This window comes from Lonchura striata, chromosome 2, assembly GCF_050655825.1.
Source record: "Lonchura striata isolate lonStrDom1 chromosome 2, ASM5065582v1, whole genome shotgun sequence".
NCBI lineage: Eukaryota > Metazoa > Chordata > Aves > Passeriformes > Estrildidae > Lonchura > Lonchura striata.
Genome location: NC_140704.1, coordinates 45,448,636 through 45,591,483, shown reverse-complemented (window position 1 = coordinate 45,591,483; position 142,848 = coordinate 45,448,636). Strand labels below are relative to the sequence as shown.

Genomic DNA, 142,848 nt, shown 5'->3' with positions numbered 1-142,848 from the left:
ATGGACAGTTCTGTTAGGGCTAACATGCACCCATAATAATTGATATTCACTTGAACAAGATATCTGTTGTTACATCTACCTTGTAAAAGAAGTTTACCCTTCTTTAGTGGCAATTTCTTGTAAGATAATAAGATCGCTGATTTTTATTTGAAAGAGATTTGGAGTATTCAATGTGTTATTAGCTCTGCAGTGGAACAGCAGCATCAAGAAGAGTAGAAAAAGAGCAAGCTGAAATTAGTGATTAAGTACTATAAGTAGATTCACAAGAAAACTTGCATCCATGCTGTGATACATTATATCACATAATGAGATGCTTTTTTTAAAACAAGAAAATACAGAAAGTTATGCTAAGTCAGTCTCTGCCTTAGAAACATTTTGCTGAATCTAAGTTTTCACTTCTGTACTTACCAATACATCCACATAGAGAACCCAGCAGTGCTCTTTGGGATTAATACAAAGGGATTTCAAGTCTACACTGTTCTCACAGCTGAATACTCTGTATAGTGTATTTGCTATATCTGTGCCAAGTTCTTCTCCTCCCCGGCCTTCCAACTCAGGAGAATTTGAAGAGCTAGATAAAGAAAGAAAAGAATACTTTCACTTGTGAAACAGCAAATACCCAAAGAATATTTCTTAAACATTGAAAGTATCTAAGGATTTATTTGTACAAGAATAAGTATCCTATCTGAAAAGGAATTATTTCAATTTTGCATGAGAGAAGGTTTTGATGCAGATAATATACTGACATTTTGTTACAAATACTAATACTAACTAAATCCCACTACTATCTTCAGTTCCCCAGTTACAATTAAAGTAAAATTCAGCGAATTCTCTCAGAGATTATTTCTTAAGCACTGTCACCTTCTATCACCTCTACACTTAAAAAAAAAAAAAAAAGTAGGACATCTGTATTAAGTTCAGCACAGCTACCAAGACAGCCTAGTGAGAGCTGAATGTTAAATTATTAAGAGACTAGCTAAGAAGAGAAAGATATGATGCTATGACAAGTAGAATACTAATTTCTTGTAAGTAACATGACTGCTTGACCTTAATTGGTAATTTCTTTACTGAGTGTATTGTCTGCTATCAAGCCCCTTAAAGAAAGCATGTCATGCTTTCTGCAGCTTATGGAGAACAGCAACGAAACATCTCTTCCAGACGGGATCTAACAAAGTGTGTGGTCTTTACTTCCCTGATTCCATTGTAACAAACTATTTATGAGCAGCCATGCAAGAAAGTCCTTGGGTGCTGGGGCCTGGTACACAGCTAAGAAACTTCTAACAATGAAAGAAAACAAGCCAAAAAAGAGATATACAAAAAATCCAACCAACCAACAAAAAACCAAACCAAACAAACAAAAAAAACCCAAACACCTAACAAAAAAAACCCGCCCCCAAACCAAACAAGAAACCCCAAAAACAAAACAAAAAAAAAATAACACACAACCTCCCCGCCAGCCCCTCCCCGCAAACAAACAAAAGCCAAACGAATCTAACCAAACAAAATCCACCCCAAACCTAACAAAAAATGCCCTGCCTCCAAAGAACAAGAAATGTCCAGAGATGCATATACAGTAAAATAATGAGCAACAATTCCAAACCCAGCCTCTGGTTTATAGAGAGGGCAAAAATATTCTCAAGCAGTGGACCTGTAGCAGTGTTGCAAATCTTATTTTAAAATAAATCAGTCAGACTTCCACCAAATTAATTTCTCATTAGAGAACATATCAAAGGAAGTGGTTACACAAGAGTATTTTAGATCTGTTCAAAATCTGCAATGGCCACGCCCTGTATTCTCCTAGTGGGGCATATCACAGGACAAATTTCTCATGTATGTTCTGTGTGCACATGATGATACAAAACCTTAGCACACCAGGAGTACAAAAATACAGCGGGAAACTATGTGCTGGAGTATAATCCCTTCACTTTAAAAAAAAAAAAAAAACAAATGCAAACAACTAAAGATACACATTATCAAGGTGTGACTTAAGCCATCAAGTGAGCTGTGCCAATAATACTGCAGAATTTATAAGCTTATTTACAATTATCTACTATTATCCTTACTTCACAGTAACTCTCCCAACTTGTTCTTTTGCAGAGTTGATGAAAACTCAGAATGCCAGGAAGAACTATTGGACGTTTTAGAAGTTATTTGCTGCTACTAGAAGCAGACAGCACTATACATGCTTAAAAATACAAAGAAACATTACTGCCAATTAAGCAGCGATCTATGCTTCCAAATTGTATTTGCCACATGAATAAGCATTGCAAGTGTGACACACAATATTATTCAGGGTTATCAGGGTTACTAATTTTATGAGACAAGATCTTATCTAAGTATAACTCAGTGCTGAGTTAGGTCTTCAGGTTGTACTAAACTAGCACTTATCCATGGAAGCAGTTTTTATGCACATTAACGAGATCATTTTGTTTAAGCCGTAGTTATGCAAGCATTATGATCCCTATGGCAAGTTGCAAGAATTATGCAAACTTCAATCTATGCCTCATTATTATTTCTAAACACAAAGTTTTATCAAATGTATTTTTTGATTACGAGTGGATGCTTTGACAGTGAGTAGAAAGAACCTAAGACTCAATTGGAACACTGTACATTTCACTGCATCTTAATTCCATTTTAACACTTCATTTCCTTGCAATCAAAGTGAAATAAAGAAGCAAGGCTACCAGGATATTATTATAACTATTTGGTAAATACTGCCATCTAATGCCTACTGATTATTGCAGTAACTTATACTGGGCAAAATTTGGAAAGGGGATGTCTTAACAGACTAGAAAATGCTTAGTAGTGGTACAGAATTTCTACGTTCAAGTAGCATGTAACTTTCAAGACTATCAAAGTCATTTCAATGTCACATTGCCTAACAGTCTGAGATTCCTCTTAAAGCACAATGATACTTCTACCACATATCTCTACTGAATTGCAAAACTCCTCCTGTTGTCAGATAAAATCTTTCTATTGCAACAGTTAAACATTTCTCACTTATTGCTCAGGCCATTAATATACTGTAATTTACAGTTGGTCAGATCTGGACAAATATATTCCTTGCTTCCCTAACCCCACAAACAAAATCTGAGGCATTCAAGGAATTCAGATGTCTGTTTTTCTTGTTGTTTCTATACCTTACAGTTTGAAAGTGATAAATCAGATCAGCCAAAATACTCAAATATGAGACAAGCAGACATGGCAGTCTTTCAGCATCAAGGGCCAGGATGAATGTCTTCTCCAGTGATGAGAGGCAGTAAGAATACCACACATATTAGGACATAGACTTGTTTTATGACAATTAATTTCTAGGATCACAAATCAGTGCCCAAAAAATCATCCCCTCCAGAGATTCACATTAAAATCTGTCTCAAAATGGGACTAAGTGTGCTTCTCAGATTTCAGGTAAAGGACTCAGAGCAGAATAAAGAGAAATAGAAGTCTGGGTCAGAGAATTATACACATGATCCAGCAAATTATTATCTTCATCAGTAAAAGAAACTATGGAAGTTTTGAGAAATAAGCATTTTAAGATAGTAATCACTGCAGTCTGAGTTTTTATTATTAGCTTCATCAATACAAAAGCCAGTTAGAACACACAGGAACTTCACCAGAAGCTTCAGGGTATTGAATTGTGCTCAGTTACTACCACCCAGTGGCAGTCTGGCAAAGCATCAGGGTACTGACAGCAGCTCATTCCCCTTGACAGAGGGAAGCTGCCTCCACTTTCTGTCTTTTGCATCTTTCTGGAAGCTAAAGAACACCCTTCCCTGTCCCACAAACATGTGACAATTGACTACAATCCTCTAAAATTCAGGCCCTTGGATCCTGTTGTCACAGAAATTACTTATTTCCTGAACTGACTAAATCCAACTCCCACAAGATTGATGCACATCTCCCTCCCATCCCATGAAGCGGAGATAACAGAAAATACAACTGAGCATTAATATAATGAGTTGAAGATTTTCTAGTATCTATTTCCATATACAAGAAGTGCCATGGAATTGCCACATGTCCACAGACCACTTTTTTTAGGAAGAAATGTCCCTGCTGTCAATGGACTTTCTTCATATAGGGAAGAAAAACCCAAAACAATAAACATGTACCATTTAAGACACTTCATACAGGAGTTCTAACAGCAGGACCACATTCAAGATCATCTTCCCATCTGGTATGTTTTGAACAGCAATTGTAAACAAACTATCAATTCACAGGTGAGTGCTTTCCTTTAAGGCATTAAGTTTCCACAGTTAACTAGAACATAGTGATGCAAAGCTCTCAAACCTTAGCTTTAACAGTGGTATATTGGTTTAATGTCAGAGTAGCAACATTTTTGTTTCTAATAAAAATGAAAAGAGATGCCACATGTAAAGCATCCATCTTGACAATGCCAAGACTTTTATGAGAGGTCCCCAAAGCAATTTAAATCATAAAGAAGAGTTTTGGGTAAGTCTGCAAGACATGGATACTGTAGTCTTGGCTGCAGACAATTTAGACTAACATTGAGATATCACTGTGATATCTCAGAACAACCTCTAAACAAGAGTTCTGTTTTCTTCCAGCTTCTTGCATAATTCAAACACTATGAAGAGTGTAAGGATAAATAACAGTCCATTTGTAACAAAATGCAAAAAATCTGATTAAAAATAAACACCCTTTTAGTTAATGAAAGATGGATTCACATATAAATATATAACTAACATTTCTAATTAGTCTTTGCATCTGAAATTTACATTTGAGGTTTTTCTTTTTTTAGACAAAAAAAAAATTGGACTAAACACATGTCAAACTTTTTCCACTGCTTTCACAGACAAAGTAAGCCCACCTTTAAGTACAGTTAAAGTACAGTGTGCATTGGTCAATTATTCTCTTCCAACTTTTTTTTTTTTAAAGAAATTTTCTCTATTTTATCGTGGCAAAAACAACAGCTAGACATTTTAATCATGAAGGCTGGTTCCAAGCATGTGTACTTTTCCAGCTGTAGTGATGCTATGCAATTTGGGATTGTTTTATTTAACTAGTTTTGATTCTTCAACTCCTGCTGATTTGCTTCTTTTGGGTTTGCAGGACCAGCAGAAAAATCCTCAACATTCACTGCTACTGAAACGGTAGAATAACTTGTTTCTCTCACTCAAACCCCTAGAGGAGGTTAGTGGAATGAAGGCATAAACCTCTGAAGAATGGCAAGACCTGATTAGTAATTTATTCCAAATATTAGATCTATTTCATTTTTTTCTAGTATACTAACCAGTCAACAAAAAATTCCAGGTAACCTTCATCTGGTTTCTCCAGCTTCGGTGTCCCCATTTCAGCTTTTATGCCTACCAAGATATCAGTTTCTCCCTATTAAAACAAGAACACATCACTCAACAGAACTATGTGTTTAATTTAAATGTCTACGGTAAACTGACATTTCTACCTTTCAGTTATCTGATCATTCTATCAGAATGAACTTAAAATTAACATTTTTTTAAAAAAACAAAAGGCTTTAGAAGGACAATATTAAGTGTAAGAAGATTCTTCAAACAATTACCATACATATTACCTATCTTTAGGTTAAAAAGATTCTTAATATCCAAGATTACTTCTGTAATCTTGGTTCTGTAAACAGCTCTTTCTGCAGAACCTTCATAATGGTGCACAGTACATTTATCTTCTTCACAGTCAACATGTCAGAAGTAGTTTCGCATCGTTTTAAAGGAAGAGAAATTTTTGCACCTCCCAGAAACTAGGCACAACAAGCAACCTCAGTTTTCAAGATTAAATGTTAAATTATTGCAGACTGAAGGCTGTCCAGGCACTTTACAGTAAAACCAGCTCAAGCCAGCCTGAAGTAATTATATATCCTACCATTATTTCCATATCCCATGGTTTCAGTTACTGCTATACACATACATGTTATACAGGTTATACACAAACCTATCTGCAAATAGCCACATGAAGCAATTTCATTAGCAAGGTACCCAATCCCTAAGAAATTTACCTACCAGCTTTACTCTTGCAGATCCACTTGTGTTTGATACAACATCTGTTTCTACTTCTGCACATCTGTAGTCTTCACAGCCTCGACCATCTACACGAAGGTCTTCCTAAGTATGACAACCAATTTATTGTTGAGGGAATCAGTAGTGAAAAGTAAAAACAAAACAAACAAAAAACCCCCACCACAAACAAAAAACTCTGTGACTTTAAACTTTCCTTCTCCTATACCAAATGCAGCACTAAAAAGGATATAAAAGCAACAACTTGTAGTTTCACTATAGTTTCACTATACTTTTTAATTTATATCTCATTTATGTAGAGCTTGTAACAAGCAATCTGCAGGCACCAATGAATTGCACCAAGTCCCTCTAATTCCCAAAAGAAAGCTTTGGATTTCAAAACTGTAAAGGTCTTGGCTTTAAATGGTACTTTACCTAACGCAACCCAGCTCTTTCCTTAGATAGGCAAGTTCTGTACTTTTACATCAGTAATTAGGACCCCAGCAGACAAAAATAATACACCAACCTCCCAAATGCTTTCCTCTATTTGTATTCCACAAATGAGTATTACACATCCTCTGATACTCTACAGCTCATTCCCATAAAAACAGGTTTTCAGTAAATTTCAGTAAGAATACAGTTCTTTTATCTTTGGGGCTTCTCCTTAAACACCCTTCACTCTTCCTCCATTGTCCACTCGTGTTCCTTCGCCAAGTTACAGGTTAAAACTCTATCCAATGGCAGTAACTTGAGGAAGAGCCAGGAAAGACCAAGGAAAGAGGAGCAGATGGGGGCAGAAGGATATTAAGCTCTTAGAAAGCATCCAAAGGAGGGCAATGAAGATGGTGAAGGGCCCTGCAGGGAAGTCGTTTGAAGGGATGCCGCGGTCACTTGGGCTGTTCAGCCTGGAAGAGACTGAGGGGAGACCTCACTGCACTCTACAACTTCCTCAGGAGAGGAGGGGCAGGCACTGATCTCTTCTCGGAGGTGACCAGTGACAGGACCTGAGGGAATGGCCTGAAGTTGTGTCAGGGGAGACTTAGGTTGGACATCGGGAAAAGGTTTTTGAACCAGATGGTGGCTGGACACTGGAAAAGGCTCCCATGGGAAGTGGTCACAACACCAAGCTTGACAGAGCTCAAGAAGCCTTTTGACAATGCCCTCAAGCACACGGTGTGACTCTTTGGGTGCTCTGTGCAGGGCCAGAAGTGGGTGATCCTCGTGGGTTCCTTCCGAGCCAGCATATTGTGTGATTCTGTGAAAACAAATCCACGTCCCGCTCTCAGCCTGCTTCCCGTTCTGATGCTCGGTGTGCTGAGTACTGCTCCAGAGGCTCGCCACCAGACAGAGCGGTGCAGGGCTCCTTCCCTCCCTCCCTCCTCCCCTGCCTCCCGCCCGCGGTACCTGCACGCCGTGCACGATGTACAGCTTCTCCGCCTCGCTCAGCACCACGGACGCCATGCCCGCCGCCTCCGCCGCACCTGCGCACTGCCGCGCTTCCTCCCCGCCGCCCGCCCGCCTTCCGTCCGTCCGTCCGTCCGTCCGTCTGCCGGCTAGCCAGGGCGGCTGTCCCGCCCGCCCAGCCGGCACCGGCACTCACAGCGGCGGCTCCCCTTGCCTGCTGGCAAAGCGGGGGTGCAGCCGGGAAGCCACAGAAGGCTTTCGCGCGGAGTTGGTGCAGCGCTCTGAGCGCGGTACCCCCCGGGCATCCCGGGAAACGTCCTCTCCGAGAAGCTGGCCCTCGCGGTAAAGCCACAGCTCCCGCTTTCTGCCAAAAGCTCCTCCAGGAGGCTGTGGAAATACCCTGGTGCGCAGAAATGGATCGCGTAGTCACAGTCTTCTGCGTTTCCTCCTTTTCCTTGCGGAGTTTTTAACTTCAGAAAGGTCCAAGCGAAGTGCGGTGCGCGGGGAAGGCTGGTGCGGGAGCAGGGAAGAAACCAAATGCTTAGGAGATTCTGTTGGTCCTGTGCCAGATATCACTGGGAAAGTGGGAAATGTGATTAAAAACTCGCGCTATATATTAAAACAATAATTAAGGGTTGGGTTTTTTTGACAGCTTTAATTGAAAGTTTCATAACAATCATTAGTGTAAGTTTGCATGCCTTTTTGCCTAGCTCCTGTGTAAAAATTTTCAGAGTATTTTAAAATATGCTATCTTGACTTCACGCTGATGCTTGCTTGGCTAAAATTGATCCATGGCTCCCAAGGATTACTCAGCACACTGCCAGAGTTTATCCAGCTTTCCACAACTCCTTGTTAAATCAAATGTGCAAAGCATTCCTGGCTGTACCTACTGGAGCAGGTGGCATGATGCAGTGGGAGCAAACTTCAGGAGGGGTGGATGCTTTTGGAAGTTTTACCTAGGGTTGTATGGGGATTGTTTATTGTTTTTGGTGGGGAGAGCCAGCAGTGGAGCCTGGCAGAGCTGGGAGCTTGGGTAGCTTGTCTTCTCCACTCACCCTGGGGAGGTGAGCAGGGTCAGGTCTCCTTGCTGGCCCACGGGAGTGCCATACATGAAAGGGCCCTGGTTTGTATGTTCTCTCTAAAATAGCATCTACCAGTGCTGCTGTCCAGCACAGACTGACCCTTCGTTTGACTTGTAGTATGATACCTGTGTCCTCACATTGCAGTCTGAACCAAACAAGAAGTAGGAATAAATCAAAAATTCCCTGAAAATGTGAGTGAATTCTTGATCTGAAATAGCGTTAATGCAGATGCAGTCTGTGATTTCCACTGAGAGACCACAGGGAGATGACATTCTGGCTCTTATCTTAGTTCCTGACTCTCATGGCTTAGCCCACAGCAGCTAACAGTTAGAGTTGCCAGGCAGGAGTGATGTGTTAATTTTTTTCCCACTTCTGCCACCCCAGCTTGTAGTCTACGTAATGTTAGTCAAATTCTTGGATAGTCCAGAGGCTCAGCTAACAAATTTTGTTCACATGCAAAAAGCAGTTTTTTAAAGGTGGAAGGAGCACAGATTTGGCTCGTTTTTCCTCAAGGAGGGCAGAAGGCAACCTTTTGTCCTAAAGAGCACTTCTGAGGACATTAAAATTCCAGCACGAGGCAGTAATGAAGCTTATCATACAAAAAAGGATGCCACTTGTTTCTTAAGTTTGTTGGGGTTTGTATGTTGGGATTTTTTTTAAAGGCAAAGCAGTATCTTTAATTTCATTGTAAATGAATGATGTGTGTTGGCCCATGTCATGGTTTGACACTGGCCAAACACCAGGCACCCACAAAAGCCTTTTGCTGATCTTCTCTTGCTCTCAACTGGGCAGAGGAGAGGAAAAAAAAAATTAATGAAGGGCTCAAGAGTTGAGATGAGGACTAAGAGCAAACAGGTTAAAATTTAAAGGTATAAAGCAAATTTATTATTAACAGAGTAGAGGAGGATAATGAGAAGTAAAATAAGCCTTTAAACCAACATTTTTTCTCTCCAGCCCCTCCCTCTTTCCCACCAACAATGCAGAGAGACAGGGTGTGGGGGTTTTGGTCAGATTGTCACTTGAGATTTTTTTTCTGTTTTTTCAGGGAAAGGAGTCTTTCCTCTGCTATGCCCTGGGGTCCCTCCCATGGGCAAACAGTCTTTTTGAAACTGCTGTGGTGTGAGTCACTCGTCCACAGGGTGCAGTCCTCTGAGGATAGGCTGCTATAGTTTGGAAGCAGGGGCCCTCTCTCTCCATTTGGGTCTCCCACTGGATCAGAGTTTTCCCCAGCATCCACCTGCTCCAGTGTACTTCTCTCATGGTCTGTGAGTAGATCTCCGCATCCCCCATGGACCTCAATGGCTGCAGGGGGACAGCCTACTTTACCATAGGCCTCACCATGGCCTGCAGAGGAATCTCAGCTCTGGCTCTTGGAGCACCTCCTCCCCTTCTTTTTCCACTGACCAGGATGCTCACATGTCCTCACTTCCTCCTCTTCTCTGACCAGGAGAAAAACTGCTGCTTGTAGGTACCATTGCAAACAAGCTCCACCAATTCAAAAATCCTTGCAGGACCCTACAGCGCTCAGTGGTTGATCTTGTCTAGGTTCTGCACTGGGGAGTTGCTTGCCGTGTTTTCACCACCGGCCAGGTGGCCCCATAGCCACCGATGGGCAGTGGTGGCTGCCGCAGCACTGGTGCTATTGAGTGCCTCTCCTCATGCGGGGCACCAGGAAGGAGAAGCTGCCCTCACTGCCCTTCTGCTTGCAGCACAGTTGGCTTGGGGTGGCCAAGCAGACAAGGCTTGCTGCAGGCTGCACCCAGATGGCGATGGCCGCAGTGCCCAGATGGCAATGGCACTGTGCTGGGATGGCCCCAATGGCAGCACCTTGCCACCTCTGGAAAAAGCTGCCTGTGTGCTGTTTTGATTTTCTTCTTAAATAGAGGTATTACCAACCTGTCTAATTGGGCCTGCAGCATGTTCATCTTCAGAGCCAGCAGAGAGATTGGCTTTGTCAGATGTGGTGGAAGCTTCAAGCAGCTTCTCATAGAAGCCACTTCTGGCTGTCTCCCACTACCAAAAAAACAGGCTATGCCAAATCAACACAGCCAGCCTGAGGCAACCCCCTGAATTGTGAAGATTTGCACTGCATGATTAATACCTGGGCAAGGCCACAAAGGCTGGAAGCGGTGGCTTGACGTGGAGAGTGTCAAGCAAACTCAGCCCTTGCCCTGGCTCTGAACATGACAGCTGCAGTGGAGCGCTGTGTCACAGAATCACGGTCACAGAACAGGTACGGTTGGAATGGACCATGGTGGGTCATCGAGTCCAACCTCCCTGCTCAAGCAGGGCTGTCCTAGTGCACATGGCACAGGATTGTGTCCCGACAGTTCTTGAGTATCTCCAGTGAGGCATTCTCTACAACCTCTCTGGACAACTTCTTCAAGCATGTGGTCACCCACACAGCAAAGAAGTTCTTCCTCCTGTGAAGGTGGAACTTCCTGTGCATCAGTTTCTGCCCACTGCCCCGCATCCTACTGCTTGGCACTGCTGAGAGGAGCCCAGCTCCATCTCTTTGGCACACCCACACGCCCCTCCTTTTAGACATTTGTACACAATAATGATGTCCCCTCTCAGTAGTCTCATCTCGAGACTGAACAGGCCCAACTCCCTCAGCCTTTCCTCCTAAGAATGATACTGCAGTTCCCCAAACGTCCTCACTGCTCTGCACTCCTCGAGTGCTAACAGATTTTGGATACCTGCAAACCAAAACTACCCTGAACCCGCCTGGGGCTCAGAGGTGCCCGCTGAGGCAGAACCCAAAACAAAAAAGTGTGGTGTTTTCCTCACAAAGCCCGCATTTCCCCCCGGCACCCGCCCGCCTGGGCCGATAACGCGCAGCCGGCACAGGGTCCGCAGCCGCCGCTGCCCGTCCTGGCCGGGGCGCGCTCGGCGGGGCGGGGAGGGGCAGGGCCGGGGACGCGCTGCTCCCGCCGCCGCCGTTCACTTCCTGGTTCCTCCCGGCGGCCGCTCCACCTCCGCGCTAGGGGCGGGCGGGCGGCGGAAGGGGGGGTGCGGTGCCGTGCCGTGCCGTGCCGTGCCGCGCCGCTGCCGGCGCGGGGGCGGCGGGGCGCGCCGGACCCGCGGCGGCGGCGGCGGCCACTGGGGTAGGTGGGTGCGACTGACAGCGCGGGGCGGGGGGTGCTGGGGGGCGGGCAGGTGTGTACGCTGGCGGAGCGGGAACTGGGAGCAGAGAGCTGGAACCGGGAGCGGGCCGCCGGTGGATGCCATCCCGCCGCCGCCTGCGCCGCTCCGCCAGCCCCCCGGCCCCGCCGCTGTCCCCGCCGTCCCCGGCCCGCGCGGCCCCTCGGCGGTGCGGGAGCCCGGCGGTGGCGCGGCCGCCCGAGGGCGGCGCGGGGCTCCACATCCCTCGGCGGGGCCCCGGGCCGGGCCGGGCGGCGGGTCGTGTCCCGCAGCGGCGTCCCCAGGACCTGTGGGCATCGGTCCGGAAACGGGAGGAGGGCTCCCGCTCTCACCTCGCCGCCTTCCAGCGCTGGGCTTTAAATACTGGGAAGCTGATCACGTTAAATGATTGCGTGCTAAATACGTGGTTTAGGTCTGCTCCGCGGCCTTTCGGAGCAGCGTCGAGTCCCCTCGGCAGGACATTTAAAGTCGGAGCCTCCAGCGATTTCGTCGTGGTCCTGTGACCTGTCAGTGGATTGCAGTGGTCCTGTAATTTGCTGATGCGTTGCAGCGATGGGACGCGCCCGCCAGCGAACAGCTGGACAGCGAGCGGAGCTGACCCTGTCGCTTCCGAGGTGGCCCTGGTCACCGGGCGTGTGGCAGGATCTGGCACCATCGGCGTCGGGAATAATCCGTGGGAAATCATGGCTCTGTGCTGTGGTGGGTTTAGTTGAAATGGATGGCGAGTTTTATGTGGCAAGTAGCAAGTGATCCGGACTGGTTTAGAACGGCAGCTTCTCAGTGTTACTGGAGTAGTTCTGTAAGGTAAATTTTTAAGAAGAAGCAAGAGTTCACAATGGCTCATTAGGAAATAGTCTTCAAGAAAACAATCAAGAAAACAGGCCTTGAGAAGGAGGAGGCAGCAGTCTGTTGCCTGATGGGCTCTCCACTTGGTGTGTATTATTGAGGGATGTGAGATGGACAGCAAAGGTCGTTCAGATCTCTTTCCTTGATCTCGTTTCAGAAAAGATAAACTGTGTTTTTCAGCATGAGAGAGAGTGACAGTATGCCAGACTCCTGGCACAGCAAAGGTGTATGTGGAATGTCAGATCTGTAGGAAAGGAGCTCAAATTTGGATGGTTGTTCTGATACGGTGGAATCACAGAGCGGGGAGGGACCGGTGACTTATAGTGAGTGACTGCGTTGGGTGTCTTGTGGTGTACATAGCAAGGCATTAGTGAGGACCATGTTTTCCTTTGCTTAATGAAAGCAACAAATAAGTCTTAAGTGTAGTATTACAGGCATTTCAGTGGTGTCATCATAAGGGGAGCCACGCCATTCTTACGTCTTTTAAAAATGCAGCCCCATGTGCAATAAAGATCCACTCCTTCAAAGTCTATGACTGTCAGCGTAGCTCTTGGTGCTGCCTCACTGATGCAATAGTGTTTGTCACACCAGAGGGACCTGCTGCTGGTAGCAAGTTGAATGTAAGACTGAATGTTCATTGAGATTTAGAAGGTGTGGCCCAGAAACTCTTGTGTGTTTATAGGTTTATGAAAGGACAAATATCAGGTCTGCCTAAAACCCAAAATACTTGTTGTGACATCTAGGACCTTTAGCAGTAACATCTATTGGGTATTCTCATGTATGTTTCTGCTTCCTTTTAATTTTAATTTGAAGTGATGTAGTTACAGACAAGGGTGTCTATTTCAGTGTGGAATTGCTTGTTTGGTTGTGGACAAAAGTACACAAATATAATTTAATCCAAATAATGAGAGCAGGGTGCAAGAAGATGAATGCTTAATTCCTCAGCAGATGAAGGTTTGCTGTGCCGAAGTAGTTATGTGTTTTTTGTGGGCAGTTTTCCTTTGCATCAGCAAAGGGGAACAGCTGACAATTTTCATCAGTATGTGTGTATCCTGGGCAGCAGTAGCTCAGCTTTGGTGAGACTCTTTTTCTTACCTAAAATGAATTTACTTTTCTCAATGGGTGGATTCCTGTGCACCTCTAGCAGAACAGGAGCTAGCAGTGCTGCATAGTCCATGCAGTTTAAACTTGTGTGTTGCATTATTTCAGAGAGACTTGCTCAGGGAGCTGGTTTTACTGTGCAAAGGGCATCTCTTCTGTAGAGGAGACTAGATGGGCACCCACAGTGGTGTCAGTCTGAAAATGGACTGGCTGTAGCTCAGCCACTCTCTGCAGATGTTAGTTGGCTGAGCTTATGCTTTGCTCTGCAGTGTAGACATGACCTTTTTCTTAGGGCGGTATTTGGGAATATAGTTCTTCTGCCTTCCTGACAGAAGACAGCAGATAATGCAAAATATGACACGACAGAATAGCTTCTTGTCAGTTTTTATTTCCCCTGTCCTGTGCTTAGCTGGTTGAAGCAAACTAAATGTGACCGATTATACCTGGAATATCATATTTAACCTGTGCATGTAACTGATCTGAAGCTTTGGGTTTTGTTCAAGAAAATGAGAAGTTAAAGCTTTCCTAATTGAAGCTGTGTGTTTCCTGGGTTGTACAGGCAATAAGGAAAGAAGATAGCCCTTGCCTGGAACTGCAGTGCAGCAAGTCTGCCAGTAACACTTCACACATTGTCCTTTTGAGAGGGAGTCCAAAAACATGAGCCAGCTTGTCTGTAGGGTGTGGGTGCCAAAGACCTCCCCATGTGGCAGCAGTTCCCTGCTAGTGAGGTGCAAGGTGTTAGAGGCAAGGTGCAGCTAGGGGCTGGCTCAGAGTGCTGGCATGTTAACTCCTGTTGCCTGCTCCTGGCTGTGCCCCCAGCCTGGGGGCTGCTTGGGAGTGCTTCTGGAGACTGGAGTGAGAGATCTGTCTAATCTTATAGCCTTATATCTCTTTGCACCACCAAGTTACAAGGTGGCCATGCAGAACTCGTGCTGTTATGGAAGAAGAGGCAGGAGTGCAAGAGGAGGGGAAAAAAGAGAGAGAGGATAGGCATGGGAAGGTAAAGAAATGAAAGGGAAGGGTACAGCAGCAGAGCTCAGCTAGAAAAACGCTGGGAAACATTATTCCAGGAGCAAGTAAAACAGCAAGTAAAAAAAGGAGACAGAAGACTCACTGTTAAGATCCTTCGACAACAGAGGAATGTTGAATGAGAGGAAATGCAAGGCCTTTGTTGATGTTCCTGCTCCTGGGCTGGTGGTGGATGATGTGTTTGTCATGTTCAGCTGTGAGTTTTGCAATAATGCAGAACTGACAGGGATGACCAATCTTAAATGTAGTGCAGCATACAGAAGTTAAAACGAGTGGGCTGAAGCTGAAACAGTGTGAGTGAGTAAAGGTAGTGTAAAATACTATGCTCTTGAAAAAAAAAAGGTAAAAAAAGACATATACAGGCTTAGTTGGAAGGCAGTAGTTCCATACCATAGATTACAGAGAGGACTGTAGCAGATGATAAAGGTAGGTAATGTGATATACATCTTTGTTCTTTTCAGTGGCCACTTGAATTACAGATGTCCAATACAGCATGGAATAGATAAAGAAGCTGTTATATATGGTAGCTGGTCTTGTCTTGAACTCTTTGTATTTCAAAATAAAAATTGAAGTTTACGCACAGAAATTATTTTTATGGCAGCAAGGATCCCTTTTGCTTGCCAGCGCTAAAGTGAGCAAAACAAGAAATGCTTAGTTTGCCAACTCACATGTTCTTTGTTGTTTCAAAAGCTTTAACCTACAGCAACTTTGTAGCTGCAGGTTTTTCCAGTTCTCTAAGTAGCAGCATATGTTTCTTCTAATTGTGATTTTAACTTTGCAGGATAGAGGTGATATTTTTTTGGTCCCTGTGTTTTTAATGTACTATTTTAATGTATGCCCTTGTATACTTTCTGTGGTTGGCTTAGGGATCTGCTTAGGTGTAGTATATAGATTTGAAGCCTAAATGCCTTACAGCCTTTCTACCTACATCTTTACCTAACCATAAGTGGCAAGGCAGAATAATAAACTATAGGCAGGGGAACAAAATCAGAGAGTGACTTGTTCACGCTTGTGAAGAGGGGGCTGTAGCAAAAGCAGGTGAGAGCCAAATCCTGCAATAGACCATCTTGAGTGAAAATGTATGTCTGGTAGTTAAAGTGCTCTTTCTGCCTTGAAAGATAGTAGTTAGAATTTTTTTTTTTTTTTAGACTAGAGGGGTTCTGCCAGCTTCTTATTATGATTAAAACTTTAAAGCTGCAGCTCTTTCCTCCTCTGCAAAACATATTCCTGATGCCATGAAAGTTGTGTGGTTTTTAAAATTGAAACTAAATATAATACCAGTTCTATAGATAAGCCTTCCCCTTTATTTTTTGTCTTTCTTAAAAATAAAAAGTTGATAAAGGACAAATTGAGAATTTACATTCCCCTAATCCAGTGGCTTGCTGTTTTAAGTCCTGAGTCAGCATGTATATTGCAAAGTTGTCTGGAAGACCAGGACAGGTTCTTCTGTTTTGTCTCTCATGAGGCTGTGCATTGAGGATAACTGCAATGCTGTGGGAGAGCATGACATCCCCATCTGTTGTTTTCTGTTTCCTACTGCAATCTCTCCTGCACAATTGTTCTTTCCTGCCAGTGCTTAACTTTAGATAGGTGGCAATGCAAAAAGGATGGTATGTGCAGGATTAATATCACTCTTTTGACATGGGTTAAGTAGTTTGTGTGTATTTGTTCTATTGGGAAACTGTGAGATTGAGGTGAAAGAATTTCTCTGATGGCCTTGCAGCTCTGATAGTGAAAAACTTATCAGTTATTTTGTAATGGTTCATTACTTAATGACAGTTTTATAAAGTACCTTCTGTCACTGATGAAAGACTTACTAAGATCACTGCCTTTGTGATCAGACCAAGTCAGATCCAAGTCTGACCTCAGTCTTGGTGCCCTTGTGATTTGTGCCCTGTTTCTACATGTTGCCCCAATTTTGTCACTCATCCATAGTGGTCCAGTGTTTTTGTACCTTGGACAGTAACTACATTGTCTTTGCTCTCCTTTGCTCAGGCTAGCAGCTGACAGGCCTTTTGGTGGGGATGCAATCACCAGATAACTCAGACTCTTTAGGTCAATCTTTATTGCATTATAATTTATTTATACAATACATGTGCATTAGTTAAGCAGAAATGATACAGACATTAACCAGGAATCTGTTCCCATCCACCCTGAGAGACTGCATACCACAAGCATCAGGATAGGGAAACCTCTGTATTTGTAATTCAGAAAACATGGCCTTATTTTTCTCTCAGTTCTGCTAAAGGAATTCCTCTGGCACTGTTGAAGTTGTTTCTTGTCTACACTGATGTATATTAGAGGAGGACTGAGGGGTTTGTGCCTTATGTGGCTGCATCTCTTTTGAGGCTCAGCCTGATCCAAGCCCTCAGGATGGAGTTTCTAGATATGACAGACATATTTGAGATAATTTCCTCCTCCCCTTTCTCTCCTTAGGGGGAAGTTCCTGCTGTATATTTGCACTCCTATTCAAATGTGTTCTTCAGGAAGGCATGACTTCAATTAAATCTTCCCCTCTAACAAGATGCTTCTAATAAAAATAATGAAAATATTATTTTGGTGTGAGCCATTGTTACTAAGGTCTTGTTCATGTGTGACCTCTTTGAAGTAAGAAATAAATTAAATATAGAAAATAACATTAAAATAGCTGTTGTTATAAACAGTTTTGTAAACAATTACTATAAAGCATTGTAGTGCAGCCATTTACTCCCTTCATGTATAAAATAATGTTATAAATTGGTTACCATCTGGTTTTATGTGCTCTCTATTCCCCTTTTCAAGGGACATAATCCAAGCCTGTGCTTTTACCCTCAGGAAACACAAATTTATTTTAAGCCTTGTAATTTCTTAAAGACTTCTTTGCCCCATTTTTCTTTAGTATGGGAACTGAAAGTATTCAAACTGTCCGACATCAGGAGCCAAAGGATTCAGGAGACTCTTGAGATATTTGTGGGCCTTTTGCTAAAAGCAGATGCATAGCTGGTAATGTAGTATGTAGGCTGTAGCTATATTCCTTAAGGTAGCCTGAATTTCCAGGAGAAAAGTGAAAAAGTATCTGTGGTAGGCACAATCCTGTTCCCTGCTCCTGGAGGAGGGCTGGCAGCACTGACTTTGCCCTGTGATAATTCGATCTGAGTCATGGGGTGTCCTGCAAGCACAGTGTCAACTTCTGTGCCCGCTTCTTCCCTGTTGCCTTTGCCATTGCAACCCAAGAGAAGGTTTTTACCTGTTTGGGATTTTAGCCCAAATTTGGGTTGGATTTGTTTTGTTTGTTGTTTGTTTGGTATTTTTAACCATGTGTGGAGTCCTGCAAGTATTCCAATGGAAGTATGGCTCTCTGTAGCAAATTTGAGCCTGCTAATAATAGGTTTGCTTTTTTTAGCTGCCTTTTTCAGACCTGTTAGAAGTGTCCCACTGACCCTCCAGGGTTTTGTAAACCAGAGGCTGAAAACTGCCATGCCGATGGATATCTGGATGAATCTGCAGGAGACTGCCAGAAATTCTCAGCATAGCTGGTCTGTTTTGTTGCACTCCTGAGATCAGATAAAGTTTTTAGGCCTTGCAGGAGCCATTGGGAAAGTACATATAAATACTGATTTTTTTTATTATCTCTGCTTTTTCAAGTTTTCACAAGCTTGTTAAGTTTTGGCTGCATGGAAGTGTGGCAGGGGAAGCATAGATAAAAACCCTTTTAGTTAGGAAGCTCACCTTCTCTTATGTCTCTTGCAAAGGAGGATTAAATAAGCAGTGTTTTAATCTATGCAGTTTTATGTGCAGAAAAAAATGAAATAAACTTAAAAATGAATTCTGCAGTTTCTGTCTGTCTGGAGCTGACTGATTTTGTTTAAAAGGACATCTGTCCTGTGGATCTAGATTGCCTGCCTTAGCTGATGTGAATATAGTATGATTAGTTATGTATGTCTGCTTCATTTTGATGATAAAAAAAATTAACTTTAGTGTTGTTTGTCAGCTCTCAAGGTACTCTGTGTGTCATAAAAGCTGTTTGGAAGTATTTCTTCAAAGTAAATAACAAACTGAAAACCTAAAAAAGGTCCGTGATCTGCCCTGATCTCTCTTCTTTTTATTCATTTCTTCCCCCACTATTGTTTTCATGTAGTTGGCAGAACTTGAAATTCGCCTAGTTCATATGACAGAATGAAAATGTGACCTCTTCGAAAAGTTCAGTGTTAATGGACTTGTAATAGAGGAAATGGTTGCAATGTACGTAGTAATACTATAGTTCTGCAAGTCATACCCATGTGCTTGACTTCACTGACATGAATAATTACATGAAAATCAGCAGGTTCACAATGATGGTGGTTTTAAGCTTGCTGTAAATTTTACATAAGAACCTCATGTAGCTTTCAGGCACTTACTGGGTGAAGGCCCGCATAATTTGTTTATACATTCTTAGCAAATTCTTTGGCTGTCACAGGCCATTAAAAACCAGATATTTTTGACATGGCTTATGGCAGGTAAAAAGACAGTTGATATAGGGTGTAATAGCATATTTTAAGTGTTCATTCTAGCAGGAAGTGGATTTTCATTTTTGTTTAAATTTCTAATTCATTTAGTACATGTTTTTTGACTGTTCCTATATTGCCAATTGCCCCCAGATAAAAAAAAAAGTCTTTGCTCTGTCATGTCATTAAGCTGAATTGATGCGTGTGTTTTCATTGTATCTCACACTTACCTAGTGGCCTTTCTTGTGGCCCGACACTGAGATTAAGTCCTTAAGCCCTTTGCCTACATTGTTTATGTATTGTTTGCTCTAGAGCAGGAGGAGCTGACATATTCCATCTGTATTATAAATTAAGTTCATATGCAGTGTGATTGAAAGGCAAACCAGTAAGGGGCAATTACTGCTTCCACCCTGCTACAACCTTTTCTTTGTTGTTGTATTGCTTATCTGAAGATACCAAACTGGACAACATAAACCAAAACAGATGTTGGTGTATATAAGAACAAGGAATTAAAAAACCTCACTAACTGGGTCATGTAGGAGAGAAGCTGAGATTTTAAGCTCCTATAGCTTGACTCTTAAGATAATGAACAGTAAAACACATATGTATTTCTTGAACAATGTATGGTGTTTATGTACTGATTTATTTTGTTGCCTAATGAGGCCTCTAAAGTAAGCATTAAATGGCAGAATACATTAAATAACAAAATTGTCTTCTAGCCATATTTAGGGGCCTGTGCTCTGTCCTCTTAACTCATTACACAAATGAGTCTCCAGACTTTAAACTGAGATGACATCAGGGCTCCTTCCAGTTTCTCTTTGGACAGTTACAGCAATAGATTTTTCTTTTTTTTTCCCCAGTTTAGCTCAATAATATTTCTCAGAGAGAACTGTAGAACTTTTATTGGAGTGAAACAACTTCCTGCACTTCCGAGAGAGATTAAGTTTTATTTCACTGCTGAAGTGTGCTGTTCAGGACTAAACCCACAGCTTAATCACTGTGTATTTGTTCAGCTTTCAGTCAGTCTTTGCTAATACTGACCTTAAGGTGACTTGTCAGACTGATTCCTTTGTTAAATAGGAGTTTGCTTTTCCCGTGACTGTTTGATTCCTTTGCTTTGGGATACAAAACCATAGGGGAGAAAAAAAGGCACAGAGTCTAGGCAAAAAGTCCTGAGAGTCTGTTTTCAGGACTGTCCCAGCTTGTTACTGCACCTGATGTGTCAAGTGTAAACTTTCAATTGCAAGTTGAACACCTAAATTACAGTTTTCTTTCTTACTTTTTAATGTAGTGTGATGTTCTTGTCAATTAAACGCTGTTGTCAGGTGTGAGTCTTTAATTATGTCAGTTTTATTTTGAGCTGGCAAACAAGCATAGCAATTGTAATAAGCTTATTAAACAATGCCATGAAGGTTAACCTGTTTCCTTGAGGGCGTGGAAGAGCTAAGTCTTAGAAATACTTATGAAGTCTGTGTGAATGTTTGAATACATAGTTGTCCTTATAGCAGTTGTGAAAAACAGGAGAAAAGGTATGCATCTACTAGTATGTATAGACTTATTTGAACTTAGACTGCCACATTGTTTGGGTAATCACTGTTTACAAAAATTACATAGCTTGTCTTTCTAAATATCAGGAATCATGAGGCTAAATTATAGCTGTGGTTAAAATACAGAGTAATTACAATGTGTTATGTGAATTTTGTGAATGAGGAGTGGGTTTTTTGTTGTGGGCTTTTTTCTTCTCAAAGTAAATGACATCCTCACAAGGACATTTTCATCTTGATATTTCTGGTTTGTGTGATGTGTGTATAAATACAAGACTGATATGCTTTAACATTAATCCACGTGACTCTCTTCAGATTCATAAACCATCTTAAGCTTGTTTGGCAGCATACTAAATGTTCAAAGTGGAAAGATAAGAAAATACTTAATTCTCCTAGTTTATTTGTACAAGCTGTGTTGGAAAACAAATACTGTAAATTGTCTGGTTCATCAGCATCTCTGCACTTAGGAAGTTTGTGCTTCTGGCTTTTGCTTCTCAGCAGTTCCAGTACCTCTGTTCGTGTCACTCGCACTCAAGCGCACAAAGCTCATCATTTCTGTGCTTGGATGTAGTTAATCATCCTGCTCATTAATAACCTTATTCTTTAGCCATGAAAGAATAATTGTCTTTTTATGAATTTGGTCTTCTTATAATAACAGCTGAAAAGTAAACTATCATTTCCTTCCCTGTTGAGATAGGGGCAGCGGCATCTCCATTTAGATTGGTGTTAGGAGGAGTAGAGCTTTCTTCTTGTACTTGGTAGAACTTAGCCACAGAACCTGGAGAAAAGTTTTAAGTCCTTGGGATTTCTGCAATTCTCTCACTATGTTTTATGTAAAATATGTCAATTTTTAAACAATTAATGACAAAAATAGCTTTAGGGTGAACTTTCTTGGCTGAAGGCATAATTGGTGGTGAACATTTTCTCTGAATTTAAATGGCATAATGAACATTTGTTTTGCAAAGCCATGAGAATAAGCCTTACATTTGGAAATAGCAGGAGGCTGATACCTTCCATTCAGGGATCTGTGATTCAGTGCATTTGGTAGTGGAATTATTGTAACCATTTTTGTAGAAGGTGGGTTTTTAGAGGGTGTGTAGTGTTATGAAGCTTTTAGAGCACTGAGCAAATACTCTGAGTAGAAGTTGTTTGGAAGAGTTTGCTGGGTGTGTAAAGAGCTACTTTCAAAGCGTAGCATTCCAGGTGTGCTCCAGCATTGAGTGGTGGATGGATTGAGTGCAGATGGATTGATGCCTTGCCAAAGACTTAGGAGCACCTTCTCTGTTTTCTCTAATGCCTGCATTTGGTCAGAGTTACATAGAAACACAAGCATGGTGCATATGTGGAGCCTTACTGTTCCTGGTTACAAGATGGCTCTTCCTCTCTGGATAGACATGGTGTCTGCAGAGCTGGGGAGGAGAGGACAGGGGCAGTGTTGGTCCTCTTGCTACAGTAGAGTGGAGTTGACTGGAAAATGGGAAGCAAAACAAATGCCATTGAGGGATGGAGCAAAGGTGGCGGGAGAGGCATGGCAAAGCAGAAAACTTCCAGGGGATGTAAGGCCAGAGGAGGAGGTGAGAGTGGGGGACAGCTGTTGTTGGGAAATTACATCCTCCAGCCAAGACTAGAAGTTCCTGTCAAGATCTTTTCTGGGTTGTGTCTTAATCAGTTCCTGCAAATCTGACTGCACAGCTGTTTGTTTTTGCACTTTTACCCCAAAACTGGGAGTCAGTGGGTAAGGAGAAAGGAATCCTCTTCCGCTTGCTTAGTTTCCCAGTATGTGTAGGAAAGACCCTTCCCGTCCCCAAATACAAAGCAGCAAAAAGGGACCCTGCCAGGTGTGACAGGACACTCTTTTCTTCCCCTCAAAGTGACAGTGGTGGTGCCAAGTTCTTGCTTCAGTTCCTGTTGTGGCCGCACCTGTTGGCTCCTACCTGATGACTTTTTCTTCATTAAAATACTTGTTGCCTTTCCACTTAGGGAGGTGGAGGTGGCACACAGGTAGACCTAGTGTGTAATTAAGCACTTCTTAAAAGCACTTAGAGTCTTCTGAGTAAGGAGTGTTCCGATAAGTGCAAGAGTGTGGTTTCTCAATCCATTATTTTGTGTTTGATTTATTTACCTTTTTTGCTTTTTCATTTCACTTTCTGCACTTTTCCCATGCGATGACCATGCAGTTATGTGAACAGAGGTCTGGGTGTCTGGTAGAGCAGTGAGCACTGTTTCTGACTCTCTTTCAGATGCAAGTATGGACATAATAGCCTATGATGATTTCTCCAGTCCACCGCTTCAGAGATATTGAAAGGACACCTGAATACCTCCAGCCGGAAAAGTGTGTTCCACCTCCTAGCCGCGCTTCCCTGGGAACAATGTGGTTTATTCGAGATGGCTGTGGTATTGCATGTGCTGTCGTTACCTGGATGCTGGTGTTCTATGCCGACTTTGTAGTCCTTCTTGTCATGCTAGTTCCATCGAGAGATTATGTTTATAGTGTCATCAATGGCACACTGTTCAACACCTTGGCTTTCCTCGCTTTGGCGTCACATTTTCGTGCTATGCTGACAGATCCAGTAAGTATACACCAATCTCTGTGTGTCTCGGAAAGAAACAGGCGGTGCTTTTCTTGTCTGCTAGGTGTTGGGTAAATCAGTTGCTGAGTGAGTGGCAGATTTAAATAACTTTTGTGTGTCAGCCTGCTGAGTGAGGCTGCTGATGTGGTATGCTAATTTTTTGTCCCACTCAAGTCGGATGCAAAATTAAGGACCCAGCATTAGATTCCTGGTGTGTGAGCAGCTCATCTTCCTGCACTGGAAAGGAGAGTGTTTCTCTCTGATGCTGTTTTCTCCCCAGTGGCAGATCTTGTGTTTGTGGCTTGTTGTGTCTTGACAAACAGGAAAGCTGGAAAAGCTGGTTTTGGTTGTCTGCCTTGGCAAGTATTGCTTCAGCAGAACAGAGCAGAATATGTGTTGTTTTGAAAAGCTGTGTTACCATCTTTCATTCTACTGATTTTGTTGAGTGTATTGGACAAGCTGAAATAAATACGGTCTGAGCATGCTAAGAGATGGCAGTTCTTAGGCAAGTTGGGAAGCATCAGACTTGTGAGATCCCCTTGTATATATCCTTAGGACATTGCTTTGAGAGATCATATCTGCTGCTTTCTCATCTTTCAGTTTGTGACAAGATAAAGTTTAGCACCCTGATGCTAATTCTGAATGGCTGTGATGGTTTATTTTACTTAATAACCTCTGGACAGTATGCTCAGTTCAAAACCCTATCTCCAGTAGTCAGTGGAAGGAAAGACAAGCTTAGACTTCTCCTGTCTCCTTCCTCACAAATGTTGCTGCTGTTTGGAGTGGTGGTGTGCCTCTGGTAACTCTGCCCCTTCCAAATGTTATTTTCCCCTTGAAACCTTTTTAGGTGCAGTTAAGACTTCGGTGTAATCTGTGTTTCTTAGATTCCAGCTCTTCCAGAAGCCTCAGCACTGCAGAAATGGCTTGATTTGGGGTATTCTCACAGTTTGTGGTGAAGACTATTGAATTGCATGCTACTGCTGCTGGGCAGAAATATAAGCAGTACATTAGCCTCTGAAACTTCTGATCACTGGACTCGGAAATAGAGGGTTGCAGCGGTTTGTTAGATAGTTTGTATCCTAAGGGTGGTTGTTAATTATTGTATGTTGTGTGATTTTTGTGCTTAGGGACCTTCAGGTGGCTGGAATTATTTTGCAGAGTTAGCAGCAGCTCTTGTGAAACAAAATCTGTATTTTGAAATGCGCTAGTTGGAGCAGGGTTGTATATGCAGATACAATTTCTGTTGAGAGTAATTGGGAAAATATATATTAATTCCTTGTGTGAGGTGGGATTTATGTATGTGGATGGAGAGCCAGTGGGATTTTGTTTCATTTTTGTAATGAGGAATTCAGTTAAATAAAAATGCATGAAGGAAGCTACAGAGAAGGGATGCACTAACATCTGGCAGGCAGTGAGTCTGGGATTAAGGAAGCTTCCAGGACATGGGGAGCCAGGGGCATATGTAAGATGAGAATGAAACAAAAAGCACTGCTGAGGCAAACAAGCAGAATTCTTATTATAAATAAATGAACAACTCAGTTCTTCACAATTGATAGTGTGTGTCCTGCATTTCAGGAACTGCTTCCAATGGGTCCTTGCTAAGAACATTCCTAAAGTTTTGAGCTTTGCTGCATACTTAAGAGAGAGAACATGAGTTGTAGCAATTTTGTGGAAATTGGTTTTGGTAATTTTTAAATTAGGCCTATTGGGAAAACTCCCCAAAGATTGCTTAAAAAAGCCCAATACTACTGGTTTAATGTGTAGCTCTCTCACTCGTGTATCACTCCTGTTTATTGCTGTTAGGATGTTGTAGATATTGAAAAGAGACTCTTCCATCAGAAATCTATTGAAATATTGCATCTCTGGTTTTATTTCAATTAAAAAAGCCTTAAATTCACAGAAGTAAATTGTGCCAATGTACCAGCAATGATTTCATACACCATGTTTCATGGCACTTTTTTCTTTTTTTCTTGGAGCAGAGGGAGTTTCTTTGGTTTGTTTGTTGGTTTTTGGTTTTTTGGTTTTTTTTTTTTTGTCCCTATAAAGACTGGAAACTCAAGAACTTGGGCTCCTATGGCAGCAATATGCTACCTATTTAAAGATATACTTTAAAGTGGAAGTTGCACAGCTAAGAATGTTTTACCTGGTCTTATTCAGATGTGACAATTCTTAGTGTTCACTGTTTGAACGTTAAACCCCAGTTTAAATAGCAAATACACAATGGAAGCATAACTATAACTACATAAGTTATTTACCAGCAACTCCTAGTGTACACAATACTGCTAAAGAAGCTGCTTCTACTGGCATAAAACATCTGCAGTTTTCAGTGTGTGATATGAAACACTGACATGATAAATTTGTTGATGTGAAAAGAGGGATGAGGATTCTTAAATATTTAAAGGTTACTATGGGACTACAAAAGACTAATTTCTTAAGTGGAGGTTTATTGATGTTTAAAAAAAACAACAAAAGCCCCACCAAAATTAAGTGTAAGTATGTGGTTCCATATTTTAAGACCACATTTAAATTTCTTTTCTGAATCTTCTTGTTCTTCTTGAAACTCTATTGATCTTAGGGAAGCTTTTATTTCTTCTTCTTTCTGCCCCTCCCATAGTTTTAAGTCACCTTGTTGTTCTTAGCAGCCATAATGTCCAGAAGTTAATCTCCTGGTTTGTTTTTTTTTTTTCCTGCAGGGTGCTGTACCCAAAGGTAATGCCACAAAAGAGTTCATCGAGAGTTTACAGCTAAAACCAGGACAGGTGGTTTACAAGTGCCCAAAGTGTTGTAGCATCAAACCTGACAGAGCACATCACTGCAGGTAAAGTCTGTTCTGAGGATGGCTGTTTCACCAAGACCTGAAGAATTATTCACCAGTGTACCTTGTTATTGCAGTCTGAGGCTGGAGTGGGTCAGTGGAGGGATTGACATACAAATTCTGTTGCCAGTAGTACCAGACACATTTAAGCTTCTCAGAACAAATCTCATACCTTTTCTGACAAATTTTCATATATAGGAGGCTGGGGCTACTTTGTGCAAAGTAAGAAACGCTTAAAATTTTTGAATGCTGCCTTGGTTCCAGACTTCTAACTGACATTCTATAAATTTTCAAGTAAACATGACTTGAAAAGAGACATTCTATCACAAAATGCATAGAAATCCATAAAACGTCTCCCAAAGGGTCAGTGTCTTTTCCTTTGTTTTTAATTCACAAACCCATTTGTCTAACTGTATTCTATTTAGAAGTGATATTTAAGTTAAAACTGAAGTGCAGGTAGCTGTATATTTTTTTAAGAGTTCAGACTTCCACATTTTCATTGAGTATTGTGACTTTGTTTTGTGCTGTGTGATAGATCAGTATGCCTACTGATCTGTCATGTCCTTTTTTTTTCTGGTAGGATAAACTTCCTGGAAGAGAGTAACTGGTAGTGAGCTTTTTAGTACTAAAGGCAGTGAGCAAAAAAATAACTACTTCCTAAAATTCTCTTCTGCTTTTAAAGCAAGTGAACCTGCTTTCCAGTAAGTAGTTAATAAGTTTGCACTGGTGTCACTTCGTTGCCTACTCAAAAACTAATACATACAGAGAGAACTCTTACCTGGGCTAGTGCTGATTCATGCAGTGGTCTTGTGGGGAGGGAAGTACATGGTAATGAGCTGAGCAAACTTGTCCTGCTGTTTGCTTTTTTCATATTTGTTTTCATAGCTTCTGTTTGCAAATGTTTTTCTTTTTTTGTTGTTGTTTTTGGGTTTTTTTTAATTTTAATGAAAACTGGGAGTCAGTTATTCAGCAGGAGCAATGTGGTCATGCCTATCACTTATTAATGCTGCTGTAAAATCCCCTGTGACAGCTTTTCAATTATGAATGAAACTTCACATCTAAAATGCTGTTTGGATGATGACTCACAGTATAGGTAAATGAAAAGGCCTCTGGCTAAACACAAAGCCTTGTCACCATGGTACTTTATTCTGTCCTTTAAGATAAGTTCTTAGACATTAAGATTTGGGAAGGTGATCCACTGACCAGTGATGCTATTGAGAATTTTCAGTCAGACAGTTTTTTTTTTTGTGGCCTAGGAGATTTATTAGACTTTTAAGACACCAAGGTTGAGCATATGCATCAGCAAGAGATACTGCTAGCTGTATGCCAGAGGTACAAGGGTGTTTTTTTGATGAAAGTGCTATTTAGTGAGTCCCCTGTATCCAGTAAGCTAGTCCTGCCAGCATTTGGAAGTTGGGTGGTTGAATGGGGGAAGTGTTGAGTATGGGCAATCCCTGCTCCCTGTAGTGTTTAGTTGTGGTTTCTGTGTTTCCTTTTCCATCGGCTAGCTTCCTGTTCTGCCTTTCATCCAACTGATTTTGGTATGTGTGCATGGAATAAAACTCCCCTCCCACCCTCCTCTCCTGTCTCTTTCACATCTGTGGCTTGGCTGCTCCAGGTTGTCTGTCTGGGGAAGCAGGAGCAGTTAGAGTGTTGCTTGGGTGCTCACCTCTCCTAAAGCCCAAGGGAAGTGTGTGCAATCCTGCACACAGAGAGGCATCCTCCTCTTTCACCATCTTCCTCACCTTACCCCTTCCTTTTTTTTTAATCACAATGAGAAATACTTGTCCTACAAAGTACATTACCTGGAAGATAAATTTCTTTTACTGTGCCTGCTGATTTTAAACCCCATGTGGCTCCAAATAATTTTAAGCTTCTTGTTCTAGCAAAACAAGGCTTTTCTTCTTTCCCACTACACATGGGACTGACAGGTGATAGGGTACCCATGTCTGCCTAAGGAGAAGGAGCTCCTGATCTGCCTGCCTAGACTTCCATTTAGGATCAGGCCTATAGCAACTAATTTGTTTTTCAGGCATAGCATGTATCCTTGGGGATTATGCTCTCCCACCAATTAAAGTGAGTGAAAGGCTGTTCTGACAGAGAGATTTTCTATTATTTATTCATACATGCTGATAAGAACATATTTATGTTTTCATTTGAGTTTCCCTTAGTGTTTGGGTGTTGAAGTTTATTATTTTTATTAAGGTCAAGATGTTTTTTGTTATAAGAATAAAAATAAAATTAGCAGAGCGCTTAGCCCTTTCTGTTTCATTGCTGCCAGAATTGTTCTGGAATGGCTGTTTCCTTTCTAGGTCTATTGTTTGTTTGCTTTGGGGTTTTGTGTTTTTTCATATTTGATTTCTGTGCTTGTTTGTACAATGTGGTATCAGGAGACTGACTGCCTTTCGTCTCCTATCCCATGAGAAAGCAGCAGAGAAAAAGACTTCCTTTATTATGTGTGCTGAAGCAGTTACTGACTAAGCAAGAGAATGATGTTCAGAGTAATATATAACATAATAATGTTTTAATTCTTTTACTTCCAGCCACAGTTTGCACGCTGGCAAGAATTTGAATTTTGATTTCATTAGTCTGGTTTTGTGAAGTACTTTAAGACCTAATTTCACCTTGAATGTGTATTGTAGTACCATGTTCCTGACTGACTGCCACAGCTATTTTCTGCTAGTATGTGGCTTACCTTGATGTCAAGAATTTTTCTAATGCCTTATTTGATTGCAAGTTCCTGCTACTAGCAAATGTTGGCAAATAAATCTGAATCTGTTGTCAGCAACTCTGAGAAGTATCTTTATTCATTACTACCTTTTGTGTCTTTGTGATTTATGTTTAGTTTTAATCTATAGACATTTTTGCAGGCCAAATAGATTAAAACTAAACACAGATTTTTTCCGTCTGTCCAAATGTATTGTTCAAACCATATTTTGGAAAGAACCACTGGTGTGTGGCATTAATTTTTGCAACGGTGGTTTGGTATTGTATGTTGTTCATTTTGAATAGGCTTAGTCAAGTAAGCAAACCACAAATATAAATATGATGGCAAGTAAATTCTTTTATGTTCAGATTTCACCCCTGATTCTTTAGCTGAATTTCTTTGTCCCCCAAACCCCTGTAAAATTTTGTGTTCTTGGAGTGAAAAGTGCCGTTAATGAAGACCTATGTTCTTTCAGTGTTTGCAAGAGGTGCATTCGGAAAATGGACCATCACTGCCCGTGGGTCAATAACTGTGTAGGAGAGAATAACCAGAAGTACTTTGTACTGTTTACAGTAAGTATTTTGCAGGTGATGTTTGAGGTTGTCCAGTGGGAAGTGCTGAAATGCAGTGCATAGTCTGTGAAGCACTTCCAGGGCTGGTGTTCTCTTCCTTCATATTTTGGAAGAACTTTATGGGGACCTGCTGCAGCCTTCTGTTTCACTAATTAGGGAACAACCGGCCCCCACCTCCATCCATCCACAGCAATGGGAAAAGGCACCACAGGAAGCTTTTGTCAGGGCGTTTTGAGGTTTGTACTGATGGTCGTTCAGCACCTATTTTGTAATGCGAGTAGTGTATTGTGGTGATGAGCTCTTTGAGTGAGGGGCCATCCTTTTACATCAAACAGTGGCTGGTAGGGTCCCAGGCCATATGCAGGGTTTCTAAACATTATAGTTGTGTGAGTGTCTGTGTGGGATCACGTAATAAGAGCTGTTGCCACATCTAAAAGAAGGAGTGGGAAGCCTGCATCTCCTTGGATAAGAATTTTCCACCTTTTAATTGCAAGTGGTTTATTTTTGTACTCGAAAACCAAGGAGGTGCTTGACTTTTTGTACTATATCTGTAGCATAATGAGTAAGACAACAGGAGTATAAACTTGAACAGTGGATATTTTTGGAAGGTTTGAAATGTGTTTCATCGAAGTGAACTGCAAATATCCTGTGGGAGTAGTGTGAACATTACAAGGCTGAGTCTCAGTGATGCTCTGTTTTATTAATAAATCTTCTGAGATATCTGTAGGTTTGAGGAAGTATATTATCATATTACCAAGCAGAAAGGAGATTTTCAGTTGAATGACAGGCTTAGTGTTCTATGAAGTGGTCTGCAAGGATGTGGATTACAGAACAAAATTAATCCCGTTTCTTTCCTATGAGCAAGCAGGTTTTTTAACCTTGAGAAGTGAGCTAGGTGTTCTCAAAAGGATTTCAGTTACTATTAAAACCTGATATCCACTTTCAAGCAGACTGTATTTAAGGCTTAATTTAGTTGAGATGAACAAAATAAGAGTTGCTGGTTTTGTTCTTGGATTTTCTTTTTGACACATGAGGAAGTGAAACAACAGCAGCAGGCTCAACTTGCAAGGAAAACCAGAATGCTCCCCTATTGCCTTTTGCTGCTTCCAGAGGTGTTTCTTATTACAAAGTTTCTCTCACTTCTGCTACCTGTCTATCTTTGTCAGAGTTTGTAGGTTCAGAAGAGTAACTTTTTTAGCACTGTCTTAGTAAATTGTAATCTATGTGTAATATTGCACATAGCTTCTGCTCTAACTTTTTGTTACATACAGTTTTTATTACAAAGCTAAAACCTGGTTTAAACCAAAAATTATTAAGTACAAAGTATTAAAACCTGAGAGAAACTTTCCATGCCAGTGTCTGCCTCAGGAGAAAGTACTTCTTAAAAAAACATATAATTTTTCTGAACCTCAAACTGGAAAACAGATAAAGTGCATTTTCTAGTTAAAACAAGATAACTTGTTTCTCTGGGAAACTGTAGTGCTGTCAAGAGCTTTGACAACAGGATACCTTGATCAGTGTTACTGCTCTCTGAAAGTCATGCAGTACTCTGCTGAGGTAAGGACAGTAAGCTGTGTGGAAGGCCACTGTGGGACACAGGAGGCTGGGTTTTGGATCCAGCTGGTGTTGGATTCAGCAATCTGCCTTGTGTTCTCTCAGAGCTGTTTGCAAGAGAGAATGAGTCTGTGTAGTCATGGCATTTGCCAGCTTCACGGTGCTTTTTCAGGGGAGATGGGAGAGCTTGATGATTTTTGGAGTTGTGTTGTGGTTTGAGTTTATTTTGAAATCCTATCACTATGCTTTTAAATAAAGTGTTGGGAAGATTTAGCATTTTGGCCTATGAACTCACTTGGTACCTGTATTACATCTTTCATTTTTCAGATGTATATAGCACTGATTTCCCTGCATGCCCTAATCATGGTGGGATTTCACTTCTTGTACTGCTTTGAAGAAGACTGGACAAGTGAGTATAAACAAAATACCTTATTAAAATAACAGATTATCCTTTGAGTAAGGATAAATGCAGTTGGCTTGTTTCAGAAGAATGCTATCAAGGTTCTGCTATGCCATCTCTATTTTTTTTTAAATCTGTTTAATGATAATTCCTGGGCCCTTATAATTCTTTTTGACCTGCTGGAATCTCTGTCCTGAAAAGTCCTCTTTTAATTTATGTCTGCTAGCGCCTAGGAAAAAGCTGATATGTAAAGACACCTAAGGAGTATGTGTGCAATAACCTACTGTTGACATGAACACAGTGCTAATTTCCTGAATGGCAGCAAAAGATAAGAAAAATGTGTATGCTTTTTTAAAAAGAGTACTGTGAATCATTCTTGCAAGACTGCCAGGAAAACATGCTGCTCAGATCCAAAAATCCACCCTTAAAAGAACAAACAATTCCTTTCCTCAGAAAAAAAATAAACCCAACAAACCAAAACAGAGTCCAAGCAGCTCAAAAAAGCGAAACCAAAAATCTCAGCATTCATTCTGAATGCTGTGAGTACATACTCTGAATTCAATGAGTACATTTTCACAAAGTCAGTCTATGTATGTTCCTATAGCCACAAATGGATATAGGAAATCCTCAATGTAATGCTGAGTTGAACAGCAAGGTGTCAAAGAATGTGTGTGCACATGTATGTACTGCTTGTGAGTATTTTTTTAAAAGGAGGAGGGTTTTTTCCCTTGGAATTTTGGTAGTGTTATTCAATATGATGACTGGTTTTAGTTCATAGTACTGCAGAGGATACACATGAATTGAATTTGAAAAGGTTCCTCTGCACGTAAAAACTTTGTAAAACAGCTGCCAGCTGTCACTGAGAACATCTGCATTTGACTGCAGGGACCAGGGCTGTAAGGGAAGGAGACATCAAAGGGTAGTTTCCCTTATGTCCTTTCTCAGAGCCTGTTCCTGTGGGGAAAACACTTTCCTACCTGCCCCAGGTTTTGGTGGCAGAACAGAGCTGTTAGGAGAGATGGATATATTGTTCCAGCTGCCTTGTGTTTGTGCAGATAGTGTTAGCTCCTGATTATGGTGTATCTGTTTAAGTCTAGTATCTGATTAGAAAAATACAGGCTTTTGGTCAGAGTCTTAGATTTTGGAAAAATCTGGAGACATTCTGGCAATTACAGCACTGAACTGTAACTTTGCAGCATTCAACTATGACTTTGGCTGTATAATATTACTTTCTTCTGCTCCTCCTTTCTAATTACCTTCTTGGGTTTCTTTTTTCAGCTCTTGCTTGAGTTTGCACTATTGAGTATGAGGAAAAATAGGAACTTGGTTTAATTTGACCTTCTTTAAGTTATGGCTTAAAACAGTTACGAAAGGAAGCACATTGGTCTTATGTTGGTGCTACATATGCTTGTGTCCTGACTGTCAACTTGAGATTTTTAATGGACTTATCACTGTGGAAAATCTGTTAAGTCTAAGCTTTAAGGGAGAACCTGCATTGAAATGGAGGAGAATGGTGTCCTAGTTGTTGTCCTGGGGAAACACCGAAGTGGAAAAGAAAGTTGCAGTCTTGAAGTGTTGCAGGGGTTTTGGAGGGCTTTTTCTTTTTTTTTTTTTTAATTTGAGGGTGGGATCATTTTATGGTTGAATGTCGGAGCTTCCCTGTGCGTATTTCTGGGAATGTTGTTCATATAATTTATTTGATAGTTTGGGTATGGGAAACTCATGGCTTAGTGGGTGTTTTGCAGCAGGTGCATTACTTGATGTCTACCCTTACAACTCCATTCTTTTGTCTTCACAGAATGTAGTTCCTTCTCTCCACCAACTACAGTGATTCTACTCATCCTCTTGTGTTTTGAGGCTCTCCTATTTCTCATCTTCACCTCAGTTATGTTTGGGACCCAAGTACACTCCATCTGCACTGATGAAACGGTGGGTGTCTCACACTCTCTCCTTTACCCTGTCTCTCACCATTTGTAGAAGCAGAGACAGGCTACAGGATTTTGCCTCATGTCGCATGTACCCTTTGAGGAGAGATCCAGTGTAATAAAGCTGAGCTAGCACAGTGCTGGATGGTGCTCTCTGAGGGTTCCTGTGGGACACAGGGTACCCTGTATATTGGCTGGGTGCTGTGTTGACAGTACCTCCCATAAGGTAGGCATAGGTAGCTGGGGTTACTCTGTAGAGAGTATTTGTCCCTGTGGATTGGAGAACCTTTCTCCTTTAATGAAGAGCTTTTACATTGGTATTATCTGAAATTCAGCTGTGTGTCCTGGTTGTCACTATTCACAGGTTTATGTGATGGAAAGGCTGGAAATCCAAGATGAGAAGTTGGGGGAGGAACACGTGTGTGCACACACACACACAGAGACACACACACACACAGAGACACACACGCTTCTTTTAGGCTAGAAGATTTTCCAGCCTTAGCTACCTGTTCAACAGTTCAAAGACTCCTTCCAGAAGGAAAAAGAAAACAGAGTGGAGTAGGCTCATGGAAACTGCTGGATACAGTCTGCTGCAAATCCACCAAGCCATCTCTTATTTGAAGATGGCATAGTAGAGATTTTATAGTAATATTACAGTCCTAAATCTTTTTTGCCCACTTCTGCAAAGATGAAGCTGGTGACTCCTGGGAGTGTTCCCTCACTTGTGAATAATTGCACTCTTCACCAAGCACGCTCAGGTAATTGAATTAACCGGAGTGGCTGGAGAGAAGTGATAGTCTTAAAAGAGGGACAACTCTTCTTTCCTCCCCTGCCTCCTTTAGGTTTCTTTCCCCTTGTTTGCCCATGGCCAGTTGAAGCTAGAGGAGGTGTTTTTGCTGCTGTCAGAGGGCATTATATGCCCTACCAGCCCGTTGTTCTGAGCCTTTGTTTGCAGTGCTTTCCTTAGTGCTTGGCTTCTGCAAGAGGCTGATGTTCCACCTGTCTGTGCTCAGAGAAAGACTTCACTGTGCTTTCTAATGGGGAGAGCTCCAGAAAGAAGTGCAGTGTGGTACAGATCCTGCTGAGCTTGTGTTCAGCAGTAAGCGTGTAAATTAGCAATGCTGCCTGTGAAATCATCATCTGAATTTCTCTGTCTTTGGAACCTGTCAAGAATTTTTAGAAACTGCTTCCTACTGCTGGGCACCCAAATAAGTTCCCAGATTTTCCCTTCCAGTGTAGTTCTGGGAACTCGTAGATGTTAAAGGAACAATGCCACATTCTAAAATAAAGGAATGAAATATGGTCTCCCCCTGTTGGGTTATGGAGTTTTATTTTTGGGTGTTTTTTTAATATGTTCCAGTAAGGACTCTGCTCTCTGGAATGTCTCATTGTTGGTTTTCTAGCATTGAGCTAGCTGTGTGCAAGCAATCTGTTTTGAGCAGAGGAATATTTCCAGGTGAAGGCTTCTTGGCGTGCTCTCTTGCAGTGTTCTAATTTGCATTTTAGAGACAGGGCCATGTGTTGCCCTTTTTCCACCTTCTATTCCAGTCACTGGGAGACTTCATTCCTCATCTTGAGTATGCTGTCCTGCCAAGATGGTTCTTTTCTGCCTGAAGGGACCCAGAACCCTGGTGTTCTGCTGTTGTCTCTGGAGGTGCCATTACCAGGGATCAGCACAGCTCCTGCAGCTGACCCATGTGCTCATCAGAGCTCCCAGCATCAGTAATTTGAGGCACACAGATGTATTGCAGTGCATTACTGTGTAACATGGGAGACACATGTAGGTCAGGAGGAGCCTTACCTTGCAAAAGATGCAGAGTCAAGGAATTGTGTAGTCTGCCAGCTGCTGCTGCCCGTGGGAGAGTGATGCTCTCCAGTGACTGCTCTTACTCATTGTGCTTTTGTAGCAGCCAGGCTTTCCTGAAAGACCAAATTCACTTCCTGAGCTTCAGACATTATTTTCTTTTTAATGTTTTAACTAGTGAATGTTTCAGCTGATTGCTTGATGGCTTATTTTTGTTCTGCCTCTAACCTTTACTAAACAATGCCAATGATTTCTTGAAATCAGTATCTTACTTAACCCTCTCTCTGCTGTCAGCCCATGCATGTTTTAGCAGTGATTCTAATGATACATGAAGAGGCACGAGGTAGACTCAGCTACACTGAGCCATGGGCACTTCCTGAACTTGCTTGGTGAATCTGGGAGCATTACAGAGATTATCTTTGGGTTTGTGGGGCTTTTTTTTTTTTTTTTTTTTTTTTTGTTTTTTTTTTTTGTTTTGTTTTGTTTTGGTTTTTTTTGGTTTTTTGTCTGCAAGCTTGTAATGGTTTCTTCTAAAACTTTTCCATCTGGTTAGCACATAATGCATTCAGCCATTAAAGCACATACTTTTTGTTTGGTTTTAAGTGGTGGGGTTTTTTTTATTGACATCAGAGGCAATTTGGTTGGCAGGTCTTAAAATGGTTCTGAAGTATATAGGTCTGAAGCAAATAAAAGCAATTTTATTTCCAAGGAACAGTTTCTAGCTTTAGTATTTTTTAATATAAAACAGTGAGAAGAAAAGGAAAGGCAGTACAGATGCATTTGTATTTTCTTACTCTGTCCTTTGGATAAGGGGAGTAGACCTTTCCCTGAATCCAGAACTACAAAACCTGAGTATTTGACTGAAAATGTGATATTTCTGTTTTCAGGGAATAGAACAGTTGAAAAAGGAAGAGAGAAGATGGGCTAAAAAAACAAAATGGATGAACATGAAAGCAGTATTTGGCCATCCGTTCTCTATAGCATGGCTTAGCCCATTCGCAACACCAGACCAAGGAAAAGCAGACCCCTACCAATATGTGGTCTGAGGAATTCCTGACCAGCATTTCCACTAAAATAGAAACATATTACAGCACTCCTGTTACAAATTTTCCATGAATGTTCAAAACAAAAAGCAAAATGAACTTTTTTATGTCTATTAAATGGCTGATAATTGCAGAGGGGAAAAAAAGCCCTGCGTTCCACCATTTTAGATAATTCTATATCTCTGGCTGAAACTGCTGCTGCCTTTTTTTTTTTTTTCCCTTTCTTTTTTTTTTTTCCTTTCTTTTTTACCACATTAACTTTACTGGCATTTGTTTCTCTTTGCTTTCTGTATGGCATAACTAATGTGAAGGGAATCCTCTCTTCCTCTCTTCTCTGTTATGACCCACCTCTTCTGAGTAAATTCTCATGCTGTCTCCTGAGTGTGATGAGCTCTGTGGATGACATGTGAGTGCCAACAGCCCTACACAGACACCTTTGGACTTCCTGAAGGAGCACATTGCTCTTTCATAAGTGAACTTGAACAGGGAAGCAGATACTTCACGTTCCAAAAGGTGCAAGACCAGAAGGCAGCACAGCAAGTGAGCCAGTTGATCTGGTGATCACAAACAGTAAAGTACTTAAACGTTGCCAACACCAATTCTCACTCCACCCTCCTTTTTCCTTCCAGCCACAGAACTGATTCCATCTTTCTGGCATTATTTTATCTGTTCCCTCCCTTGTGTGCAGGAAATTGTTGCCCCTTCAGGATAACTGTGGCAGATTTAGAAGACTTTTTGGATTATTACATGCCTTACACTTCCAGGAAAGAAAGAAAGCTAATTTTCAAGTGTTTAGAATAGCAGAATCATGTTTTTTGATGTGTGTTTGTCTTGGTAAATGACTTGTTAGAGCAATGCCTGCTAAACAGTGTTAACGTGAAAAACTGACATGAATGCCCAGATTACTATAAAGACTAATATTGATGGGATGTGTAAGTGTTCCAGGGTGATTGATTCTATATTGTTAGCTTTGCCCTGGTTTAGAGCTTTGTAAATCTTTTCTCCTGTTTATGCATACATGTGTATGTGTGTAAGCACACGCACATATATGTGTAAGGGTTTGAAATTGGGAAATAATTATGGTAAGGAGCATGCATGCTGTTATGAACTGTGTGGTGATGAAAAGTGGGAGGGACAGAAGGCATTCCAAAAACGGGTAGAGCTAAACCATTCATAATTCCAGCTGTTAATGTTAATTACAAGATGTTGTGTTCAGGCAGGAATTTTATTATATTTTTGATTCACAACTCCCATGGGCTCATCAAATGAATTGTAAACAGAGGAAATACACAAATCAGCTGCATCTGTGACTTCCAAGGAATCTTTTCTTTCCTTGGTTTAAAATATTTTTTTGGAAACTGACCTGCTTAGACTGCTTCAAAGCCACGGGGGAAGGGAGGGAAATCAGGGAAGGAGAAATTTAATGGATGTCTCATATTGGAAGTAATGTGAATGCTGCATCTTTTCAATCTGTTAATGCTTCCATATGGAAAACAAATGCAATAAAACTTTTCCAAAAACTTGCTTGCTGTTCTTTCTTTCTTTATTTCTTTGTTCCAAATCTTGGGAAAAATCTGTAATAGTTTTCTGAACTCTCACTTGTGTATGCAAGCAGGCAGAAGCATATAAAAGTTAATTAACTTGAGTGTTCAACTTCTAAGTTGAAAAGTGAGTTTACTGGTATATATGATGAAAAGTGAGTTAACTGAGTGTACTGATCTGTTAATCAGTGGTTTATTTCACCAGCTGGGAGAGGCTGCAGCTCTGGTTTAAGTATGTGATGGTTTTTTTCAGACAACGCTCCCAGCTTAATTGTTAAGCTGGATATTGGACCATGGTCAGTCCAGATAGTGAGACATGTGCAGGTGTAATTTGAACTGGCAGAGAATTTGGCCCTAAAGCTGTCTTGATGCAAAATTAGATATATTGAGGGGAGAGGCTTTAGTCACCTAGGCAATTAACTAATGAATGCATTTTTCTGTAGTTCACTGCTTCAGAAATTGTTTTTATTACAAATTCTATATTCCAGTTTGGGTTTATTTTAATTACCCTTATTAGCTATTTGTTCTGGAGAAAGATTAATTACATTGTTTTGGCCTTTTGACCATTGAGGAAAAAATATGTAACTACTGAGTTTTTCTTGTTTCAAACCAAATGCAAATTGTTAAACAGCATTATATAGTACTGAGACTTTCAGTCAGACTGAGTGTTTTGTCTTTTAAATGAGGCATCATCATAGAAATGCCACTGGTACCTGTTGTGTGTGTGTGTAGTGATGACCAGGGCCTTCAGATTTCCTTGTGCTGCACAACTTTGTTGCAATTTGAATGGTATTAAAGTGAGTCAGTATTAGTATGAGAAAGGCAGGCTTACTGGCAGAAAGGCAGACTTTGCTGATGGAAAGCATTTTCTTGGTCAGGACTACCTGATTTCAGGTGCTGGTCCTGTTTTAGTGTGGCCAAGAGAAATTGAAGGACAAACTAATCAGAGCACGTCTGTTGTTAAAAAATAGGTGGTGTTCCCATGGAGAAATGTGTGAAGGAACTGCTGTAAGAGAAGTTCTGCCTTAATCATGATTTTCCAGTGGCAATGCTTCCTGTGTCTTCTCCTTAACAATCAGTTTGTCTCAATGCTTGTCTTTTTGGTTTGTTCTTTCCTTTCATATCTTAAAAGTGCATTGAAAGAAATTAATGCATTTCTTCTAACATTCAAGAGCTGTCCTGCAGATTACTTCTGGGTCAGACCATGCAGCCCACCATCCTCCTCTGGCACTGGGCAGGAGCAGATACCCAGGGCAGTAGTTGAAGAAACAGGGTATTATCCTGCAGCATCACAGTGGTCACAGGTCAACCTTGTCTAACTGTCCCCATGTTTGGAATGTTGTGCCTCTTACTTAAAGAGGAATGTCCAGTATCTTATATTTCTCTCTGTATGTCTTTTCAGTATTGGTTCAAAATTATGTAATTTGAAATAGGGAAAGATGATGCTTTCTAAGCACTTTTTTTTTTTTATTAAGTGGAATAGCTGCATGATGGGAAAGAAAAACAGGCATTGGTTTAATTCAATACACAAAATTCTCACTTTCTAAAATAATGTTGAGAGATTTATGTAAGTATATTTATTTTTAAAAAGTTTCATTAAACTGTAATGTCTTCAACAGCTGTGCATTCCTTCCATCTCCCTTAGATTCTTTTTAAGGCATAACCTCATGCCCTACTGACCATGTAGCCAGCAGCCAAAATTAGATCAAGATACAATTATAAAACTTCTGTTTATTTTGAATACATACTGTGAAGGGATTAGTGAGGTCAGGTTGGGAGAGAGAAAATACGCCTCTGGCTGTTCTGATGAACTACTTCCTAATTGGCATTAGCATAACCTCAGCCTGACCTTGCTTATTGCCTTGGTTAGCAGATGCTGATAGGAGCAGGTGAGCAGTGTTTTTTGGGGGGAGGGAATGAAGGGTTGCTGCCCAGAAATGTTCCAAATTTGTATTCCCAGATGGCAGCAGGGATTGAAACGGATTACACAAATTTCTGAGGGCAGGGTTGAAGCTTGTGCTCTCAGGGAAGGTTTAAATGCCTGATGTCTGTCTGTCTCTCCTCCTGCTCTGTGCTACTTGTTTTCCTTCTCTCTAGATGCTCACACAGTAAGTGCTCCAGCCGTGTTCCAGTTTGTTACTAACACCCCGGAAACCTCTGCAGTTCGCTAAGGAACAGCACACAGCCAAAGGTGGTCTCCTGCTTTAAGCTGCCAAAGCTTCTGCCCCCTGGTTGCACAGCCACTGGGTGCTGAAAATGCAGTATCCTGGAGGAAAAGCTCATGGTAGTGCTAGAACACTTGGCCAAGGGTCTGCTGTGCATAAATTCTGCTCCTCTCCAGCTTGCCCAGCAGGGAGGTAAGCTCGGGTCCTGGCTGTGACACACAAAGTGTGGCATCCCAAGGGGCCAGAGGCTGCAGGGGATTCTCCCTGGAGCAGGTACATTTGCAAGCTTGGGAGCAGCATGAGGTGCTACAGGCCTGTGCTTAGCATTCAAAATCCTTCAAGGCTTGAATTTGTCCCAAATTACAATCCTGAGGAATTCCGATCCGGTATTGCGTCATTCCTTTCTGCACATTTACTGCTGGGTTTCTCTTAAGTCAGCAGGAGAAACGAGAAACGGGGCATGAATGAAGGAATGAAGTTCATAAAAGCTTTGCATGCAGTGTTTTGGTTTACGATGTGCTTTCTCCTGGGTCTGCTCGTGCTGACTCAGTGTTGCTGCAAACTGAGCTGCTGAGCTGCTGTTGTCTTATTTGTGAGGCTGACAGGGAGTGCAGCTGTGGTGCTGCTGAGCTGCTGTGTGTATTCCTTTCCCCTCGCTGCAAAGCTTTGAATGTTTTGTGTGTTGTCAAGAAAAGTCTGTAGAATTAGAACGTGAGAAGTGTACTGTTCTTTCTTACAGTTTTAACCCAGTTTGCACATTTTTTCTCTTTTCTTTGAGTTCATCAAAACTTGGATTCAGTATTGTTGCTTCTCTAAGAACAGACTTTCTGTGTATCACTTGTATATCATCACAAGTGGATCATACACAGCTGCAGATCTGACTCCTTTCTTACATATACAAAAGATAGGCATAAAAAAATTTACCGTATTTCACACAGTGGTAGTCTTAAAAAAATCATTAAGAAAATTAGTTTTAGTTCCCTATTTCTACCTTGGAGAAGACTACCAGGAAAAAATGGTCAGTGCCCAAATTTGTTGGATCTGTTCTTTTAGTACAATCAAAATGTTTGCTTTACTAAAAGTGACATTTTTGGAAGGAGAATGAATCAGAATATTGACTGACCAAGGCTCCAGTCCCATTTTGAAGCCTCCACTTTAACCTGTACAGATTTTCTCACCTCCCAGCACATTATCTGGCTTGCATTGTGATTTGTCTGACAATTTGGTAAATGGAAGTTGTGTTCTTAAATATTTGCTCTTAACTGGCACAGAGTGAACTTCTAGTGACTAGCCTAGGTGTGGCAGTGGTAAATCCCTGATTGCTGGGAAAAGGTGCAGTATTTTGGCTGTGTCTGAACTATTGCAGATAATGTCCAAAGAAGGTGAAATTTTAAGTTATAACTGTATTTTGTTACTCTTTGGAAGGATTCAAAAATCTATGTGAGAAAAGGTCCATGTTTCCCAAAAGGCTGGCTTTTCAGGAACCATCCCTGTACCTTAAATATCAATGGCAACTGATGACAATACATCAGCAATATTCAGACTGTCCATGAACTTGATCTTGTGTGAGGGTTTTGCTGTTAGATTTGGAGATTGAACTCCCAGTAATGCAGAGTGTCTGTCTTCATTGTTAACTCAAACTGTAATAGCATCAGCCTGGCTATAGGTAGGCAGTTCTGCATGTGCTACAATGCTTGGTGCCCAAACACCTGCTATAAGCATGAGACTACCATAAACTCTTCTCTTTTTGCAGGGCATTGAGCGACTTAAAAACCAGAAACCAACCTGGGAGAAGATCAGTGGCTGGGATGGAATGAAGCTGGCATTTGGAGGTGCCTTCTCCCTGGGCTGGTTCAACCCTTTCTCAAACCTGAACTGCGAGAGCCCAGCACCAGCTGAAGGGGTGGCAGCAGCTCCTGCGTCTGAAATAATGACCCAAGAAGAAATCGAGCAGTTTCTGGCTCGAGAGGTTGCCATCCAAATATTGCGTGAATAAGCAAAGTGTCCAAGAGAAGCTTTCAGGTGTTTTTTTTTAATAATTAATTGTGCTGGAGATTTAAGGGTTGTTTTTTAACATACTTTCTGGTGCATTAAAAAATTCAGGAGTATTGGTCTGGAACAGACACTAAAGCACTAGCAGAAGCAACGCAAATCTCCAGAGAGAGCTTCATAAGTGATGGGGTTCATAAGCTCTTTTTCAGACTTGTGTGAACTGCTTTATTGGTTTTTTCTTTCATGGCGTTTAAGGACATTTTATAATTGTCAGATAGATTGGCTCCAGTTCCCAGAAATGTGCCATCCTAGGGAGTCTGGCTAATCTTTTGTTCTTACAGCCCTTTGGAAGACTAAATGTGTGATGGCAAGATTAGCCAGCTCTGAAGGTTTTCTGGAAAAATGCATCCTCTTTAGCCCATCCCATCCCATGGGTGCTGCTTCTGGGTTATAAATGTTGCTAGTGCACTGGTCTTAGCAGAGGTGGGATGCAGGGCTATGGGTGCAGCACATGGATGAGCTCACCCTGGGTGTGATTCCTTTGGGCTCTGAAATATCTCCAGGGGTTAATTTTTACCCTCTGTGCTTGTGAGATTGGTGGTGCTTGTCAGAGGTGGTGGTGGGCTTGTGATGGTGCCAGGCTGTCAGGAGCATTGAGCCATGGCCAGTGCAGCCAGGAAGCGACAAATGTTGGCTGAGATGCCGAGCTGCTGGTGCTGGTGGGGGAAGCTTTTCCCCGGGGCTGTGGTTCATTGGCATGTAAGATGTGTGGAGTGGGAGCTGCCTGGCTGAGCTCTGCAGCCCAGGGAGCAGGGAAGAGTCTAGGCCAGGTACCAGGGCTATTTTTACAGTGAAAGAGAGGGCGATGTGAGCATCCTGTGATGAAGGTACTACCTCTCTCTGTTTGACTTGTCTAATTTAGATATTTCTCTTTTTCTGGTACCTAGAGTTGGTAGAGAATGAATAGTGCCTCCTAATCTAACTGGGTTTAACATTGTCCTGCTAATACATGCCATTACTCCAGGTTTCCTTACGCTAATTTGAAGCCAATCCCTGGGGGATGCTGGTGAACCTGTAGAAGGAACACCTGTCACTCCAGGAGGGCATCACTGCAGGAGGCAGTAGTTGCAGCAAAATCCTGCAGAGGTGTTGCCAGCTGCTGCATTCAGATGCACTGCAAACACTTGGCATCCTCCAGATGCTACTTTTAATTTAGACTGTTCTTCATTTGTGTTTTTTATTTCTTCTGTAATATGCCTTACATTAATTGTCATTAAATTTGCAGAAGACTAGAAATATACTAGAATAGAAATACTGTTTTCCCCCTACAGAACATGCTTGCTTTTATCTCCCTCTTCCCTGTAACCTGAACCAAAGATAACTGCTTCCTCTCAAAAGGAAGAGAAAGGAGGTTTTGGGATGAAAGTATGGTATTGTGAAAGACCTATATGAAGTTTTTATTATTTATAGGAGTAATAGCAAGTGGAATTGGTGCAAGATTTTTTTTTTTTTCTGTTTATTTTTAACCCCTCAGAAAGCATCTTTGTGTGCATTGATTTTGTGCATTCAGGGGATAAGATTCTCTCCTGTACTCGTCCTCTACTGCAGCAGTCCTTTTTTCTGGCAAAGGTGGTGGGAACAAATGAAGTGCTTTGGCTGTTAGGAGCACAGCTTCACCAAAATCCAGGGGGTATTTCTGAATAGTTGTCCCATTCCCTGTTCCCTCTGGATGCCTCTTTGTCAGTGAAAAGTAGATCAAGAGAACATCATTAGGAATTGCATATTTATAACCTCTGGGATAAAGGGAAACCCCCCACATTTGAGGTGAAAGGAGATATCCTCATTTAGACATGAGGTCTTCAATGTCTTTGCCCTGTGCAGCAGGGTGTTGAAGGAGGAAGCTCTCCTCTTTCTTCACTAGCCTATGTTCATCTCTGTCAGCATCCCACAGGAAAGGGACATCAGGGACATACACAGGTGTGTAAGGGATTTCCTGTAGGGAGCAATGGGGATGTTGAAAGAGAAAGACTGCCCTTTTTAGCTCATGTTTTCTAATTTTGTCCTGCTGCTCCACCTCTTCATCCATTTAACATCCCTGCCTCTGGTGCTGTGTCTGCAGTGGGAATGGTGCTACAGGGAGGAACTAGTCCGTGGCTGAAAATCATCTTGAGGCAGGTGTATAGGGATGTCAGCCTGGGAGAGAACCCGTGTGCTGCATTCCAGGGATGCTTCTCAGGACAGGGACCCTACTCTGGATAGGCTTGGGTAGGCATGGATGGAGACAGCCTAATTTCTCCTCCACTCTCAGACCTGGTTCACTTCATCATGAGAACAGTTTTCATTTGCTCTGTTTCCCACCTCTCCTGTTGTTCCTCAGGTGCTGGAATTTCTGTTGGGTTTTTTTTTTTGTTTGTTTTTGTAATAGGGGAAACAGAAAAGTAGTGTAAAGAGGAGGGTAAGAGCCAGAGCAGTCATCTCCTCTCCTCCAGTTACAGTCTGAATGAGACAGGGATGTGTCCCTGGGCCTTACACAGGGCATGGACAGCCAGCTCCAGCTGTGGTGCCTTTAAGACATGGCAGGGTGACTTCCAATGTCCAGCAAATTATTCTGATGTTCCTTGGCTGTCAGTCTCCCTTGTCCCCTTCCAAATTCCCAGTACTCCTTGGTGTATCTCCTTACTGTCTCAATGTAGTATGACAACTGTCAGAAATCACAAGTCTTCACAAATTGGAAAAATCTGTTTTATGCACAGCTTTTGTATAAACCTCCTTCTTTGATGATTGACTGTTAGCTTGAGACCAAACATGATTTTCTTGGAACTGAAATGAAGCTCACTGTTTACCTTCCCTCTACACACTTCTTGCCCTTTGTTAGAGCATACCTTCATGTTCAGACCATGGTCTTGGCTGACTCACCAGGTCCCAGCAAAGACATCCTGGAGAACCTGCTTGTAGTGCCCTAAATTTATGGGGCTAGGGAGGATGCTCCCCCTGCACTGCTCAGTGGGACATGGTCTGCTGAAGATCCTGTCACTGCTCTGACATGAGGTGTTAATAAGTGATGGACAGGGTTGTGGCATATGTGGAAAGTGTTCTCGTACTTCTCACCTGGTTCTTCTACAGCAGGTTTCTATGCAAATAGGGAATTTACATCTTATTTTAAAAATACATCTTTTGCTGTTTGTAACTTCTTTTGTGCCTTTGGTCACTGTTGTGCTTTCTAAAGAGCTAATATTTCATCTGCCAAGCACCACTTGCTCTTCTCTACTCTGCAGACATGATGCACAAGGACCCTGCACCCGCTCTGGCCTGTGGAGAGGAATTCCCACTCCCTGCTGCACCGCCACAGGAGGTGGCTTTTCAGGGACCCTGTGCTGCTGTGGAGCAACACAACACTGTGGGTGGAGGGACAGCAGGGGTCAGGGCAACCTTGACCCCCTTCTATGGCCTGGCAGCCACCTGCGTGCTCGTCTGGGAGTTCCCCAAATCTCTGAAACACAGAAGAGTGGTTAAAACCTTTTTGCCTTTTTAAGTCCTTTTTTTTCCCCTCTTCCCTTTTTATGGGCTGGCACATAACCAGATGTAGTCACCATTTCTTTCTTCTGCTCCACTGCCTTGATGCCTGAGCATTTGCCTTTTAAATAAACAGATAAATTACCCCCTATACTACGGTGTGACCTGATTTCCTCTTTATTTGTGGAAACACTGGCAAACCCAGTGCCACTCAGCTGCTGGCTACGGTGTGGGACAGAGAAATCCCTTGCTAAAGGTGGGCTCAGGAGTTGCTGGGGTATGCGGTGCAGCGGTGGGCTCCAGCTGTGCACAGCTGTTGTCTTCTCCAGTGTGGAAGAGCTCCTGGTGAACACTGCCATCAAGGTTCTTCCTGTAGTCCAGCAGTGTTCAGAGTGGAAGGGGAAGAATAGAGGCTGTGCATTTCTAGGGAAGCACTAGTAATGAATACTGCTGGAAATGGCACCTCTTCCAAAAATGCCTGAAAACCCCCAAAAGAAGTGGCATAGGAAGATACATGAAGAATGGTGTTTGGGGAGACTGTGCTGAGTTTGCTCTTTCTGAGCTCTAAAGACAAGGAAAGGCACGTGCTGGTACATTTCCCAGATGGTAAGCTGGGAGGAGAGGGAATTGCCCAGAAGGGATTTGCTTGAAAAGTTCCTTGAGCTGCACAGCAACCCTTGGTAGGACCACAGCACTGCTGCCCCTCCCAGGCTCACAACCATCTCTGGCTGAAGCTGTTACCAACACGAGCTCAAATCCCTGGTCTGAGATGGGAACATCCCCTTGTGGGTCCAGAGCCATCCCAGTGCAACAATATCATCAAACCAAATCACACAGTCAATTTTCACAGTCTTTATTGAATCATAATTAACTGCAATCAATGCAACTGTGCCCTTAAACCAGTTTAATTCCCTTATCTTTATGGCATTTTTCCTCTTTACTTTAAAAGTACTGTGCAGCAATCAAGAAGGCAAGAAGTGCCCTGTGATGCGATACATTTAGCAAGGCCAACATTTGCACGCTGACAAGGCACCGATCCTACTCAGTGATGAAGATGCCCTTCTCTGTAGAGATCCCTTTGATCTGGTTTGAGATCAGCTTGGCTACAATTTTCTTGTCTCCCAGTCTTGTCGGAGTGCATATTATTTCAGACTTCACGATCCTGCCAGGCATTATATCCCTAAGGACAAAGGAAAAACCAAAATAGTCTCAGGCATGAATTAGAGTTATTTTGAATAATTTCTCTTAGAGGAATAATCACTGCATGCGTTTAGGGTGGGTATTCCCCTTCCCCCATGACCAATTTGGAGCAAATGCAGCCTGGCGTGATGGTACTGCCTGGTGCTCCCAGTGATCCTAGGGACCTTCCCTGGAGTTCCCCGTACTGCTGAAACACCAGCTTTTAAGGAAGCAGCTGTCCTCACACTTGTTGGGCAGCACAGCAGGAGCATGGGGGGAGTCCCTGCCATGCCTGTCTTTCCTTGAGCCTGGCAACTGCTGTGTGGGTCTTTCTGGACAAATGTGGCAGAACATTTCTCCCTCTCTCAGGATTTTTCATAGAGTCAGACATTGTCATTTCTTCCCATTGGTTTTGCCTACATTTACAACAGCTGTCAAAGGTCCCTCTTACTGCAGCTCCCCATACTACTTCATCAAGGGTATTAAAAAAAGACCAAAAAAACCAGAGCAGAGTCCTGCTATGGTCATTTCATTGGCTCATCTCCTTACCCCAGGTCAAATGTTGTCATCTTAAATATGCCCAAGCCCTCCACCAGCAGCTTGCAGTTTTCCAAGGTCACATTCAGCTTGTTCTTGAAGATGAATGCACACTTGAAGTCATTGTACAGTTTGGCTGTTTCTGGCATCTGGTGGAGGAGGAAAGAAAGAAACATACCCAAAGACTGGGATTAGGGGGGTAATAAAGATGCCAGAGCTGCTGAAGGTTTGCTCACCACCAGCATGGACACTGAAGCACTGTGTTTTCCCATCTGGTTTCTCAACACAGGAGGAAGAGCCGTGGGCTTGGAGATGGGCCCTGTACAAACTGCCCTCTCCCATCCCCTTCCTTCCAGCATCCCCTGCCTTCCCCTTTTAGATGGTGCAGTAATAAAACTTTCATTTCATGGCTGCTTTCAACCTTCCAATGAATGTTGAATAGCCAAATAAGATGCCAATACTGAGCATCCTAAGAGGTGTCTGTTTGGGAGATCCCCCTGGGAATGCTATCATCACGGTGGTGCTGGAGTGAGAAGAGCTTTAACTCTTGTCCTGCCAGAGCCCAGCTGGCAGCTGCCTCACCTGGACAGTGATGGGGGGATACTCGAATCTCATTGAGGTCTCCTTGGTGAGTTTGTCATTTGTTTCCTCGACCTCGGCAATGGCAGTGACAAGGATGAGCACTTCATCTTCCACGGAGGACAGTGTCTTCATGTATGCATCAGGTGCTATTTTCAGGGGGATCTGCATCTCTGCAGGAAAGAAAACACAACTTGATGCTTCACAATATGCCCAGGAATTGGATGGCAAAGTCAGCTCTGGTGGCTGGTGTCCCAGGGTGTGGCATGAGCCAGATTTGCTGAGTCCATCCTGCTTTCCCTTCAGTCCCTGTCGGGGGAAGCCCTGCCTGAGTGGGTGGTACCTGGCACATGCAACTCATGGGAAGGCTGGCTGAGCCCCACCATCACCTTGCTCAGACAAACACTGGCTTACGCTTGCATCCATCACCTCAGCAGCCCTCATCCCTGGGCTGCCCCAGCACTCAGGAAGAGACAGAGGAGCAGGAAGTTGAGCACATCTAAGCCTGCATGCATGAGGGTTTCTCTGCCTGCTGTAAAATTGCTGGCTTTCCTGTCAGTTCAGATTTGATATTTAATTGCCTGGACAACCTTCCAGTGGCTCAGAAAAGCCACAAAGTCAGCAATTTTTCTACTTGCAAAGCTTCCTGGCTTCTGGGAATAAAACAAAAAATGCTTGTCCTTTTCCCTAAGTGTATATATGTATGTATGTATGTATATATGTATGCATGCATGTATATATGGGGCTACCTTTGTATCCTGCCTTGCTGCATTTTGACAGTAACAGTATATGAGTGAAAAGACAGTGCTCATCAACAGCAAAGATTTTTTTTTCTTTTTGTGAGTGATTCATGCTAGGAATCAGCAAGGGTTGTTAATTATTTATCATTCGTTAATCTCCTGTTTAGCAAATTTCACTTACATTGCTTGGGATCAAAAATACAACCCAGGTTACTCAATGGTGTGCAGAGCACAGCAGCAAACAGCTCCTGGGATCAGCCAGGCAGGCAGTCATGAAGTGGAAATTTACTTGGGCAAAGAATTCAGAAAATAACATTCACCAGCATCCCTACCACCCAAATTAGACTGGCAAACAGAAGAAAAAAAAAAAGCTGAAATTTTCAGCCATCTAAATCCTGTGAGGGATCTGATCCACACAGATGCACACACAGCCTGTGGTGACATCTTTGATGTTCAGACAGTGAGGACAGGAGGAAGATGCTTCAGCACACCTCTGTCTGCCCACACTGATGTATGCCTAAGCACCTCCTTGAAGCTGCAGTAGGGCCTTCATGTTTTGATCCCTGCTACAGAGGGATACCAGTCTGTAACTGAGACTTCCAAATGCAGTGAAGAGGGAGGTAGGTTCTAGGCAGGCAATTTCTGATGTTCACAAATTACAGAGCCATACACTGGTCTATAGTGGAGCCAGTACAAACACCAGACTGCCACAGTAAATTAGTCTACAGAACACAGCAAGCTTTTTGTGCTTACCAGATGGGCCTTCAAGATTGATGGTCTCCTTGATAGTTCCAAGATTGGCCTGAACTTTTCCAGTATAGTACTGCATCTGGCAGGAGCCAGTAAGGTTCACGGTCCAGTTCCCAGGAGCAGAGATCTTCACTGTGATGGCCAATTCAAGGGGATTGCCAGGATGCAAGGGTTCTGTATTGGTTATCTCGAGGTGGAGCCCAGTCTCGGTGACTGTCTCCTTCAGGACCAAAGGCTCGGTGCTGCCGCTTAGTGTCTGCACAGTCGAAGCAAAGCCTGAACGAGGCATCAATCCCAAAGGGCGTATGAAGCTATAAGCTCTCTCCATAGACATCCTTTCCTCTTTGGAGCCTGGATGAAGAGAAATATGAGTGACAGCTGTATCTGAGTCTCCTCACCCAGAGATATCTTCCCTTTATTTATGCTTTTGCTGATAAGCAGAGAGGATGTCAGAGCACCTCCAGCCTCTGCTCAGGACAACTTTATGGTTTATACTATCACTGTAGCATTCTGGACTGAATTTCCTATAAGAAACAATTTAGAGGATAGATACTCTTAAATATTTCAGCCTGATATTTTTTCCCCGCTCACTGAGAAGGGTTTAACAGTCTAGGACAACACAGCTAGATCTTGAGAACTGTGGGGAGGAAATATGGGATTTTTTTTTTCCCCAAAATCGTTTGGGGAATGGAAAGACAAAATGAAGAAATGAAGAAATAAAGCAAAGGTCAGTGTGATGACTACGTCCATCACTCAGCTCATTTCTTTCACTGTCTGGAAGCTTGCTCGTGTCCCTCAAGAGCAGCCTATAGGTGTCACTGCGGACATGAAGATGCCCGGGAGCAGTGCTGCCTCCCGAGGGTCTCCAGGACTTAGGCTGAGTTTGCCACTCCAGCTACTCCTGCAGTTTTCTCCTGGAAACAACACGGGCTGTGGGATGACCTGCATGGCCGAGGTCTCCTCTTTGGCACTACGTTAGGGGATGGAGGCAGTTACCTTCGGGGTACTTGTACTCTCGGGTGATGTCTTCCCGCCTGTTCTGCCCCACGGCCTTTGTGCTGATGTTCTTGCCAATGGCTTGGGTCTCCGTGCCGACCTTGAAATATTTGTCCCTGCCGTTCACCTTCTTGACCACCCAGTAGACTCTGTCAGCGTTCACTTCTGCGTACACGAACTTGGTGTCGTAGGGCAAGTACACATCTCCCTCCCGGACAGCCTTCACCGGGCACGGGCCACACTGGAAACGACCTAGAAAGGGCAATCAATACCAGCTGATTTTCCAAACACCCGCAGTGACTCCGGTTTTTGCACCACACTCAGACAACACTCGAGCAGGAATCTGTGGCCATGGCAAATTGACACTTCGCAGTAAACAGCTCTCCAACTCAGTAATGAACTCCAAAACCTCTCATTTATCCCACAGCTGCTTGGGAGTTTTTTACAGATGACCAGGGTCTGGTAGGAACTTTTGCAAGTTTTCCCTCACTTAGATAACTTTAAGGTTAGAAAGCCACAGCTTGGTTTGATAAAAGGAATGGAACATAACGATGCCTTGTCCACACACAGGCAATGTCTTTTAAAGAAGTAGATAAAAGAATGTAAAAGTAGGCACACAGGATGCTAAACATGGCTGGAACCAGTGGATAAACATATAATGAGGAATACAGTGGCTTTTGTGGCAAAGTTATGTGCCAAGCAAGAACAGCACCTGCCCTAAGAGAAGTTCAAGGTAAGGCCATCTGTAATGCTGGGGGTACTTAGTGAGTACGACCACCAGGGATCCTTTCAGATGACTCCCCAGGACCATAAAAGGCCTTCCAGTAAGAGGCAGATGCAAGCAAATTACTTATAAAAGAAGAAGTGATGTTTATGTATTAGCCAGAAAATACACTCTAATGAATACCTATGACCATGATGAAATAAATATCTTGTTGTAAATTTTCATGATACACCCAATCAGAGGAAATACCCTCCATGTGTGCTGCAATAATGAATACCTGCTTTCTAATGCTTCAAAATTTTGTTAGAAAGTTTCTTCCTTAGCCAGTTTCAGTATCAGGTTATGAAGTCAGCTGTGTCCAGACACCTGTGTTTGATTTCTAGGCCATGTACCACTTTCTACACTTCCCTGAGGATTAACCTTTTGGTTTTTTTCCACCTTCAAATTCCTTGAACCTGTGCAGGGAGTGTAGTCACCAATTTTGGTGGTCATTCTTCCCATCTACCAACGAACAGACTCATGACCCCAGTGACTTAGATGACCTCTAACCTCTGAAACAACATTCACATTCCCACATGGTTGGTTTTGTGCCTGCCAGGAAATGCTGTTCCTTCCATCCTGGGCTGAGGTGGCATTAGTGAGACCTGCTGTTTTACAGTGTCACTACGCCCATGCATGAAGTTTTGTGTGGGGAGTACCTGGTTTGTTGACACACAAAATGTCCCTGCCTCCCTCAGGTGTTGCATAAGAGCCTTTCTAAGCAAATCCTACCTTGACTTTGTTCCTGAGGGGTTGAATCAATTGCCTGCCAGCCACTAAACCCATTTGGCACATCTGTTCTCTTCATCCAGGCATCATTCCACACATGGAAGTTCCTGCATGCATTTGAATTGGAAAGAAAAGGAGTGAGTTGTTACAGCCTGAAGAATCAGGATCTCCTCCCTTAATCCTTTAGTAAGGGCAGAATTAATGGGTAGTTGCAGGTAACCCTGTGAAACCCCTGGCTTTCCCTCTCTCCTGGTCAACAAACCCCAAGCAGTAGTGAAATTCTCAAAGGAATTGCTGGGGCTGGGAAATGGGTCACTGCAAGGCTGCATAGGGTGTGGGAAGCGTTAGCCCCATTTGGCAGTACCAGACAGAATCGAAGGACAAGGAGTTCAGCTTTTCTCCTTTCTCGTTCAGGTAAATGTCAACTGTCAGGTTCTCCTCCGTATCGTGGGCTGCGTCGAAGGTACTCACACAGCGGCATGGCACTCCCAGGCAGCGCATGACTGCAGCACAGACAGACAAAACACAGGGTCACAAAATCCCTCAGACTGGCGGGCACCCTCTCGTCTGACCCCTCTGCCCACCCAGGCTCCTCTAGAGCAGGTGCTCAGGACTGTGTCCAGATGACTTTTGAGCATCTCCAAGGATGTTGATTCCATAACCTCCCTGGGCACCCTATGCCAGTGCTTGGCCACCTTTACAGTGAAAAAAGCTGTTTTCCCAGGTTCAGACAGAACCCCCCATGTTTCAGGCTGTGCCTATCACCTCTGCTCTTGTTGTTGGGCATCAATGAGACGAGCCTGTCTGTGCCCCACTCCTTCCTGTCAGGTATTTACACACAAGGATCAGACCCCCAGAGTCTTCTCTTCTGGCTGAGCAGTCCTGGCTCCCTCAGCCTCTGCTTACAGACAGACCCTGCCACCTCTGTTGCTCAGAGGTACAGTAACTTGGCTTGGCAGCACAGTAATTGGAGTGTCAGAGAAGGGAGGCGAGTCACTATTCACCTGTATTGAGGACTCCTGCGAAGACCCAGCACTGGCCATAACGGACCGGCTTCTTGGTCTTGTAGTACTGCTGCAAAATCGTGACACTCCCAATCCAATCCATAGGGGATTTTCCACTGATGTAATTCCCTGACCAGTTCCCCAGCAGGACTCCACTGTCATCGTTGGCATTAACCTGTGGCCACACACATACACACACACAAAGGAGGAAAATAAAGGGATGAGGCTTAATGAGGTTTAAACCCCAGGGTCTCTGCCTGCCCTGTGGCTTCCCAGCCATCAAAGCTGCTGGTCCTGGCTGGGGGCTCCTCTAGTTAGAAAGACTCCACCTGGATTTCTAGAGGAAGGTGGCACCTCTGCTGAGGGCAGTAAAAATTAACTCTGCATCTTGTGTCTTAAATCAGAGTGCTCCAAAAGGGTCCCACCACAGAGAGTGGCTACCTGCCCAAAACACAACCCTTCGTGTTGGCCCTACCAACACAGCTGATGAGAAAGGACAACCATTGGGGCAGCTGCAAGTTTTGGAGATGGGAACATGCTATATTTTTGTTTGCATCTTCCCTCCAACCAAGAATGCCTCTGTCTCTTTGCTTGCAGTTCCCAAAGGAATCCCTTTGACATACCTCCTAAAATGGTGTTCATGGTCCCAGGGAAAGAAGAGCAAGTAAGGATGAGGGAAGACATGAAGGGGCAAAGCACTTCACTGAGAGAGGCTTACCAAAGCAGACATGGCTCTGGACACATGTGCAGGATCCCTTCTCTCAGTCAGACTGAGCTTGCTTTTGTCCAGCAGATACATGCAGGCATCCAAGACGTATTCCTCAAACTGTTTTGGGGAGAAAACAGAGATATTTTTATATGCCGCTCTAAAACAGAAGATGCTTGTGATATTGAATTTCCAAGGCTGTGGGCCTTCCCAAAGCTGTTCTCTCCAAACAAGGGCTAAAATGAAACCCAGCCTTGGAAAACAAAAAGCCTGTCTCGAATGTCTTGCAAACACAGCTGGATCCTGACCCAGCAATCTTTACTTCTGTGCACAAAAGTCACCAACGTCATCTCCCTGCAACTCTGCAAATTACTCACAAGAGTAATGAAAATTTAAGATCTCTACCAATATTTAGTCTACTGACATAGGTACAAAATGAACCTTGGCAAAAAAAAAAGGTACGTAAATGCTAATTATTGCAATAAGGATTCCTAATTAGCAATTACTGATAAAGCTCCCTGAGGTCCAGTTCAGAAAGATGTCAAACATATGATCTAATGAAGCTTGTCAGAATATCAATATAAATTCTCAATGCTTAACAGCAGGATAAATATTAGGATAGGAACAGCCCTACAGCTGATGCCCTTTGGCTCCTTTTGTGTAAAGGCATCAGTGTGAGCACCTTTGTTGGGCTATGTGTATCCTGCAAATACATATTCTGCAGATATCCTGCAAAAATGGTCGACCTATCAAACAAAACAAAACAAACCAACCAACCAACCAAACAAAAAAACAACAACAACAAAAAACAAACAAACAAACAAAAACAAAAACAAAAACAAAAAAAAAAAACAGAAAAAGAAAAACATTCCAGATCTGAACATTTTTTGGTGGGGATTTCTGTCTGAATAGGGTACAGGATACTCTGCTTGAATGCCTGTGTGCTTTCTACAGGATACAAATAAATCTTCTCTGGCATCCACCTCTTATCTCTAGCCCTTGACATTCTGCTCCTCTGGAGTTATCTCAGAGGCAGCGTGCAGGAGAACCCTTCCTGAGGGAGTGTCTGATTGTGTCTTGCACACAGCTGTCAGAGAAGGCACCACTTGAAAGGTGATAACCTCTGCCAGTAATTTTACCCTTTTTATTCCCTAATATGATGCAATATGTAAATCAGATTTTTCCCCCATCAGCCCTCTCCATGTCTCATTAGCTGACTAACAGCACCTACAGTTGCACGAGAGCAGGATTTCCCTTATGGGAATTTTTTCAGTCAGAAATACCCTGTCCCCAGTTTCCATGTCCTTTACCAGGGGGTCACATTATCTGACTATGAATGTGTCACTAAACCCTGTTCTCCAGCTGTGGGTGGGGAACATACGTAGGCACATAGATTACTCTGAGCAGATGAGCCCTACCAGTGGAGCTGGCAGGGTCATTCCAGCACTCTGAGCTACTCATGGGCTTCATGCTGAAGGGATGAAGAAGGGTAACAGGGCTGACAAGGCAGCTGTGCTTTACCTGCCCGAAATTCCAGGGCCTGTCATAGATGTTGTACGCAGACCCAACATAGATGTAGCCAGTGTCGTTGAGTACATATTCCTCCTTCTCTGCCTCATTGGCCATGTAGACAGTATCATCTGCAGAAAAAAATCCCAAACCCTCGGATGTCAGATGGTTTGCACACCCTATATGAAATTTTCCATGGAAAGCTAAAGTGGGGTAACCAAGGATCTGCAACATTCACACCAAGAGATGACCATGAAGCATTCCCATTTTTTGCTCCTATAATGAAAGAATTTCCTATAACACTAATCTTGCATTTCCTTCTGTAGGTCCCTTGCTATGTGACCACTCTTTTATTATTGCAAAGATTTTATTTCTGAACACTGTAGACTACTAGGTATACAGCAGAGAGAACTGGGGAACTGATGCCCACCAACCACACCATTTTTTATTCTGATTATTTTTTTCTGGATTTTAAGCCAACCCAGTTCTCTCAGTTAATCTTTGGCTCAGGGAAACAGAGAGGGATGACACAGAGGTGCAAACAGATGTGACAGATAGATGTCCCTCTATGTCCTGACACTGGAGAATATCCAATGAGGAGCTGGCTCATTGCTATTGCCCAGCTTCCCACTGTCTCCATGAGGATGATGCTTTCAGTGTTTTATGGGGAAAAAGCAATGTATTTAAGAAAGAGAATAGGGAAAACATGAGGCAAAATTCCATCTGGGACAATCCCTGGTAGGAGTAATTATCACTCCCAGTTGCACTCACCTTCACACCAAGGATTGAACAAAAGGTAGATGACACCATTTTCAGGCGTGTAAATGTTAGTGCCAGTCTTCACATGCAGGTTGTATTTTCCCACAGGAGCATTGGGTGAGCTGGTGACAGACAGCAGGCACTGAGGAGACAACAAGGAGAGACATCCCAGGAAAGGCTTGAAGGACACCCCACCACGGCCACAAGCATGGCATAAACACAGTGTCACAGAATTGGCATGAGTGGCAAAGCTAGGGGCCATGGAGATCCCTGCAGGAAAAGAGGGGAAGGCAGTGGCATAGGGTGAAGCCTGCCTGTGCATGGGGGGAGCAATGAACCGAGCAGGACAAGGCAGCTGCCCATCTAAAATCATAGAACTAAGGGAAAGCAGGAAGGAGGTATGAGGATGCTTTGCTTTGTAGCTTCTGATGGGTTTGGTATTGGGCATTGGGCCCCTTGCCCACAGGCTTTACCTCATTGCCATTCTTCTTGACAACAGAGACTTTCCACCCATTTAAATCCTCCCGCTCTGGTTTCAGTGACAGCAGGCTCCCCCTGTTTTTCATTGGATTTTCACCTAGAAGCAAATGAAGCAAATGCAAGACAACATGTGTGAGAGTTGCACAGGTCTACAGTGCCTGTGCAGTGCCAGGAAGAGGCAGCTGGATGATCTCGGGGCTCTCTGGCTTTGCTTGGTGGCCACAGAGGGACTCCTGCTTACCGATGCTGAAGCGCAGGGACAGCTTGTCGGCAGCCCTCAGCTCCCTGCTGAGGCTGACCTGCACCTGGAAGGGCTTCCCTCGCCGCACCACCAGGTTCTTGATGTTGTACCCATCCGTGTGGTGCTGCTGCGTGTTCTGTCTCTTCAGAAAGTCAATCTCAGTGACCCTCAGACTGGTCTCTGGAAAAGCATTAGGAGAAAAGGAGAAAGGAAGAAGAAGAGATGGGAATTTTCTCAGTAAAGACAGTTTTCTTCTTCTTAATGCAGCCCTGTGAGTCATCAAAATCTAGAGTAACAAGAGATCTAGCAAAAGACAATATAAATTAAAATAATTAAAATTTTTTAAAATCTAAAGAAGATACCCAGCGGCGAACCTCAGACCCCCTGGGCAGACACGGAGGGAGGAGGAGGCAGAATCATGCCACAGCAGCTCAGGGCTGGATAGTCAGAGGGCAAGGCAGGAGCTTATCCCTACTCTGGATGGATTGCTGTAGAATACTCGCCACAGGGCACTGCCCCCCTTCAAGAGGGCTGCTTTTTCCATTTGGCTTCAGCAGAGATTTACTCCCCAGCAAGAATCCCATGTAAGTACCTTGCTCCTATTCATTCCCAACACTGCAACTGATTTTTAAGACACAGCATTTAAAATGACTGCCTCCTCTCCTGCAACTCTGAATGGGACTGACCAGGAAAAGCCTCAGCATCTCTGTGCCCAGTGGCTTGTGGTTCAGGGCTGTGGCATAGGAGTGGAGCTCCAAGAGGCACAACCCAGTGATACACTTGAGCAAAAAGAAAGCCCTCAGCTTTGAATGATGATGGAGATTTGGGGGTCACTGCATCAGGCTTTGGCAGGCTGCCCAGTTGTGACAGCAAAAGCCAGAGCATGCTGGAATGTGGCTGAGCTGTATTTCTTCGGTAGCGTTTATGTCTTGTACCTGCCCATTAAATATCCTCAAAGGATGAATTCTGTGTGAACAGCAGGGAATAACAATGCCTCATAAGCACTCTTCTCATGAGTGATTCAGATGAAGACATGGGAGAGGCAAAAACGGGTTACGGTAACTTTGATATTAGCAAGTCAAAAGCATAATGGTTGAAGAGATTAATTCACCAAATGTCTTGACAGATTTGCATGGTACCTGGCAACCATGTTAATTTGAGTATCAACAATAGCCATCCCTAACACAGAAGAGGCTGGAATCTGCTGGTAGCTGGTGTGGCGTGGGAGATGCCACATGCAGGGCTAGTCCCAGGGCAGGTTGAAATCAGCAGCATGCTTACCACTGCAACCTGTGCTGAGTGACTGCAGCCCTGAGTAAACAGAACCAACCACCCATGGATCCCTACCATATATCTGTGTATTTCTTCTTAGTAAATATATAAACCATATTTATCTAAATTACATATCAGATATAATTGGCACAACAAATACACTTAAAATAAAACAGCATCTTTTGTTAACCAACTTAATATTTGAGTGCTTTTTTTTTTGCTTGCTGCATGTCAGTTGCCAATCTTGGGCTGATATTTTACGCAATGGGGTGTGTATGCATTTATGTCAAAAAAATTCAGCTGGAGCTAGCTGCTTTACCCTCTTGAGGACAAAGAGGAAGTACGTCCTGAGCATTAAGAAATCTTCAAACGCTAAAGCTGCTCAACCTTGTTCTTTATAGAAAACCCTGGTGCTGGGCTGAGAAGATACCAGAAAACCTTGCTCCTGGGAGAGGGATACAAAGGGATATGAGAGCTGAACACATAGGATACATGTGGGAAAGGGCCCAAGGAAATCCCTCCATCCAGCATTTCCTAACTTAGGGACTGCATATCCATCTCATTTCTGGACACCACCAGTGATGTTGAGGATGCACAGGGAAGATTCACCGACAACAGCTGCCCTAGAATATGGCCTCACCACGCTGAGCAGTGTGCCAAAGACCTGTCTCCACTCAGCGCTGCCCATCAATTGTGCTGCATTTATTCCTGTGCAAACACACCTGTGATACCCTGTGGCCTGACTGGCACTGTGTTCTCTGCCAAGGAATGCCTCAGAGTGGCACACCCATCACCACATCTGAGGGGGCTTGGCCGCAGCTTGTCTTCCCTGGGCAACCCTCACCTGATGCTTTTCTCTTCCTGCCCTGGGCATGGAGCTGGGCCCCCACACACCCTGTATCTGCCTGCCTGCAGGCACCTTGGTTTGCCAACAAGGAAATTCATTATTTATAGAAGAGCTAAGTATACCTAGAACACGCAGGACAGAGGCTCAGGCTGCAAGATGCAGTCCTGTTTGTGCTTATTTCTGGGCCAGCCCAGAAGTAAACCCAAACCTCAAATCCTCTCAGATTTCTTTTCCTTTTTTAATAGTAAAAAAATTCAAGGCAGTATTTTGTCGCCTAGTTCCATGATTTATCCTTTATAGAGCTCCTTTCTAAGCTAACCCACAAGGCTCATTGCATTGCTGCCTGCCTGGGGAGATGTTCAGAGCTTCAAGAGAACAGTGATCTAAGATGGGCATATGAAACCTTGTCACTGGTAAGTATGTGGGGCCTTTTTTCCCTTATGATAAGGAGGTGATAGAGTTTAAAAAACCTATCAATATGGAGCAGGTATTTATAGTATGTCTGGCTTCAGTAGAACAAGGGCTGCTCAGAAGGACAGAAGGGAACTGGGATGAAAACTGTAGTTTTTCAAGAGAGAACATAATTTGGATACCTGCACTTACTCCTGATTTTTGCCCAGCCTCCAGCCAAACACTCATGCACATCCCAGAGATGTGAGATCACATCCCAAAGATGCTGCAGCCCAAGACTTCCCAGAAGATTTCAGCTCATCCACACTCAAGAGTACAGAGGTTTGAAACTGAGGGACTCAGTGTTAAAATACCCCTCCCCTCCTGAAAGCCATGGAGACCTGCTCCCAACTCTGTTGCAGGCACCACCCAGCCCACACGTGCATCTACTCAGCTACATCCCACACCCGAGGTGTTTTGGGCATTCTGGGGCTGAGCTGGTCAGTGGTGCTGGTTCAGCAGCTGCTGCAGGAGTGACCTAGGCACCTTTCTAGGTAGGTGCAGGATCTTCTGACAACAGGGCAGGCAGGACAGCCATGGGACACATCTCAAGCCCAGAAAAATCCTCCTTTCAGTTATTTTGAAACTTCCATAAGATGCTATCAGGCATCACTAAAGAGCAATAATCTACATGATAAAGTAGCCTGAAAGAAATAAATTATTTTAACAATGATGTGGAACAAGTTTAAAAGAGCTGCATTTCTTTCCCATTATCACTGGCAGAACCAGATATCTACAGGTTGAAGAATAGTGATGAGAAATGGTCTGTGTCTTTTCCAATCTGTCAAAAGCAGAATTTGCACAGCCAGAGCAAACTGATCCCCTGTGAGCTGTGCTGACACCAAAACTTCTTTCCTCAAGGTGTCACCCATAGCAGTCAGAGGGCTGAGAACCTCTGGAGCTACCATGCTCCCTGCAGGAGACTTGCCAAACTTCACACCTAACATATGCCAAGCATTAAAAACTCACCAGTATTGCTGAACATGGTTCTTGTCAGAGTTTCTACCCAAGACGCTTGCAATGCCAGCAGCTTCCAAACTCCTGAGCAGTCTCTGCCACTTGCTTCTGAATGTGGAGAAGGAAGACAAGCTGCCCTTTTTATCTGTGCCTTGTTCTGAGGTGTCAGCAGGTCCACTGCCAAGGGGTGGTGTTTAGAGAAAGGAAGTAGAAAAAAAAAAAAAGAAAAGACTACAACTCCCTCTGCACATAGTCAGACCCTGAAAAACAGCGAAACTTAAATCCCGACTCATATGGAAGGTGAATTTGCATAATCAGATGACAAGTGGACAGACCCTTCAGTGACAAACAGTAAAATCACAGGATAGGTGAGTAACAAGAATTCACCTATGTCCTAATATCCAGGTCACCAGAACTGCAACTCCAGGGCTAACTTTACAAGGAAGCGCACAAATATTTAATCTTTAGGAGAACAGAGTTCCCCATTAGAACCAGACTAACATTCTTGTAAGTTAATGAGGTTTCTGTAATCACACTTGGGACAGAAATACTTGGAGCCATGGGCTAAAATCCAACATTAATGTATGTGGGTTGAAAAGCTGAAGGATCCTAGCACTGGTGCCTTTCTTACAGGATTAGGTGGATGTCAAGTGGGAGCACTGAGTAGGAAAGAGGAGAATCAGGCTATGTCCAGGAGAAGAAACAAATGTGGTGGATCAGGAGCTGTTTGCTGGCTGCTCTTTGCTAGCAGCTCTGCCAAAGGTCTCTGCCAGGTCGAACCCCATATGCCCCACTGCCACCCTGGTCCTCAGGGTGACCAACGATGGAGAGACAAGTCTACACCATAGAGAGGAGAGCTGATGGTATACAGGCCACCAGTGACACAGGCGCAGTATCCAGAAAGAGATAAATATCCCCAGGCACCTAGAAAGGTAGAGGTGGCTCAGCTGTGGGAGCAGCCTCAGCCTCCTGATGCCTCCCTCAATGGCAGCAGCCCAGGGTTCAGCAACTTACAATTCTGTTTGCAAGGCTGTCACATCTAAATGTAGGTTCTTCCTAAAGAGGATCTCCCTGTGGAAACCTTCAAAGGCACCGACTTTTCTCCATTGGCTTAGGTAAGCAGGTATTTCTTTAGGAGGACTGTTTCCTTTGGTGCAAACGTGGAGCTGAGTTAGCTGATCCCACCCTCCGAGCATGTCACTGCTTGAGAGCATGACGAGGGCACCACAGGGCACTGAGGGTTCAGCACAAATCCATAATCCCACAGGACATCTGCATGAACATCTGAACCACCAATGTTCTTAGCAGACAGAGCATCACTCACCATTGAGCATCAGACAATGTGCTGGCAACAACGGATTTCACTATTGACAAAAACACTGCAGCCCTGATTTACCTTTCCGTATTTCTTTTATTCTGCATGTCCTTCCTCCTAGAGGGTGAAAGACATTTTTGTTTAGAAGCAGTATGGGATGAAGTAAAGTATACATGGAATGTCAGTACAACAACATAACCAGTAATGCATGTAATCTGAACATTTATGATGTATCTTACCAGTTTCTACTTAACTGCAGCAAGAGTAATCCACATCAGCTGAAGTCACTGACAGTAGCTTCTTAATCCAGTCTCAACCTGTTTTATACATAATTCTACACTTGGTTGGAGGCATCTTAAATTGTGTTGACACAATAATCCTACAGCAAAATTACAGATTTTTTGCAAACAGGAACAGATTTATGTTGGTAACACTTTGCTTCTGAAAAAAAATGTCTTAGATGTGTGCTAGAGGGTGAGCAAGGGAAGCAGGGCATGTATTCACCAGGGGCAGTCATACTTCCAGTCCTGTGGAGTTTTGCAAAACTTTGATTTCAACAATAAGCTTGTCCTGACCCTCACTTTAAACCTCAGAGTTCAAGGAAAGATTGTAAAAATTACATGGATATGGGTTCTGCCCTGCCGCCTTTGAACCTACTCCATCTTGGAAGGTAGCTGACCTTTTTTTGTGGGAGGGGGTTTGGCCACTGGGGCATGGTTTCAGTTCTCCTTTTGCTCTGTGCAGCTGCTGATCTAGCCAATTCCCATTATCTTTCTCTACACACTGGTAGTATCTCAATTCAACAAAACTGAACTTGGCACATGCTACCACACTCTCAACACAATCTCCCACCCCTGGCTCGTACACGCCTGCCCTGCCAGGAAAGGCCATCGAACTTTAATACTCTCCAAGAGTTTTTGGCAAGGTCTGAGAAGAGGAATTTCAGTTTAAACTATAGGAATGTTTTTAAAAGATGTGGTCTCAAGTTTTTTCACGTTGTCAGCAGGTGATCTCTATCTTTTTACAGGTAAACCTCCTGTCTCTGCTGATAAAAGTGGCTGCCTATGGTTCAGCTCCATGGCTTTTTTCTTTTTGGTGAAGCAATGAAAAATACCGGCCTATTTTAATTTCATTTTTTTACCCTCAATCTTTTTTACATGATTGATTTTACTTGATTTATGTGATTGATTTTACTTCAATATGTCTCATAAAACTGTAGTCTTTTAATTAACAGTGGCAGGAGATTTTTTCCCCCCACAGGCAATCTCCCTATTCCCATTAATTTCAGCAACTTACTTCCCAGCTTGCAAAATAAGACAACAGAGGTGGTCAGCCTTATCTACATCTGTCTGTTGCAAGGTCACCTTACTAGCTGGCACAAGAAGGTAATAAAATGCAAACAAATAAAATAAAATTCCCCAGTGGCTGCTCCCCTATTTGCAAGCTTGCCCTTTGTCTCAGGTTTTGTTTATTTTGTGTATCAATAATGACAAAACGAGTCAAACTTCTAGAGCATGACCACAGGTATTGATGCCAAGTAGGAAAGACAAATCCTTAGCCTAACATTTTCATTCATGTCCAACCCCAAGAGAAGCTGCCCTTTACAACAGCAATTTACTGAGCTACATTTTTTATAAACACCTGAGGCTTCAAGTTGATTTTGTTTTGTCGGGTTTTTTTCTATGTCTAGTCAGAGTAACACTCAAAATAAATAACAGATCAAAAGGTTTCCTTTTCGGCACTCTGGAATGGTGAACTCATCCTCTCAGCCTTCCCACAGGGTTGCTCTGAGGTGTCAGAGGGTGAGCAGTGCATCTGGCATGGTAGACATGGACACAGCCCCTGTCTGGGTCCTGAGGGGCACCACGGTGAGATGTCCTCCACTGACCACAGCAGGACTGTTCCCACGTGTACCACCTGATAGGTGTTGAGTCCTGCCTGAATCACAGCCTAGGGAATCATAAGTAGTAAGAAATCTTGGGGGTGTCAAAGACAAAAAAGCACAGAAGAACAGCTGAGGATCTGGTCCATCTCATTTGAGCGGGATTTGAGGTGCTACGTCGGTCCTGCTCTCACAATTTCATTAACATGTACCTCAGTCTTTAGGAATGTCCTAGTACTGAGACACATCACATCCACACAATGATCCTGGCGTGCCAGTGCTGCTGTTACTCTGAAAGGAGCATTGATTTGATCACTTCTCACTCACATACTTCGACCATGGACCATGACAGTGGTCTGTGCCCACAGGGCATCCCCTGTATCCAGCAGGCAGATTCACTTCTAATCCAACATGAGCCAACTTGTGGTAGGCATTCGGACGTCAGGGGTTGATGCAAGATGGCCAAGCCCAGATCTTAACTGATTCCAAGTCATCTGGCCCCAGGTACCTCATAATGAGTTTCTCACAGGCAAATACCAGAGAAGTGATTGATGGCAATATAATTATTATGGAAATTCCACTGTTTCACAGAATCATGAAATCAATCACAGAATATCCTGAGTTGTCAGGGACCCACAACTCTTCCACAAGAGTCATGGAAGCCCATCTCCTTCCTTCCAGCTGAACACTGAAAGAGGATTTTTGGACCTAAGTTAGGGATTTAGGTGACTGGCTTTTCAGCATTTACCTGCAGAAGGACTGAAAACTGTGTCACCCTGTGCCCAACCCGGCACCACCCAAGGGCTCTGCTCCTGAAGAAGGCAAAGACAGAGATCAAACAGTGACCATACCTCCACATATACCAAACACAGAATTACGGCTACTCAGGCAAAACACTCTACCTGCCCTGAAAGAGATGTTCTGTGGGCCTAAAAACTGAGGTTTTAGGCCACTGACAAAAGAGAGAGCTGCTTTAAGAGCAAGCCAAAATTCTATGATGTTAAAATATTTTTTAAGATCCCTTTCCTGGCTAAGGTGCAAAAGGCAAAATTGCAATATCAGTCTAGATATATGGAATACCAACGTGTGGAGGCTGAACCTGGAATTTCAGTACTAAGACTTCTTGACCCTCAGTTCCAGTACAACTGTTGGACTGGAGTCACTGAAATACGCATGCCCCAGTGCTGAGATATTATGTATTAGTCTAAAACAACTCAACATGAGGTACTTCTGTTTCTAAATACTTTAGAATTTTGTGCAATAAATAGTAAAAAAGATCTCCACCATGTCACCTTTTCCAGACAGCAGCTGTTTTAAAAATATTTGCCCACTTTTTGAACCCGATGAGCCAGCTAGCCTCTGCTGCTTCCTGTAGGCAGGAGTTCCTCATCCAAATGACACACTGCAAGAAGAGGAAGCTCCTTTGGCTTTGACACTTGCTGGCTTCACTTGTGGCCCTTGTCCTCGTGGCAGAGGAGACAACTGACAGTTCACTTTCTTCATTATTCCAGCTTACTTTCTCTGTGCAACTTAGGGTCTTCTCAGCCCCTATTACAAAGCACCACAGTCTCTTTTGCAGTCTGAATGGCCCTAGCCTTCTAATTCCTTCTTCACACCTTCATCCCATCCAGAGACCTGAAGTGGGGAGAAGGACCCCCCTCGCCATGCCATCCCATAACCTACAGTGTGTGTTTGGAAAGGGTCCAACAAGTGGGTGGGTGTAGTTATTCCAGGGCTGTATCCACCCTACTGCCACTGAGCCATGAACTTGCTTGCATGTATGACCACACTGACTGATTGCAGTGTGAACACATACCCACAGCCTACACCTACAGTAAACAATATGAAAAGGTACGAGGAAAAATAAAGCTAAAGAGGGCTGCAAAATATAAATGGTAAGGGCAAGGAAATCAACAGCGCAAATATTGAATCAGGGATAAAATAGTTTATCCATGTATTAAAAACAGTTCCAGCGAACAAGGAAAATACTGAAAGAATACCTTCCCACCTACAGGATATGTGTTTGGTTGCAAATGTCTAAGTGAGAAAACAGAAACTTGCATGCCAGTGTCTTCGAGTAACATTTCTTTCTGCAGGGGAGGTGTAACAGCTTCTCCCACCTGTCTGTGTGGGTGTGTGTCTATACACATCAAGATGTACATGGTCTACAGACTACAGGTCACACTGAGCCATGTCGCATTCCTGCCAGCCAGCATTGCAACTGAAATTGTCATGTGGTGGGAAGGGAGAAACTTCCTAGACCAAGGTTTGCAAGGACATGGTCTCACACATGGCTCATGAGCTGCACCAGAGAAGACCAAAACCACAGCAGGTGCAAAGGTTTTGTCCCATCTCTGAATGCATCCATCAAGTGACACTCTCCAGGTATGGTGGGACTGACTGAGACAAGGGATCTGTGGCTATTTGCCCTGAAAAGCAACCAAGCCAGAGTATTCCCATCCACCCTTCATCACAGCATCCAGGCTATTTTCTTCCACAGCAGCTCATGATGCTCCACTCCAAGACTACCAGGGTTTTCTAGGAAGCATTTTCATGCAACATGGTTTCTAGCAGAATCATGCTTGTGATTGCCTAACACTGGAGTTTACTGAAGGGAAAAAGTCACTTAACTTACCTGGATGAGGAAACAGTCAACTGGCATTGGAAAATATATTTGTAATGCCTCATCCTTCACTGGAGCACTGTTCATTTCTCCTTAAGTGTTGCCTTAATTTATTGAAAGCAATTAGGGTTGAAGCCCTGGCTGCTGTTCACACATTGCACACTGCAGGTCCCAGTGCCAAGCAGATCTGTCCAACTCTCACCTCTTACTGCAAAACCAGAGATGCTCTGCTTGTGCCAAGGGAGGCCCTGAATTGCTCACACTGAATTGCTCACCCTGAATTGCTGAGCCCCAGCCCCGACTCTCACAGGCTCCTAGTGACCTCTGAGCAAAATGAGACTGAGCAACAGGTTCAAAATGTACAAAAAGTGGTAGCACCATCTGCAGCACCCCACCTACTACCACTCCTTGCAGCCCTTCCCTCTTGCTTATTTCCATTATCATGGATTTATCCCCTCAGGGTGCACTGGGGCCTCTGTGTTCTGCAAAACCTGTGCAGGGGCTAAGCAGGGTGTACATCATCTCCCTCTAGCAAAATGGGAGTGTGAGGCCCCACCCAGGATTTCGCTAGGCTTTAACCCAGCACCAGCAATCCCTCAGGACTTCAAGGGCGTGAAGGGAGCTGCTCAGGAAATCTTGGCAATTAGTACAGCCACTCACAGACACCCTCCCTTAAACCTCAAGGGAAAATTGAAACAACTAATAATGTTATTAGACAGAAACTGAAAAACTTAGTTGGAGAGTGAATAGCATGGCTTGCTGGTTGGCTGCTCCCAGGGAAAAGAGTCTCGTGTATGCCAAGTACTGCTGCTGGCCATGGGTCACCATGGTGCTGACACAGCACGGGTCAGGCTTCCCGGTCATCCCTCTGGGCACCCCATGCTAGGTAGCTGCTGGTCAGCCCTGCCCAGCCCTGGGACCCATCACTAACATTGCACCCACCTGGCTATCCCCTCAACCAGCAAAGGCTCAAAGTCACAAAGCACTTCACTATCGTGGAGTCCTTCTCCTTTGATAAATTTGTTTTCAGGCTATGAATGCACATGCAAGCATCCATTATGGTTTCTGTGGTTAGAGTACAAGCCTCTGGCAGCTTAGGTCTGCAGGGTGCCTCAAAGAGGAACCTCCTTTCTGTGGCACAGGATTTAATGGGAGCTGCTAAACATGGAGGCAGGAGGTCAAACCAGTTTCCAGTTATAGATGGTGATGATCATGAAATTGGCCCCTAGGTCACAGGAAATCCATCTGTCTGCCCAGGCGGGATGGTCACCAACACTAAATTGAATCACTTGAGGTTTTGTCTAACTGAGTCTTGAAAACTTCCTTGGGCAGAGACTCAGCTGCCTGTGTAGGCAACTAACCTCTTAGTGACATTTTTTCCCTTGATGGCCAGCTTGAAAGTCCTAAGAGAGAACCTGTGTCTGTACTGGCCATTTCTATGCTGCCTCTGGAACTCTCTTTCAAGGCTAATTGGGTCAGTCTGAGCTTCCTTGTCTTCAACCAGCCCACATCCCTCAGCCTATCCTCCCAGGCCCATGCCATCTTGGAATCCTTGAGCCAGACTAGTTTCCTACACCCCTCTTGAATTTGGGTGTCCAGCACTGGAAAGAAAAACACTCCAGGTAGAACCATTGACTATGTTAGGACTCTGAAAGCACCACTGGGACTGGCTGCCCCTGCCCAGCCCACAGGGCTTCCCCCTCCTCCCTTTCAATGGCCCAGGACCCCATTTCAGATTTAACAAGCAAGTTGCTAACCTATTTTTTTTTTTTTTTTTTTTTTTTTTTTTTTTTTTTTTTTTTTTTTGTGTTAAATACCTGGAAAGAGACTTGCCTTAGAAAGGGCACTGAAACACCAAGCCCAACAACCATCTGCCTAAGTGGAATTTCAGGAATGTTGTCTTCAATCCTTTCTTTCCATTAAAAAGTCCCGTGGTACAACACTCCACACATGTGATCTTTAGAGGCAAAGCCCTGGTTCTCCTGGGAAGGCTTTTACCACTGACCTGAGCTTACCCCAGATTTTTCTCCAAGATCAAGTGAGTTGCAGACACTTATCCACACCATTTGCTGTGATAAGTGTCCATATTGTGTGACTTCCCTCTGTACTTCTCAGATTCCCCAAAATGAAGGTTTGCTGCTGCTCTTCTGCAGAAGATCACCCCAAACATGTCGAGATTAGTACCCATTTATTCCTAATTTCTTGTTTTTTTTCCTGTACCAGGCAAGGTCAGAGACACTCTTCTGGTATGTTGTGTCACAAGACTTCCTTCTTTGAAAACAGCCCACTGCTTTCAAGATCGTGTAATTATGTGTGTGTGGGGGACACTCTTGCAATGTGATCATTTAAGGTCTCTGAAGGGTCAGCAGAGGGCACTCAGTCAAATTCCCTGAAAATTTTGAATATACCAAACTCAGCAGAACAATCTACCAGACTTATTTATCACATCTACTTCAAATAATTATCACCTAGGCAGACATACCATCCTTCAAGTGATTTCAATATATGCTGTGACTGAGATGCTGTACAAACTTTCAGTGACTCCTTGTCAATAACAACAGAGACATTTAAAAGTTTCATGTATATTTCCTTATCTAATCAGTCAAATTATGGTTTATGGTTCAACTGAAACTGTAATTTCATTTGGCTTTGTTCCTTGTAAAGGTATATGAGACATTGTTTACCTTAGAATACAATACTCCAGGACCTGGTTTATACAACAGATTTTTGTAATGCTTCCCACCATTAATTCAAATATTCTTATTTGAATCTTCCTAAGTGTCATTGTGAGCCTTCCTGTTAACCATGCACCTGCTTATCCTACTCTTTAAAAGTATGACATAGTATGGCCATGCCTGATGATGAACAAGATGCTGAAAAACAAAGTGCTGTTTGAGAATGAGAGGTTGGTGCAGGAAAGACTCATTACAACCAGCACTTGGGAGGTGAGAGAATCATGGAATGGTTTGTGTTTAAATGGACCTTAAAGATCATCTAGTTTCAAACACCCTGCCAGGAGCAGGGACAACTTCCACTAGACCAGGCTGCTCAGAGCTCCATCCAACCTGGCCTTGAATAGTGCCAGGGATGGGACATCCACAGCTTCTCTGGGCAACCTCTTCTGGCCTTGAATAGTGCCAGGGATGGGACATCCACAGCTTCTCTGGGCAACCTCTTCTGGTAAAGATTTCTTTCGTCTAACCTAAATTTCCCTTCTTACAGTTTTTCCCCATTACTCCTTGTCCTGTCACTGCAGTTCCCGATGAAGAACCCCTCTCTGGTTTCCCTGTAGGCCCCCTCCAGATACTGGAAGGTTGCTATGAGGTCTCTACACAACCTTCTCTTCTCCAGGCTCAACAGCCCCAACTTTCTCAGCCTGTCTTCCTAGGGCAGGTGCTTCAGTCCTCTTACCAATTTGTGGCCTCCTGGACTTGCCCCAACAGTTGCATGTTCTTCCTGCGTCAGGGGCACCAGAGTCGGATGCAGGATCACAGAATGTTGGATGCAGACCCACAGGGGTCTCACAAGAGCAGAATACAGGGACAGAATCACCTCCCTCCACCTGCTGGCCATGCTCCTTTAGATGCAGCCCAGGATTTGTTTGGCTTTCTGGGCTGCCAGCCTACACTACTGGCTCATGTTGAGTTTCTGGTCAGCCAACACCCTTAAGTCCTTCTCCACAAGTCTGCTGTCAATCATGTCTCAGCCCAGCTTGTAGGTGTGCCTGGGATCAAACCCAGGTCTCCAATTTAGAGACAAGAATGTCGTGCAGGACAGTGTCTAATGCTTTGCACAAGCCCAGGTAGACAACATCCACAGCTTTGCCCCTATCCACCAGTGCTGTAGAGATACAGCACTGTGTTTCTGTGAGATGTGCACATAGAAGTGCATTTTCCTGGAATTTGAGTAGAAACATGTGCCCAAGACTCTTCTCTAATAATACCTCTCCTCAACTGAGCAAAAGCTTCACGCAAGCACACTGCTGTAGTTCCCACAAAAAAGTAAGCCACCGTCTGCCCTGGTAAACCAAGGTCTGGAGTTGGCCATAATCTTCAGCCACCTTACAAAGTCCACCACATCTGAACCACTGACTTGTCAAACATTCATTAGTCTCACATTGTTTTATTGTGTCTATTGTGTGTATGTGTGGTCTAAAACGTCTGTAAATTAAAAAAAAAAAAAATCAGCCATTGAGCTTTGGACACAGTTTTATTTTGGAAATCCCCCTCCTTTTTATTTTTTTAATTACCTTCAGCCACATTTTGGATGATCCCATATGAATGGTTTACCAGAAGTACATTGCTTTGCCACACAGTGATTACAATTTTTCTTGTAGCCCTGGCCCTGCTGGCAGACATGGCCAAACTCTTGTGTACACAAGAGGGGTGGGATTCTGCCAAAAAATGAACTCTTATCTTACCATGGGAATTGGAGAAAAACTTACTTCCGTTTCCACCTTCAAGTATTTATGAGAGAATTTACAGCCCTGGTTTATATTCATCCACCTTAAGGTGAGCACCACAAAGTAAAGTGCTGCTCACACCTCCTGCACACGTTCCACTTCCAAAGAAATACCTCCTAAACCTTGACCTCCAATAATGACTGTAATAAAGAAATGTCAGTTTTGAGATAGTCCAGGTTAAAAAGCTTTCCAAATAGTTTGTTAGGAAATAGAACAACAGCCAAATTAACCAGAGAGCCTGGCTCTTCTACTGGTTTTTGCATGAAGGCAGCCATGGCTTACCGCTGGCTGAGGGTTAATAACCAGGGCAAATAAATCAGACTTCATTAATTTTCCATCATCTATGAAGATCTAAGGAGACCTGATGTACTTAGAAATGCAAGGTTCCTGGCTGGCATGTCTACAGACCTATTACAGATGCTGGGTCCCAGTTTCCCAGGCAACTGGATTTGTCCCATCCTACCACGACTGCCACCAGAGAGCTCCCTAGGTGCAAAACTCATGGTGGCAGGGAGGGAAGGCACTCAGAGCACTCTGCCCTCTCCCCAACATATACAGCTCCCCTCTTTTACAGGAAGACCTGAGAGCACATTGAGGGGAGAGGCAAAGGCTTTAGCCCTCTTGGGACATGGCTGCTAGATGGAGTGAGCTAGAATGACAGGGAACAGAGCAAATGGCTCTTGGCCTCTTCTGAAAGATAGTAACTCTTCTGATTCGAAGAAGGCACAAACCCAACGCCAGTGGCATTTCCATCCACAAGTCTATTTTACACTTGACACAGCACAGATCTGCCAGTCATGACAGACCTGACAGATTCTGATACAGATGCTCACAGAAATGTGTCCTTAGGTTTTCTGCACATGCCACAACCGTGACTCACCTTCTGTCTGACAGAGACAACCTGGCAAGCCCAGAGCAAGCGATATCACCAGCATGATGCATACGTTTATAGGCATCATTATATTTCTTAATTAGGATTCCAACCGAAGAATTTCAAAGGAGGAAAAAAAAAGTAGTGGGCAGGGGAATGAATCCGATACCTTAAAAATGATGATTCGTGACACATTCACCAAATTGACACCTGAACACAGAGTAATGACTGATGCAAAATTTAGCAGATACCAGTGGTTTGGTTGATCACATCACATCAATGGGAATAAGCATCATCCAGAGCTGTAGAAAAAATGTGTCTTGAGAAACTCCCTTTTACCAAACATTAAAGCAATTGTCAACTTGAGTGGGGATGAAAGATGTGTTGAACATGAACACTCCAAGTGAAAGCAGATTGCCTGTTGAACTGTCCCAAAATTAGTTTGACCTACACAAAGCAGGAATTGTGATCAAAACTCTATGCTGGGTAAAGGTTTAAAGGAAAGCGCCGCAACCTTACAGTGACTAACATGTCAGGAATGGGTAAGTAAAAATTCTAGATGTCAGATACAAATGGCAAGTTAAAAGGTGTATGTGACTGATAGAGGAAGCTAAAAGAATTAATGAAAATCTCCACAGCCTTACAGGTAGCAGTGGGCACAGAACCATTTCAAAAGACAGGAAGTCAGGAACAACAGAGCAGAAATAACCTTCAGCATCTAACTCTAATTACTTTTCTATTTTGGTATAGGTCCTTTCATGGAAAAATATTGATGTACAAGCCCCTTCCACAGCCACTATGTTTAATTTGTGTACTTTCAGCATTCCCCAAACTGAGAAAGCTCCACAGCCACAGAGTGTGAAGAGGAGGAGTGGCTGATAAGCCTGTGGCCCTGATTTTCACCATACTGACTCAGAGCTGACCAGCTCCCTCCGAAGCTGCCACTGCCACATACCACCACCAGGAAAGATGTGACCAACTTGATTTTGGAAGTCAGCAGACGAGCAGTGAGCAGGGGTTAGCAGTTCAGTAGCTGATGTGTTCAGAGGCCAGTGGGGACTGGGGATACTGTTCTGAAACAGGCTGGAGAGGGGAAGCATGGCACCATGACCCCTTCAGGCTATCTGGAAGGAACCATCACTCCTTCTTCTCCGCTGGGACCTGCACCAGCTGGGGTGCAGCAGTGTGCAGCAGCATGAGCCCACAGACTGTCATGGTGAGGCCGACCCACCACAGAGGCGTCCACGTCTCCCCGAAGAGCAATTTTCCTAGGATAGCCTGAAGGAAAAGAGAGACACAAAGCTTTGCTGGGCTGAGCTGCCCCAAGGCCTCTTGTGCTGCCACAGCTGTGAGGACTTCCAGGAGAGACAGCTCTAGAAAAAGCCTGTCTGAGGAAACTCCTTCTGGGATGACCAACAGGAATGGCTGCTGAAGGTGGTGCTGGAGATGACCAAATCCACCAGCAGCCTGGAAGCACAGCCATATTGTGGTTCCAAAGCAGGATATGACAGATGCATATGTGCTTTGCTGCCTTCCCAGCACTTCTCAGGAGCCAAATTTCCCACTGACTGGGTATTTATTATTGTCAATTATTGGACACCATCATGAGCTGTCTGCCAGCTGGGGCACAGAAACAAGGTGGACTGCTGCCAAGAGGGAAAAGCAATTGAAAAAAACCTGTAGGTCAAAGACTCTATTGCTGTCACTAGAGGTGATGCATCTTCAGACCCAGCTAGGGTGACTGGCTTATCCCAACTAAGGTGCTGCAAAGGAAAAGCAAAATGAAGCAAAGCTCCCAGCTCCAGCTCCCACTGACAATTAGAAAACTTTGGTAAACTGTGTTCCTCTTGCACCACCCAGGAAAGTTCCACCACCCGTGCCGTGAACAACTACCAGAGCAGCTGAGGCCTGACAATAATTTCATATCTGCCTGTAACTCTGCCTTTGTGGTCAGTGATGCTGGTTGCACTGAGAGATGAACTACAAGAAGCATGGGCATTCCCACGTCACTGTGCTCCTCAGGCTTCAGTGTCTGGGGAAGGGGTCTACTCACCGAGGAGATGAAGTTGGAAGCTGTCGTTGTCACCGAGGCAGCAGCTGAGGAGGAGGAGAGTCGTAAGGCTTTTGTGAAGACTGCCCACATCACTGCATTGCACACAAACACCAGCCCAACACAGATGAGGCGAAGCAACACTGGCAGCTGCGGGACATAATGGAAAACTGTGTATTTTCAGCCCCCACTATTCAACCTCTATAATTCATGGGCACTTTGGAGCCCAACCTAATGGTGTGGGCTTTTAAAACTGAATTACAGCTCATATTACATGAAGATGAATATATTAAGTCACAGAAGGAAATGAAAATGAAGAAACAGCCCTGGACAGACTGTGAGCCTGCCATGTCCTGCTGCAAGCCCAGCCTCACACTACAAGCTGAGAAATGCTGGGATAACGTGCAGCAGCTGCCATGCCAGAAGCCAACCTGCAGAGAGCTCTCCAGTTCACAATGTGGTGCCACATGCAATGCCCATAAATGCCCTTCACTTAACACTTGATGTATGGAACAGGGTCAAATTCAGTCTGACAAACACCAGACATGTACATGCTGGCATTGTGTGTGCTCCAGAACCCAACTGTTGTGAATGTAAGCCAAGACCTGGGTGGTCCCAAAGCACTCGTCCTACTGCTGCAGTGAGGGTAGAGCAGGATCTCTGGGGTGAAAGAAAGAGCTGAGTGGCCTCATGCCTTGTTTTGCACATTCACTGAAGAGTAGGGAAGTTTACTGACAGGGTCTCTGCTCTAGCATTTAGTAGCAATAAAACCAATTCTGAATTCAAGGACCTCAAGAAATCTCTCTCTCCTTAGACAACCTGACCAGATGCATAACTGCCTCAGTCTGAGAAAAGGGCACAGTTGCACCTAAAAAGCCAGCACCAATCACAGTGCCTCCCACCCCTTCCTAATTTCAGCAGCTGAGGCCATCTCCCCAGCCCTGGGTACCATACAGCTCATGTGAAGACACCAAAGGATATCACAGGCAGGCAGATCACAACTCTCACAAACAGTGACAAGTAAAAGCAAGGCTTTGTCTAAGCTCATAGCAATCACAGATTCACAGCCTGCCACCTTTCAGTCCATGGTGGGATCCATCTTGAGGCAGACAGAAATGCAGGTTTGAAGTCAGCAAGTACAGCTCAGAGGTGGCACCTGCCCTGTGGGAATGGCTGCAGTATCCAGTGTCCTCCTGCCAGCAGTGTCCTCCTGTAAGCCACCGAAATCAACGGTGTCCACCGTGTCATGATCCCATTCAGAAGAAGAAATTACTAACTGCAAACAGTGGGGGAGCCCACAGTTTTCTGAAGCAAGTGATACAGCAAGTACAAAGTTTAAAAGGAAAACAATGCAACATAAATCCATGCTTGATGGTTGGCACAAGCTCTCCAAGGCTAATCCCACTCCAGTGAGGGATGGTGCAGGTGTGTGGCCTCATTTTGCTCCACTTATGTGAAAGGTCTCCAACTTATGCAATTGATCAGGGCAATAGTAAAGATTCAGAATGATTCCCACCAGTGAATCGCTTTGCTTTTCCACTGACTCCCTGGCAAACCCTGTGTGGATGGGTAAGAAGGGCAACTGTCCAGCTACTACTGCTCCTCTGAGGAAGAAAACTTCTGCTGTGTTATAGCTCACCATAGGATGGAGTTTGCTTCCCAGTTTCACTCTCTGCCTGTATGATCTGGCAGTTTTACTTTCCTCAGGGAGTTATGTACATCCACATACTTCTAGTGAGTAAGCAGACTTGGGAGTAGGGATGAGAGGGGAAAACAATTCTTTGTGCTTCACCTAACTCCACTGTATTTCTGGATCAGAAAGAGACCACGCTGCTGCAGTAAAAAAAAAAGCCTTAAGAAATCTTGTTACTGCCATCAACCATTAACCCAAGGGTGTAGAGAGATGGAGCCTAGGTTCCTCTCCAAGGTTCTTTACGATATGACAAAAGGCAACCAGGCAAGTATGGAACAAATGAAATCCATTATGAGGAAAAGCAAAGGTGACCAAGCACTGGAAGAGAGATCATGGGCTCTCTGACTTTCTAAGTATTTAAAACTTAACTGGAGAAGATCATGTGTAAGCAAAGGTTGGATTAGAGACCTCCAGGGATCTTGCAGACTTGAACTAGTCTGAGACTAACAGTGGTGAAGCAAAGCTGGTTCCCACTATCACAGCAACTATGCCACCTTCAAAAGTGACCAGAACCCATGGCTTCTTCTGATCTCCTAATGCAGAGCCAGGGAAATCAGCTGCAGATGGCACATGCCCAGAAGGAAGGTTTATCAGAGAAAGGTCCAGTTTCTCTGTACCCAGGGCAGCAGAGTGGTCATTGCAATGGCCACAGACAGAGACAGGAACATCCCCACACGTTCCCCACAAGGAAGGAGGGAGATAAATTCCTCCCCTGCTAAGAGCTCAGCTGAGCCACCCCAATGAGTCAAGGATTACTGTTCTGATTGCATTTCTAAGCAAAGATTACTTTCAGTGTACACTTCAGATAATCTAGAATCACTCCTGAAGTGGCAGAAGTAATTTTAGATGAAGATTGGCAGGGGAGCAGAGAAAGCAAAGAAACGCTTTTGTTCAAGTGCAATGACCCATCCTGGTCAGGCTGCTCTCAGGCTGGGCCACCACAACACATCCTTGTGGCCAGGAAATCCATCCTTGTAGTGCCATGGTGTAAAGTATCAATGCACTTTTTGCTGGCATGTTCCATGCTACACAACTGATGGCTGCTATTCAATTTATTTTGGGATTTCTGTAGCTCTTCCTCCAACACAAAACCCCTCGAATCTCTGTCATCTCATGGCTGCTCTGCAGAAGGGATCTCGGGAGTTCACCCGGTCCAACCTCATCACTCCAGCAGATTGCCCAGGTCCATATCTGGACAGTATATGAGTATCTCCAAGGATGTAGAATCTGCCACATCCCCAGGCAACATGGGCCAGTGCCTGGCCACCCTCACAGTGAAAAGGTGTTTCTGGATGTTCAGAGGAAACTGCCTCTTTCAGCACATCCCTTTGCCTCTGGTCCTGTTACTGGGCACCACTGGAATGAACCTGGCTCCATCCTTTGTGCACCCTCACTGCAGGTATTTCTACACATTGAAAAGATCCCCCGAACCTTCTCTTCTCCAAGACAAACAGTCCCAGCTCTTTCAGCCTCTCCTCACAAATTGATGTTCTGATCCCTTCATCATCTTTATGAGCCTTTGCTGGACTTTCCAGTAGCTCCATCTCTTTTTTTGCAGTGGAGAGCTCAGAACTGAATCAAAAAATCCAGGTGTGCCCTCACTGGGGCTGAGTAGACAGGAGGGATAATCTCTGTGGACCTGGCAACACTTCACAGCAATGACATTATACTTTGTCACAGCACATTAAAAAAAAAAAGGGAAAAAAAAAAAAAAAAAAAAAAAAAAAAGGAAACACCAACCTCCCAACCCCTCCCCCACCCTGTCCCCAAAGAAATGGGCAATATTTTTATAAATTTCGATACAGAAAAATACTCAGAAAAGATCTGTCAGCATTTTCAGTAACTCCATGCTCTGCCATTCTCTCAGTACAGAGCACAGTTTGGAGTTTTCTGGGCAGAGCGAAGAGTATCAAGATTTTTTTTTTATTTCTCCTTTCTGAGGTGTCAGAAGGGATCAACAGGATTGGCAGGTGCTGAGTTTTTGTCTTTTTAACCCTCTGTAATAATCACACAGGTCAATTTCTTTTTTATTTTTTTTTTTTCCCCCTGGTGGAAGGCTGGATTTGTTTCAGATGTAGTTTCCCTTGTGGGTTCCCTTTTGGATTTCAAATCGAAATGTACATTTGCCGTGTGAGTAACAACCTATACCTAAATGAATCTCCTCGAAGTGCTACAGGTATGCTGCCTTCCTCCTGTCGCCACTCCACCACAACCTGGTGCCCATCTCCCCCGCTGCGGTGGCAGAGGTCACTCCTGGAGGTAAGGACACCACTTCTGAGGTGAAGGGCCAGCAGTCCCACGCAGTCTCAAGCCCGTGGGGGTTTGTGAAACGCGACCGAGATAAAGATCATCGCCAACGAACACCCGAAGAGAAGCACCGAGGAAATCAAGGGCTGCACCTCTGCTCGGGGCCCAGCAGAGTAGAACAAAAGGGAGAAGGCCACTGCTATGAGCAAACAGTGGACTGAGAACAAGCATTTGATGCTCAGTCATACTAACGTTCTGCTTTAAAGTAACACTGACGTGGAAGGACTGGAAATGAGCTCCCAGAGCTGGGCTTGGTTCGGGGCATTCCCGCGCCACGCTCGCTCCCCTCACACGCGGCCGCCCCGCAGCGCTCCCCGCCGCTTGCGTCGGCACCGCGCATTAGTCAGCCCGGCGAGGCCGGGCTCCCCCGGGGTGAGTCACGGCTCCGCCCTCCGAGGCCGCCCCCCTTTCCCTGCAAATCCCGGGAGCGCCCGAGGAAGAGCCAGCCCGCTCCTTCCCCTGCACCGCCACGATGAGCAGCGCAAGCGCCGGCGCCGAGTGCCGCCTGCGGGGCGGCCGCTCGGGGCTCCCAGACCCGCCCGCTCCTTCCTTACCAGGCCGCCGGCCGCCTCCCCGCCCGGGCCCAGCGCCAGCTTCGCCGCGGCGGCCGCCGCCGCGCCCAGGCCCCCCGCGGCCGCCGCCGCCGCCGCGGCCCGCATGGCCCGGCCCGGCCCGGCCCGGCCCCGCGCAGCGCCGGCACCGCCCCGCGGCGGGCGGGCCCGCCCGGCAGCGGCGAGCCTCGGGCCCGTGGGCCGTGCTCGCGCGTGTGCGAGGGCTTTGTAAACACACGGAGCACGGAGCCGGCGTGGCCACATACCGGACAGAAAATGGCCAGAAGCCTCTGCCGACAGGAAAGAAATAATTGTAACCCTAGAACATGGCAGTCACAAATAAAACCACCCTTGATGAATCCCTCTTGGCCTCCATGCTAGTTCTGACCTCTACTCTCACCCCAACACCTCTTCCCTTTACGGTTAGCTTTTTATTTCTCTATTTCACCTCACAGCTCCAGTGGAAACAAATCTGCAGCTTAAAACAGGTAAGGTGATGGAAATTCTTCTTTCCCTCAGCCAAATAATGTAGAAAGGCATTAGGTATATTCTACCCTTTTCTAGACACATCCTTCCTCTTCATTCCCTTTTGCGCCAGCACTTGTGGTCAAAACTAGTCTCGTATGAATTAGGCAGAGAGAAGATAGGATAAGTGGCAGTAAAAAAAAATCCAGTTTGACATTGCTATAGAAATCAACATTTTGTATTTCACTAATAAACATTTCAGTAATTTGCAATAAATCTTTTAAGTGCGATTAAGTGAACTTATTCTGTACTCCTAGAAAATATTTTGCATATTTTCAAATCTTCTTTCCTAACATTTTTCACTTCTTTGATAAGAAAATGGTTGCAAAACCCTCGGAATTTCCTACATTGCTAAGATAAAACTCTAAGTCTATACTAACAGGAAAAAAAAGGTTTGAAAGGCATTTTATTTTCAAAAAAAGAACAGAAACAAAAATGTATTTATAATACTATTTACAAGACTTACTAAATTCACATTTATGCTTTATTGAACAAAGTTTAATATGAAAATCATTCTATGTTTAACCAAAGAAACAAACACATTGTGCTTCTTGAATTTTAGCTCTGATGGAAAATGTAGCATTTCAGAAGTGGTAGGAACCTGAATAAAAGCACAAAAGGAGACAAAAATCCAGGTGTGTTCCCAGGGAGAAAGCTTTTCCTCCTGTCAAGTTACAGAAGTTTCAAGGAAGTATCTACCCAGCATCTATACAAAATCAGGTTTTTAAATTGAAAAAAATTACAAAAAGGTGTTAAAATTTCACAGAAAGCTGCCCACATAGCTGGAATAACAATCTTCACTTAGAGTTATTACCAGCAAAAAACCTACAAACTAGAATACTTAATTATTCCAGAACCACAGCAAAAGTGAAATTTGACAACTGACTTTTGCTTATTCTGTACACTTTAAAAGTATGGCTCTGCAGTTTTGTTTGGGTCATTACAATTGATCATAATTTCTACAAATATTACATTTTTTTGATTCTTTCAAAAAAGCATTTTCGACTCGTAGTTTTTCAGTCTCCTGTAAAACAGAGAAAAAACATGGGTATATTAAAGAAATTATCCTCACTTTTTGGTTTTGGTATTTTTACACAAGCAGTATCTAGAGCTGTTCAAGTGTTTTATAAACTATGTACTTGAGAAAATAAGGAGATCATTGGGGCTTTGAGGAGATGCACACGAGCCATGACGTACTCAGCTGCATAAAATCAAAGGCCATCTCTGTTCCTCTCCAACAGAAGAGCAGGAATTATAGTTTTCATTCTCAAAGCTTAGCTCTTTGGTATGTCAGGCTATTACTCCATCTGTAACCTACTCTGCAACTTACCTCTGTAAGTTTAGCAAAATCTTTCTTCAGTTTCACAAGATACTGAATCTTCTGGTTTAGGTTTTGATGACCAAGTAATTTGCCATTCTCCTCAGCAAGCAAAGCAACTTGCTTCCTCAGCAATTTTATTTCCTGTAATAGTAAATACATTGTGTACCTCTTAGCAGTAGCCTCTCCTTCTCTTTTCAGAAGCAATAGCTTCTTAAAGCTGTTAACATACTAACATTTAAGTTTGTTTTAACATATGATGCAAGAGTTGTTTCACTCAGGAAATACATATTTGTCTTATGTCTCCTTAGACATTATGTTAGATACCTCTAAAGGGCAAAAAAGGAGCACCATTTGATTTGTACTACTAGGTGATTTCTGTACCCAGACTTTCACTCGTGCAACAAACATCACAAATAAAACTAAACTACAAAACAAACCAGTTGCACCTCTGCTAAATAAGATTCTACTGTGAAGATGACAAAAAAAAATACGTAACCTTTTCAACCCTGTCTTTTTCTTCATATGCTTCCTCCAGTTTTGATCTAATTTCTTCTTTCTCATTAAATGTTCTGAGCTCCAAAGTCCTTGTTCGTTCCATCTCCAGAGTAATTTCATGACAGGCATTCTCTTGGATTCTGAGGATATTTTTGGTCTCTTCTAATCTGCCAATATAAAAAAATCATAAAACATTAAAAACCAACATAAATATCATACAATTGAATTACTAAGCCTGTCTTGGACATGGAGGGAGGCTCCTTTAAAAGCATTATTTTGAGATACTGTATTTCCCTTAGAATTTAGCTAAAGAAAGGATAAAAATTCATTCTGCTTCACAGTTCTTTGATACTATCAACTAGGCAGAATTTTGGAGCTGCTCTTCTCCTTGGGAACTGTGCTGTTTGCAATCCAGGATATACAACTCCACTCATGATTGAAAACAGAAGCTTCACCTGTAAGAACACTTTGAATTAATTCATCTAAGGAATGTCAATTTTACAGCTAAACTCAGCTGCTCTACAGGTTCCCTCTATAAAATGCTTGTTTGTCTGTGGCTTTTCCCCCCTGACAGCCTCGTTGCTCAGAAACATCTGAGCAGTTCTGATGGTCTGAACCTGCTTGGTTGGCCTGGTAACAGAATGAGTACCACTTTGGACAGAATTATAACATTTTCAGCAAATAAGGTCACAGGATATTAAACTGTACCATCAAACTTAGCAGCCTGTCTACTGTTTTCTATGAACTTGAGTAATTTTGCAAATAAATTCAAATATTGCATGCATGAAATTTTTGTCATCAGTTTTGTTTTACTGAAGCGTGGTGTTTAAGACCTGCTCTGTGAACAGTATTCACTTGCTGCATTTGTCAAGACATTTTCTTGATGAGAAAAGAATGTTTTCCCTCATTGTATGCTTGTATGACACATTGTAGCACTGCTATGAAATGTCTTTTGGAGACCAGACAGGAAAGCAAAATCAGTGCATCAAATAGCAAAATAATCCCTCATTTCTAGACTAGGGTTTCTGGAAAATTTAATGCAAATTACTTTTGAAATGACCATGTGCATAAGAACTATCTTCCTCCTTAAAAGAAGTAACTTACATAGAAAGCATTCCATCAAATGAAAATAACTCATATATTAGGAGATTCAGCCACAATGAATCCTGAAGCAATACAGATTAGGAAAAGAACAGCAGGACAAACATTTTCAAAATAATTTTTATCTACTGATTCAGTATTTTCTTTCTTCGCTATTACCCAACTGAGGTACAAAACACTTGAATTTTGAGGACTGCTTGCCCAATAGTGCCAACACAATTTAGAAATCTGCTAATAATTTTTTTTTTTCATTTTTCAAGCCGAACCACAGAAATTTCAACAAATAGCATAAAAATAAAATAATTACATTATATTTAAAATTATAAAATATTTGCAACATTAATAAAGAAATGAACAGTATATTCAATTTAATTTTAAAAGGAATGAGATTACAATTCACTGCATATAAATAATTTTAAACAATTAAAAACATCCCTTCCAATTTACGTTTTTATGGTTCTACCATTAAAGTATTGTCCTGATATAATGCTATGTAGTAATAGGTGCTACTACCACCTACTGATGAGAAAGAGTAAGAATTCAAGGTATCTTGCAGAAGGGTAAACACTTCCAAATTATGCCTTTTGTTATTTCCAATCTTGGACTTTTATTGCTTAAAATGGATCTTTTTTTCCTGTCATTAATTAGTTTAATACTAGTTTCCAGTTCAAGGAACAATAGTTAAACTTACTCTGCTTTGATTTTCAGCATTTCTTCCACTGCTTTATTCTGTAAAAGTTAAAAAAAAAGAATAGATGCAGTATTAATGTTTAACATATATATATATATATATATATGTGGGTATGTGCATATATATGTTTAAAAATATCTGTCACTTAATTGATACTACATATCTCATTCCAGATCATCCTACTACCTAGTAGTTCACATCTCTAATATTCACTTTATCTCTTTGCTGTAGGCACTTATTTCCCATATCATGCCAGCATAGCTGACTCACAGCAGTGTCTCTCTGCCCACACACATACAACAGAGCTCTAACAGGGAGTTCTTCTGTCTGGGACATCCATGGAAACCTTTGCTGTGACATTAACTTCCCTTTGACAGAGCCCTGCCATTAGCAAGTGACACAATCTTCACTTTCCAATTCTGGGGATGAATCAGATTTAGCAATCTGAATCTGTTTTTGCTAATTGTGCAATCTGACACCCAGGCCACTGGTGTTAGGCCAAGAAAGAAATCCTAAGAGCTAAGTCTCAGGCTGTGCCTGTTAGAATTCACTAGAAATTGGTGTTTGTTTTGCTGCCATGCAAACCAAACCAACGACAAAAAAATCACATTAATACTTCACAGAAGGTCAACAGCAACTGACATGAGAAGGACAATATACCTTGGCAAGTCGCTCTTCAGCAATCTCTTCCTCTTTCTCTTTAAGGTACTGAACATCAGGATGTTTCTGATCACTAGGAAATTCAAGAATGAGAAAAAAATCTTTCTCACTAACAGAGGAAACCAGTTGTAAAAACATGTTATCCAGATTAAACCAGTAAATATGTGCAGTTGTTTTCACATATGTTCATACTCAAAATACTGAACATCATAAAAAAACTCTGGAAGGGTTTAAACTTCTAAACACATTTCTTTCAGAGTATAGAGAAATTAATGTTTTAATGGAAACAATTAAAAATGCAATAAATATGCAACCATTTGTTAGAGAGCTGTGCTGGTTTTGGCTGGGGTAGAATTAATCATCTTCACAGCAGCCATTATAAGGTTGTGTTTTGGATTTTTGCTGAACACAGGGTTGATAATGTAGAGATCTGTTTCTTATTGCTGAGCAGGGCTTGCACACAGCCAAGGCTTTTTCTGCCTTCCATACTGCCACACTGGCTGGGAAGCTGGGGTTTTGTGGGAGGCTGGGAGGAGACACAGCCAGGACAGGAGACCCAAACTGGCCAAAGGGACATCTCAGACCATGTGGCGTCATGCTCAGTGTATAATAAAGGGTGAGGGGGAAAGGAGGAAGAAGGGAGAGTTGGAGTGATGGTGTTTATCTTCCCAAGTCACTGTGGTGTGTGATGGAGCCCTGCTCTCCTGGAGATGGCTGAACACCTGCCTGGTCATGGGAAACAGTGAATTAATCCCTTGGTTTGCTTTGCTTGTGTGTGTGCATGACTTTCGCTTTCCCTATTAAACTGCTTTTATCTCAACCCACAAGTTTTCTGGGTTTTGCTCTTCTGATTCTCTCCCTGATCTCATTGGTGGGGAATGAGTGAGTGGCTGTGTGGGGGGTTAAACCACAAGAGCGGCTTTGGGATTGAGGTACATATTTTATTAGTACACAGTGTTCATGTGTATGGAGACTGCAGAAGGACTTCCTACAAGATCACTGCTCAGTGATCTTAAGAAGTTAAAAGCTTCAAGTTAAGAAGGTAAAAGCTTCTTATATTCAAAAGACTTCACTAATTTTTATTTTGGTAGTTTTTAATCAACATGACATTGGATGGAAATAAGAAAACACATACAATTAAAGTAACTCACAAATCAGCTTCGTCCGTGTAGTGTGTCATACAGGAAAAAACTGGTTAAGAGCTTTATAATTGCATTTTATATTACAATAAAATCACTGTTTTCAGTAACTTAAAATCTTGTGAACAGATCAGGTAGGTTACTGAACAATGATGCTTTTCTGCTTAGTTTGCAACAGACATTTGAAACTGTGTTGTGAATTGAAATGGAAATCAGTCAAACAACAGCGGTTACAGTGCCATGGAACACTGGATACTGTGGCTTTGTTTTTCACAGTTCATGTAAGTTTTCTAGACCAAATTTTTCCACAAAAAAAACATTACTTTTATGTTCCTCACTTTTTGGAATCCTGACTTGGGACTTCAGGATGTAATTTGGATATGTGCTAAGAATTCCCTGCTCCTTTTAGCTGATAGGAGTTTGAATAGAACAAAGGCTAACTGTATATTGGAGGCTTTAAAATTTCATTTATGTCTCTATTGAAACTTGTGTTGCATTTATTTGGACATTCCTTATCTACTGGATCCATAACTACACAAGTGACACGGCAATATATAATACCCGAGAATTACTATGCATATAATGATTTTACATTATTTCCATTCCCTTTATAAAACTTTGTTGCATTTAAGAGCTTGTGATTTAAAGGGCATAAAGTTTACAAGCCAGTAAATAATCTTCATAGAAAAGTTTGAGTCAATATCTAAATAGGTGAACAATGTAAGACTACGCTTCAAATAAAACCTGTAAACCTTATCTTAATTATTTCAAGTTAAGAGAGATTTTTGTGGTTTATTTTACTTCACCTGTTCTTGCTTGGTCTCTGAGCTTCTACAAGGCTCTGTAAACTCCTGTTGTTCTCCATCAATATCTGCATTTCCAGACGCAAGTTCTCCAACTCATTTAATTGTTCCTAAGCAAGTGAAATTCAAAACATTTTATTTGAAGACCAAATTGCAATTCCTGTTATCATTTCTAGTTGAATGTGTTTTTGAGTAAAATAGAAGACAAAATATTTCTCAGAAAATAGGCATAGTTCTCTGGCAAATATCTGCATCACGCTTCCATCTATAGTTGTATTAGAAACTTTATTGAGAATAGTTTCAGCAGCAAATATTGAGAACCATTTCAGCAGCAAAAATGATGTTACCATTTGATATTCATGAACACAAAACAGCACAGTCCTTGGGAAATGAGATTTCTATTCTAGACATCGCAAGCAAGTTGTTACCACTTGCTCCCAGCCTAGGTAAAGGGAAAACCAAAAACTGTCTTCCTGCTTTAATGGACATACTACTAAGCAGAGCTCATTAAAAAACCTGAACTCTGCAGAGTCTGTCTCATTTTGACCATACAAATTGCCAGCAAAGATTAACTCATAATACCTTCAGCCTTAGAATTTCATCATTTTTTGCTCTTCGTTCTTCATTCAGTTCATTCACAAGGTGCTCCAGATTTATTGCAGAGGCCCTTCGATCAGCTATTTCTTGCTCATGAGTTTCCAAAAGCTTAGCCAAATTCACATCAAAATTAGGAGGAGTTTTAGGACACTGGTGAGTGAAAAAAACCAAACCACACAAATTACTAGTAAAGGACTGTTGTCTCTATGTATTGATTACATGTTTTAATACTTCATTGAAGACATAAATGAATAAATTTCTGGCAGACAAATCATCAATAATTACAAACTATGTGAAAATGTTTCTCTTAAGTGCCATACCTGAGGAAATGTTACTGCAGATGAGTCCACAAAGCAATCTATTTGCTTCATTTTCAGTTCATATTCATGCTTCCTGTTCTCCAGTTCCTCTGTCATTTTGTCTAACTATTAGAAGCACAGGGAAAATTAAAGTAGCTCATAATAAACATAAAATAAGAAACAAAATAGCACTCAGATCTATATTTTGAGGAAGCTTAAGTACACCACAAGTTATTTTAGATTAACAAAGACTTAACTTTCATAACTCTTCAGTATTTAATCAATCACTGTTAAACTTTCAATAGTTGCATGCAACAAGCATTTTTGAAAGCATCTATATATCGAATTACTTTGTAGTTCATCTGAATTTTGTTCTTGTAAGTATTTGATTTTCTTGCCTTGCTAACACAATCTACCTTCCAAAGGGTGTGCTAACACAGAAGAAAAGCTATTATGAACTTGGTTGGCAAACATTACTGGTCAAAACATGATTTGATACAAAGATTTTACTGATACAGATTTTGATCAGTTTCCTCAAGAGAATATGGTAACTTGACAAAAGAACTCCTCTTCCAAAAATAACTAATTAAAGTCTTTGTGAACACAAACATATTACTTAGCACTATGATAGTTGTGACAACTAGATCTGAAATTTGAACAAAGGCTTAACATAGCTATTTAGTGTGCAGCAGCTCCAAACCACTGCATAATTTACAGAGCTCAACAGTTATCTCTATTGCATAATGATACTGTTTGTGGATAAGTGTTAAGCAGAGGAAAAAGTAATTCCCTAGGTTACACAGCTGATAACCTGAGGGTGCTCTGCTCTTACAGGTGCTGATAATTTTATTCTGCTATCAGAGTACACATTTTTGTGATCTCTAGACAACAGTTCCAAAACATTAGAAGTTACCTAATCTTTGTTCAGAAATTGATGAGCTACTACTTTCCTTTTACAAGGAGCATTTCTCTTCACCAAGAGAAATGCACCAGATGCTCTAGAATGACAAGTGAAACCTTTTTCAGAAGCTACAATTGACCACAGCTCCCTCTCGATGAACTGTGAATATTTCTTTGTTTTACCTGTTCCCTGAGTTCCTGGATTACAGCTTCTTTCTTTGCTACATCTTCCTGTGCACACTGGAGCAATGCATGGTGTTTCTTAGAGGCCTCTGTCAGACTTATCAGCTGATCAGCAGTATGACGCAATTCTTCACACAGAAGGTCCCTCTGTTTTAAGTTGTTGGATGTGTAAAAAAAGAAACATTAAAATTATTGCTCTAAGTCAGTTGTTTCAAGATGTTTTGTCATTGGTGCAGAGATTACTAACAACTTCAAGCATCTCCCTTTTCCTTCTACTTTTTCATCATAAATTGTAGCAAGCATTCATCTATAAATTTATTTTAGCATATTTTCATATCCTTGGTCTTGCTTACAGAACAAAATGATAACTTTTCCCCAGTATAGTGACAATTAAGATTCTAGTGGAAGATCTTCGGAATTAATCACTATTTTAAAATATAATATGTGCTTTAAAAGAAACCAGAAAAGAATGCATAGATTTTAATCACACTGAAGTGATTACAGAATTTTTTAGTGCACTGATATTCCACAGATACATCTGGATTTATTCTAGGATCTGTATTTATTCTACCCTATCTGATGGGGCATCATACCTAAACCAGATGTATTAACACATAAGGAGAAACTTAATCTAGTATTTTAAATGCCACCTCAGATTAGTTCTTCTTGTCCAGTTAAGGAAGCATGAAGAAATTAGTAACTGAAGTATAAAGTAACAGAGAAACACTATAATTTTATCCGGAGCCAGATACTCCCAAGGATAACATTGAAACAGGAACTGGCACTAAGTTAAAAAAAGCCAAAAGCCTTGAAGCGATCCATTTCCTAGACAACTCGGTTTTGGGCTTCAGAATGTCACTTTTAGATATGATTATTAATGAACACAGTCTGTTTATTTTAAAACAGATTTCCGTTATGTTTAATGTCCTTTGAGAAAACACACACCTCCCTGGAAGGCTTTATTGTTGGTATCTGATTGGACTAGCAAGTCTAATCACAGATGATCTTGTAAAAATTACATGTAAGGAGGTGCTAGTATTTTTGACTGTTTGACATATTCAACAAAATAATGGTGACAGCAGTAATAGAAAAGACAGAGTTAAAGAAAGATACAATATTAAAAAAACAAAACCACATTTGAATCAGAAGTGTGCCCTAGATCTGTTTCCAGCAGGTGGAGCTTTTAGTTAAAATTATGAGTAAAGAAAAGATATTACTGAATATAGTGCAGTGGGGGAAGAGACACTGTGGAACATAATATATTCTTCTACCTATTTTAATTTCTCAGCTGTATCATCTAAAGCTGCCATTAATTTCAGCTGATGATTCCTTAGTGGCCTTAACAAAATTAAACCAGACTCTTAGCATAGGCTTTTATGAAGTAGCTTATAAAATATTTATGTCAAGTAACATGCTAATTTAACAGAATTTATCAGGTATTTCATGGAGAATTCTTTCATGAACAGCTTAATTAGCTGTAGTTTGAACTAAAATGAGGTTAAGTTTTACATGAGCATTTAAAGCAAAACCACATCCAATTGGTCTGGTTGAACAAATAATCATACACCACCATTAATGTGTTTACCTCAATGTTGTCAGCTATTTCTCTTCCTTCCAGGGCTTCTTTCAGTTCTTCAATCTTCTTTTCCTGATCTTCTATGATTCCCTTGCTTTCTTCTTTTGCATTCAGAGCAATATTATACTTGTACTACAAAAAGCATTCAAATTTTAAATATTTTAGTAGAACATGTTATCAGGTAAAGTTGGCAAACAGAAGACAAATAAATGTACATCACAAATCTTATGATGACAACTACATTTAGAAATTAGTGTCAATGACTAAAACCAGAATGATATATTTTACTTGCTAAATTATACAAACTGTGTGTAGAGATTAGTTTTCAGAATGATATAAAAAGATTATTAAAGTGAATTAGCCACCACAATACATATTACCTACTAAAACCATTATTAAAGAGATAGCCATATTTAGAAATCTGTCTCATCAACATTTTTCTATAAAACCTTTTGCATTCATAGTTTACACATAATATATTATGTAAACCATTCTGTTGGTTGCTCTATCGGTTTTCAAACCAGACCTATTTTAATAAAGCAGAGGCATTATATTTATTCATAGTTATTCAAATACACAGTTTTAGTTCTTTATACTTGTTTTTAGATGTAGAACATCATAATACCAGCAACATAAAAATTCACTCCATCAAAAATGAATTTACAATTCAGCTTCAATTGCTGAGATCTTAAATTGCCAATTTCTGAGAAAATCTAAATGTGACTGTCAGCTGAGTGGAGTTTACAGGATGTGAATAGGTCCCTTTAGAGAGACAGCTTTTTACCCACCACGTGGAGAGGGTTCACTTTTTGAGACAGCCTTAGGCATAAAATGTTCAGAAGATTTCAACATGTCAAAACAAAGAAGTTTCCTTCTAAAACACTGCAGCAAGTTATACTGTTTGAGACCAGTGATAAGACATGTCATTGCATCCCATTTCTAAAGAACGATACCATGTCCTTCAAAATGACAGAACATACATTTATATCCTCGAGCTCTCTTGTCAGCCCATCTATGGACTCAGTTTTATGATTAATTGAAGACCTCAGCTCCTGGATCTGTCTCATCAAGTCAGTTACAACTTCCTGCAACATAAAAAAATAAAACCTGATAAAATCCATATAATGTATTACTGGACTTTTTGGGTATATAATTTGTCAATCCCAAACTTTATTCAATCAGGTGAAAATGAGTCCTCAAACTGCACATATAAAGAATAAATAGAAAACTTGTTGCTAAATCACTGGCTTTTGTTCTAAGCACTTAAAGAACTAAATAACCTGTACTGTTCATTAGAAGAGAAGACTGGCTTGCTGATTTAGTCTTAGGCTGTAATGGGTTACTAATAGGAGAACAGAACTACTATAATTTAAGGGTATATTTGTAATGGGAAAAGGGACATTCAAGAAACACTACTGCACTGACAATACCAGGTGATTCTGATCTGATGTCAGATTTTTGGGTTTATGATGGAAAAAGCAATACATACCATTGCATCATGCCAGGTAGTAAACACACCGTGTAATTTCTTATGCCTGTTTTATAGACAGTGAATATGCTTGCACTAGGGGAACTCAGGCTATTTACTGCAACAGTATTTACATAAAGAAGTGCTTTGATTTTATTGATAAATGTGACACACAGTCACATTCCTACCTTTTCCATCTGCCCATTACAGAGCCCTGACTGGAAGGCTCTATTCATCATCTGGGGAATTATGCATTGATTAGGTATTGAATATTTTGTCCAGTTGATAGTTTTACCTTAATTTTTTTTTTTTTGTTTAACCTTCAGCTAACTTGTCTTTGCTCTGTATGCATACAAATTTCCTACCTCCCTACAAACTCCATACTAGGAAAAAGTAGGATTTATCTTACCTATTTATATAGCCAGGATTACCTAAAAGCACCAAATTACTAAACAGCAAAGGGAGGCTCTGGTCTTTCATCTCTACTACAGAACATAGTTACCCACAAGAATATCAGTAACAGAAATAAGCCCAAACCTTATCTGTATCATTTGTCTTCTTCAAAGAAGCAATAGTCTCTTCAGCAGCAGCCAGCTCCTGTTCCAATGTCCTCAATTTTGCTTCCTAGAGGAAATAATATTTGTGAAGGAATGTCTTCACTACTTTTGGTGTGTTTTATAAAGCACCAAGTCATAAAAAAAAAAAAAAAAAAAAGGAAGTAAGTTGTTAACCTTACCTAAAAATAACCAGTAGCTTAACAAAACAATATGTAGCCTGGAGCACTCTACATTTATTTTGCTGGAAATCAACCTAACAGTCAGTACACCAACAAAATTGTTATTAATGCCCAAGAAAAGCCACGTACACACAATTCACATATTCAAATCTGCTGTTGTACCTGCTGTTCACACTGTGTCACCATTTCTGAAAATGGTTTCTCCATCTGTCCTTTTTCAAGTACTTTCAAGTGCTCCCTGGTGAATAAAAACATGTTTTGATTATATTACTCACTAGAAATGTAAGAGAACTTTAACAAGAAGAAAGTGATAGAAGTTTATTTTATTTGCACTTAATTTTTTTAAGAGTTCTTCAGTTATCACATTCTCAGTGTTATACAAAAGACTAATACTTTAGTTACCAGGCTTACACTGCTATCACTGGCAGAATTTTATTTTTGACATGAAAAACTATTCTATAAAATGAATTGCTGTTCTGATTTGGATGAAATAAACACATCTGGAGAAAAACACCTTTACAAATGGGATTCCCATCTGAATACAATATATAGCACCAATGAGGTCAGATGAAAATAAACCCCACTGCTAATTAAAACTTACTTTGAATTGTTTTCTTTGTCTTCTTGTAATTGTAATGTTAGTTTTTCATTATGTTCTTTTTCTGTTTTCAGAAGATGCAAAAGGTTCTAGAATATCAAAATATATGTTTGTTATAAGAAGATACAATATAAGGTCTCTAGAGCAATCTAAAACAAAAAAATCAAAACAAATCCTTAAGATGACTTAAAAAAACCAAACACTCCAAAATACCTTAATTGGAAACGAGAAGATCTTTAGTTTGTCCTGATTTCATTTAAAAGTAAACTCTTATTTATATTAAGTAATTGAATCTCTTCACCTGCCATTAATAGTAGTTTCATATAGCTAAGATATTCCTCAATATCCATGGGTGTGAAGGGAAAAATTAGAATTTTAAATTGTAGATTAATTTGGGGGCATTTTAAAATTCTGTATTTGTTCAAAATACTGAAATATATGGAATTTAAACCAATAATATTCAATCTGTCAGCATTCTCTTAAACACTGACTAGGAAAATTTATATCAAACTTGCCGAGCAGGCACCACATACCCTGCAGAAACACAGGCAAAATTATTTGCAATATCCCTTGAGCAACCTTGCTGCTGTTTTGCAGTCACTGCAGTCTGACAGGCTTTCAAGGACAGCATCAACTAAATTGCAGGACAGTGATCCACCACAAGCCATAGATCATTTTAACAAGATCACATCCACTATGAAATTTTTTTAAGAAACTGCTTTGTGAAGATAGAATAATTAGGCCAGATCTGGCTACCCCTGAGATAAAAGGTTATCTCAGCATTTCGATGTCAAGATTCTTTGCCAAAGAAGCATCTTATTCCTTTAGTAATTAACCCATCTCCCTCAACATTTCCAGAGCAATTTCTTCAGCCTGAAAACTTACTATTCATGATGCTACTGGATATTTTTTGATAGCCTGTGGTTGCAAAAATCTTGCACTAAGTTTGGAAAAAGAATTTAGGTACATCTTTCAAATGGAATCACCAAGAAATCTATTACTACTGTGGAATGTTATCAGTAATACAATAACAGAAATTAAGCAATCTGGTTTCTCTATAATCAAGTCCTTTAAAATCCTTGACTGTCTTACACAAAGCTCAGTTTTCATTGCTTCTGCTTCTTGCTTCCTGTCGTCAAGTTGTTGCTTCAGCTGGTCCGTCTCAAACTTGGCTACCTCCTGCAAATTGTCGTAGTCATCCTGCAGGCTTGCCTTTTCTTCAAGAATCTTTTCATGTTCTAGCCTTCATAAAAAAACCCAGACCAAATAATCTAGTGAGGGTTGGTGTCCTTATAAAAATACTACAATCAGCTGTATTTCAAAATATTTAAATAATACACAGCGCAGAGGGAAAGAATAATCTTCAAACACTATTCCTGCTGACACAGAATGCACCAATACAACCACAGCATTTAATTTCAGTTCGAGGTTCCTGGTCTTACAATGCCTCACTCAAAAGATTACTTCAGCTAAGAGATGACCTGCTATAATGGAAAATGTAGTGAAGTTTTCCAGGAACAAAAATCAAACCCAAAAAATAAAACCAAAGCACAACAAAACAAACTAAACAAAACAGCAACAAAACCCAACATAACTACATCACATTAGTAATTAAAAACCATATTGATTATCATCTCCTGATGATAATGCCGACAAGACAATGAGCTTTTCTGGCTTTGATACTCAAACTTCAGTTACTTTTTGTGATTTCTTTCTGCTTGTAATTTTTAGAGCAGCATCATTATGTCACCTGCTTCATGTGACCAGACTAACTGTCCACTTAACTTTTGGAGAGCAGCAAGTTTATAGATATATCCTAATTAATGAGAAAATGCTATAGGAAAGCAAAATTAAGGCAGGCACATTTTGTTTTCTTTCTGATAATTCCACCCTGTTGCCTGAAATAGGCATGAAAGAACAGAGCAAAAAGACCTCAATCAAACAACCCAAACAATTAAACACCCTCCCCCAACAAAAAAACAAACAAGCAAAGAACAAACACAAAACAACAACTTTCAAGAAAACATGTGAAGTGTAAGTTCACACACAGGAGAGGATGACTAAATCACTGGAAGCATCCAGAAGGGATGACAAGGCATTGTACCAAACGGCCAACATACCTGACACTGTCCAGCTGGAACTGTACATCCATATGTCTACCAGAAAGCTGACTTATTTCTTTGTCTTGCTTTTCCCTAAAGGCACTATATTCCAATTTTATATCAGACAGCTCCTTGTCTGCAGACTGCAGGACAATGCGCAAGTCATGGACTTCACTTGTTAATACTGTCAAAAAACCCAAAAATAATTTACATGTTATTTGGAAAACTGTGCTAGATATAGGACACAGAATGCTACAGAACCTGCTGGGATCAGAAAGCTCTGCATATTTTCAGTGGAATTAATCTCAAAAGTCACACACAAAACAGCTTCATGAATGGAAAAGGTCAACAAAACACTGACTTTAAAGGTGAATCAAAAGCATTCCAGACAGTATCACTGTAATTTCCATAGACAATAGAGGTTTAATCCTTTGTTTTTATTTAATATTTTAATTTTAAATACTGTATCTTGTAACTCCTTCACATTCAAAGACAGAAACATTTTGAATATTGTATACTGTGCAAGACTAGGCAAAGATGATATGTAAGTATTAAAGTTGCTTTATTAAAAAAAATAAAAAAATAAACCAGTATGTCTAACACCTCAAAGAGTTACTCAGCACGTGCTATTGTTGATTTAAAACAGTTAAGGCACCTCAAAACTTTTAATGAAATTTTAGTATTTCAAAGACTTACAATCAGCCTTGTTTTGACTTTCTTGAAGCTGCTTTTCAAGTGATTTTATCTGTTCAAGGAGCTCCTGGCGCTCTTTACTCCAGTCATTCCTTTCAGATGAAAGAAGCTTGAAAAGAAATTTTTTTAAATAGAAGGGGAAGTATAGGAGTTGGTAAGTCACACACTGTAACAATAATATAATGATGCATTAAATCATTTAATCAACTGATTATAAACACATTTTTCTTTAAATTCGATATTTGGTGACTCCAAAATCCCTCAAAGTCCAAGAAAAAATAATTTACATAACTGAAGACATTATCTAAAAAGTTCATTTAAAAGGAACCCACAGCTTAGGAGCTGATATCACAGATATCAGAAGTGAGACTGATCTGGAAAGAGTACAGGCCTTATTTCCTTTTCTATGATAAGCCAATACTTGCAATTAAGCAAGAGCTGCAAATATTTGATAGGCAGTTCCAATTGAGACGAGGATTTTCAGCATTACGAAGTTTAAAATTTCCTTGTTACTATAGCTGTTTTCCAGAAATCATGAAGTTGGCCAAACCCAATCACAACAGTGTTTATTTGCTTATATTTAAGCTCAAGCATGCTTGGATTCACAAGATTGCCAGCAACAAAACCAAACTAAAACTGCAGCGTTATGTTATATGAACCTTCTCTGCTCACTCCAACTCCATGGGGTTTGGATTAGATGACCTTTAAACCAAACCAAACTATTCCATTTTAAATCTTTGTCTTCCTGCACAGCCATGAGTTATGATGTTATGTAAATTTGACAAAATGCAAGTACCATTGCAAGACCTCACCAGGCAACACAGCAGTATAACTATATGATAGTTACATGAGCTCTATATTACATTGTTCTCTCACCTCCTGTATTTGTGCAGAGTGATGCTCCAGCTTATTAATATGCTGCTGGAGTTTCATATTCTTGCTTTCCTCTTCATCCAGCTTTGTCTGCATTGTGCTCAGTTGCTCCTGTGACACAACAAACACTCAAAATTAGAGCACCCATCTTGCACTTTTTTTCACATGCCATATGGCAGTCTGTGCTTAAATATAGAAAGTCAACAAATTCTTGTTTTTATGACCTGAACCAACAGAAAACAGAACACTCAAAAATCAACTGGTATCTTAAGAAGCTGATTTTTCCTGTTTCTAACTTAACTGCCAAAACACAAGAAAATCCATCAGTGAATACAAGGACTGAATCCAATAAACACTTAGCTTTCAGACACATGTTTATCTTGGAAAAATAAGGCTTTAAAAAGAAATTGTTCAAAACATACACTAGTTAAACTCCTTACAGGCTCTCTGCACTATGGTAAGCATCAAAGAGAGGTTTTGGCTGTTGTGCCAGGGTTTTACATGTACTGAAGTTAGCTCCAGCTTCTAGAGAGTAGTTCAGATAAATTTGTAGTGCTCTTCTATGTGCCAGAGACTTTCCCTGCCCTCTAGAAAAAATAAAAGAAAATGTATAATGGCAGACAAGCATTATTTGGTTGGTTTCTTCAAATAATGCAGTATTATATATTAAGCTTGCGTATTGTTCCAAATGTAGCTGTCAACTTATAAAGAGGATTCCTCAGAGAGAAGTTATCAGGTTTAAATAGAACAAAGTATAAACATCCTGCAATAAACTACTTATGATATTCAACCCTCAAATCACTTTCAGTATTTTTGTTGTAAATCCTCTTTCAAGTATAATGTATAGAGAAGTGTTTAATGCTAAGTATTAATGACGGGCTTCAGTTTCCCATGGTGTGGGGGAGGTACTTAATGGCAAAGCCTGCTTTATTATAAAGTTGCACATACACTTCACTTTTTATTCAGATCATTCACCTGTGCCCCTTTGAGCTCCTCAGCAATGGCTTCACATGCTTGTTCATTCATCTCTGGAGGAACTGGCTCTTTTAGAATGTCATCCATCATCTCTTCAGAATGCTGAAAATCTTCAAAATTATTATCTGGGCTTATTCGCGGCACAAGGCGAGACCTTAGCTGGTAAACTCTAGTTGGAGTGGTTATGTTCTGTTACAAAGATTACAAAGCAGTTTTTATTTTAACTGTAAAATTAAATTAAAACTTTGCCTGGTATTGTATTTTTTTTTTTAATTCTATAAACAGAATAATTAAATAAAATGCTTAAAGTGGCTAGTTCTGAACTACTATTACTTATTCAGATCTGTCATCTGATGATGACAGCAGTCATTCAGTCAATACTCCAGAACAAAAAGTAGTCTATTTGATTTATCACATATGGAGAATATTCCAGAAAACTAGTTAGGCTAAGGATCACACAAATGACAGTCTGTACTCTTGCACAATTCAGGGGTAAGTATGTGTGGCCTTAAATAAACTTATTCTCATACCTTAAGGCTTTCTCTACGTAGCTTATGTAGCTGAGAAACTTCTCGGCGCTTGTGTGCTTTGGTTGCTTCCAGAATGTTTTCAAGATGCTGGTTTGCTTTCTGAAGGGATTGAAGCTCTGACTCCAGTTCCATCTGTTTTTTCCTGTTTAGGAAGTATTTTGCTACTGTCAAAACAACTCCATGAGTATGCTTTCCTATCAGTAAGGAACTGCCAATGAGCAAACTGCAGCTGAACTTTTACCCAAACACCGAAATGCATTCTATTGAGAAGAAAGGCACTACTGCTGTATAAAAAAGGTAAAAAATAACTTATAAAAAAATTTAAAAACTAAGCAGCTTATTTGTGCCTGCATAATGAAGCAAGCAGATGGATAACTAAACATGTCAGAAAAAAATCCATTACATAGTAAGAAATAAGCAGAGAGCTCTGCAGTTCCTTTTATGAGAAAGTGATATCACCCATACCAATATGGTTTTAAGCTTTAAAAATGTTATCCAGTTATATGAGAAGTCTAAACTGGAGCGTGCCAGGATTAAAGAAAATCCTTTAAAGACTACTTTTTTTTTTTTTTTTTTTTTTTGGAAGCGCTGCTCTGTTAAGATTATTTTGCCCTCTAAGAGTACTTTAGCTGAAATCCAACAGTTGAGCAGAAATTTAAGAGCAATTTTCAGTAGGTATTTTTCAGAGCTACATGCTGTTACTGTGATAGTTGCCATTACTGTCATAATGGAAGGGTCAAAGTCGATACGCAAATGGAAACATACTATTTAATCTCTTGGCAGTTTAATGCAGTCATTTTCCCTCATGGTCTTGGAATCTGCACCAAAACTTAGGGAATGGAGTAGAAGTTCTAACTGCAATTGGACAGCAGAAACATTAGCATATGTTGTTATTGTGAAATTGCTATTTTACACTACTTTTATTCAGTTACAGAATATATTTACCTGTATGTAAAGCTTCAGTTACTCTGAAACTGGAAACAAGTTTAAATTTAGTGAAATTTAGTGACTCCAGAGGCTGAAAGCCATATTTCCATTTGCCTGCACTCCACCAAGATAATGTTGGTAATTGATAATAAAGTGCATACATACTAACAAGAAAGCAAGACATTCACAAAACATGGAATACATAAAATAGAAATCTATTTAATGGGCAGAAAAATAAAGTATCTATATATAAAAATATAAATAGACTACTGCAATTAACAATATGGAACAATTGATGGACTGCTGAATTGATAACCTCAGTGGGTCATAATACTATTATTTATAAAGTTCATGGGATTTGCTACACAGAAATCTAACAATAAAATTTGTACAATTACCTAAAAGAGCAAAAAGATATTAAAAGCTAGTTTAAAAAAATCAAACTGGGGAGGCAAAATTGTGCCTGATGCTTTTAGAATTACACTTTAATTTCACTGAAATCAAAAGAAAGTAGCATTGTTAGGTACATTTAAAATAAAATTTTTAAAAATCTGGTCCCTTTTGCCTTCCAGGTTTGCATTACATTTGCTGGAAATGCTATTTTTTGTCTAGCTGCAGTTACAAGACCTGAATTTTTCAGAAATGAGGTTAATCAAGTGAAGTAATGTATTATTCACATGCATATGAACACTGAAGGTATTAGTGAGGCATATCCCATTATCTTGTGCTGCCCTCTAGGAGAGCAATGACAGTAAATTCTTTACTACATTAATAAGGGCAAAGTAGAGCCTTACCTCATGTTTATGGATATAAATGTACTACTGACACTATGTCCTGGCTCTGATTTGAATTAAACCTTTGTTCCCATAAGTCTCAAGATAATAGTTTTATTGCCTTCTTAAAAATCTTTGAAATTGAGATAAAAACTTAACCAACAGGTCAGCCAGAGTTTTCTCGGGTGCTTGGATTCTACATTTATGTTGACTCAAACTTGCAGACTTTAAGTGATTATATGAAAAATTACTGTTGCACAAAACCAAACACCAAATACCACTCTCATTCTCCGTTATCCCATCAACTCCTACCTCCTGTCAAGTGCCTTCACCTGTAATATTTCAATTACTGAAATCATCTGCTCTGCAGGTGACTACCAGAATTAAAAGGTATGTCCATCTCCTGCATGGTGTGAAGCATTTTTACGCATCTTACTATCAAGAGTGGCTTTGGAAAAGACAAAGAAACCTACAGCAGTGCAGACATACCTTCAGATTGAATGATGGCTGTTCCCTAGTCTGGGAATTAGTGAGTTCAACAGGAACATATCACTGTGTGTGCATGGCATTATTCTTAAGCTGGCCCTTTCTTACATGCAAAGAACAAGTCTAGTTGGTATAATCAGGATCTGATTCTTTCAAAACTTGATATAAATAATGACTTAAAACCATTTAATTACAGATATTTCAATATTGTTTTGTCTCACTTGGTTAGCTCTTTAAATTCTTCGTATTCTTGCTTTGAAGTTGCCAGTTCAGCTTGGGTCTGCAGCAGACGAGCTCTCAGCCTTTCAACAGATGCCAGCGAGTTGCCTTCCACTGACATGGTGGAATGTAAGCGCTGACCTAAAGAACAAAAACAGACCCTCTGAAATCACACAGTAGTTCAAATACCTAGAGTTTTACTAGAATGAAAGCATTTGTCAGCTTTTGAACAGCACAGCAGCAATTGAGATTGACAAAAATAGGTACTGGCAACAGTCCACATGAAAACCAGTAATAATTAATATTACTGCAGTCTTCATGATAACTACGGAGCACAAAATGAGATTATACATGAGTTTCGCAAGATGCAAATCAAAATTCCCTGTTGCTGGAAGGTCAGCATGAATACAATTAAGTAAAATTGTTTTATCAGTCTTCAGGTACCACTTTGAGGAAGCCAAAAATACATCAAGACAGACATTTTCAACACTGTGCTGCACATATCAGAAACACAATAAGCACATTTATCTGGAAAACATTAGCATATTTTTACCTCCAGTACTTTTCTCTGTGGCTGAAGCTTCCAAAAAAGCTTTTTCCAGCTCTGCAATGGTCTGAGCATCAATTTCTTGGGCCTTTTTAACTGATTGTAAAGAACGAAGTTTTTTATTCTCCTCTCTGAGATTATGGTTCTCCATGGCGTACTTTGCAATTCGTGGGTGTTGTTCCATCTGTAGTAATCAATATTTTATTCAGCAGCTTTTATTTTCCAGACAATGCTATAGCTATCTAGCTGTTACTCTACTACTTTAATAAGGATTAAACTGTACTAGAAAATGAAGAGGCATTCCCCACAGTGGTTAAAACTACTCAGTTTTTCTTTGGTTAATTTTCTTACTGCCTTGGAATCTACTCACAGGACACTGAGTTTACATCTTATGTGTTTACTCTTTTATTGATAATAAAGCAGTAAGAAGCTTTTCTTGATGCTCTCACTACCCTTTTCCATTTTAACTTTGAACTTTGGCTTTCTTAACGTCACAGTAGTGGCAACTTCCTTGCAAGCCATAGTAATGTTTCTGTAATCAATAAAGGACTGTCCTAAACTTAATTTCTTCTCCTCCTCCCTTTCCTTTGAAGCTCAATTACAAGCTACAGATTTATGCTATTCTGCCAGGACATTTATGCCTTTTCCCTACTTGTGCTTGTAGGAAATTGTTTTTAGAATTTGCTTTTTCTCTTGGGTCTCTTTGTTCTTCAGAACTTCCTCACAAATTACACCACTCCTATCAGACACATGAATAACCCAAAGCTGTTCTTCAAACAGCTCCAGGACTACATCACCCTTTATAAGTCTATCTGGCATGTGTATTATCTTTCAAAACCTGCTGCATTATTGGCATCCTGCTGTCTTTCCATTTCAACTGATGTCACAGAGCTTGAAGTCTGCCATATGAATGAGGATCTGTGATTTTGAGACTTCCTTGTCTTGCTGAAAAGAAACTTGATCCTCTGCCTAACCCAAATCAGGTGGGCTGTGGCAAACTCCCAGCACAACATCACTCTTACTAAACTCTCCTCTTATGCAAAGTCAAGCTCTGAATGCAGCCATTGTTTCTTCCATAGGGAAGCCCCATGTGTTTGAGATGCTTCTATAAGGCAACCCACCACCCATCTTCTGCTTTTTTGCCTTTTTTGACTTTCCTAAAAAGCCTGTATTCACCCATCACAGGACTACAACACTTGAGCTACTTCACAAAAAAAACAAATTGTTCCAGAAAAGCTAAACCAAAGACTTTACCTGTTCTCTGAGTATCTGCACTTCCTTCTTCAAGTCACTGAGGAGATCATCTTGCTCTTTTGGCAATAGCATTCCACCAGCTTCTTTATGTAACCTCTCCAAGCGAACAATATGGTCTTCCCGGAACTTAACTATCATTTTATTGGACTGAACGAATTTTTCTTTCTTGGCACATAGTTCTTCTAGCTGTGCCACTTTTTCTAATAAATTCTTAGAAAGTATATATACAGATTAGGGAATTTTTACGGTGGACATCCTACATACATATGCACAAACAGACAAATCATGCAAAATCTCAGTTAACAGTAATTTTGTGAATACATAGGCTGTCATTTTTAGCAGATTTGTAGAGGGCAACAGCTCATATCAAGAACCAAAATTACACAACATGCTGCAAAAATTGTACTTAAAAACTTCAATATGATCTAGTAGAGTAAGTGTTCTAATAAGCACCTCAGATGCACATCACTAGAGAGCCTATTTCAGTTAATTTTCATTATAAAAAGAAAAATCCATTTTGGCTGTTTCAGTACTACACTATGACCAAAGAACAATAAAATGAGAATGACTAGGACGTTTGCTTCAAAAAACACAGTTGATTAAAACACTTAAAATTCAGGAAAACAGAAGCTTGTTCTGTTCAATTTTTAAATTTAAGGTACAAAACCCAACAAACCCCCCACCCCTCAAAATTAAATATACTATCAAAGCTATCCTATGGCTTGTCCAAATTTGAAAGACAGAATACAAACATAGAATTATTTCAGTTGGAAAATACTTTTACAGTCAGCAGATCCAACAATTAATCTACCACTGACATGTCCACTACTAAACCATTGTCCTTAAGCACTGTGGATGTTACCTAAATGTCATTTGACTAAGTTCCCTTGTTACCAAACCTTGTTATCTTTTGACAGAATATTTTTATTCAAAATCAAGGAAAGTCGTTTAGAGAGTCAGCTTCAATATGCTCACTGGTCTCTCACCAGAAAGTGCACTGAATGAACTTAGAAATATCAGTGTTTTCTTACCTTCTTTTCACCTTCCGACTTCTCCCAGAACAACATTGCTTCAAGAAAGTTGTTCATGTAATTTATGTTGTTCTTCCCTTTTTCAACAGTATCTGTAGGGAAGTCAAAGAAACAAATGGCATATTTATTAAAATACCACTTAGCGAGGTTTTTCTACATTACTAACATGACAATTGTGTAAAGTTAAATTCAAATAAATTTTTTAAACAGTGTAATTCTTCCACAAAGATCACATGCCATACCCAGAGCACACTGTTTAGACAGTCATTCCGAGTCACCTGCAAGTGCTGATAAAGAACAGAGCTAATTTACATAATTGTATAATTAACAAAGTTGTTCAAGCATTAAACAGCCTTGCAATGGACTTTTATTAAAGTAAAAGAATAAGTATGTTCAACTAAGCGTATCTATAAAATGCAAAATCCCTCTGAAATTAATTTGATAACACTAAGCCATTATTAGCATTATTAGTACAGTCTGTACATATTAGAAGTGGACTGACTGGTTTATGAGAAGGAAGTTTAGGAAAATAAGCTTGAATTATGTGGACAATTAGTGGCTTAATCTGGAAGGAAAGTGTCCACACAAGGGATTAAGACAGTTCAATAATCCACTTAGAAATTAATTCAAAATACTGTGTCTGAATATTCTAATACAGACAAGTCTACTTATTTATGGAATATTAACCACCATAGTATCTAGGTGCATGATAGCTACATTATCATGATTTAATATATTTTAAAGTGCCATCATGTTTCTGAAGCACACAGAAAGCAGATTTTGTTTTTCTGTGATTGAGATTGCAAATATAATTTAACTGCACAGAACAAACACAACTCTGATATATTATTCTTCTCAAAACTCCTCCTCAGTGTTTAACCATCATCATTTGTTTTCCCTCAGAACTCTATCACGGGTCTAAATATTGCGCCCTCTGTCAATATTCATATATTTATGAACTATGATTCTGTGTCCTACCTCATCTCTGACTTGTTTTTACTGGTTGAACATGTATGCTAACATAGAAGTACTTGTTCCTTAGGAAAACTCAAGCCCAGATGCTTTCTATTAGACAAGGCTTTCTAACTTCTGTCATAACTTCTCCTGCTGTATCTTCTATTTCTTGGCAAGGTCAGAAAAGAGTTGACTCACAAAAACAGTAAGAGTTACAAAACAAAGTTTATGAACTTGCAATCAAACATAATCAAGCAGTGCAGTTCAGTGAGAAACAAACATACTGGGAAGCTCTGCTGAGATTTGTATTGCAGATAAAATGGCCTAGTGAGAAGCTTATGGAAGATTACCTAAAAACTCTATTTCCACCTTTTCTTGAAATCAAATGTCTCTTGAAAGTAAGCATCCCTCTTAGGTTCTTCTGGAAGGGGCAAAAAAGGAAACGTGGGAAGAAAATCCAGCCCCGAGCTTAAAAAGAATGCAACTGTGCCTTCCCTGACTTAAATGTACAAGGAATCACATGCAAAGTTTTGGTTAAGGATTTTGATTTAAATGATTAGACAGCATATATCTTAAGAAGTGGAAGAATATCTAGCTATCATATAATAAAACCATAGTCCAGTACCCAAACTTCTGAGGAAGAATAGAAAACCACATTACAATTTCTGCAAAGTAGCAGATACAAGTACAGGAAATAGGGTCTATAAGCAGTATGTGACCCCTGTACATCAGTCCCTACAAAAATATTAATTGTTCAGAAACTTAATGAAAGACACCAACCTTCTGGGTTACAGAAGTAGCACGTTCTCCCTCACTTCCAACTCTTACCTTGTGATACAGAAATTTTGCACACAGATGGCGCTGAAGTAAGTTGAGCAAGTTGCTCTTTCAACTTCTTGACCTCAGCTTGCAGCTGGCTCACATTTCCTTGTGTATCTTCATTTACTACAGCCTTTTATAAATAGGAGAAAATTAGGAAAAGGTATAAATAAAAATCGTACATGGTAAGAGAAAACTCAAAGAATGTAAACCAGTAAAATTACTGAGAACTCCTTCCATCTTAGAAAAGGAAGAATTCTTCAAAAAAGCAAAATTCCATTCACTGAAAAATCAGCAAGTTGACCTTCAGATGGAATTAGATGCTAAAAAAATGTAATGCTTTTGCAGAATTTTGTCTGGATCTTTTTCACCAACAAAGCAGTATACATTAGAGACAGAGCTTCAGCTAAATGCCTGCATGCTTTTAATCACCCATTAATGAAAAATTACATTTTGGACACTAGAATTAATATAGAACAAATGAACAGAAACAACATTGAATCAGAACTTTTATTTTGTCAATTTGCATTTTTAGTATAGATTTACTGTTTACTTTTCTAATGAAGTGCTCTGAGAACAAGCAATGAATACATGCTGTTAGCAGCCATTACTTAGTGTCCAGCTGTTATCCTTTATTCCTAACCAAGAGCTAACAAGCACTTTTCAAAAACAATTTGTCTTTAAAAAAAAAAAAAACACAAAGCAAATTAATGTTTTCAAATAAGCTACATCAACTTAAATTAGTGAAAGCACAGCAGCACTTCAGTGAAGCTACCTTGCTTGCAGGTATGTAAGTTAAATGACAAGTGTCTGTTGCTACAATAAAGACAAAGTAATTTTCTTACCTTGTTTTTAATCAACTTTGCTCTCTGAGCAAAATTAAGAGTGGACAGTGTTTCACCAAAACACTTGGATCCTGGGTGAACATTTGCGATTATACACGTTTTTGCATTACCACCAAGAGAATCCTATTTAAAAACATGGAAGTTAGTTTTATTTGCATGTTTTTGATGACAATAAGAAGCCATCACCCAAAAGATACTGTGTATCATTTTGAACAAATTGCAGAAATCATTTCATATAATATCCACACAGAAGGTAAGTTTGTCAAATTTTATTTCAAATGTGGGTATAAATGATGCAACTGCAAATGAAGACATTATTTAGGGCTTCAAAACCCAGCCTATACTGAGATATTTTCTTCACCTTAACAGCAGGGAGAGGAAACAATTCTAAACAACTGCAAAAATAATTTTGGTAATTAGCAGATTAGTGGTAACACTACTTTTAACATCATCTGTTTGTTGTCCCAACCTATCTTCCTTCTAGTTGCAACTATAAAACAAAATTACAAACCAGCAGTTTCTTGACCAAGGATATAAAAGGAACATCTCCCTTTTACATGTACAGCATTCCTATGCTGTTAAACAAGTAGCTCTCAAATCTCAAGAGAAGGCAGCATTCATAAATAAGGACTAAAAGTCTGGTACTACAGAATAGTCCACAAGCCTTAATAGCATTCTCACTCTGTAGTAGTGAAGCTCATGTTTGTAGACTTCTTTGCAGTACAAACACATCAAAAAAATAATCACTTAAAGTAACAGATCACAAAGTTATAATTCTCTTCCAATTTTTATATATTTTGGGTTGCATTGGAAGAACATAATTCCTCAGTTTCATCAATATACACAGAACTGGGATGGAACATGGAGAAATTTTGCTGTGATCACAATACTGTGTCGTAATACAGATACTGTATGTATACAAATACTGTATTATTATACAAAAATATACTACAGCCATTCATATACTCTTCACAGAATTTTGGTTAGTGCTGACATCCAACAAATCTTTGACTGCTTATGTCTTTTCTTTGTGTTCATTTTGAAAAGCGCCTATAAGCTCTCAGGTAGGAGACTAAATTTAACTGATATTTAACACCAGACTAACCCTAAGCACACATAAAGTAATTTTGGAAATCACAGCAAATATATCAACACATCTCTAAATAAATAAATCTTTGATACACATTACTTCCCAAATTACAAGGATGAAAATGTGCTTTTTTTCATTAAAACTTCCAAATATGTATGTAGTAGTAGCATATAAGAATAAATAGATTTGTCTTCAGTTAACAGCAATAGATGGATCAGAAATCTGTTTAGGCTAAAAAGATAATTTTTGATCTTTTTTCCACTTGCCCAATATTGAAACAATTTTAATGCACTGGAATTCAGCTTTTAATAGTTAAAAAGCCCAGTGAAATCTATTTTTCTACATCCCAGGTAGCAGATAAAATCCAGAGGATATATATTACCCGTAGCAGAAAAGTGAGCTTGGAATCCCGGTAACAAATGTGTCTCTGTTTGCCATTGCCCACATCAACAAGTGCTGTGATTACTTGGCCCAGGCAGCTTAGGGATCGATTGATGTTGCCTGCTTCCTAAAAAAGAGGAGGGAACAAGAGTGAATGGATTTGGTAGAAGGAACAGGGCACTGTATCTGAAAGGAGAAAGATGCCATAAATACTACAGAGCTAACCTTTAACCTCAGTCCTTCTGTATGAGTATCTTTCTGTCTCTCAGATCCTGCCAAGTCAACCAGGTTGAGCAGGGAAGACCGAATGTTAACAACCTCATTGTTTTTCTCCATGGATTCCACTGTGATAGTGAAAACTGCATGTGACCTGGAGGATTCTCTGTTCATGGAGGTTGATGCTACACGACGGTTTCTCCAACCTGTAGTTAATACCTAAGCATGAAAGGGACATCATAACTTCAGCTGTACTCTACATACAGGTGACAGAAACAGCCATAGACACAATTCCATGCAACAGCTTTTAAAAAATCTCAAGGTCAAGGACTTTTTTTAGAGTTTCCCAATGTAAGTATTTTAAAAGCAAAGAAGATATAGCCACAGTCAAGCTTAGTAGCAGACCTTATTATAATACTCATTTCTTGTCTCCAAAAGTGCTGCTGCTGTTTGAAAGCATAGAATACCCTATATTGTGGTATGTTAGCAGTACACACAATAATAATTAAAAAAAAATTAAAGTCACACAAGTACTATGTGTATGTGTATCATTCATGGAGAAATAAACCTGCCAACTCTGGAACACATGGAGCCCACTTAGAAGGTAATGTAGTTTTCTGCGGCTATTTCAGAGACGTGTAGGGGAAGCATTGGGGAAAGATTACTGTAATTGCCATTCAGGTATTCCAAATTCTAAAACCTTTTTGATTTCTTACAGGTATGGGGTAGTCAGGAATCACTGAACCAACTTTTTTTACACTGGGTTTTGAAGTAAGGAGATTGGTGTAGAAAGCATCACAGACAAAAAATAAGCAAAAAAATGTGCTTTAATCCAAGAGGAATATTTACCATGTAAAATTTAGGATGAATAGTCCAGCATTAAAAAGTGCCAAAAATACCTGGTATGCTTCTGCAGCAGATGACAACACCTGTTCAACTGCACCATCAACAAAGACTCCCTTCTTGATGTGTTCTCTGAGAAAGAGTCCAGCTGAAGCAGAATCTAGCAAGTCAAATATCTGTTCATTGTAGATTTCAATAAATGAGCATTTGCAGAGAAAGCTCTTTCCACTGCCAGCCTGAAAAACACAATAATTTACACTATAAACAGATTTGTTTTATTAAGTCTGTCATTGTATGGCAGCAAGTCTCTTTTCACGTGTATATAAAGCTTTTAGTTTGCATATATATTCTGCATACTATACATTCCTGATGCCCAGGTGACAACCAACATCTAAAAACCTAGATGCATTTTTAAACTCAAAATATAAGCACACTTGTGTCTAAAGAAACTGTACTATAATTTGGTAGAGTACTAGATGCAAGCATTTCTCATTAATAAATTTGAGGCAAGATGGCAATAATCTTGGTAACCTAATGGCTGCACACGCAGTTTATCAACCTTAGCTAATCTTTACTGTGAGACGTTACTTTACTGCAATAGGAATTACAAAATAAATGTACCTTTTCCTTTTCCCGCTCAATTAGAAAAAATAAGTATTCAAAGCTCCGTGGAATTACACCTCTCAGACTGTGAGTGAAATTATCAGAATCAGATGGTCCTAAAGAATTTTTTAATTAAAAAAATATTTAATTAGTAGTACTCAAGAGTAGTGGTTGACATGAGGAATACATCTCAAGATGAAAAAAAAAAAAAAGAAACCACTGGAAAATTAATCTTTCATGGACTTACCCATCATAGTAAAGGTTTTACCTGACCCGGTCTGGCCACTAACAAAAAAGCAAAAAAAGAGTGAGATTAAACTTTATTCTTAATTTTGCACTAATCTTCATCTTTTAAGGAGAAGTCAAAGCTTAAAACAAGTAAACAAAAAAATTTTTCTAAACTGAAGACAAGGATAGAGAAGCAAGCTGAGAAATCATTCAGCTAAAAAAGGTATAAAAATAGAACAGCAAATTTTACCAAGAAATCTCATTAGATAAATCCCATTTTGTCTCCCTTACCACCCACCATTTCCTTCCTCATTTCTGTTGGAAAGGGAAGTTAGCATTAAAATGAAGGCTTTCAAATATATATATAAAACTAATTTTTGGGTCAATCTTTAGAGTTTTATGTCACTCAGGATATATTGAGATATAAGGGTGTATTGGACTTAAAAGTATTTTTTTCTTTTAGAGTTTTTTTTCCCTAATGTACTTATTAATCATGCTAGAGAAACTTCAGGGCAATTTCATTTCATTTTTCCACATTTGTATATTGTAATAAAGTGGACTTCATAATTTTGCAAAAGCTGTGCTACACTAAAAAAACTAAAGGTAAGGTTTTGATTAGGTTAGCCGTTTAAGTCTGCATTTTCTGACCAAAGTGCTTCCTCAGTTTTCAAAATGAAAAAATACTGTGTTAATATAATGATATTCATATTACTACTAATGGATGTATTTCTACCTTACAAATATTATAAAAATTAAAATTATCATTCATGAGTTTTCCCACAGGCAGCCAAGAGTCACTGAAAAGTTGAGCTGACCAAATGTCAAGTTAAAACCATTTTCATTCCATTATACCAAGGACATACTGAAAACCACTAGCTTTCTCTTTAACAATACAATGAAACTCCCACTTTTGAAGTAAATAATAGTAAGATTTAAATGAGCTCACATCTGCATTATTAGCCTTAAGTGTTAAAAGCATAACACCTACATACAGATTCCTCCAGAAGAGGGGCAAGGAGTACCATCCAATACTGCAAGAACATTCCTTATGCTGTGCTGCAGCAAGGAAGCACTTTTAAAGTTTACTGTAACATCAGGCAGGCTCTGGCACTTAAAACCCTGACTGCTTATTAGCACAATCTCCTTAAATGTCACCATTGCTATGAAATGACTGTAATTGCTATGAAATCACTTACTATGCAAAGATGGTTCCATTGTAGCCATTCATACAAGACTCAACAATGTTTTTAGCCACACTTGAGAACACAGACTCCTGGGGACAAGGAAAAGAGAAAGCACTTGGCACTACCTGTTTAAGTATCTGTTATATCAGTGTTTCCTATGCCATAACTTTATAGTATATAATAGATGCATTCCTTAACGTTAGACATGTACCATAACCCCTGGAATTCTCACAGCAAAATGATACATGCCAAGTCTTTGTGAGATAAATCGCTCTCTCTGAAAAAATTGTATTTCTTGATAAACTCAAAGAGAAATAATAAAATTCAGCATCATAGTAACAGCTTCAAAATACATAATAATAATAATAATAATAATAATAATAATAATAATAACAATTTTGATCCAGTGGTCTTGATTATGCTATGCAGTTTTTACTATCAGTAGGCCAGGTGCCTGTGACACTTATAAAATCTAGCTTTCAACATTTGCCACTGTGGAATGGCACATTCAATAGACCTGCACAATTTAGTCTCATCTATCTTCACATTTTTCTCTTAGTTCTGAAAGAAGAGCCTAGAGCAGGTGAAGTTTTTGGGAGGTTTTGTTTTGTTTGTTTTTTTAACAGAATTTAAATGGGATTGGGAGTCCTAGAAGAATTAAAATAATGTTCAGAATGTCAATCATCCCAGAAATTAAATTGTGGGATTTTCTTTCCAGTATTACTTGTCCCAGGTGATCAATACATCCATTTAAATACTACTTTTAAAAGGCAAAAGTAGTAGAAGGAGATACTGTAAACAGAATATAAACTCTGAAGTTCCTTAAATACAAATGTGCAGGGCCAGGAGTTGAATTTGATGATCCTTGTGAGTCCCTTCCAATTCAGCATATTTTGTGATATCACATCTTAATATCAGCTACTGACTGCCAGTTATTTTTATACATTTGTCTCTATAGGCAGATTTCTTTTCTCTCTGTGGTGATACCATAATGTTTACAAACAAAACCTCCAATTTTAATTCAAACTCTAATTAAAGAAAAAAACAGCTAAAAAAATCACATCAAAACTGTTAGAGAGCAGAATTTAATGCAGCATTGTATACTATAACAACGTGTTTCCAATCTGACCACTGCAAAAAATTAGACCTAATGCACTACATCTTTAGAAAGGCTTAGCATAGTAGTTGCCAAAACTTGGGTGAAAACAGCAGTAATTATGAGATTCTGGAAATTATTACCTGTGTTGTTTCCATATTTGCAACATAATCAAAAGTGAAGATCTTTGGCTCAGGCTTTGAGTGCAGGCGGATGGTATTTGATGAAAGGACCGATAAACATAGGCCATGATCTCCATCAGTTAATACGGTTCTGTCTGAAGGGGGACGCACCCTTACAAAAACTTTGATAGCATCACCTTCAACACTAAATAAATGTTTATGCATTAGATTACTTCCAAATAGATCAGATGTCTGATAAAATCAAATTGAAACAATCAGATGAAGCATATGAAGCCTTACAAAGGTCCGTCCGAAAATCATTCTACTTGTAGACAAAAACAATAGAAGTAGAAATGTGGCAGATATAAAGAACAACAAACATGCAGTTACATGCAATTTATTGCTGTGGCAGTTAGCTTTGCCTCTAAAAGAACACATTGCACAGTGAACTTGAGATGCCCTTCTTACTCCTGGAATCTTTAATGAATCAATGGATAAGATAATGCTATGGTCCAGCTAAAAAGTTGTTAGCATTTTTCTTTGGTGCTTACAAGACGGGGAAAAAGAATAAATTCTTGATCAATGAATCAAATAAAGCATAGCAAGTTCTGCATCTAAAATATCCCTAACCAATTTCATCACATTTATCAGCTTTAATAAGTAACTGTGCATGACTTTACATTAAGGCTCTGAAGAGTTCTGCCGTAAATACCAATACACCCATAAAATATTAAAGAATTAAATTCTTACATAAAGTGGTAGAAAACTTGGATTTACTTTACTTCATTATGTTCCAAAAGTTTTAGCAGGAGGGTGTTGTAACTGCTATTATTACTTTTGGTAACAAGAGAGAAGAAAAGTTTTAAAAGTGGGGAAGGGTCTTCATGAACGAAATGTGCAGTTGGGTAGTGACAGAGGAAAGGGTTCCAAACATAAGCAGCAGCTGAGAAAGGGATGTTATACTGGATTTAGACACACCAAATTAATTTGCCAAATGTGCTTTCTTTGTATAACATTATTCTGAGTTATGGCACAGTTTACACTTGGAGGAGGGCTTCTTGGCTTTTGTTTTAGTTTAGGCTTCCTCAGAGGACCGAAGTTCCTAGTGGGATATTTCTTCATATAAACTCTAGAGCTCAGCTGCAGAATTAGTGGAGAAATGAAAATTTATTGCATGACAGCATTACAAGAGGAATCCAACGTGTCAGTGTAACAGTTGTATTATGAGTACGTTATTTTTAAAGCCTGTAAGGATATTGGGAGAGAAAGACAGCAACCTTAGGCAAGTAAAGATTGAAATAAAAATCTTTAAATTATCTCACAAAGTTATGCTAGGCTTTATTTGCACTTTCTGTGCAATGTGATTAAAAATATATGGGAACTGGCCAATATTGTTTTACCCAGATGAGTTCAATGAAGATATTGAAGAGTCACGCAGATCTCCTATAAAAGAAAAGAGAGACACACAAAAATTAAAATAAAATTACTGCTCAAAACTCCTCACTTAAATAGAAAATACTGTAAGCAGGACAGAGGGAAATAAATTGAGAGCCTTATAAATACCTGTTTTATGCATGAACAGAACTGCATTAAAATATTTGGTAATTACCTTCCTTTGGCAGAAAGATTTCAGTTTTTTACAGAGGAAGAGAAAGCTCCAGTCCTTTAATGTGAACATTAGCAATGTGCCATTTGTGAATTTGGCAAAAAGGAGGCTCTGGGAGACCACTCTACAACTGCCTGGAAGGAGGCTGGGGTCACGCTCTTCTCCCACGTGACAGGACAAGAGGACACAGCCTCAAGCTTTGCCAGAGGAGGTTCAGACAGGACATCAGGAGGAATGTCTTCACTGAAAGGCTTATTAGATATTGGAATGGGCTGCCCAGGGAGGTACTGGAGTCGCCATGCCTGGAGGTGTTTGGAATTGCACTCAGTGCCATGGCCTGGTTGACAAGGTGTTGGTCAGTCATAGGTTGGATTCCATGATCTCAGAGGTCTTTTCCAACCTCACCGATTGTGTGAGTGAGGCTCATTTTGCACAGCTTCAGATTTCAAGGTGACAGCACATATTACCCCATAGGTAGATAAAGTGACTTATTTTTTACTTAATCTGACATCAAAGTACATAATATAGCCAAAACATTAACTAACAAAACTAACAAAATTGTATTTAGAAAATAAGAAAAATAACAATGAAAGACAATGCCTCAAAATATTCCAATAATAAAGTATTTACAAAATCCTTAAAAGCACACAGGTTTTTTTGTAGGAGGATCACCTTTAACCTTCTCTTTGACATTCATACTACCCAAATATCCTGCTGCTGCATGAGCTTTTTACGTGCTGCTTTGACTTACTCAACATCTGAGAAATATTTTCACTTCTAATTAAGTAATTTATTCTTCAATTGCACAAGTTTTCAAGGAAAGGAGTGCAGTTAAAAACTGAAGTCAGACCGATAGGTACTTGCACAGCCCTGGGACTAGCCTAAAATTGTGTAAACGGAGGTTTGGGCCGGATATTAGAAAAACTCTCTTCACTCAGAGGGTGGCTGGGCACTGGAACAGGCACCGCAAGGAAGTGGTCACAGCACCGAGCCTGACAGAGCTCCAGAAGTGTTTGGACAATGCTCTCGGGCGCACGGTGTGATTGTCGGGGGTGGTGCTGTGCACGGCCAGGAGCTGGACTCGATGATCCCTGTGGGTCCCTTCGGACTCAGCTTATTCTGTAGTTCTAGGAAAGGGCCGGCTCCCAGGTACCCCGACACCACCGGGGCAGCGCTCTGAACGCCCCGGAGCACCGAGGGGCACCGAGCCCCTCCGCACGGCTGCGCCGGGCCCCATGGTGATGCCCCGCCAGGGCACGGGACAGCGCGGCTCTCCCGGGCAGAGCCGTCCCCCGGTGCCCCCGCCTCCTCCCTGGACCGAGGGCACATCCCTAGGCCCCTTCCCAGCCGCTCCCTCACCTCTCACGCCGGGAGCCATGGCCGCTCGGACCCCGGCAGCTCCCGCCCGCCGCTCCAAAATGGCGGCGCCTTCGAATTTGGCGCTCAGCGGCGCGGCCCCGCCCCCCGCCCGAGCCCGGCGCGCGCGCGGCGCGCGGCTGCGCGGCCATTGGCCGCCAGCCCCGGCACGGGGGGCGCGCGGCCCGCCCGGGAGCGCGCGCGGCGGCGGCGGCCATGAGCAAGAGGAACCAGGTGTCGTACGTGCGGCCCGCCGAGCCCGCCTTCCTCAGCCGCTTCAAGCGGCGGGTCGGGTACCGGGAGGGCCCCACGGTGGACACCAAGGTAACGCCCGCGGCTGGGAGCGGGCAGCCCCCGCTTCCTGGCACTTCCCGGCGCTTCCCAAAGCTTGATGCCCGCTCCTCCCCGCTCCCTGCCTCTCGCGGGGGGGAAGGAGCAGCATTCCAGGGTTTTGTAACTCAAATCGTACGTGTAACTTGGTTTTGCTTGTGTGTTGGCGGGTCAGAACAACTGCAAGGCTGCAGTGGCGGCCGTGCGGAGCCCCGCTCCAGCCTCTCCGTGCCCGAGGCCTGTGCGGGCACGGAGGGAGCAGCGCTGATGTCCGAGCTTGAACCGGGCCTTAAAGAGCCCAGGGCAGTGCAGGAGGAGGCCGGTGTGGGGAAAAAATACTCTAAAAGTACTGTAAAAAAAATGATCGTAAAGGAGTTAAGATGGGTTCGAGCTAAAAGAGGGGAAATTTAGGTTCTGTATATGGAAAAAAGTTCTTAACTGTGAGGGTGGTGAGACAGGTTGCCTAGAGTTCATTGTGGGTGCCCCATCCCTGGAACTGTTCGGGCCAGGTTGGATAGCACTCTGAGCAGCCTGGCATAGTGGGAGGTGCCTTGTCCGCGGCCAGAGGGCTGGAACTGGATGATCTTTAAGGTCTCTCCCAACCTAAAACATCTTGCTGTAGGTCCGCGGTCATGAACTGTGTTGTGATGGCTGGAAAGGCAGGGCAGGGGCGGTAGGGTCTGAGCCAGCTTGTTGAAAGGCAGCTTTTCCTAAGGCACATGTTTTTTTTCTGCTTCCAGTGTGATTTAACATGTATTTCCTTCTAAATAGTATTTTACAGGGTACCTTAAGAAATGAACTTATCGTTTTATACACACATATATATATATATACTTATATATATACACATATTCAGTAGATTACACTAATACTGTCTATACCTAAAATATGAAGTTTTCAGGTTCTCTGATATTGCCAAACTTAAGGTTGCTGCACTGAGGTTTCCATGCCAGAAGGTGTATTTAAAAAAAATAAAAAATTACCCCAATTGATTCTTCTGTCCCAGTGCACAAGTCAGAGAGAGTAGAAACAGGAGCATTTTCTTCCTTGTGTCAGTGCTGCTTACAGTGATTTGTTTAGCCGGGTTTAAGAACCCAGCCACCATGGACCCACATTTCCCTTTGTGCTGCTTTGAGTACAGCATGGAGGGTTCAAATTTGGACCTTAAGTTGTACAGCAGATTGTGCTGCACAGTCAAGATAGCGAAGAAAAAGAATTAATTTCTTGCTTTCCAAGTTCCTTCTGGTCTCTAATTGAAGAAGCCCGTACTCCCATGCTAATGTTTTCAGTAGGAAGCTGTGTCTGAGTGATAGAGTTGGAATGTCCTTTGGACAACGTGGTGGGAGGGCCTGGCACTGGCAGCTATGCCAAGTCTCCTCAATAACCTTTCTGCAAAAGTGAAACCAAGGAGTACTGACCCACAACTGGAGTGATGATCAGAATGGCTTTTATTTCTCCCGTGTCCAGAGAGAGCAGCTTCCACTTGCTGATGATGACAGTGACAATGGCAGTGACAAGGAAGATGAGCAGCCTCAAGTGGTGACACTGAAAAAAGGGGACTTGACTGCAGAAGAAGCAATGAAAATTAAACAGCAAATCAAAGAGGCCTTAAAGTCAAAAGAATCAGGTGAATTTCAACTACTAATTTCTTGCTTTTTGTAGTCAAAGAGATAACCCACAAAAGCGAGTCTGATACTTGCTCAGTTTTCTACTGTTTAATACTACCTTTGATTAGTTCTGAATTTTTCACCTAAATAATTTGTACTTCTGGTTCCTAATCTCAAGTCATTAAGTACATATTCAGGCTGTCTGGCTTTTTATAATGATGTGGTTCTGTGCTTCTTGATTATGCACCATCCTCCCTCTAAATAATCCCTTAAATTAATTTTTTTTGTATTTTTGTAAATTAATTTTTTGTTGTATTTTTCCGGTGAACAGTCTTTTGACATCACCGGTGATAATTTTTTAACTCATTGACTAGTTCAACCAAATTTGACAGTGGAGTGGATGACTAAAAGCTAATTGTATGAGTGCGTGAAGGAGAGTGTCAGGGCAGAGGGATTCAGGTCTGTGCTTTGGTGGAAAGAATCGCAGATGCGTGGCTTGGGAACACGTTCGCTTGCCTGACTGGTCCATGTTATTACTTGTTTAAAATCAACCCCAGTATGTGTTGTGACTTGCAAATATATTAAGCAAGATAGACAGATGATACAATAGTGCCAAAAACCATCAAGGTCCAGAAAAAATTGTTTCTCTGTGTCTTGGTTTAGGGCAAATTTGGGAGAAAACCTCCAAAAAGGGCCCCCCCCAGAAAGCAAACTCCCCCCAACCAGTTTGGGAAAAATTTCTGTGGAGAGAAGTGGAAAGAACCTGTTTATTTAACAGGCAAAGCACTCCCCAGCACAAAAAATGAACAATACCAGATGACAAAACTCATTTGCTGCTCTGAAGAGATGACAAATTCAGAAAGTGTCTCCTGGGAGCGGTCACTCTGTTATCAGTCCCTCTGGCACTGGGAAAGGCTGCTGCCCAGAGAAGGCCCAATGGCCACAAAGTGAGAGCTCTTGGTGCTCCCCAGGTCCCCAGTCTGGAGCAGGTTCAAACAGTTCTAAGAAAAGGGAAAGAAAAGACAGTTCAGTGAAAACTTCCCTGCCTCAGCTAGCTAAACTAAACTAAAAAGTAAAGGAGGGATCTGTTCTGCTCTGTCCATGCCAGAACAATCCAGTGCAGCATGTGGAGGAGGAATGCAGTTTCTGATAACAAACTCCATGCTTCTTCTCTCTGCCTTTGCTCTCAGGACCAGTCTTGATGGCACAGAATATAATATCCAGCATAAGCAGAGCAGATGACTGGGGATACAAACCTCATAAATTCACCCTAGGACACTGCCACAAAGAATTATACAGAATGCAAAGATGGAAGTGGTGTGGGAGGGGCTGCTGCAGTTTCACAGTAAAGATGAGAAACTATAGCTGATGGATACAGTTATGTTAAGAATTTCTCTCAGTATTCATCATTCAACTGTGATTGACATTAAGTGCTTTGAGCGTCCAGAAGCTTCAGTCATCACACAGGGTGTGATGAAATGTAGCTTTATCTTTTGCTGACAGAAGACCTGACAAATTGAATGTAGCTTCTGTTGTCTCTAGTGGAAATGTCTTGACAACGAAGAATATAGGAACTGGAACCCCACAAGTATAAAATAGAAAGATGAATCATAGAAACTGGACGTCTTCTGTGGTTAGGTATTATGGCTATTTACAAAAGCTGCCAATTGAATTTAGGGTAACTGTGAGGCCTAGCACATAGCTGTCAATCGGACATCCTTGGCTTCTCTTTAGTCTGCCATTTGGATTTGAAAATTCAGGTTCATGCTAATCTCTTTGTAGATGTATGTGTTAAAATTCAAATGGTATAAATTGAGAAGTCGGTAACAGAAGTGGGAGAAAATCTATTGAGAATCTTAATATTTTTTGAAATGCAGACTGATGAGAAATCTTAATTTTTAATAATGTAGGTTAGCTTGAAACTAAATAAACCACATCCTATTTTCTGCAGGTAGATATGTATTTGTTAGGTCTAAGCAGGTATTTGACCTGAACTCCTCTGAGAATATATGCTCAGCTTTGGTGTTGCAGTTTATAAAGTCATCACAAAATTTCTTTTCACCCTCCTAGTATTGGGAGAAGTTTCAACTTATTGGAAAGAAATATCATGGTTCTTTTTGAGCATTGGCTTCCTTTTCATATAAGCAACTTGAACTTTGAGTGATCACAGTAGGAGGAAAAATGATTTTGTAAAGCTGGGCAAAAAGAAGTAGTTGTCCATGAGAATCTATTGAGGTGGAGTCCATGCTGTGAAAAAAGTCCAAAAGAGCTACCAAGCTGAATACACAGTGTGAAATGGAAGTGTATTTGAATAGAGTGACTGAACTTACTTGGTGGAAAAAGACATTCCTAAGACATAATTGTATGTAGTGAGGATGGCAGTATTGAGTCCCTGTAGGACTTTGTCACCTCTGCTTATTACCCCTTCAGCCCTTCAGTAATAGCTTCCATTTGGAGGAAAAAATCCACAGAAGTAGGTAACGGGAATGTTGGGGACTGCTGCCCTCTGTTCTGCATTATTGTGTTACTATTCATTCATCTGGCTTTGCAGTTAATATGAGGTCTTGGTATTCTTTTCCTTTTTATGGCTTATGGGAATAAACAGGGTAAGCACCACTGTGTTTCTCTGCTATGGAGGGAACCCAGTGTGAAATTTCCAACAAAGGGAGGTGAGTGTGACTATGCTACAACTTGCTGAAGGCTGTTTTGCATTTTGGGCCATTTTTGCACTGTCAGTCTGACCTCTAGGTTTAAATTTTGATTTCTAATCTGAGGCAGGTATTTAGACACCTGTTTACTTCCAGTTTAATAAAGAGAGTTTTGAGTCTTTTAATTTTTTGGCTGTCAATTCTGAGAAAGGGAAGTATAAAGAGAATTTGGTGCTGCATGACTTGGTTGCATTTCATGTTGCTTTGATTTTAATCCCAGAGTTGAAAGTCAAATTAATTTAATAGCTACTAGACCTTATTATATAGTTGCAAATCAGATTGTTAGTGAAATTACATGAAGCTAAAAAGGTAATAGGAAAGTAAATTTCCCAACTGATAATCTTCCTTGCCAGCATGCATCAATGCTGGGGCACTTTGATAGAGCCTAAGAAATGTGCTACTAACTATCTGTTGTGGATGCAAACAGGTTTTCAAAACTTGGGAAGTACTCAGTTTTGTGGTTCTGCCATCTTTTCACTTATATTATAGTGATTGTCCTTATTTGAAGGACCTTGTCATGAAGTTTAGGATTGTGATATTACTCCAGAATTTTCCATATCTTATTTACATACTTCATCCTTTGTTTTCTTCTATAACCATTTTGACGTAGCTACAGCTTTTGTTGTTTTGGTTTTGTTTATTTTTAAGTTTAGATACCAGATGTTCCTATGACTTGAATTTTCTTTTATAGATGAGTAACATTTTTGCATTATTGTGGTAAAGCCAGCTGATTAATGTCCTAGCTGCACTTAATTGCTTCCTAAGGCAGAGCAAATCCTAGCTTTTCTGTTGGCTTTTGCAAGTAGAGTCACAGGGATCTTTTTTATTTAGGACCAAACCTTTCTTAGATGAGAAAACACCATTCTGTATTGCAATATTTTTTTCCATGGAGCAGAGACTCAGAGGCTTTTTTAAAAAAATTGTTTGTTTATCAGCAGTGATTTTGCTTAGTGTTTTATGCATCATTTTTTAAATTGTCACTGTTGGTTCAGAGACAAAGAAAAATGGTCTTATGAGAAGTTAAATTTGCACAAAAGAAAATACGTGAATTACTGCAAGATAATTTATCTCAGCATTCATTATAGTCTATGAAATAGCTTTTTTTTCCTACTGTTTTTCTACTTCTATGGCCTCTGGGACACTGACATATGCAGATGACCGAATTTGACAAAGGTAGCCTTTCTTATTCAAAGCCTTATGATATTTTTCTTGTTTCAGTCTATATGCTGGGTTCTGGGGAAGGACAGTATGGAGAAGAGGCAAGGAGAATAGAGTCCTTGCTGTCTTGGCTATTGGAGTCCTTTCTGAATAAGCACAGACTGTTCTGATTTAAGCAGCTGATAGTATCAGATACATCTCACAGAGGTAATGCTGCTCTGTTAAATATGAAATACTTCACATATATGTGAAATAGCAGGAACCTAAATCAAAGCTAACTTTGCAGTTTTTAAGTAAGGAAAATTTTCCCAAGTGTTCTCATAAACAATTAAACTGACTATGGAGCAAGAGTGACCTACTTATCTTCAAACCACCAGTGTGCTGAATTCCTGGAATAAATGCTTCCAAAGGCATGGATAGAGAATGGATGGCCAGAAAGCACTGGAAAGAGCATCTAAAATGGTTGACCTGAACTTCTAACTCTAGAAACCATTAAGAAATTTGCCAGGTTATTGTAATTTTTTTCCTAACCTCCTATCTTTGAATAGATGTATATGGGTTCCACTGTTCCTCCTGTTGCTCCTGACAGTTTGGTGGCACTTGTTTCCTGTTGTTGCCTCAGTGACATACATGAACAGGAACTGCTGAAAAGTGGTGCTGCTAACTACACAAATTATTACTAAATAAAAAAGCATTTAAACTGAGAAGCAGTATTTCATTTTCAGGCTTTCATTTCTACTATTATTTTAAGATATACCTTGAAATTAAAAGAAAAGAAATTTCTGATTTTGTGGTTTCTTAAATTGATGTCACTTGTGAATTAAGTTTTCAGTTCAACATCTGACTGTGCTCATGTTGGTCAACCAGTGGTGTGTGATCCAGGTAGAAAGCAGCAATGACTAAGAACAGTGGGAATTTGAACTGCTAGTGTAGTTTTTGACTTATTTTTGAGAAATGAATTTTATTATTTCTCCTGTAGTGCTTTTATTTATTTTACTTTGTGTGTTTCAGTGTGCTTACCACAAATCCCACTTTCCATACTTCATAATACTAACAGAGTCTTTTACTGGGACCCTGTTTTAAAAACTACTAACACCACTGAGATTGTTTCTTTAGTTGTTTTTGTTTTTTTTTTTTTTTTGTATTGCTTAGTACAAGTCAGTTTTTTGTAGCTCTTTGATGAAAACAAAAAAGAGAGCTGACACATAAGAACCTGGTGAAATTACAAAGGATAAAGTGAAGTCATTTTACCAGCTGAAAAAGACAATCTTAACACATCAACACAAATTCCTTGAACTGCCTCATCAAATTTTTTCAAAAAGTGTAGTCTGTCCTCACTCTCTCCACATGTATGCTAGGCCTACTGTGTTTCCTTATCTGCTTCATTCTTTGTCAAGCACTGCCAACACACACTGCTCTCTGAAGCTGGCCTGGGCTTCTTGCTGAAAGGAATGTCCTTGAGCATATAATGAATTTTTTACAGTATTTAACCAGGCCAAGAGCTAAAATAATTTCCTTTGATACAGAATGACCTGTGAATAGTATTGTAGCCCTGGAAGCCAGAGCTGAGCTAGTTGCCATTTTGGTGGTGTTTTTGAGCTTTGCTGTTTGTGCCCTTAGCTTATTACATATTTAAATTCATATCGCAAAGATACCTATCAGTTTCTTCATCTGGTTGGCAAAATGAAATTATTTTGTACAGTTCACAATGTGGGTAGCAGGCCAGTTGTGAGTAAAATTAAAATTTCTGTGCTCTGTTTTTCCATGGATTACAACCATGTAGCTGTTCATCTCTTTTCTTTTATGGATGTGCTTTGAACTGTAGTTTTAGGGGTTAGGTTTTCAAAATTACCACTGTAAGAAAATCTAATAATCAATTTGTTAGAGTATCCAATGGGGGTATGATTTTTTTGCTCCTCATGCTTATCCAGTAGCTGGTTGCATCATTTCCACACCAGTAGTGGTACTGTATACAGCACATAGTTGTGTCTGCACATAAGGGAAGTTCTCTTCATAGATAGATTTTTTTTTCAGAATTTGGCTTAGATTGTGTCTCAGATCTTGTTTAAATTAAAAGATCTCTATTTCCAAATAAACATTGTAGTTATGCAACAATTAGTAAGGGAAATAATTTGCTATTAAACTTCTTAGTCCAAAAATGGAGGCCCAACTTCTGAGAAAAAGGATGCATAGTGCATTCTGATTCATTAGATGTTATATGCTTTCAGGAGTTCTATTTCCCCTCCCAGAATTTACTACAGGCACTTCCTAAACATCTAAACAGCATCTAAACAATTAAGCTCTCTGTGCAGAGTTCACAATGGATCCATTGAGAACTATGCTTTTCATAACTACAATTTATTATTGCTGCTAACTCCTTGTAACTGTAATGCTTTTCTAATGTGCCAAGCATTAAGTATTTTCCCCCAGACCTTGTTAGTTATTTTCTACATAGTAGTATTTTCTCATAAACTAGTGTAGAATCATAGAATCAAGGAAATGTTTGGTTGGGGAAAGGCCTCTAGGATCCATGGAGCCCCACTTACTAACTTTGCATTGCTTTGATGCCACTAAACCGTGTCCCCAAATGCCACACGTTCTTTGAACACTGCAAGGGATGCTGTTTCCACTACTTGCCTGGACAACTTGTTCCAGTGCCTGACCACTCTCACAGTGAAGAAATTTTTCTTGGTGTGCAATCTAAACTCCCCCATGTGGCCGTTTTTTGTCCTATTGTTACTTGGGAGAAGAGACTGGTGCCTACCTCACTACAACCTCCTTTCAGGCAGTTGCAGAGAGAGAGAGATGAGGTCTCCCTGGAGCTCCGTTTCTCCAGGCTGGACAACCCCAGGTCCCTCAGGACTTGTGCTCCAGCTCATCACCATATGTACATTTTGGAAATATGCATTCCATAAAAGCCATTGACAGAATTGGTGCCTACTTTTTCAAGCTAGACTTCTTCTTTAAGAGGGTCTCTGAAACTTAAGGCATTCTAAGTGAAATTTCTCGCTAAAGTTGATGTCTTCATTTGTACCAGACAGCCCTTAAGATACCAGATTTATTAGTTGTATTGTTTTGAGAATGCACTGAAGAGAATTTCAGCCAGTGCTGTGTAGATAACACTGAATTGTTAAGTCTTCTGCCGTAGTGCTGATATACTGAGGAAAGAATTTGTGCTAAAGAGAAAAGTTATTTATTGGTTTTAATTAAATAGCACATAATCTTGTCAAACACATTTCTGTTGAGTAATGAATTTCACAAAAGTAATTTAGGAAAAGTATCTTGCACAGAACCTATGGCTCCTTAACATTCTGTCACATATACATTATAAAAATTGCAAGCTACTGCAGCATGAACCTTTGTGTCTGATTCACAACTTTACATTACACTTCATCTTCCAGAAATACTGCTCTGATGCTGTTACTTATGCAGTAGATTTCCCACTCCGCCTGATAATCATGGAAGGGACTTATCCCGTTTTCAAGATTGTTGTCTGCTCCTCTTTTCTGCATGCACTAGAGCAAAATTAGTTGGAATAGTTGGGTGATCTTGCAGATACAAAGAAACCCTGAAACTTTCATCCATTATGATAATAAGGGGGACATTTATTACCACGTGATCTTTTCAGCTGTCTCAGCAGGACAGAATATATTAGAGAAAAAATGTTTTCTTGTATATGTGCCATTTTGTTATTTAAAGAGATGCCATAATTCTGAAATAAGTGCATTTGTTGTTATTAATTTTACAAACACTGAAGCAGAGTGAGAGTATCCTATGAAGTTGTCCTCGCCATTTTGGTAAGTGGATGTAAGTGGAATGTGAGGGAAAAGCTCTACTGCTCACAGTCTCTTCTAAGTTAGACGTCTGGTTAGTGAAACCCCATTTCCAATAGGAGCTGAAGGAGGATTTTCTTCAAGGGCTGGCTGACATGGAGCAGGTGTGTGCACATGAAGGACATTCATTGATATGGAGTTTATGGCAAAAAAGTAAATTTTCAGGATTGTTGTATTCTCTCTGAATCAGTCTTACTGATTTTGGTTCAAGATCTGTATGTATTTGTGAATATATGCAGATGAGTTCTGACTTTACTCTCTTTATTACAGATGATGAACCAGAACCCACTGATGGAAAAATTATGTTCAGGAAACCAGCCAAACGTTCATCAGAGAAGTGTTTGGACTTCAATGTAAGTTCAAGTAAGAAGATGAAAGAAGCAAATAAAACTAAGAGGGAAGCAACTACTTCTCAGAGTACAGCTAAGCAAGTGAAAAACAGCAGTCTTCTCTCATTTGATGATGAGGAAAATGATGATTAGGGGTTGTATTTTTTTATGCTTTACTTGCCCATCTAGAGACTAACATTGAGGGCCTTCATAGGAATTGAAGTATGGTATGAGTCTTCTCTTACTTTGTTATAGTCCAACTAGAGAAATATTGTATAATATTAGCATGAGCTAAGTCTGTGCAGTTGGTTGCAGCTGTATGTCATGTCTTAATTTTAAGAGAATTTAACCATGTATGTAAAAGCTATTTGAGGTCACAAATGAGTAGCAAATTATACCTGTATATATTCAGCTTACAAATTTTCAACCAATTTTAAAATGCCCTCCATTACTAAAATGTATTTTGTCTATATTGAATAGCCTTAGTTGACAATTGTGTGGTTTTTACCTGTTATAATTGACATTCAAAAGAGACACTTCATTGCTGTGAAACAGAGACTGAAGTTTTCTGTCTCACAGCTTAACAAAAGTTAGCACAACCTTCGTATTTGTGATTTGCAAGATTAGCTGTTGCAGAGCCTTGTGATAAATTTGCTAAAGGCTAGAGGCTGCATTTGCAAAATTCATGTAGTCTTGATCCCGTCTTTGGTGAATGTAGTCTAAGAAACATCAAATTCATTTGAATTGGTTGTAATAGCAAGATATAGAGATTTTGATAATGGTATCAACTAATGCAAAAAAAACCTAAATCATTGGAGATTGTGCGTTTTGTTTTTGACACTGATGGACTTAGTGGTTTGATGGTGTTTTGGGTTTTTTTTAAAAGTATGTTTGTTCCAGTTAACTTACATGTTCATAATTATTGGGGATCTCAGCTTGTTTAAAAACTGTATTTAATCTTTAAGCTGTGGAAAAGCATTCATTTAGTATTCTTCAAGTAGGGGGGAAGTTGTAAACAGGAAATTTAAGCCAAGAAACACTATAGCTATGTCTTGGTTTAAGACAGTTTCCAGGGCAGACGCTCCAGAATTAATTACTGCCCCTTTTAGTTTTAATTGCTTCGCTTTCACCGATAAGCAGAGATGAAAGAACATGTAAGTGAGAAAAGTTTACTAAAAAATGAAGCAGCAACAGGCAGGATAACAGTAATCGTCACTAGATACAAAGTGAATCCCATGGACTTGGGAACAAAGAAAACACAATGGCAGAGAAACTCCTCCCCAGAAATATTAGCCTCCATAGAAGACCACGTGGTTCAGGGGACAAAGATAAGCTGGTGGAGAAGCCCCTTCTCCTAACCAGGTGTTGATTAGGGAGAAAAAAAACACCACAGCATCTGAAACTCTGTGATTATGAAAGTCCCTCTTCTCCAGACAACAACCAGCAAGGAACAAGGACAAAACAAAAAGAAACCTGGACTCCAAAACCAGTCAAATGCTGCTGATCCGTTTACTCCACATCACCAGATGGGGTCTCTCTCCCAGCAGCAGCAGCTCAGTCAACAGTGGTGGCTGGAACTCATGGAGGAACTTGGCCTCCTCCTCAGCAGAAGATGACAGGCAGATGCCTGGGGCAACCCAGGCTCCACACCTTCCCACTGCATCTGAGCGTTGCTGGGGAGCTGGAGTGACTGTATGGAGCAGGAGCTGTTCCATTTTTCCCACTGTGGTGCCATGGCTGGCCATCCCGGGTGACAGCAATGAAAAAGGAAGGAAAAAAGGTCAGAAAAGAAGGTCTGCCCTGGTTCAGACCAAAACCAAAGGGGAGCTTCTGCCTTCCACTGCCTCAGCTTCTCAGTAGCTAGTGGGAACAAAAGAGAGGCCTGTGTGAGTGTTGTCCTAATTTTAAAGGGATCCTGGCATTTTCTGCCTCCATGAACCTGGGCAAGACCCTCTGGTTCTGCTTCTGACCCCCAGGTCTTAAAGGGAAAGTAAAAATCTTGTCCAGATGGGGGTAGAAAGAAAGTGTCCATTTCAACATCTTTTCTGTAACAGGACAGAAATGACACTGAGAGCTGATGGGATTTTAGAGAACAAAGTGGTAGGAATGTGACTTGTGACTTTGAAATTCTTTGGGTGTATGGTGTATTCTGTAACCATATGAAACCAGTTCTGCTGTGTGACAGGACATTTGAAATTATTTGGCCTGTAAAGCTTCATCAAGGAGCAAATTTCAAGTTGCTGTATGAAACAGCTTGTTTTAGTTTATTCATCTGGTAGTAAACAATAAATTTAAGTTTTAAATTTTAAGTTTTCTTTTAAGTGGTTCAAAGATATTTTAATGAAAATTTCAGTACAAGAATGTTTTTTTTTTTCCTTCTGGTATTGGAGCCTCCTGTACTTCCCTGTCTCCCTACACACCAGCTTCCTCCAGCATAACATCAGATGCAAGTCTGCACACTGTTTTGCACTGTGTGTGGGAGTATGTTACCTTGATTTTGAAAATTAATAGATCTGTTGTCCTTTCAGAAAATTGAAACCAGACCTAGAAATGGATATTAAAGTCTTGTTGCACTGGTCTTGTATTAGAATTGTGAGAGAGGTGCTATGTGACAACCTCATTATTCCCATGAGGACATGCTACATTTGTAAATACATAATTGGTCTGTATTCTCTACATATAAAAGAAGAAGAAATTTAAAGAAAAAGTACAAAACCAAAGGTTCCCAGGAATTAGTATATCCATTTATTTTGTATTGTTGTTTGAATCCATTAAAAAATATATACCAATACATACATACACACCCATGAGTAATCTTGTAGCATTCCAGCATACAAAGGGAATATTTGGGCATATGTCAACAATGGAGTAAATACTCTGACTTAATGAGACTCATCTGAAAGAATGAATTAACCATTGGCTGTTTACTTCAACTTTTCTGATTCTGTTTGTCAGTACAGTAATAAATTTGCATACATTTTTCTTGCACAACCCGGAAGCTCATAACTTGAGCTGTGAGGCAATTTAGGAGACATGGCCATTGAGATAAATGCTTGCCAAGGACCAGAGGGCATTTGATTTTACCATAAAATTAGAGAATTCCTCACAACTATATGCAGTTGATCTGGCCTGTTCAAAATAAGATTGAGATCTTGTTTAGTTATAGATAGTAATTGCATTTAAACAAAAGTTACCATTTTTAGTGAAAGACTTGGAGACTGAAGTCCAGTAAAGGGAGGGTTAGCTTAAAGTTTTGAGTGTAGTACTTTTACTTATTGAGTGTGGTACTTTTGGTTAATCATGCTTCTTACTCTACAACCTCATGACAGATGTCTGGAATGCAAATAATTGGATTGAATTTACTTGGAAATAATAAAAGGTATGTTGTTGTTTAGGCAACACAGCAGGGGAAAGAGAGGTGGATATGGAACCCAGTCTCTTTCCTTTATTCTGACTGACTTGTAGTGCTCTGACCAGGAGACCTTTGTATTCATTGTATTTCACTACCAGTTCACCCAACAATAACTAATTGAATCAATTTATTAAGAGGTGTGAGTGATGCACAAAAGCATTTTAATCAGGTAGTCATGTGAAAATTCAGTGTTTTTACCATGACACACCAGGAAAATCACACACACAATCAACTCCCATGAAACCTGTGGTTAAAGAGAGCAATTACTTGTTCACTTAGGAAAGAAATGTGAAACTCTTAAGCAATCACCTGTCCTAATGGGCCATGGGAAAATAATATTCACAACTTTCTTATAAAGGGGAAGCAAAAAAACTAAGTACATAGAACATGAGGCTAAGGAACATGAGGAAAGGACAATTTTCCTGGGTTTTCTTTTGCTCTTGCTCTTGCTTGCCCCCATTCCCTGTCCTTTTCCTCTCCTGTAGGGGAGAATGTATATGTCTTTATTTTTCTCATGGAGTTTGCCAAGTTAAATGTGAGAGCAGTGCTGGAGGAATAAGGTGAGAGTAGCTGAGGCTTATTACCCAACAGAGAAATCTTGGTCAGATGAGGCCAGTTACCTCATATGGGAATCTTGTACTGTTTCTGTTAATAAAATACTTGAAATTTCCCAGTTCATTAAGACTAAAACATGTATTGTTTGTATTAGCTGAGCAGTGAGATGCAACAAATCTGGTGAACTGTAGTAGCATTGCAGCAGCAGATGCTTATAATGGAGGCTTTTTACACTGCAAATGTGCTTGGATGTCAGTAGGAGAGGTGAGATGCTCTGTCACCTTAATTTCTCTAAATGGTAGGAATCAAGGTGAATAATCAAGAATGCAACATTCTTGATAGATAGAATAAACAAGAAAATGCACGTGTGGGCAGGTGGCCCAGGAGTTCATACCTTTGCTTGTATTTCTGAAATAAAAGCAAATTTGTTGTACTGAAAAAGTTCATCTCATTGGCCTAAAGAGGAAGGGATGAGTCAGTATTATATTCTGATAGCTTTTTTTTGTCCAGAACTTTTCCTAGAAATATCATTTGGAGGAGCAAAGGCTGTGTTTTGCAGACACTGAGCACAAGAAGCCTGTATTTAGCGGTTTTAATTACACATTTTTAAGTTTCATCACAGGATTTAATGTTCTTTTTTACAGTGCTTCGGTATATAATCCTGTTAGGAAGCTGCAGATTTAAAATGAAGCAGGAAGCAGCAATGTCATAGTTTCAGCTGATTGTTTCCCTTATGCTGTAGTGTATTAACTAAGTAATGCTTCACTTGGCTGTGCAGAGCCAGCTGCCTTCTCAAGGACATCAGGCTTGCTTGGAGATGAGTCATTACCTTTTGTGCAGCACACGAAGTATGATGTGCAGCCTCAGCAAGTGTTTGTCCATTGAGGTTGGTTATAACCTATAGGCCTACACTGTGGCAAAATGCCATAAATCAGTCCTTTGTGCATTCAGCAAACAGAAAGGCTGGTGTATCAGCTGCCTCTTCACTATCATCCCTTTATTCCCATTCCTAGAACAAGGTACTGATTTGCAAAGACATTTTTCATGTTGTAGATCTTCTCTTCTGCCCCACTTCTTTGAGAGCATTTCACATGCAGCAGGCACAAAGATAGCCACTAAAACCAGGGGAGACACACCATAGGTTATATGTGACTGCAGGCTCCTATAGACTTCCTCAAGATACTGAGAACCTATGAAATCTCAGAGGCAGCCTCTGGGAAGTAACTTCCTCCTGGGGAAAATGAATGGAACCAGCTAGGAAAATGACACAAGATTGAATTTTACTCTTATTTACCTCACTGTTAGTGTATTTTCTGTTGAAGGTAAAGGAACAGCTGGTAAAGCAGTTCTTTCCCTCTTATCAGAAGTGGCTTTGGTGCCATTCCAATCCATATGGCAAAGGATTCCTTTACCTTGACTCTAGTGGCAGTCCTCAGTGCCATGCCTGATTAGTTAAGGCCGTGGGCAAGTGGGAGCTACCTTGTAAGAGGCAGAAGTTATTAGAGGAAGGTGTTGTCAAACCTCTGTAGGATAACGGTGATCACTGCACACTTCTAGTTTTGATAACATGAAAGAGTTGTTCCCTTAGGGACGGCACACTAACAACGAACTTTAAAAGGGCAGATTATAAAACTATGAGGAAAATGGTTAACAGCAGGCTGAAGGGCAAAGAGAAGTACTTAAAAACCATAGAGATCTGCCTGGAGGCTATTTAAGAACATTGTATTAGAGGCACAGATGGTTTGTATACCTCTGAGCAAAAACAGCCTATGAGGAAGGATGAAACTCACAGGGTTATGTGGGAGAAAAGTGTGAGTATAGAAAGGTTGAAATGCATCCCTTAAAGATGATGTCTGTCTGAATGACAGACGAGGGAATGTTAGGAGGAGAGTGGAGGGAACTGGAAAGTTAGTGTGAAGGAAAAGACTATAGCAGCTGCTGACTCTGGACCCCCAGGATGAAACACTGAAAAGAGTGAGTCTAATAAAGTCCAGACCACTCTGCCTCTGAAGACTGGGCTACTCCACATGAGACTTAACCAGAAAAAGCAGCATACTGAGTCAGCTAGCACAAGCCAAAATCTTATTAAGGCAGTCTACATTTTTAATATGTTACCAGGCAAATTTAAGAATAAAGGAGTAGATTTGATCACAGTTACTCTATGCTAGGACTTTATTTTGACCTTGTGTTTTATACAGTTCCAAAAATGCTTTCAATATTTGCTGAAGAAGGTAAGAGATTAAAAAAAAAAAAAGAAATTAAACAGTCCTAAAAACTCTGATTTTAGTAGGAGAAAAAACCCTACATGAAACCCTAGTAAAAGAAAAAACCCAACTTGTTCTCACACAGCTTTGGGCTGAGAGAGGCTATCTGATAGGGATGAAGTGAGGTTTTCACAGCATTTTTACACTGGTGTGTAATTGGGCAGATGCGAAATTTTATTGCCATATATCAGAACAAGAACACACTGATTATAAATTAGGCAGGGAACATCTCAAGTATCACAAACCTGATGATGTGTGCAAAAAGAGTCCCTGTGAAATCAATGAAAGCTATTTTCTGGTTTTAAACCAAGGAAAGGCAGGGGAAGGTTAGAACAACTTACTTTTGCAATAAAACCTTCATGCACACGGTCTCGCTGGAACTAGAGCCCTGGCATCTAGGCTGTTTTATTCTGCCTTGTTAAATTGAAACAAACAATTCAGCTGCCCGAGTCCCTTCTTTTCTCCTCTGACATGCCAACTATCTTGAGAGAAGAGATTAAGCATTGTTCTGATGAGTGCTGCAGCAGCAGCAGCTTTATAATTTAAGGGCTACATAAAATTTATGGAGCATTGAGAAGAGCTTAAATCAATTTTGTGATTTTCATAAATTATTTCAGGTAGATGATCTTCGTGCAAAAAGCCAGTGATGTTTGAGCTATTTATCCAATGGACAACAACATTGAAAATGGGGATTTTCAAAGACACCTGTGGGAATTATGTATCTGAGTTTGATGGGAGTTAGAAGACTTGTTCCTTTGAGCTACTTAGTTTTCCAGTGTAAATTTTTAATCATTCCAAATTGCTTAAAATACTTGGTAAAAATCAAAATTAGAGGAGGGTTAAATTTAGAGCAGTTTTGAAATTTCATTTAAATGCTGCATGTGCTTATAAATAGGGGATGGATAGCCTGTAATTCTACTTCAAGTGACAAACCAGTCTGGCACTTGTAGAGTTAAGCCTTTTCTTAAGACAGTGTATTTTTGGGTTGTTGTTTAGGTCCCATTCACTGAGGATCCTTGTTCTGTCTTCTTCACACTGTATTTGCAAATTACTCCATCTGTTAAAGAGTAGGATCTGCCTGTACAGCAGAAAGAGAAACTAGCTGGTTTCTTATAGCATATTTCAAGATTATATAACAGGACAAATATAATTTCGTACATTACAGAAAGGAATAGAGACTGAACTTCCCTTCTGGACAAGTAACTAAAGAGCTGATAGGATGCAATTCCCATTTTGTCTTAATTTTGGGTGTTACTGGGTGTGATTGAAAGAGCTTTCATCTCCCTGGGCATTATGGTCATCAGGATACAGGTAGGTTGGAGACCTTTCATCTAACTGGCACACCTTTGAGCTATAATTTTCATGTATTATTTTCTGTATTTTAAACTGCTCCAACTCCTCTAAACTGACATCATTGTGCTTCAGATTATTTCACACTGAATATACTAAACATGGTAATAATAGGAGGAACCACTGCTGAATTCCTCTAAACTGGATAGGCAACTTGGAATAAATTATTTACTGATATTACTGCATTGCTTTAAGTGAAATGACACTGATAGGTACTGAGCTCCTTACTAAACCTGAACAAGGTAGTCTGAGGTGAGTAGGTTTAAATTCAAAGTAAGTTAAGTGTGGGACACTCCAGGATCTTGCCACTGAATTTCTACAGCCAACATTATACATAAATAATGGGAGCTTCTTACTCAATGGTCATTATTCTGCAGGAGAGGATTTGTGACTGCTGTGAATTAAACACTGAACACAGTCCATGGTGTGAGGAAAGCTAATGCAGTTTCAGCTCTAAAAATTAATGTGTCATGGAGAACTGAGAAATAATCTTACCCAATTATTCTCTGCTTCAGACCTTAGCTGGAGTGATGTGTTTACTTTTGTGCACTATATTTCAAAAAATAAAGATACAGTCCAATTGGAAATTCCAACAGAAAGTAGTGGTACTGATCAGGAGTCTAGAAAGCGTGAACTGTAAGACTGAAAGAAGTGGGTAGTGCAACTAGAGAAAGGAGATGCAGGGAAAGGAATAGGAATGTGATATCAGTGTTCAGACATATAAAGCTTGCTGAAAAGAGGGAAGTTGCAAATTGTTCTCTGTGTCCTCTGGGAATACAAAAAGAATGAAAGGATTTAAATTGTAGCCAAGGAGATTTAAGGAAGACATTAGGACAGGCTTTCCATCTGTAAAAGTAGTGAAATATTGAAACAGATTGCCTGGGGAGGTTGTGGGATCTTCATTGCCAGACATTTTTAAGAACAGGTTAGACAAACTTCTGTCAGGAATGATTTGGGTATAATTGATCCTGCCTTAGGGCAGAGGGCCGGACTAGATGACCTTGCAAGGTCCCTTCCAGCTCTACTTTCGATGGTTCTCTTATTAGAAAGGCTGATGTCATATTCTTAGGACCTCACCATTCCTTTCAAAAGCAAAAACATGCTATAGTGATGGCAAGAGTCAGATTTAAACTGACAGTATCTGGGAAAAGGTATCAGCTAAAGGTTGATATCCCACCTTTAATTACTAACACTTGAATGTACGTAATACAGATGGACTTGTTCAACAGCTAAATACTTGTGGGTTACAGTACTGTGAGATTTTGTGACCAGACTATGATCTTTTTAATGGCATGAGAATTTAATCTTATATATTGCAACTTCCTTTCAGCCACTTGAGTAAGTAGCAGGCAGTGCTACTGTGCATCTCATAAGTTTCAGGTGGGTCACTCTCATTCCACATGCCATGACACATTTGGCCAGTTGCTATGTACTCACTCACTCACTCACACACTCACTCACTCACTCACTCTGAAACTCATTCCTCTGTTCCAATTTATCATGATGCTGATGCTCAGCTTCATTATGTGGCTGTGTTTAAATAAATGCCACTGCTAATGTGCTTGCTATCCTTCTTTCCATCCTCAGACACTGGATATCCCTCCTACTGCTTTCTGCTCACATGTTCTTTATTCCTGTTGATAAATTTCATTTTCATCTCTTTTGCTGCTTTCCCTTCAAGGTGTGCTTGCATTACAAACTGCAGTTCAGCAGTTTAGCAGTTGGATTGCATCCAAATATTACCAAATGCCACATCTTTTAATATCAGGCAGAGCAGCTTGAATTTTCTTCCTTGGAGTGCTGTAAAAGACACACTGACATGTTTTCTGTGCAAATGCCAAAAAGAAAAAAAAATGCTTAACAAAAGATGGAGGGGTGTGAAGCAAGCTGAAAAGTCTGCATTCCCAGGATTTTCTATTTTCCTTGATTTCTGGATTTAGTTCATGACCCAGCTGCTGATCTCTGAAACTATGGAACCATGCCAGTTTCTAGCAGCCAAGAATTTGTTGCTGTCACATTTGTGACTTGGTAGCACCTTCCTGTTCAGCTAAATAACCATATGTGCTTTTATCCCCAAAGGCCATGCCTGGCCATTGATGATCACAGTATTGCCAAGCCCTTGTATTCTAAAAAATTAATTGTCAATGCATGAAGTAGTATTTACACGTGTGTGTGTGTGTGTGTGTGTATATATGTATATATAGATATATATGTATGTATTTATATATTTGAGTTTGAATTTGGCCTTTCAGCATTCAGGACTTTGGAGTTTTTCTCTACAGCTACATGGAAAATAAAAACTTTAGTAAAAATAAAACCAAAACCAGAATAAAGCTGGGCTTTTTGCACACTCACATAATGCTTTCAGAAGCTGAGACGTGAAAAAAATTTCAGCTTATACCATGAAATCTAGTAGTGCTATAACTTGATATTTGGCCATTAAATTGTTTTACTGCATCCTTCAGGGAGAAAGATGCTATCAGTTATTTTTCATAATGGTGAAATGCTTGTCAGAATGCTTTAGGACACTTGTTATTTTATGTATCTTTGCCATTTCCTTATTAGAGACATTAATATGCACTGTAGCTGTGGGTGCTGCATGTGATTTGTCCTAGAGGACTTCTCTTGCTTGCCCTGGGCTTTGGATCAGAGTCCAGAGTAACTCTTTCTGTGTTTGTTCATCTCTTTTGCTCAAGACTTGTCCTTCATGTGTTTTGGTGGTAGGTGGACAAACAACATGGATACTCTGGTGCATCCAGGTCAGATGGCTATGTTCCTTGTCCCTGTTGTGCATTCTGTGTGTGTATTCTCCAGCTTCTGCTGTGGTTGTACATGGGGAGCGGGTAAAGTGCACCTTCAGGTCACTGCTCCAGATCCCATGTGCCCCCAGTTTCAACCTGAGGTGCACTGACTTGGCAAAGGCCAAGTCTGAGGGCAGATTATCCCCACATCACTTGCTTCTAACTTTGTGCTTTGCATTGCTCAACACACTCCTCTTCCCTGGGGGTACTGTCTGTGTCAGTACTCTTTCTTGACCCTAAAATGCAGTTTCATTCATTTTCCCCACTAGATAATACTGAACTTGAAGGTAAATTTTGTTATTTAGACACAGCAACTGTGATAGTATCCTGCTTCTATCAGAGGCTTCCTGTACAACAGTGCTTCTTAATGTCTTATTTTTCCATATTGGCACTTTCTGGTGGCAATGTATTTGAATTGCGATTGCCCCAGTCTATTTTTTCATGTACCTGTTGAGCTGTTCATTCTAGTTCTTCTTACCTCCAACAGCCTCAGCACAGAGGCTAGCACATCTTCCAGCAAATCTGCCTTGCAAGGAGTGAAGGGGGCTGTTCACTGCACCTCCTGAGCAGCAGCAGTGTGAGTGAGCATTTGTAATGTGAGACTGCTTCTCAAACTCATCGGTCTAAGGTGTTTACATCCCACTGTACCTGTGCAAACCTCCTGTGTTGTCCTCTTTTCTCTCAACTTTAGGTTGCCACAGATAGAGTCCAATAATGCCTGTGAGTTGTACTCTATGAATTTCCCCAGCTCCTCCTCACTTTTAGAGAGTTCAGAGTCCACAACAGCTCCAACACCAGCTGAATTTGGAGTTTGAGTGAGTCAGAGACTTTTATGTGTGGATGAAAGCCTTTTTAAGGCACCTTTCAGTGCTTAAGAGCCCATGTAGGTTCTAATAAATAAATGCCTTTGTCTCAGGTGTTGACTTTAGTGCAGTCTTTCAGTACCACATGCACAAATACATACCCATGAATCTTGTTGAACTGTGAGGTTTAGAAAGCCATTTTCTTAGTCTTGCATCACAAATTTATATGGCACATACCCTAGTGGAGCCCTAATCTGAGCCACAGACTCTGGGGTGCTACTTTAGTACAAAAATATAGTAATTTGTAAATGAATCAGGGAGATTTTAAAATCAATTTTCTTCAGCAAACGGTGATTATTGAAATGGTTGCAGTTATCGCTGAGGACTGAATGTATAAAGTGCTTCAAGATAGAGAATTGGATTCTCTAAACATATAATTCTTTTATCAATAATTCTTACGAGCAGTCTTCTTTCTACCCTCTCCCTTTTGCCAAAACTCTCCCATCTATTATCTACTGAGCTCATTTGCCTCCTGGATAGCTGTGGATTTGTTGGTATACACATTTTTTTATTGACTAGAATGAACATTTGGAGAATAAGAATGCCATTGGTATTCACACCTAAAGGTAATCAATACTAGTACAGAGGAATAAATATTTTCTAACCAACTAAGCATCCTCTCTAGTCTTACTTTGTTTTTCTAAACCCCAAAGGTCTGTATCCTGTGAACAAAGCGGTGAGGGGCAATAGCATTTACATCTTGTTACTAGAGGGGGATTGAGAGAGAAGCTTGTCTTCTGGCCATGGCTGTTCCCATACTCCAGCTCATCAGTCACTCACTCATAAACATCCTCTACTGTTTGACTGCAGCCTGTCTACTCTTTGACTGCAATGGTGATAATTATTTGTCTGTCATCAATTTATTACCTCCAACACAGAAGAAAGAAAAATCTTCTTGAAGAGCCTTGATGTCTCCTTGGGAATGGCAGAAAATAGCCTGCAACTACAGTGTTTGAGGGAGCATGTGATGGGACATTGCAGTGATGTGGTGTTACTTGCTTCCGCCTGAGGTCTGTTCTGCGGAACGGGTATTACAAGTATGTAAAAAGCAAAGAAAAGGGGAAAGCACAGCAAAACGTGGTGGAGTCTGCCCTGTTCCTGGCCTATTCCACTGTCCAGTTGCAGATGCTAATGACCAGTCGTTGGTGTCATTTGGAGTTTTTCAGGTTTTCCTTGCCCAGAGACACTCAGGAGATTTGCTCTCGCTTGTAGCCAGATTCTGCCTTCATTTAAGCCTGAAATGAGCCAGCGGCGAGCAGAGCGTCGGGATTTCGCAAAGCCTTCCCGCGGGTTCGCCAAGGCCGCGCCTCCCCAGGCGCGGCAGGAGGCAGCGCAGCGCGGCTGCCGCTCGGCCGGGCCGGGCCGGGCCGGGCCGGGCCGGGCCGCTCGGTCCCGGCGCTGCCGCCGGCGGGCAGCAGGTGGCGGCCGCGCCTCAGGCTCGGCAGCGGGGCCGGGCCGGTCCCGCGGGGCTGTGCCGGCGCCGGCGGCGCTCGGCGGCGCTGCCCGCCCGCGGCACCGCGCCCGCCGCACCGCCCGGGCCTGTCCTGGGCCGCACTGCCCTTCCCTTCCCTTCCCTTCCCTTCCCTTCCCTTCCCTTCCCTTCCCTTCCCTTCCCTTCCCTTCCCTTCCCTTCCCTTCCCTTCCCTTCCCTTCCCTTCCCTTCCCTTCCCTTCCCTTCCCTTCCCTTCCCTTCCCTTCCCTTCCCTTCCCTTCCCTTCCCTTCCCTTCCCTTCCCTTCCCTTCCCTTCCCTTCCCTCCCCTCCCCTCCCCTCCCCTCCCCTCCCCTCCCCTCCCCTCCCCTCCCTGCCCTGCCAGTGCACGGCGCGAGTGTTTCTCTATTTCCCCGTCTTCCCTTTTTCTCCTTCCCTCCGTCTCCTGCATATCTAGGGTAACACCTACTGCTTGGATTTGTGTTTGATTTGGGATGAGTGAGCAGCAAAGTGCTGCAAGGGGGAGGTTAGAGCAATGCTTTCCTCTGGTGAAAAAGTGGTGTTCTTCGGTTCCCAAAATCACAGCAGCACAGAACATTCTGAGTTGGAAGGATCATCAGGTCCGACTGCTGGCGCTGCATAGGACACCCCGAGAATCACACCATGTGCCCAAGAGCATTGTCCAAACATCTCCTGAACTCTGCCTGGTTTGGTGCTGTGACCACTTCCCTGGGGAGCTTGTTCCAGCCCCCAACCACTGTCTGAATGAAGAGTCTTTTTCTAATATCCGATCTAAACCTCTCCTGACAATTCAGGCCATTCCCTTAGTTTTTGTCGCAGGTTGGCAGCAGTGGCAGCTTGTTGAGGGCTGCACTGTGGGGGCACCTGCTGCGCTCCCAGTTCCCACTGTTCTACCTCTGTTGGCTCTTGCTGTGCACGGTACCACCATGGCTTGGTGCCATTAGGAGCTGGAGCCCAGGGTGTCAGGTCCTCAAGGCTGGCGAGCTCCAGGGTGAGGATGAGGATGGGGATGAGGCACACCAGGGCTTGCACACTGCTCTGGCCACTGACCACCACAACCCAGGATTAGTGACCTAACTGATGGGTAAGGCAAAGTCAGGCCCACCGTGTTGGTTAGGGATAGGTGGGAGATTAACTGCAAAGAGTATGGGAGACTGTCTGTGGAGCACCCAGTAAAAGGACCAAAAATGGAGCTTAGCAAGACACTTAAAATTCAGTGAAGAAAAGCCATAGTGGAAAAGAGACTCCTTTCTGATGTAGGGTCATGGTAATAGGCTGTATCTTGCAATTATTACACACACAGTTGGAAACTTAGTTAAGTGAAAAGTCTCCACTGGCTTCAGCAGGAGCGTCTGTAACAGCCTCATGGGTGGGAGGGGGCCATAGCAGAATTCTGTGTGCTACTGTTGAAATATCTGAATCTTGCACGTTCTCTTTGATTTGGCTGGCTCTGTTTGCAGTGCCTTGACCTATTATCTGTACACATTATTTATCACTTATCTCCTGGCACAGATGTGCCCAGAATTTTATTAAGTACAACAAACTGTAGTTGAATATTTAGGCTGAAATGCAATTGGCAATGCAAAAGCAGTGGCCCTAGCAAGGTGTGATTTCTAATATGCTATAAAGTGTGGAAGATTTCAGGTCAATTAATCAATATTTGTGGAATTGAAGAGTAAAATTTTCCACTATTGGACCTGGATTTTTAATCATTAGACCATATATACTTACTGGTCCTGTCTTAAAAAGGCGGTATGTGCTGGAGACATAAAGTCCTCCTGGAGACATAAAGTCACGATGGAGATATAAAATCATTCTGGACGTGATAAGATTTTCTGATGTCTCCGAATCTGACCTCTTACGGGACTAGGATCCATGCACACATCAGGTGATGAAACTTGCACGTGATATGGATCAGCTCATTTAAATGAATCTGCCATTTGTGGCTGCCTGACTACTCACAGCTTCTCTTGAGTGTCAGTCCAGTCCTTTTTGAAATTAGAACAGTAAGATAGCTGTCCTTAGCGAAATATGATGAAACCTGCCAATGAGCATTTTCACATGCTATTGTCTCTTTGTTTTGTAATTGTATTTTTAAATAGAAGCAGGCAGATACTGAGATTTTGAGATTAACATTTAGGAATGTAGGTATAGGTGGAAAGCCAGTCCTATGTCCACAGGGTCCACCTTTTTTTTCTTAAAATATCAATCCCATAACCTTGAATGCTTTTTGGAGAGATCTGTAGACTTAACTGAATGAAAGCAAGGGATGAACATGCCATTTTGTTTCTCAAGCAAAAAAATACATCTGTATTATTAAACATGGATGTCTGAAGTTAAGCATCAAAAATCTTTTCTTGGTATCTCAGCATCTGTTCTCTGTAGTCTCATTAGTTTTTTAGGTGCTAGCTTTTTAGCTTTCTGTGGCAAATACCAGTCCTTTCTCCAATGTCCAATTGCTTCAGCAGAGCACTTTCTTTAAGCACCATGTCTCTTGAGCATTTTGAGGCATTGGGCACAGCTTTCCCAGCCCAAAAGTTGGCTGCTACAGTCCTGCTGATTGCATTTCACTCAGACAACATTGAGATACATACCAAAGAGCAGGGAGAGAGGAGGAAGAAACATGATCTTTTTTCTAGATACCCTTATTCTGTTCCACTTTTATTTCCCTGCCGCTGGGAAGCATGATTTCTGTACAGACTGTCTGTCTTCATCTGTGAGTGAGGGAGACAGTAGTAAGCCAGACACTGAGACAGCAGAGCCATCACTGCTCCTCACAGCTCACAAGGCATTGGACCTGTGGGAACAGCTTTGCCTTTGCCACTGAACCACTGCAGGCCAGGGATGATGCCACAGCCGCTGAGGTGAGATCTCACCGAGATCTTACTTAAAGTTGGAATTTAACCACTTGCTTTCTCTGCCAAGGTGACTACTTCTCCTTGGGCGACTTCTCACCCTGCATATTCCTGATTGGCCCTCTTTATACTCCCAGTAATGACAGGATACTCCTAAGTGCATATTATTGCAAATAAATGGGCATAAATATCTATTAAGAATTACAGAAAGTAATGCTCCTGATAATTAAATTGGAAACTCCATCTGCTGTGCAGCTGAGCAGGGTTAGCTTCTCTTTACTTTAGCAGCTGTGTCTACACTGTCTTGAGGTGAAACTTAAGTTCTTCTTTGCCTGTCTGGCAGGCAGTGATCCTGTAAAGTGTAACCCTTTGAAGGCAGGCCTCTTTACATGGCTAAGCACGTCCAACATGTTCCAGGGCCACCCTGGAGCTGGGCCCCAAACTATCTGTGGGGAGAGCAGAGCTCTCAGTAACTAAAGCCACCCCAGAAGTTGTTCTTTCAGAGAACTCCAGATGAAACCAGAGGGGCTGTTTACTTCATGTGAAATAGAGGTTTAAAAGCTCAGGCATCCTTCCTAATCTAGAGCAAGGGGGGCTCTGTTTGTTGTATCATGGGTATATTGCTCTATTTCAGGAAGTCTGAGTGTGGGGCAGTTGTCCACCCTCCCAGTGGGGGACCACAAACAGGTGGCAGAGTTTTATGACCATCTGGGCCTTCTCAGGTTGCTAAATGGGTGGGGGAATCCCTTCTAGATCCTGCCCAGCTGAGAAGGGGATTCCAGGGGGTTCCTACTGCAGAAAAGGCTGACAACCCAGCTCTGCTCTATTTGCAGCATCAGAAGGGGCAATACTAGAGATGCAGATGATGGAGGGTGTTTACTACTCCCCACAACACCATTTTCTCCAGGAAGCCCTTTCTGTTCTTTGCACCCAGTTTTAGCAGCTCAGGAGTACTGAAATATCAAGAGCTCTTGGTGCTTAAACAAAAAATGAAACAAAGAAAGAATGAGAGAAGGTTGATCCAGTTTCTTGTATAACAATCTCCACCCTTCAAACTCTGGGATAAATGTTGGCAGAATGAGACCCTTCAGTGAAACACCCGCTTTGAATTTCGAGCCCAAACTTCTCCCACCATATGCAAAGACTTTGTCATCACACAGATCCTTGTCATCACATCTGTTTGATCAAAGCGTTCCTGGACAGAAAGTGGGGGTTGTGACTGCCAAGCAGGAAAAAAAAAAAAAAAAAAAACATAGCTGTGTGCCTTATCCAAGCCTGTCATTGCTCTTATGGCTGCACTCACAAAAGCTGCCGCCTTTTCCTGCAGAGCCAGTGTTTAACACCTTTGTTTACTAGAGCTGCAGATAACCAAAGCTCCAGTTCTCTGCAGGAGGTGCTACAGAAAAGCAAAAGTCTCTCCTAGCTTATTCAGAGTCCCAGGGTTTCTGAAGAATGTACAGGAAGGCCTGTCTAGGAATTCATATTTCCACTATCCCTTGCCTATTTTTCAAAACTTAATTTTATTTAATGGAGTTTTAAAATCTGGGTAGTCTTTTCCACATCCCTTCTCCTCAACACTGTGGCAGTTCATTTCTGGACTATAGGCATTTGCACCAACCAAACATATCAGCAGGTTTAAAAAAATGAAACAGGTACTTTACATGTAATTAATTTAGTGATTTGCTCAGTTGCTGATTCACGTGCATAACCTCAATTACCATTAATGAGAGTTATGTAGGCATGTCAAGGGCAGAATAGACCCCTAATAATCTAACATGGAATATTATTACATTACTGCTGTAATTATATCCTACACACACATCATTTCTACTTTGCTCCATGAACTGCTCTTCAAATGTGGTGGCTACTCATCTATTATGCTGCATATGTTAATGCTGAGGTTACACTAAGCATTATCTTTTCCTCTTCATTGTTCTGCTGTCTGTCCATGAGAGATACATGGAGCTGAATAAGTAACCTCCCAGCTGGTGTTTTTGCAAAGCTACAAGTTTTGGATTTTTTTGAAGGTGATCCTGGAAGCCAGAAACTATCATAAAACAACAAACCTCAGCAAAACAGCATGTCATTTCTCCTTCAGCATTTTATTTTTATTTATTTTTAATTGGAATCTGAGCAAGCATTGCTGAGACACCTTTAACCTCATGGTCAAAGAAAGTCACATGTACATGAATCATACCTCTGAAGGAGGTGTTGAAACAATTCTGCTCTTCCAGAGGATTTTTAGTCTCTGTTAAATAATTCTTCTTTTGTGACAGAGAATGAAGAGGTCCGATCCTGTTGCACCAATTGGATGCTACTGGAAACTAGAGAAATTAAAAAAACGGAATGTAATCTAAATGGTATAAATAGCAATTTTCAGGCGATAAAGCTTAACACAGCTGGCTCAGCCTGCTCCATCTCTTGCTTTGTCTGGTGAAGTTGTTGTATATGGACAACTGATTTTGGTTTTGGCTATGGGACATATTCTGCCTCTGTGTTTTTGCCTCTGCTCTCTGAACTGTCACATACATTTCAGTATCTTTGTCTTGAGGTTTCCTCCTGTACTTCTGCAGAAAATAAGGCCTAATACATTTCTGAGCATGTGGGCTACTGTTCAAACCTGCATATTTGCAGTAGCGTAGTATATCCCTGCAACTAATCATCGGCTCCCTGTGGCCATCTTGCCGTGACAATCATGCCTAGTGCCCTGGATATTAGACTGCTGTGGAATCAGAGGTACACACAGTATGCCTGTACCTTTACAGGATCACACAGCTAAGCCAAGTAGTTCAGATTAGCTTGGCAATTAAGGGATAGTGAGAAGCAGGGAAACCTTAATGCTGACTGACAACATGGCACTAGTCGATGGGAAGGGAAAAGAAGCTCTTGCAAAAACTTGAAGACTGTGAAACAGCCAAAGCCCCTGAGTTAATGCTTTCTTTACACATTCACCATCAGGCAGGTGGCATGTTCTGGGCTGAAGGTAAATACTGATATCAACATCTAGCAATCTCTTACTGAGGAATTTGATTTCACTACTTCTGTTTGTGTAGTGCCTAATGTTAGTTAAAGTGTTTGCTAAAAGACAGCTCTGTTTCCAAGGTAACAGCCACCTAACTTTATTACTAAAACAGTACTAATTCAAACAGGGATCTGAACAAACAGGTTCATGCTAATTTCAAGCTCCATTAAAAACACGAGGAAAAAAATCAATGTTCACCAAATGGAAAAAGAAGAGAAATCAATAAAGAAATTTTATTTTCAGCCTTTTAAGTGGCTTTTTGTAAACAGTAGAGGTTAAAAAAGTGAAACTACTTGAGAGCAATACACAGCATCCTTGTAAGCTGTACTGTAAACAGGAGAACAAAAAGATTCTGTGATAATGTACGAGTAATTATTAAAGCTGTAAAAGTTTGAACAATAGAAGCACAGAAGTGGAATGACCTGTCTGAAGCCACGTGCAGCCAGGTCTCCTAATGTGTTGTCCAGTGCCCCTGGGCTGTGACTCAAGAGCAATGGCCAGAAACCTCAGAGAAGGGCACAGGTGGTTGTGTTATGGCCTACATTACCCCGAGTGGTGTGGGCGACAGCAGCTGTGCCTGTGTCACTGCCAGGACTCCAACATTTGCTAGCAACCAACATACAAACACTCCGGGGATCCTGGTGATGTGGTTTGACTCCCAGCATGTGCCAAAGCCTCTGCTGCCCCTGTTTTCCCTGCTGTGGTATCCCTTGCTGGCAGAGGGGCAGGTACACTGTCACAGCTGCAGGCTGGGCACAGCTGGTGGCACACTGGCACAGTGACAGCTGGGACTGTCAGGTGGCATGTGCCGCCCAAAGAGGCTTGGAGGTGGGGTTTTACTTGTGGTTGAGACACCAACTTAGCACTTGGGAGATTTGCATCCATCTCCTCCCTGCTCCTCAGCCTTTCTGCTGCGCCTCCAGCTGTAAAATGGGGGTCCCAGCTCTTTGGTGCCATTTTAGGGCTAAACCCAGTTTTAGGAGCAGTGACTCAGAGGGCAGAAAGGTTTGGAGGGCACCAAGTGAACCATTTCAAAATCTGGCCTTTGCATGGTAACTCAGCTCTTCATGCTTTACAGGACATTTATCTGATCCCAGAAGCTGCAGTTCCTTTTCTTTCAAATTAAGGCTGTCTTGGCAGGTCCATGAATTTTGAAACTTTTCAGAAAATATTTTTGCAAGGAGTAGCAATGGCTTTTCCACTTCACCGGGCCATATCTTTTCCAATTTGCCACTGTTAATACATATTCTCATTTCCAAAATCTGGATGGAGGAAGGAAGGAGCTATAAAGAGATAACTTTCTGAATTCTCCACAATACTGTGTTTCCCAGAAAAAATATTGTTTTATCATTTAAAAGAGTGAGAATAATTGGCTATAGCCTTCAAGTGCCCAAAATGCATTTAGTGACAATTCCTGATAGAAGTCAGCTCTTCAAAACCCAGATTATTTCAATATTTTCCGAAACACAGTATCTAATTCCTTTCTCTAAAACTTTTACTACTGAGCACTCTCTTCAAATAATGAAGTTTTAAATAGGTGTGTGATAGTAGGTTTTATCTACCTGGCTAGAAAACAGTGAAGGTAATGTCACATGTCTGCCCCTTATGAATAACAAATGGTCTTACTAGGGCTCTCCAAAAAAAGAAGGGAAGGGCATAGAGTAAGCAGCCAGTGCTTATACACTAAATATCTAGTTTTTAGTCTTTACATTCCTTGTACTTGTAAAGAAAAAAATCTGGGAGGATGAAAGGCAAAATCTCAAGGTCATGCACTGATCAGGCCTATCTGGTAAAGAGACAAAGCAAATAGGACAAAAAAAAATCTATGCCACAATGCAGTCATTTATTTTAGTAATCCTCCAAAGGAAAACTGATTACTGGAATGTTTTTCAGAAGACAGTAAAAGATGTAACCAAATAAAACCTGAGTGCAGCAGTCCTTTGAAAGGAGAGACTGATGACAACAGAAGTGTTTGGCAACATTTATGATGATTTTTGTCAGGACAGCTGTTTTCT

At 41.2% G+C, this 142,848-nt stretch overlaps 6 protein-coding genes across 13 annotated transcripts in view; 2 read left to right on the top strand and 4 right to left on the bottom strand.

Annotated features, from left to right (window-relative positions):
* EXOSC7 (exosome component 7) overlaps positions 1-7,474 on the bottom strand; it is a 21,108-nt gene extending 13,634 nt beyond the window's left edge. The window contains exons 1-4 of the mRNA XM_021540471.3: positions 7,389-7,474; positions 5,991-6,092; positions 5,252-5,346; positions 409-571 (exon numbers count right to left, since the gene is read on the bottom strand). Coding sequence (XP_021396146.1) covers positions 409-571; positions 5,252-5,346; positions 5,991-6,092; positions 7,389-7,445 — 417 coding nt within the window. The 5' untranslated portion in view covers positions 7,446-7,474. The remainder of the gene's footprint in view (positions 1-408; positions 572-5,251; positions 5,347-5,990; positions 6,093-7,388) is intronic.
* A 48-nt stretch (positions 7,475-7,522) lies between these two features.
* Positions 7,523-45,349, top strand: ZDHHC3 (zDHHC palmitoyltransferase 3). 8 transcript variants are annotated; one of them, XM_021540467.4, is made up of 8 exons: positions 11,451-11,577; positions 22,838-23,167; positions 25,861-25,985; positions 29,165-29,261; positions 31,143-31,224; positions 33,014-33,144; positions 41,447-41,715; positions 44,961-45,349. In XM_021540467.4, exons 2-7 carry the CDS (start codon positions 22,862-22,864, stop codon positions 41,687-41,689), a joined length of 984 nt encoding a protein of 327 aa, XP_021396142.1. In that variant the 5' UTR covers positions 11,451-11,577; positions 22,838-22,861; the 3' UTR covers positions 41,690-41,715; positions 44,961-45,349. The 8 variants fall into 8 exon arrangements, with proteins under 8 accessions (XP_085429438.1, XP_077642833.1, XP_021396145.1 ...); XM_085573311.1 differs by having other exon boundaries at positions 11,525-11,581; XM_085573312.1 differs by lacking the exons at positions 11,451-11,577; positions 41,447-41,715; positions 44,961-45,349 and adding exons at positions 7,523-7,791; positions 35,832-37,510.
* Positions 45,350-46,035: 686 nt separating this feature from the next.
* On the bottom strand, positions 46,036-59,943 carry TGM4 (transglutaminase 4). The gene is made up of 14 exons (XM_085573309.1): positions 59,709-59,943; positions 56,171-56,350; positions 55,923-56,026; positions 55,462-55,591; positions 54,703-54,821; positions 53,194-53,301; positions 52,476-52,650; positions 51,836-51,974; positions 51,475-51,578; positions 49,980-50,231; positions 48,987-49,334; positions 47,497-47,666; positions 46,927-47,063; positions 46,036-46,378 (listed from the first exon to the last, which is right to left on the bottom strand). Exons 1-14 carry the CDS (start codon positions 59,722-59,724, stop codon positions 46,237-46,239), a joined length of 2,124 nt encoding a protein of 707 aa, XP_085429435.1. The 5' UTR covers positions 59,725-59,943; the 3' UTR covers positions 46,036-46,236.
* Positions 59,944-69,706: 9,763 nt separating this feature from the next.
* TMEM42 (transmembrane protein 42) lies at positions 69,707-77,577 on the bottom strand. Its single transcript, XM_031503723.3, has 3 exons — positions 77,454-77,577; positions 72,903-73,049; positions 69,707-72,127 (listed from the first exon to the last, which is right to left on the bottom strand). Exons 1-3 carry the CDS (start codon positions 77,556-77,558, stop codon positions 71,987-71,989), a joined length of 393 nt encoding a protein of 130 aa, XP_031359583.2. The 5' UTR covers positions 77,559-77,577; the 3' UTR covers positions 69,707-71,986.
* Positions 77,578-78,437: 860 nt separating this feature from the next.
* KIF15 (kinesin family member 15) lies at positions 78,438-112,354 on the bottom strand. Its single transcript, XM_085573305.1, has 35 exons — positions 112,299-112,354; positions 110,734-110,776; positions 109,355-109,538; positions 108,128-108,204; positions 106,951-106,988; positions 106,722-106,819; positions 106,157-106,336; positions 105,267-105,476; positions 105,043-105,168; positions 103,571-103,693; positions 102,735-102,858; positions 100,953-101,044; positions 99,922-100,131; positions 98,674-98,851; positions 98,123-98,261; positions 95,716-95,857; positions 95,186-95,374; positions 94,214-94,321; positions 93,341-93,446; positions 92,663-92,828; positions 91,635-91,785; positions 90,546-90,631; positions 90,107-90,182; positions 89,746-89,832; positions 88,721-88,825; positions 87,750-87,872; positions 86,165-86,311; positions 85,103-85,207; positions 84,768-84,932; positions 84,189-84,295; positions 82,244-82,316; positions 81,584-81,621; positions 79,793-79,958; positions 79,306-79,437; positions 78,438-78,999 (listed from the first exon to the last, which is right to left on the bottom strand). Exons 1-35 carry the CDS (start codon positions 112,315-112,317, stop codon positions 78,916-78,918), a joined length of 4,197 nt encoding a protein of 1,398 aa, XP_085429431.1. The 5' UTR covers positions 112,318-112,354; the 3' UTR covers positions 78,438-78,915.
* A 138-nt stretch (positions 112,355-112,492) lies between these two features.
* KIAA1143 (KIAA1143 ortholog) lies at positions 112,493-123,077 on the top strand. The gene is made up of 3 exons (XM_021540463.4): positions 112,493-112,619; positions 114,093-114,252; positions 122,202-123,077. Exons 1-3 carry the CDS (start codon positions 112,512-112,514, stop codon positions 122,411-122,413), a joined length of 480 nt encoding a protein of 159 aa, XP_021396138.2. The 5' UTR covers positions 112,493-112,511; the 3' UTR covers positions 122,414-123,077.
* Positions 123,078-142,848: the final 19,771 nt, after the last annotated feature.

Excerpts from the sequence above, each read along its gene's own strand:
- ZDHHC3 (XM_077786707.2), top strand. The coding sequence starts at position 22,862 with ATGATGATTTCTCCAGTCCACCGCTTCAGAGATATTGAAAGGACACCT. Across the intron at positions 25,986-29,164 it reads GACAGAGCACATCACTGCAG|TGTTTGCAAGAGGTGCATTC; the intron begins GTAAAGTCTGTT and ends ATGTTCTTTCAG. Across the intron at positions 29,262-31,142 it reads AGTACTTTGTACTGTTTACA|ATGTATATAGCACTGATTTC; the intron begins GTAAGTATTTTG and ends TTCATTTTTCAG.
- TGM4 (XM_085573309.1), bottom strand. Across the intron at positions 56,027-56,170 it reads GTCCCTGCGCTTCAGCATCG|GTGAAAATCCAATGAAAAAC; the intron begins GTAAGCAGGAGT and ends ATTTGCTTCTAG. Across the intron at positions 50,232-51,474 it reads CCCTCAGGAACAAAGTCAAG|GTCGTTTCCAGTGTGGCCCG; the intron begins GTAGGATTTGCT and ends TGCCCTTTCTAG.
- TMEM42 (XM_031503723.3), bottom strand. The coding sequence starts at position 77,558 with ATGCGGGCCGCGGCGGCGGCGGCGGCCGCGGGGGGCCTGGGCGCGGCG. Across the intron at positions 73,050-77,453 it reads GGGAGGCGGCCGGCGGCCTG|CTGCCAGTGTTGCTTCGCCT; the intron begins GTAAGGAAGGAG and ends TATGTCCCGCAG. Across the intron at positions 72,128-72,902 it reads CTTCCAACTTCATCTCCTCG|GCTATCCTAGGAAAATTGCT; the intron begins GTGAGTAGACCC and ends CTTTTCCTTCAG.
- KIF15 (XM_085573305.1), bottom strand. Across the intron at positions 85,208-86,164 it reads TCCAGGAACTCAGGGAACAG|TTAGACAAAATGACAGAGGA; the intron begins GTAAAACAAAGA and ends TGCTTCTAATAG. Across the intron at positions 84,933-85,102 it reads CTGCAGTAACATTTCCTCAG|TGTCCTAAAACTCCTCCTAA; the intron begins GTATGGCACTTA and ends TTCACTCACCAG.
- KIAA1143 (XM_021540463.4), top strand. The coding sequence starts at position 112,512 with ATGAGCAAGAGGAACCAGGTGTCGTACGTGCGGCCCGCCGAGCCCGCC. Across the intron at positions 112,620-114,092 it reads GCCCCACGGTGGACACCAAG|AGAGAGCAGCTTCCACTTGC; the intron begins GTAACGCCCGCG and ends TCCCGTGTCCAG. Across the intron at positions 114,253-122,201 it reads CTTAAAGTCAAAAGAATCAG|ATGATGAACCAGAACCCACT; the intron begins GTGAATTTCAAC and ends TCTTTATTACAG.